Consider the following 110,940-nt stretch of genomic DNA (forward strand, 5'->3'; position numbering starts at 1 on the left):
ATTTTAACAAAGGGTGATAAATTGTAGAGAAGTGACTAGACAAAGGGAAGTGAGGTGGTTTGGGCTTCTAGGGGCAGTAAATTGTGGGCAGGTGACTAGGAAATGTATAGTAGACAAGGCTTGTTAAGTAAAGTTTGTTATGGAGGATGTGAGGGCAATCTGGTTGTGACATCTCTCACCCCATTGATTGCCAAGGTTGATTCAGCGGATCTGGATGGCTAGGTGGGTGTCCTCTTCCTCCCTCACCACCCCATGTGCATCCTCCCAAAGCTGCACGCTTGGTGGAAGAGGATGACCATCCCCGATAAAGAAGGACTGATCTTCGGTCAAGGGTATAAGAGTAACTGTGCTTCCCTGCTAGAACCTCCAAACAAGCTCCCAAGTTTGTTATGCAGACTCAATTCAGTGTCATCTCCAGTGATGATAGTCTGGTGGTTAAAAATTGTTTTCCTCGTGGCTCATGCCTGTAATCCCAGCACTTTGGGAGGCCGAGGCAGGCGGATCATGAGGTCAGGAGATCGAGACCTTCCTGGCTAACATGGTGAAACCCTGTTTCTACTAAAAATACAAAAAATTAGCCGGGTGCGGTGGCGGGCGCCTGTAGTCCCAGCTATTTGGGGGGCTGAGGCAGAAGAATGGCGTGAACCCAGGAGGCGGAGCTTGCAGTGAGTGGAGATCGCGCCACTGCACTCCAGCCTGGGTGACAGAGCAAGACTCCATTAAAAAAAAAAAAAAAAAGTTATTCTTCTCTCCTGGTACTAGAGACAAACATATCTTTATAAATGGAAACTTGTGTTATCTGTACAAAGGGAAATTTATGCACTGGTTTTAGGCAGAAAGGAAGAGAGCAAAGGTTCTTCCTGTGTCCACTATTTCTTAATTGCCTTCAGCTTAAAATAAACCTTATACCAAAGTGATATATTTGGGGGTGGCATATTCTGATCCCCTTCACAAACTTATCAATGTATGTCCAGGTTCATTGGGTTTCTTCTGTTCTGTTGGAGCTCTCTGTACTGAATTTTTAGAAAATTTTCTTTCTAAAAAAAATTGTAGTAAAAAACACACAAAACTTACTGTTTTAACCATTTTTAAAAAGAGACGAGGTCTTGCTATTTTGCCTAGGTTGAAGTGCAGTGGCTACTCTCAGGTACTATCATAGTGCATTATAGTCTCAAACTTCTGGGCTCATGTGATCCTCTTGCCTTAGCCTTCTGGCTAACTGGGAATACGGATACATACCACAGTGCCTGACTTATCTTGACCACTTTTATTTTTATTTACTTATTATTATTATTATTATTTTGACAGGATCTCAGCCTGTCACCCAGGCTGGAGTGCAATGGCATGATCATGGCTCACTACAGCCTTTACCTCCTGGGCTTAAGTGATCCTGTCACATCAGACTCCCAAACTGCTGGGATTACAGTTGTAAGGCATGTGTCTGGACCTTAACCATTTTTTGGGAGCGGGTATGGGGATGGAGTCTCACTCTGTCGTCCAGACTGAAGTGCAGTGGCACGATCTTGGCTCACTGCAACCTCCGCCTCCTGGGTTCAAGCGATTCTCCTGCCTCAGCTTTCCAAGTAGCTGGGATTACAGGCACCTGCCACCACACCCGGCTAGTTTTTGTATTTTTAGTAGAGACAGGGTTTCACCATGTTGGCCAGGCTGGTCTCGAACTTCTGACCTTAGGTGATCCACCCGCCTCAGCCTCCCAAAGTGCTGGGATTATAGGTGTGAGCCACTGCACCTGGTCCCCTGAATTTTCAAAAGGAGATCTCAACTGATCTTTTCAGCCATCCTGAAGAAGGGAGTCAACCTCACAGTGGCAATGTAAATCGACGGAAAGAACAGTCCAAGCAGGTCCTGACAGGACAGCCTGATTTGCCTGGAGTGGCAGAGGTCCAGGTGGAGTTGCTGGAAGAAGGAGGATAGAAAAGAGCCCAGACCATTATCTTTACCACAGGCTCTGGAGATGCTTGATATCTTCGGAATGAAACTGTCCATAGAATAAGATGCTAGTGGCTTGTTTAGGCTTTACTGAGTTACAATCATGGTCACACTGTAGCACCTTCCACTCACTCATTCAAAGGAACTTTTAAAATAATAACTTTGGTTGAGTGCAGTGGCTCGCGCCTATAGTCTTAGCACTTTGGGAGGCTGAGGCTAGCAGATTACTTGAGTCCAGGAGTTAAAGACCAGCCTGGGCAACATGGAGAAACCCCATCTCTACAAAAAATACAAATAAGTAGCCAGGCGTGGTGGTGCATGGCTGTAGTTCCAGCTTCTCAGGAGGCTGAGGTGGGAGGCGTGCTTGAGTCTGGGAGGTTGAGGATGCAGTGAGTTGTATGGCACTGTACTCCAGCCTCGGTAACAGAGCAATACCTTGTCTCATAAAAAAAAAAAAAAAAGAAAAGAAAAGAAAAACCCCCAAATCCCCCATAACAAAAAACCTTTTTTCTTTCCTTTTTGAGACAGAATTTTGCTCTTGTTGCCCAGGCTGGAGTGGAATGGCATGATCTCGGCTCACTGCAACCTTTACCTCCCGGGTTCAAGCGATTCTCCTGCCTCAGTCTCCCAAGTAGCTGGGATTACAGGCGCCCACCACCAGGCCCTGCTAATGTTTGTATTTTTAGTAGAGACGGGGTTTCTCCACGTTGGTCAGGCTGGTCTCGAACTCCTGATCGCAGGTGATCTGCCCTCCTTGGCTTCCCAAAGTGCTGGGATTACAGGCGTGAGCCACTGTGCCAGGCCAAAATCTTTTTTTTTTTCAATTAAAAAAGTTGCAGCCAGGCATGGTGGCTCACGCCTATAATCCCAGCACTTTGGGAGGCCAAGGTGGGAGAATCACTTGAGTCTAGGAGTTCAAGACCAGCCTGGGCAACACAAGGAGACCTCATTTTGAAAATGACAAAAATCATTCTTAATCCACCCCCACCCCCATTTAGAGAAACCAGTCTTGACATTTTGGCATATTTTTAATATTTAAAAGATATGTGAGATTAGGTCAGACATGGAGTTTTATAGCCTACCCATTTTACTTACATCATGAGCATTTTTTCATGTCATTACATGTTATTCACAAACATGCTTTTAATGGTTGCATAATATCATACTCTACAGAGTTCTTTAAGGCATTTTAAAAAGTGACAACTAAATTTATTGCCACCCTAGAATACGAAAGTTTCAGTGCTGTCGAACCTGTCTTCCAAGCAATTACTGGTTTATCTCATGCTATTATCAAGTTGTACCCTAAAGGATAAGTACATTTTAAGAAATATTAAAGTAAAAGACAAAACCTTAGCATAGGCTGCAATTTAGGCAAAGTAAAAAGAGAATCTGGTGTTATCTGTCAACAAACAATTTAGAAAGCTTTTTCCATAAAATTAAATAATGACGTGTATGTCATTCACTGTACTTGCAGCAGCATAATTACAATAATGAGACTTATTTAATATAATGAGACTATATTTTAAAAATGTTATTCCAAGCATGCTACTTGGTGTTGCTTTGCTATTAAGCTACTTAACATTTTCCATTTAAGTTTTTACGAAATCCAGGAAGCAACGTGAGGAGAAATTTTTGTTGAATTATAAAGCATATTGAAATGGAAAAACAAAAGCCTCTCTTGCATCCTCTAGAGTCAGGTAGCAACAGAGTTGGAAGTGTATAGCTTCAGCTAGAGTCCATAAGCCCTCTGCAATGAATACAAATTTATAGTGCTTTAAAACATAATAAAAAGAGCATACTTGATATTTTATTTCCTCTCCTGTCATCGTGGCTATCAAAAAGTTGCAGTTAATGTCACCTTTGGAAATTTGTCTGGAAACAAAACCAAAATTATTATGGCACCAATGCACGTAAGGATGATAAATGCAAAGAGCAGGGCAGTCTTGGCCAGCAGAGAAAATGGAAATGGCACTGAAGAAATTACTTGCTGGTAGAAAAAGCAGAGTCAGACTGATGAAGTGCTGTTGCACTTGCAGATAAAAGGCCCAGCCCTGAGAAAGACACTGACCACACATTTTCCAGGAGAGGTCTTTCCTCTCTAGAATGAGACTCTTCAACTTGCAATTTTGTGATTAGTCGCTTGTTTCAGAGGGAGAGGAGAGCTCATCAAATACTGATGGCAAGATCTGGGCCATTAGAAGGATGAGTTTTTAAATCCGAGTTGCTCTTGCACTGCCTGGCTAGATGACCATAAGCATGTTTCTGAAATTATTTATTCAAGCCCTGTTTTTTTAATCTGGAGAATGGAGATAATGATATTACCTATATCATAATGTTGTTGTGAGGTTTCACTGAGATGGTATGTGTAAAGCACATAAAGTTTCAATAAATGTTTGTGTTTTTATTGTTACTTGCTATGAACTGCCCTAGATACTTTCTGGTTTTTCTTTCTTTCTTTCTTCTTTTTGAGACAGTCTCACTCTGTCTCCCAGGTTGGAGTGCAGTGGCATGATCTTGGCTCACTGCAACCTCTACCTCCCTGGTTCAAGTGATCATCCTGCCTCAGCCCCTCCAGTAGCTGGGATTACCGGTGCATGCCACTATGCCTGGCTAACTTTGTTTTGTATTTTTAGTAGAGACAGGGTTTCACCATATTGGCCAGGCAGGTCTTGAACTCCTGACCTCAAGTGATCCACCTGCCTCAGCCTCCCAAAGTGCTGGGATTACAGGTGTGAGCCACCATGCCCAGTCTTATACTTTCTTTCTTTTGAGACAGGGTCTCACTCTGTTGCCCAAGCTGGAATGCAGTGGCCATGATCTGCAGTCTCAACCTCCTGGACTCAAGTGATTCTCCCATCTCAGCCTCCAAAGTAACGGGAACTCTAGGCATGTGCCCCCACTATGCCCAGCTAATTTTTTTTTTCTTGTAGAGTTGGGGTCTCACTATAAATAGGTGAATCCCCAAATTGGGGTCGGACCAGTAGAGTTCTTGACTTCACACAGGAAAGAATTCAAGAGTGAGCCAACAGAATAGTGTGAGCAATGGAAGTTTATTACAGGAATAGAGTATGGGAAAATGACTGCTCCATAGACAGAGCAGGGCTACCCACAGGCAGAGAGTAGCACATACAGATTGCTGTCTAGCTAGATCTATAGCCATTCCGTAATTATATGCTACATAAGGGGTGGGTCATTCACAAATTTTCTAGAAAAGGGGTGGAGAGGTTCCAGAACCAAGAGTTCCTCCCCTTTTAAACCATATAAGGTAACTTTTGGGCATTGCCATGGCCATTTGTAAACTCATGGTGCTGGTGGGATTGTCTTAGCATGCTAATACATTATAATTGGCTTATAATGAGCAGTAAGGGCAATTAGAAGTCCCTTTCATCGCCATCTTGGTTGTAGCTGGTTTTGGCCAGTGTCTTTACACCATCCTGTTTTAATCATATTCTATTATTGATCAGCAGGATCATGACGGGTGCTCAGAAAACAAGTGCTGCTGATTAACAACCTCAGCTGCATTGCCCTGGTTGGTTTTGAACTCCTGGGCTCAAGTGATCCTCCCGCCTTGGCCTTCCAAAGTGCTGGGATTACAGGTGTGAGCCACCATGCCCAGACTGGTTATACTTTCTATTGGTAAGGTGCTATACCACCTCTTCACCTTGTGACAGAGACCACAATTACCACCAAAAAATCCATTCCCTCTTTTCTTATCATCAGAACCACAGTTTTACTTAGGACAGCAGTATACTCAGACAAAGCACTACATTTCCCAGCTTCCAATGAAACTGAGCGTGGCCACTAAGATTTCGGTAGAAAACACCGGCTGGGGCTTCAAGGAAAGCCGGCTCAGATTTCAAGGTATGACTTGGAAGGTCAACAAGACGGCTGTAGCTTCAGCAACTCTTTTGGAACTACAAGGGAAAGACAAGTTTAGGGGAGAAGTTACCAAAGCTGTCTCAGTTCAGAAATTCTTGAGGCACTGAAGTAATGCTAGCAACCTTTTATTTCCAGACATTTTTTTCTCTTGAGAGATACAAGCTCTTATGTGTTTAGGTCACCATTACTTTGAGTTTGTTATGATATGTTGCCAGACTAAGTTGTGACTCACATACATCACACCGTGTTAAATTCCTTGAAAAATAAGGACAACTTCTTCATTCAAGGTATCATTACAATAACATCTAATTGTGTGAGGTAATCTGGGTGACTTTGTGTTTGAAACAAATAAATGAAAAACTGACTGCAAACTCTCCCTTACAGAATTTTTGTGAAGAAGGAATGAAAAGAAAGCACGTAAGTTTACCTGCTTAGCACAGCCCCTGACACATACTGGTTACTTGGTTCATAGTGGCTAACATTATAGGGCTACCACAAAGGGAAACAAGCTAGAAAAAAATCCTGTTTATCCTTGGAGTAAAAAGCAGGGACAATCATTTTTATAGCTTAGCCGTTGGCAGTCTGTATTGTTATTTTCCGAACCTCTTTTTGTCTGACAGTTCATTATTCAGGAGGATTTCAGCTCAAAAATAATTGAGAAGGCAAGGCCTTAAGGAAAGGCAATGGATTTCATGAGACTGGAATTACAAAAGGATTGCCCTTCTATTTGAAGAGAGTGCCAGATAACAATTTGTAATCTCTGGATGTTATGTTTCTGGGACATGACCGCACCCTGTACCCAATATCTGAAGGGATTATGTCACTGTTGAGTGCTCGGGTAGAATGTAGATTCAGGAAAAGGCAGCTGTGCCTGCCGCTCAGAGTGTTTGTTGGGCATGGGCTGTTTGTTGCCTCTTCATTCTTCTTCATAGGTCGCACATGCAAATTCAGGTGGAGTTGGTATGTAACATGTGGTGGAAATTTGGGCTGTGATGTCAAAAGGTCACTCATTGGGTAAGCAGGTCTATTCTGAGCTGACTCTAGTCAGCCATATTGGTTCCAGCCAGTTTCAACCTGTCACCCAATTTTGTTGCAAAGGGAAGGGATTGTAACAAACTATTTCCTTATCTGCTGCCCTGCAAGACAAACTGGAGAATTTGTTGTTAGTTACCACATTCTCTAAGCCTGTAGGACAGTTTCCAGAGGTTGGCTTACTCTTTCCTGATTCTCTACTCCTATTTGCCCGTGGTATAGTCAGGAACACAACATGGAGGAGGAAGGGACTCAGTGGCTCTTTGTGAAGTTTTTATTTTATTTTATTTTTTGAGAGTCTCACTCTGTTGCCTAGGCTGGAGTGCAGTGGCATGATCTCGGCTCACTACAACCTCTGCCTCCCAGATTCAAGAGATTTTCCTGCCTCAGCCTCCTGAGTAGCTGGGATTACAGGCACATACCATCACACTCAGCTAATTGTTTTTGCATTTTTAGTGGAGACAGGGTTTCACCATGTTGGCCAGGCTGGTCTCGAACACCTGGCCTGGCCTCTAGTGATCTGTCTGCCTTGGCTTCCCAAAGTGCTGGGATTACAAGTGTGAGCCACCGCATCGGCCTGTGTGAAGTTTTTAAATGGTGAAAACATCTGTAAGGACCTTCCCCACAACCTGTGATAGTCAGTGTGACAAATGACTAATAATTAACTTTGAAACTTTCATATGGATGTCATTCCCAGAATGGAACCTGAGTGAGATCAATATTCACATGCCAAGGATTTTTTTTTTTAAAGACAGAATCTCGTTCTTGTCACCCAGTCTGGAGTGCAGTGACGCAATCTTGGCTCACTGCAACCTCCGCCTCCTGGGTTCAAGTGATTCTCCTGCCTCAGCCTCCTGAGGTTAGCTGGGTTAGCTCCTGAGGTTAGCTCCCTCCAAGTAGCTGGGATTACAGGTGCCCACCACCATGCCCAGTTAATTTTTGTACTTTTAGTAGAGACAGCGTTTCGCCATGTTGTCCAGGCTGGTGACAGTGAAAAGCAAGCTAATTCAACTCTATATTATATATAAGAGACACACATAAATCAGATAGATTATGGTATATCCACACAATGGAGTCTTTTGCAGATGACAGAGAAATAAAGAAAATCTTTGTGTACTGATATAGAGTGATCACCAAGATATATTTTAGCAAAACAAGATGAAGATCTAGAACTGTATTATAGTATGCTAATGTTTGATTAAGACAAAGTGTGTGCATATGTGAATGTGCGTGTATACACGTGCACTCACACACACATCTGTATATACTTATATTAAAATGGTTATCTATAAATAGGGTAGTATAAAAGTGAAAAAGATAGGGATGAAACCTGTCCCTATCTACAATCCATTCCCTTTGCAACAAAAGGTATCTAAAAAGTAACTTCAGCTGGGCATCGTGGCTCATGCCTGTAATCCCAGCTACTTGGGAAGCTGAGGTGGGAGGATCATTTGAGCCCAGGAGTTTGAGCCTGTAATAAGCGATGACTATGCCACTGTGCTCCAGCCTGCGTGACAAGGCAAGACCTTGTCCCTACAAAAACCAAAAAACATGTATCTTGATATATAATTCTGTTTTTGTAATCATATTTGTTTTATTTAATTAAATGAATAAAACAGAATCAAATGAAGACAGCAGGCTTTAAAAATGAAAAACAACCAGAAACTAATGAACCTAACTGTATGTCAAGTTGGTAGCATATTCACACAGAGAAAAAAATCACTTCAAGTGACTTTAAAATACAGTATTTTTCCTGTACATCCTCATGAGATATAATTTAAGAACAAAAGAATTGCAAAGAAACTTGAAACGCGATCAGTATTTATTGATAGTAGAAATATTGGCATTATTTGAAACTATTCTAGATATATTGAAAAGTAAAGTGAAATTAAAACTTACATGAATATAATTTAGAATGAAGATATTCAGTAATCAGTACAAGAGCAGAGAAATAATGTACAAAAATCAAGGATGTTTATATTCGTGGGTAACAAAACCCAAAAGAAATGTATAAATAAATATGAATAAAATAATTTAAAACAATTTTTAAAAAGAAAAAATATAAAAAAAGATTTTAAAAATCAAGGAAGTTAAAACATTGTAATTTTAAATTTGAATTGGAAGGATGAACTCAAAATTATATTTTTCTCTTAAAAATGTAATTTTAGCTCTGTTCTCCAAAACACCTAGAAGTAATAAAAAGCAAGTAGTGACGAGCTCCAGTTGTGCCTAGATTATAGTCTCTAAATATCCATTTTCTTTACGAAGCTGCCAGAGGTCTTTGGAAAAATGACAGGAAATGTACACTACCTATATAAGGTTAGTACCTATATGAGCTGGAAAACAAAGAAGTTATAAATTAAGTCAACAGGATAAAGGAGCCATCTATTTTTTTTTTTTTTTTGAGACGGAGTCTCGCTCTGTCCCCCAAGCTGGAGTGCAGTGGCGTGATCTCGGCTCACTGCAAGCTCCGCCTCCTGGGTTCACGCCATTCTCCTGCCTCAGCCTCCTGAGTAGCTGGGACTACAGGCGCCCACCACCTCGCCCGGCTAATTTTTTGTATTTTTAGTAGAGACGGGGTTTCACCGTGGTCTCGATCTCCTGACCTTGTGATCTGCCCACCTCGGCCTCCCAAAGTGCTGGGGTTACAGGCGTGAGCCACCATGCCTGGCTGAGCCATCTATTTTTTTGAGATGGAGTCTCACTCTGTCACCTAGGCTGGAGTGTGGTGGCGTGATCTCGGCTCACTGCAACCTCTGCCTCCTGGGTCCAGGTGATTCTCCTGCTTCAGCCTCCTGAGTAGCTGGGACTACAGGCATGCACCACCATGCCTGGCTAATTTTTGTATTTTTGGTAGAAACAGGGTTTCGCCATGCTGACCAGGCTGGTCTTGAACTCCTGACCTCAGGTGATCCTCCTGCCTCGGCCTCTCAAAGTGCTGGGATTACAGGCATGAGCTACTGCACCTGGCCATAAAACAGCCATCTTGAAGGCCTTTCTCTGGTCTCAGAAGAGACGTTTTGGACAGAAATCAAGATAAATAATGACTGCAGCTAATCAAATATATTAAAAATCTGTGAGTTCATAATGACACTGAAGGAAAAACTAATTGGTCACCATTTGGAGGTCGTTAGGGCATTATAACTCATTTACTGTCATTACCCTGAAAATAAGGAGAATTAAGCATTTTCCTGTATTTCCTGTATGCGCTGTGCTGAGGATAGCCAAACTATTAATAAAAGAAAGTTTTTCTTTACATAAAAAAAATCCAGCTTATAATTGTAGGGGTAAAAAAATGAAAGGATTAGAAAATCACCATTTTGCAACTCCTGAAGATATAATGGATCTAGGAAACGATCTTCCGTGGATGCTAAAATAAGTAGATTAAAGGTTGATGGAGGAACTTTACAAATGAAGAATTAGGCTACTACTTGAACCCACCTGATCGATCTTAACATCACTACATGTGGGCCAGCCAGACATTCCGTGCCTCTTGATGTGATACAATAGGAAGTGCACAGCATCACCTATGAAGTGTTCTTGCCTAAAGTAAATTGAACCAAATAGAATCAAATCTCTAAATCTAACTACCATTTTGCCGGAAATGCTGGGGATGGAGGAAAAGTTAAATGACATTATGAGAAAGCAACCAGCCACATCTAAAATGTGTAACATTCTAAAGGATAAATGATTCTCCAACAAATTTATTGTACGAGAATGAAAGGAGAGATGAGGGACTCATAAAATAAAAGAGAGTTAAGGGACTTTATAACCAGATAAAATGTGTAGACCTTGTTTGAAGCCTGACTGCCTTTGAGACAATCAGAGAAATTTTAACACACACTGGGTATTAGATGAAGTCAGTCAAGGAGCCCTTGTTAATTTTGTCAGGTGCGATAATGGAAAGATGATTATGTTTTAAAAAGTTTGTTAGTTAGCAATACATGCTGAAATGCTGATTAATCATATGATATCTGGGTTTTTAAAATATGCCGGTGTCCTAAAATACTAAACAAAAAGATTTAAAGAAAGCTATAGCCATCAGGCAGAAATGTTTCAGAGATGACCAGGAGGGTAGAATAGGAAAAGCATTCCTTGGTTTAAGCAGTAGGTGAGTCATTGGTGACTTTACAAGAGCATCTACAGACAGATGGGTGGTTGACGAGCAAGCCAGACCAAATGATTTGGGGAGTAGTTAGAGGAAAGGGGGTGGACAAGTGCAGTCAGTGAGAAATTACTTATTTTTTCCTTTGAGACAGGGGTCTCACTGTATCGCCCAGGCTGCAATGCAGTGGCACGATCTCAGCTCACCACAACCTCCACCTTCCAGGTTTAAGTAATTCTCCTGTCTCAGCCTCCTGAGTAGCTGGGATTACAGGCATGCGCCACCACACCTGGCTAATTTTTTGCATTTTTTTTAGTAGAGATGGGGTTCAATCACTTGAACCCAGGAGGCCGAGGTTGCAGTGAGCCGAGATCATGCCATTGCACTCCAGCCTGGGCAACAAAAGTGAAACTCCATCTCAGGAAAAAAAAAAAAAAAAAAAAAAAGGCTGGAAAGATACTAATAAAAATAGTAATAGTAATAATAATAGTAACTAGAGGAGTTTGAGAAAGATTTGTGTGCTGACTTTTTTTTTTTTTTAATGTGAAGAGATTCTATAGAGAGGGAAGGGGGATAATGCTTTTCTTTTTTTTTGAACTTTCAGAATTCGGTCTACAACACCATGTTCTCTCTTTTCCTGTGACAGAGAGACAGGCAATATTCTCAAGAATGTCTTCTCCTTTTCCCCTGAGTCCTAGAGTGAGTAAACTTGAAGCAGAGTTTCCAGCCAAGGTATGATGGATGTGTAGGGAGAGTGAGAATAAACCTTTATTGTCTTAAGCAACTGACATTTTGCAAGTGTTTGTTACTGCAGTATAACTTAGCCCGTTTGATTTAGGGATATATTGTAACATAATAAAATATAGAAGAGGTTTAATGGATTCTGAGAGTAGCATTCAGTCAGACATACATTTGCAGTAACATCTTATCAATGTGGCCAAGGGAGATTTTAATGCCACCAAGTGTGTGTTCTCCATCTGGGTCTCATAGTAATGGTACCTACATCTGTTTTTTCTGGTAGGACCACAGAGAAGGTTTCTGTGTTTTCAGAGAAGGTTTTTCTCTTATCTTTTCACAAGAATGGAAGTTAAAAAGAGATCCTCCTTTGGCAGCCTCACGCTACCCTTCCTTCCCTGCCAAAATGGGTTGCACTAGCAGAGGGTGGCCCAGTCTATGGGCCCTATAATCAGAGCAAGAAGAGCTGGGGCTGGGGCTGGGGCTGGGGAGTGAGGCAGGTTGAGACGCTTCAAACATTAGGAAGTCTGTAGAGGACTTGGTAAGTATTCAAAGAACACTCATAAGGAAAGTAAAATGGTTGGAAACTTTGACCCAGTCTAGGTCTGGAAACTCTGAGGACCAAGCATGGTGGGATATTTGGAACTCCTTCCCCATCTTCAGGCAGGATCTGGGGTTTGTTACCTGCCTGAATCCTGGGTGCATTTATTCAGGCACTGCAGTTACCCACTTAGCAGCTCTCCCTAGTTTCCCTCAGTGGAGCCCCACTGGGCAGGAATGTGATTAATTTGCCCATGGCCTAAAATCCTAGCTAATGCTTTGGTGGATCAGGCTTTGTCTTAGAAATATTTTCCAGTGGACAGAAAAACAGCTCTTTCTGACTCACCACAGGGTCTGTCTCTAAGGGTGCTCTCAGAACTGCTGACACGGTGCTATATTTCTATGAGGCAGCAATTAGCCAACTGCCCTGGGGCTGATCCCTTCTACGCTTGCAGCAGGTTCACAGCAGGGATCCCTGCTGGATAGCCTAAGCCCAATTCATCTCAGGACTCAAACTTGCTTGGGCATGATCTGGAAGGCTGATGTGTCCCAGGGGGTTGGGCTTTTGAATGCAGAGCCTCATGGAAAGGAACCACATAAAGGGAAAAAAGAATTGAAGTTCACAGGTTGGTTTAAAGATAGCAAGAAGCCAAGTATTGGGGACAAGAGAGGGCAGGGTTGTGAGGGTGTTGTGGTGGATATCTGCCACTCCCATTCACTCCCATTGCCCTCTGTGTCAGCTTGCCCGGCTGCACTCCTGCGTCCTGGAGGAGGGAGAAGGAGCAGCAATAAACATCAAATGAGAATGGAAAGAGTTGCTCTGCTGGTAACCTCAGTAAGACATAAAGGGGACCAGGACACCTTACTGTGAAGCTTCATCTGAGAGCACCCCGATTTTTCAGTTTTCCGTGGCTATCCCCAGGGTCACCTCTGGCTCCTGCTCCCACTGGCCTCTTCGCCCCACCCCTCAGCCCCCAGATTTGGAGTTCAGGCACTTTCCTAGGATCGATCCTTCCTTCCTTCCTTCCTTCCTTCTTTCCTTCCTTCCTTCCTTCCTTCCTTCCTTCCTTCCTTCCTTCCTTCCTTCCTTCCCTCCCTCCCTCCCTCCCTCCCTCCCTCCCTCCTTCCTTCCTTCCTTCCTTCCTTCCTTCCTTCCTTCCTTCCTTCCTTCCTGTTCTCCCTTCCTTGCTGTTCTGCCTTCCTCCCTCCCTCCCTCTCTCTCTCTCTCTCTCTCTCTCTCTCTCTCTCTCTTTCTTTCTTTCTTTTTCTATTTCTGACAGAGTCTCACTGTCTCACCCAGGCTGGAGTGCAGTGGTGCAATCTTGGCTCACTGCAACCTCTGCCTCCTGGGTTTGAGCAATTCTCCTGTCTCAGCCTCCCGAGTAGCTGGGATTACAGGCATGCACCACCATACCCAGCTAATTTTTGTATTTTTAGTAGAGACGGGGTTTCACCATATTGGTCAGGCTGGTCTTTTTTTTTTTTTTCTGAGACAGAGTCTCGCTCTGTCGCCCAGGCTGAAGTGTAGTGGCGCGATCTCGGCTCACTGCAAGCTCCGCCTCCCAGGTTCACGCCATTCTCCTGCCTCAGCCTCCCGAGTAGCTGGGACTACAGGCATGTGCCACGACACCCAGCTAATTTTTTGTATTTTCAGTAGAGACGGGATTTCACCGTGTTAGCCAGGATGGTCTCGATCTCCTGACCTTGTGATCCACCCGTCTCGGTCTCCCAAAGTGCTGGGATTACAGGCGTGAGTCACTGTGCCTGGCCCTGGTCAGGCTGGTCTTAAACTCCTAACCTCAGGTGATCCACCCGCCTGGGACTCCCAAAGTGCTGGGATTATAGGCAGAAGCCACTGCACCCAGCCTTTCCTGCTTTCTTTCAAAGACCCCTTCATGGAAGGTGTTTATACATGTGGCAGATTTTATTGAATATTTAGGGTCCAGAAATGGTATCACATCACTGCCCAGCTCAGCCTCCCCTGCAAAGTCTATCTCACCACAAAGCAATCTGCCTGAGGTCACCTGCCCATTTTGGTGACTGGTTATCAGGCACACTGACTATTCCTCACCTCAGGGCCCTAAGTGCCTCACTGCTAAAGGGCATTCTCAGACACCGGACCTGGGACAGGGGGTTTTATGCCCCAATACCAAGCCGCAGCTGATGGGGAGCCTATGTGGTAGATAAATAGCCTAGCTTCCCAGTCTCAGTGGGGAGATCGTGAGCATGTTCTACAGAGCTCTGCGGAGAGGCTCAGCACCAGCAGTGTTCTCATTAACACGTGCCACTGTAGGGTGGCTATAATTAACAATAATATATTATGTCATTTCAATAGTGAGAAGGAAGATATTGAATGTTCCCAACACAAAGAAATGATAAATGTTTGAGATGATGGATATGCTAATTATCCTGATCTGATCACTCTACGTATGTATTGCAACATCACTATATATCCCAGGAATGTATACCATTATTATTTGTCAATTAAGAAAATAAAATTTAGTTAAAAAAAAAACAGAAAAACAAAAATCCTTCATGGCTTCTCTTTTCCTGTCTCTCACTTTACCCACCCCCTCACTTCTGTTTCCTGGCAACACCTCCCGGCAACCTGCCTACACCTAAGCCCTTCCTTAGCAGCTGCTTTTTGTAAAATCTAAACCAAGACACCTACTCTCTGTATTTCATTTGCTACTAGTTTAAATTCTCTGCCCTCTCTTAGTTTTTCAGGCCTTTGGTTTTATAGCTGAAGTCTCATGAATCTCTCTGTGAAAACGACATGCCATCTACTCTCTGTATCACACAGTTTAGCAACATAGAGGAGCTGTGCCTTTGAAATTTCAGCCTTCCTTTTCCTCTCGCCTCCACCAGTGTCTGTTTGCAGTAGATGGAAGCAGTGAAGAAATTTCTCTGCCCCTTGATATGAATTGTGCATGGACTGTGGCCTCTTGCAAGGCAGAAATGACTGCAGTAAGCTTGCTTTTATGCAGTTTTACTTCCATCCAGTGGCAGGATATGTTTCTCCTTGGATGCAGTTGGAGTGGGTGGTGGACACAGGGACTTACTGAGTAAAAGCAGGGAGGATATCAGGTCTTGCAACATTATGGTCGCTTTAGAGGTCAAACTTGCTTGGGCATGATCTGGAAGGCTGATGTGTCCCGGGCTTGGGCTTTTTATTAAGAGTCTTATGGAAAGGAACCACATAAAGGGAAAAAAGAATTGAAGTTCATAGGTTGGTTTAAAGATAGCAAGAAGCCAAGTATTGGGGACAAGAGAGGGCAGGGTTGTGAGGATGTTGTGGTGGTTTCTCTGGGGTAGGATTATCAGCATTCAGGCACTAGCTCCTCTGTCCAGGAGCAGGCTACAGCAGGTACAGCTCCATTCTGAAGCTGGTCATTGTGGAGACAGATTTCTACTCATGATGGCTTCCTAATTGGATCAGTGATGGTATGACTTCATGGCCAACAACTGTTATGACAGCTTGTGATCCACCCACCTCGGCCTCCCAAAGTGCTGGGATTTTAGTAAGTGCTGAGTGAGGTACATGGAAGGTGGCTTCACGGGTACATTGGAGGCACCCAATAGAGCTAAGTGGCACCATTTGGGAGGAATTTGATGGATGGTTGGATTTCCTACAGCATAAATGAGAATGAAATCAAGGTTATCCTTTTAGGTGACGTCTATTTTGATTATTTTTAACCTCCAGGCTCGTGTGTCCTGGAAATATGCGTTACATCAAGTTGCTTAATTTTTTTATTTTTTGAGATGGAGTTTTGCTTTGTCGCCCAAGCTGGAGTGCAATAGTGTGATCTCGGCTCACTGCAACCTCCTCCTCCCGTGTTCAAGTGACTCTCCTGCCTCAGCCTCTGAGTAGCTGGAATATCAGGGGCCCGCAACCATGCCCAGCTAATTTTTATATTTTTAGTAGAGACGGGGTTTCACCATGTTGGCCAGGATGGTCTTGAACTCTTGACTTCAGCTGATCCACTTGACTTCAGGTGATCTACCCACCTTGGCCTCCCAAAGTGCTAGGATTACAGGCATGAGCCACCACGCCTGGCTTAAGTTGTTTAATTTAACTGAGTGAATGCACAGTAATATGTTCATGGACAAACCAGGCACAAAGGGATGTTTTCCCATAAAGCAAACACATGATGGCAGATACTGCGTGAGGCCAGAGGTTTTGTCGTATTTGAACTTGGGTGGAACCCTGTGAGAATGACACAGTGGTAAGGGCTTCTGACACCTTGAAGAAAGCCTAGAATTGGGAATGATTTGAACAGATGAATCTGTTAAGAAAAGTTCACTAGGAAGATTGTGTGAACCAATTCTTTGGAAGAATGAAATTCATAGCTGCTTTAAGATCATGCAAACGGCCATGTGTGGTGGCTCATGCCTGTAATCCCAGCACTTTGGGAGGCTGAGGTGGGTGGATCACTTGAGCCCAGGAGTCCAAGACCAGCCTGGGCAACATAGCAAAACCCCATCTCTACAAAAAATTAAAAAAAATTAGCCGAGTGTTGTGACGCATGCACCTCTGGTCCTAGCTACTTAGGAGGCTGATATGGGAGGATTGCTTGAGCCAGGAGGTTGAGGCTGCAGTGAGTTGTGATCACGACACTGCACTCCAGCCTGGGCAACAGTGAGATTCTGTCTCAAAAAATAAAAAAGATCATACAAATTATTACAACGTTAGGACTCAGTGAAACTCAATAACATTTATTGAATGTGTTATTTACTAGGGTACATAAACTCCTTAAAATTGAGTGTGAACTTTTTCTGGATAAAAGATTTGTAGTTTCATCAGATTGTCAGTGGTTGAGTTTGTGACGTGCCCCCCCCGACCCCCAAAGATTAAAAGCCTTGAGTATACTTTTTTTTTTTTTTTGAGACGGAGTCTCGCTCTGTTGCCCAGGCTGGGATGCAGTGGCACGATCTCAGCTCACTGCAAGCTCTGCCTCCCGGGTTCACGCCATTCTCCTGCCTCAGCCTCCCAAGTAGCTGGGACTACAGGTGCCCACAACCATGCCCGGCTAATTTTTTGTCTTTTTAGTAGAGACAGGGTTTCACCGTGTTAGCCAGGATGGTCTCGATCTCCTGACCTCATGATCCACCTGCCTCGGCCTCCCAAAGTGCTGGGATTACAGGCTTGAGCCACCATGCCCAGCCGAGTATACTGAAAAGAGAAATACCCTGGGTCACATAAATCTACCAACATTTAACCTCTGTCCTGTTGCTGTTCATGAGTGCATTTGTACTTCAGTGGTAACAGAAACAACCACCACCACCACCACCACCTCCATCATGAGCCTGAGGATCATATTGCCAAGCTGACATATATGCTTTTGTGTGTATGGAAATGGGTTTGATACTCGAATATAGGTTTGAGTCCCTGTTCTGCTAGTTAGTAATTATATGACACTGATTCAGGAACTTTATCTCCTGTGTTTTGTTTTGTCTTCTCTAAAATAAGAATCCTACCTCCTATGTTGCTGTGAGGATTAGAAAGAATGTATGTGACCTCCTTGGAATTCCTTCTTTCCTCTCATAACTCTTTGTTATAGGACTTAGGTTGCTGTATTGATTAGGGTTCACTTTTAGAGAACAGAATCTACTCAAGCTATAGAAAAGTTGATTTTTTTTTTTTTGAGTCAGAGTCTTGCTCTGTTGCCCAGGCTGGTGTACAATTGTGCCCAGGTGGCACAATCAGGGCTCACTGCAACCTCTGCCTCCTGGGTTCAAGCTGTTCTCCTGCCTCTGCCTTCTGAATATCTGGGGTTACAGGTGCCCACCACCACGCCTGGCTAATTTTTGTATTTTTAGTAGAGACAAGATTTCACCATGTTGGCAAGGCTGGTCTTGAACTCCTGACCTCAAGTGATCCATCTGCTTCAAGCCTCTCAGAGTGCCGGGATTATAGGCGTGAGCCACCAGGTCCGGCCGAAAAGTAGAAATTTGAAGGACTAAAGAAACAGATTCTAGGCAGAGTATTCAGAAATGATTCTCAAAGCCACACTGCAGAATCAGAACACCAAGGAAGCTGCTGCATATTCTCTTGTCAGGAAAGCATTTGCTGAATGGGGAAGCTGCCGTAACAGTTGTTGGCCATGAAGTCATACCATCACTGATCCAATCAGGAAGCCGTCATGAGTAGAAACTTGTCTCCACAATGACCAGCTTCAGAATGGAGCTGTACCTGCTGTAGCCTGCTCCTTGACAGAGAAGCTAGTGCCTGAATGCTGCTATTCCTACCCCAGAGAAACCACATGCCTCTGTGACCATTTTTTAAAAATTGTTATTTTGAGACAGAGTCTTACTCTTTTACTCAAGCTGGAGTTCAATGGCACAATCACAACTCACTGCAGCCTTCAACTCCAGGCTCCAACTTCAGCCTTCCAAGTAGCTGGGACTGCAAGTGTGCACCACCATGCCTGGCTAACTCTTTAATTTTTTTTTTTTGTTTGTTTTGAGACGGAGTCTCGCTCTGCCGCCCAGGCTGGAGTGCAGTGGCCAGATCTCAGCTCACTGCAAGCTCCGCCTCCCGGGTTCACGCCATTCTCTTGCCTCAGCCTCCCGAGTAGTTGGGACTACAGGCGCCCGCCACCGCGCCCGGCTAGTTTTTTGTATTTTTTAGTAGAGACAGGGTTTCACCGTGTTAGCCAGGATGGTCTCGATCTCCTGACCTCGTGATCCGCCCGTCTCGGCCTCCCAAAGTGCTGGGATTACAGGCTTGAGCCACCGCGCCTGGCCGGGAGTCTGAAATATGTATAATTTTTTTTCTTTAATCTTCCATCTTCTTCAATATAAGAAAGCATCCTAGGAAGAGATAAGATAGATATTGAATGTTAATCTGCCATGTGTATTCTAGTAGTTTTTGTGCAAGTATTATTAGCAGAGACAGAATTTCACCATGTTGACAAGGCTGGTTTTGAACTCCTGACCTCAAGTGATCCATCCGCCTCAAGCCTCCCAGAGGGCTGGGAAAAAAGACGTGAGCTACCATGCCTGGCCAAAAAGTAGAAATTTGAAGGGCTAAAGATTATTGTTCATTATTTTGTCCAAGTAGTATTTTTATTATTTTTTCTGTTCCAGAAGCTTTTTATTGTTGCTCCAAGTTTAAGAATTTTCAGTGATGGCAGAAAACCAACACTTTTAGACAACATCTTGCATAGCCCTGCTCAACTTCTGAATCTTGGTCTTGGCAGACATGTCAACATATTTCTTTCCAATGCACACAATCATTCCACCTATGATTGACAGATCAGTCTTACCCTCCAATTTCAATACTTGGCCTTGACTTAGGAATCTCCTGAAGAGATTTAGAATTAGAGAATTAGAATTCTCTAATTCAGAGAGTGTGGCTTCCTCTAAAGGAGATGCAGTGGCCACTGTGCAAGGTAGCTCTCCACGGTGGACACTCATCATGGTAGAAAAGGCAGAAATGACTCCTTGGGTATTGCTTCAGTGACCATGTTCAGCAAGCAAACTGATCGGGGTTGTGAGGGAAGAGAACGTCTCTGGCTGTGATGTCATTTAGGCTTTTCACTTTAACGGAACGCTTCACATAGGGGTTCAAAATAGAAGCAGCCACTTTGGGTTCCTTCAGGATTTGTGCTATTCTCAACAGCTCCTTTTCTACTTGCTCCAGCTTATTCTGTTTCGATGCAGCAGAATGAAGAGCCATGGCATAGAGACCTTCAATACTGTATACCTGAACTGAAGCCTTACAGGCTTGGCAATGGTCTGACCACAGATGTACTGAAGCATTGCACCTGCAGGGAGAGCCTAGACACTGCTGGAGGGTGGCCATCATCTCCCGGGCACCTTTTTACTATTTTTTAATTATAGAAGTAATATATAGCCTGGGTGTGGTGGCTCACACTTATAATCCCAGCACTTTGGGTGGCAGAGGTGGGAGGATTGCTTGAGCCCAGGGGTTTGAGACCAGCCTGGGCACCATAGCAAGATGCTGTCTCTATTAAAAAATACAAAAATTAAGGCCGGGTGTGGTGACTCATGCCTGTAATCCCAGCACTTTGGGAGGCCAAGGTGGGTGGATCGCTTGAGGTCACGAGTTCAAAACCAGCTTGACCAATATGGTGAAACCCTATTTCTGCTAAAAATACCAAAATTAGCCAGGAGCGGTGGCATGCATCTGTAGTCCTAGCTACTCGGGAGGCTGAGACAGGAGAATTGTTTGAACCTGGGAGGCAGAGGTTGCAGTGAGCCAAGATCGTGCCACTGCACTCCAGCCTAGGCAACAGAGTAAAACTCCATCTCAAACAAATGAACAAACAAACCAAATATAAAAATTATCCAGTCATGGTGGTGCATGTCTATAGTCTCAACTACTCAGGAGATTGAGGTGGAAGGATTGCTTGAGTCCATGAGGTCAGTACTGCAGTGAACTGTGATTGTGCCATTGCACTCCAGCCTGGGTGACAGAATGAGACCCTGTCTCAAAACAAAAACAACAATAACAAACAAAACAGAAAAGTAATACATAGATATATTCTCTTTGTAGAAGACAAGAACAGAACAAATCTGTAGAATAAAAAATAAACATCCTGACCCACTCAGTTCCCACATTGCTTCCTAGCAGGAGTCACTGACAGCAGTTTACCAGCTATAGGTTCAATCTTTTGTCTGTGCCTGCATATGTATATAGAGGTATGTACACATATCTAAGAATTTTTTAAAACATAAATATGCTAATGCTAGTCCATAACTTTGCTTAGAAATCTTTCCATGTCAGGTCATAAAGATCTAATAGGGGTCAGGAAACTTTCTGCAAAGGGCCAGATAGTAAAGATTTTAGGCTTTGTGGACCACATATAGCAGCTGTCCCCAAACTTTTCAGTACCAGGGACTGGTTTCGTGAAAGATAATTTTTCCATGGATGAGGGTATGGGGGAGATGGTTTCAGGATGAAACAGTTCCACCTCAGATCATCAGGCATTAGATTTTCATAAGGAGTGCACAACCTGGATCCTTGCATGTGCAGTTCACAATAGAGTTTGCACTCCTATGAGAATCTAATAGATCTGGCAGGAGACAGAGCTCAGGTGGTAATGCTCTCTTCGCCTGCCACTTGCCTCCTGCTATGCTACCTGGTTCCTAACAGGCCACTGATCTGATATACAGTCTCTGTGACATAGTCTTCTTCTTTTTGTTGCTATTTGTTTTTGTTTTTTTAAACAACCATTTAAAAATGTCAACAACATTCTTTTTTTTTTGAGACGGAGTCTTGCTCTGTCCCCCGGGGGGAGTGGTGGCGCGATCTCAGCTCACTGCAAGCTCCGCCTCCTGGGTTCATGCCATTCTCCTGCCTCAGCCTCCCGAATAGCTGTGACTACAGGCGCCCGCCACCACACCCGGCTAATTTTTTTGTATTTTTAGTAGAGACGGGGTTTTGCCATGTTAGCCAGGATGGTCTCGATCTCCTGACCTCATGATCCGCCTGCCTCGGCCTCCCAAAGTGCTGGGATTACAGGCTTGAGCCACCGCGCCTGGCCTTTTTTTTTTTTTTTTGAGATGGAGTCTTGCTCTGTCACCCAGGCTGGAGTGCAGTAGCATGACCTCGGCTCACTGCAATCTCCGCCTCCCAGGTTCCAGTGATTCTCCTTCCTCAGCCTCCCTAGTAGCTGGGACTACAGTTGCATGCCACCATGCCTAGCTCATTTTTGTATTTTTAGTAGAGACAGGGTTTCACCATATTGGCCAGGCTGGTCTCAAACTCCTGACCTCAGGTGATCCGCCCACCTTGGCCTCCTAAAGTGATGAGATTACAGGCATGAGCCACTGCTCTTGGCCCCACATTTTCTTTATTCATTCATCCTTCAATGGATATTTAGGTTGTTTCCATAGCCATCTTGGCTATTGTGAATAATGATGAAATGAACACAGGGGTACAGACATCTTTTTGGGATCCTGATTTCAATTCTTTTGGATATGTACCCACAAGTGAGACTGCTAGATCACATGATAGTTCTATTTTTAATTTTTTGAGGAAATTCCAAACTGTTTTCTACAGTGGCTGCATCATTTTGCATTCCTACCAACAGCATGCAGGAGTTCCACATCCTTGTCAACACTTTCTGTCTTTTTCTTTTTGATAAGCGGGGGTTCTGGGCCAACTCTTTCTCCCCTGGGAAAAGCTGAGAACTGGACTTTTTTTATCCACAAACTCTGTGCTGTGTGAGGGGAAGGGCCAATGGCGCCTATCAGCCAGAGACTCCACCTCCATTCTCCCCTTGGTATCCAAACTGTAACCGATCATGAGACTTCCAGGACTGGCAAAATATAGCTAGTTTTTTGGGAAGTCCTCTCACAAGAGTTGAGGTGCTGGACACAAAGACCAACCTTTCCCCTCCTCTGGTGGAAGCTTGGGAGTGAGGGGATCTTCTCACGGTCATACGGCACGGGGTTAGGGGCAGGGTCTCCGGTGAGAGAATGTCCCGAGTCTCCTTACTGGCTTCGGTGAGTCTGATGTAGCATTTTCTGGGGGTGCAGGAACCTTTCAGGTAGTTTCTGATCTTCCGCAAAGGGAATTTGTCAGTGAATTTTTGTTGAATCAGTATGTGGAGGGGAGGGGGAAGGATATTTCAGGTTTTTTTATACTGCCATGTTGCTGACATAACAACCTCTTATTAACATAACTACTTATTTTTTTGTAAGTCTAGAAAGTTGTTAATCCTTTTTGAACCTCATTTCTTTTAAAAATAACTCTATAAATTGGAGGTGGCAACACTGAGACTTTATTAGGTTACAGTAAGTATTAAATGAAATCATGTATGCATTTCGTGTGGATGTTACTGGCTCCTACTCCCAGTTGAGCAGAAGACTAGATCCATTTCATGGACTCACTAGGGGTGGCTTACATTTCCTTAACATCAAACTGGCTAATTAAAAGATGGCTTCAGCCATTTTCTCCCTCTCCTACTCTGGGCTATCTTCTCTGAGAGCCAACATTCCTGCCCAGCACTTTTTTTTTTTTTTGAGACAGGGCCTCACTCTGTTGCCCAGGCTGGAGTGCAGTGGTGCCATCTCGGCTCACTGTAACCTCTGCCTCCCGGGTTCAAGCGATTCTCCCGCCTTAACCTCCCGAGTAGCGGGAATTACAGGCGCCCACCACCACATTTGGCTAATTTTTGTATTTTTAGTAGAGACGGGGTTTCACCATGTTGGCCAGGCTGGTCTCGAACTCCTGGCCTCAAGTGATCCTCCCACCTCGGCCTGCCAAAGTGCTGGGATTACAGGCATGAGCCACCATGTCCAGCTTCTGCCCAGCACTTCTAACCCTCCTCCAGCATCTATTTCCTCTTCTTCTTCAATGCCTGTGATATGGGCTCTATTCCAGGCACTCCTGCTGGTTCCTCCACTAGGATCTGAACCTTCCTCTCACCCATAAACAGGTACTTTCATAGGGTCAGAACAATGCTTTGGTCTGTGGTCTGTCTTGGGGGTTGGGGGGCTGCCGCCCTCCCACATGCCTGTTAGAGATATGATAGGAAAGCTGGGCTGCATGTGTACCAGCATCTTCCAGCATTGATATGTAGCCTTGCCCCTTACTGTTTAGAACCAGTTTCCTCTGCTTCTTCCTTCACTCTGAGGACTTTGTAATTGGACAAATGTTAATATCCCTACTTTTTTCCCCTTAGGATCAATTTTCTCTCAGGAGGCTCCTCATTGACTCATGCAAACAGATTTCTGGCAGGAACTGCTCCAAGGCCTTCCAGATGTTCACAGGCATGGATGAATCAGAGCAAAAATGGACAGATGCAACTGAAATGGAGGGTTCTGCTATGTAAGTAAAGCATCCAGCCTTTCACATTGGGAGTCACCACGAGTCCTAAGCTTGAGTTGAGTCATCTTTAATTGAGGTACACAGAGTAGGGCAGCTTTGAAGTCATTTACACCTGAAACTGGACCCCTACCCGGTGTCTTTCTCTCTATGTGACCTGGAGTTAGCTACTTAACTTTCTGAGTTTCAATTTACTCACAGTTAAAATAGTAATACTAATTTTCATTTTATGGTTTGTTGTGTGCATTATTAAATAATATTTAGAAAATATCTGGCAAGTACTAGGTTTGCTTTTTATTCTTTTTCCATTAAGCATCTCTTTTGTGACTTACTAAGGCTGAGTTTTATTTTATTATATTTCTATCATCCTTCTTTTCGTGTAGTCTTTTTCTTTCTCTTTTTTTTCTTTTTTCTCTTTCTCCCCTCCTGCCTGCCTGCCTACCTTCCTTCTTTTTTTCTTTGCTGTGTTTTTAAAGCAGTAGACAAATATCAGAGAACAGGACCCCATCATTAGAACACTGACAAGTTTTTCTAGCAGAAACAACAATATTTTGTTCCAACAATTGTGTAGGCTTAATATATAAGTAACTTCACAATATCCTTAAAAAATTAAACACAGATTAGAGTGTTCTAAAATTATTTAAAAATTTAAAAATGTTAAAAATTGGCTGGGTGCGGTGGCTCACACCTGTAATCCCAGCACTTTGGGAGGCTGAGGCGGGTGGATCACCTGAGGTGGGGAGTTCGAGACCAGCCTGACCAATATGGAGAAACCCCGTCTCTACTAAAAATACAAAACTAGCCAGGTGTGGTGGTGCGCGCCTGTAATCCCAGCTACTCGGGAGGCTGAGGCAGGAGAATCGCTTGAACCTAGGAGGCAGAGGTTGCAGTGAGCCGAGATCATGCCATTGCACTCCAGCCTGGGCGACAAGAGCAAAACTGCATCTCAAAAAAAAAAAAAAGTTAAAAATCACACATAAGCTCACAACTTACAAGAACAAAGAACTTTTATATTTTATATTACTTACCATAAACCAATAGCAAATATCTATTTCTCAAAGGCACAAATTCTGCGTAAAATTTAGCCATGCCTTCCCACACCTGTTACCCAAATACAATTCAATAAAATCAGTGACGCCAGGGTATTGTGAAGCTTCAACTACAACTGGATATAAAATGAGCTTATCTAAGTTGTTGTTATGGTGCTAACTTTATAAAAAATGTATCTGAGAATGGACTTTCTCTTTCTACCTAATCTAAAAGGTAGGATGCTGGAGATAGTGAATTACCCCAAACCACAAATGGGAAACAGATGGCTTTTCAGCCAGGAACAGAACCAATTATTTATAACCTTCTCCTCGTCATCCTTTTTACAAACTAAACCTGGCAAATGGTTGGGAACATGAGCTCACAAGTCAGTAGGACAACAAAATATGCTGGTTATACCGTAGGCTAGTTTCTTCCGGAAAGAAGGCACAGTAGTGCAGGATGAAAATAGGGGTGATGAAAGCAACTTAAGGTTACTTTTGATTTTTAAAAATAGTAATTCTGGACTGGGTGCTGTGGCTCATGCTTGTAATCCCAGCACTTTTGGAGGCTGAGGGGGGTGGATCACCTGAGGTCAGGAGTTTGAGATCAGCCTGGCTAACGTGGTGAAACCCCGTTTCTACTAAAAATACAAAAAATTAGCCAGGCATGGTGGCGTGTGCCTGTAATCCCAGCTACTTGGGAGGCTGAGGCAGGAGAATCGCTTGAACCTGGGAGGTGGAGGTTGCAGTGAGCCGAGATCGCACCATTGCACTCTGGCTTGGGCAACAAGAGTAAAACTCCGTCTCAAAAAAAAAAGTAATTCTGGCTGGGTGCAGTGGCTCATGCCTGTAATCCCAGCACTTTGGGAGGCTGAGGTGGGTGGATCACCTGAGATTAGTTTGAGACCAGCCTGACCAACATAGTGAAACCCCCCCACTAATAAAAATACAAAAATTAGCCGGGCGTGGTGGCGGGCGCCTGTAATCCCAGCTATTCAGGAGGCTGAGGCGGGAGAATTGCTTGAACCCGGGAGGCAGAGGTTGCAGTGAGCCAAGCCATTGCACTCCAACCTGGGTGACAGAGCAAGACTCTGTCTCAAATTAAAAAAAAAAAAAAAAGTAATACCACCAGAGCTATTGAATGAAAGGTTTCCAAGTGTTCTAATGTTAATTCTGAAGTGTCAACATCATGTTTTTAGAAGGATGTTATTGAATCACAACATATTGTCACTTGAAGGCACCTCTAATCTCAGTTTACAAATAAGAAAGTGTGATGTACTTGTTGGGCAAACACAGTGGGCAATGGACCAGCCAGTGGGGTCACCCCAATGAATCCTGAGTTACAATTCTAAATACTGCCTCATTTGTACACACTGGGAACTGGGAAAATGTCAGGTTACAAGCAAAATATATTTGCATAGACCTTTACATTTTTCACTGTGCTATTCTCGACAACACTGTTGATTACTATCCTCTTTGAAATCCACGTCTAACTCAGACCAGCAATGAAGTCTCTTTAATTCTTAAAACCAGTAATGTCGGTGTTGCTGATCTACATGTAGGATTTCAGAATTTAACCAGGCCAGATAGTACAACTGTGTTCAACTCAACTAGGACCAGGAAGTTCCCAAGTGGACTTTGCATTGAATGGAGTTTTAAAACTCCACAGAGGCCCACCAGTGGATTAAGTATGTATTCTTGGAACACCAAAAAACAGGAGGCCTTGTTGGTATCACTGGCAATCCCTAGATGACAAAGTTTCAAGTAAGGGGAAATGAAGACAGGGTCTTGCTCTGCCACCAGGCTGGAGTGCGGTAGTGTGACCTTGGCTCACTGCAGCTTTGAATTCTCGGGCTCAAGCGATCTCTTTGCCTCAGCCTCTTGAGTAGCTTGGATTACAGGCACATGCTGCCGTGCCCCACTATGTTTCTATAGAGACAGGGTCTCACTATGTTGCCCAGGCTGGTCTTAAGCTCCTGGCCCAAAGCCATCATCCTGCTTTGGCCTCCCAAAGCACTAGGATTACAGGTATGAGCCACTGTGCCTGGCCCAAGAAAGTAATGCGTTTTATAAAGTTTAGCGCATAAGGAATTCAATAAGGAGAGGTCATAGTCCTCCCTCAGGTATCATGTAGAAGCAAAGCAGAGCTCATATGTACTTAAAATGTCATCCAGGGTCACTGTCTGAAGTGCTAATTTTATGTTTCTTTTTACACAAAAAAAGAAAAAAAAGTTAATCTTCCAACTCAACGAGTCAGTCACCTAGTATAATAACTGAATGAGCTGGGTATAGTTCCTCCATTTCAAATGGTTTACATAATTGGATATAATAGAGAGCAATATTCAGCAAAAGGTGATCACTATAAACATGTGAAATATCATTATGAATGTGCTTGAGGAACATTGGGGGTGGGTCAGGGCATGGGATAAAGGTGGAGTTAATCTAAAAAAGAAGAGACTTCATTGAGAAGGAGTTTGAAAGGAGATAGGCAATCTGGCAGCTTAAAAAGATGGAGAATCCAAGCCATGTGTAATATATATGTGCCTGCTTGAATTTTCATTAGGACCAAGTTGTCCCTAATGGCATGAAAAATAATAAAATACAAAGTTGGATGAAAGTTAGATTATTGAACCCAGAAGAAAGTGCTTATAGCTATGATATCCTTAATTTTTTATGAAACTTTCTCTTTAATAGTTTATAATGATAAACCTCTAGTTGAGTGGAAAAATCTGGCACTGGAGAATTTTACTTGATTATATAACTGAGAGTTGACAGAGCTTTTAAAAAAAATTAGCTTGTGCCATGTAAAAGTGCTGGTATTTGATCTTGACCATTTTTGACCTAACAAACTGGCAGTGTTTTATGCTTTGACATAAAACATGGATTAATAATTTCATAAAAATAGTTATATATACCAGGTGCGATGGCATGCCTGTAAGCTCAGCACTTTGTGAGGCCAAAGCAGGAGGATTGCTCACATCCAGAAGTCCGAGACCAGCCTGGACAATATAGCAAGACCTTGTCTCTCCAAAAAATCAGAACCTATCCAGGTGTGGTGGTGTGTGCCTGTAGTCCTAGCTACTTGGGAGGCTAAAGTGGGAGGATCACTTGAGCCCAGACGGTTGAGGCTACAGTGAGCTGTGATCGTGCCACTGCCCTCAGCCTGGACGACAGGGTGAGAGACCCTGTCTCAAAAAAATAAAAAAATAACTCAAGAAGCGCTATATATATTTATATATATAATATTTGACTTATTACATGCAATTTGTCTTATTTCATATTTTATTTCCATACATAATATAATTCAATATATGTAACATTAAAACCCTACTAAACATAGCATCATTTTGATGACTGAGAAATCACTTCCTTCTTCTTCACTAGACATTCATTGAGCACCTATTATGTTTTCAGCACTCTGTTCCTTGCTGAGATACAAGGATGAGTAAAATATATTTCTTGCCCTTGACTTTCTCAGTTTAGTAAGGGAGATGAACACCTTAACAGATCATTACTCAGAGAGACTGTGTGTATAGGGGTTAAGAAGGAAGACCCTGAGGTCAGACAGACCTAGATGTTTAGTCTGGTCTTCACCACTTTTGCTAAGTGACAAAGCTCTCTTAGCCTTGTGGAAATAATAACAGTACCTCCCAGGATTCTTGTGAGAGTTAAATATGGCAATGCACGTGAAGTTGTTTAGCACTGTACTGTACTTCACAAGTACTCAGGAAATGCTTAGTATTACTGTGTGTGTTAAATGCGACTTATATAATTAGATGTGGTTGGTACTTGCTTCCTTTGAGTGGAGTTAGGTCAACTGGTTTTAAGGATAAACAACATATGACAGTGACAATGGTTTATAGTGAACTATAGTGAACTCCTCATAGTGGTTTAGAGAAAAATCTCATCATCTTTTCCTGGAAATGAAACCTGTTATCAATCAGAAGTGCTGGTCTAAGGAAGTAAGGAAGTGGCTGAACAGATTGAACACACCTCTCAGGAGTGGGCCTGGCTTTTCTAGGTACTCAATATTCTTTTAACGCTTTAGGTTAAAAAAAAAAAAAAAAAAAAAAAAAGAGGGGCCGGACGCGGTGGCTCAGGCCTGTAATCCCAGCACTTTGGGAGGCCGAGGCGGGTGAATCACGAGATCGAGACCATCCTGGCTAACATAGTGAAACCCCGTCTCTACTAAAAATACAAAAAAATTAGCTAGGCTTGGTGGCAGGCAGGTGGCGGCTGCCTGTAGTCCCAGCTACTCAGGAGGGTGGGGCAGGAGAATGGCGTGAACCTGGCAGGCGGAGCTTGGAGCTTGCAGTGAGCTGAGATCTTGCCGCTGCACTCCAGCCTGGGTGACAGAGCGAGACTCTGTCTCAAAAAAAAAAAAAATAAATAAATAAATAAAGAGGAACTGAAACAGGAATTGATTTGATGATAATTAAGAACTTAAATTCTCTTCTCCAGTTCACGTTTGTCTTCTCAGACAAAATAGTTATTGCCAAGAAGCCCAGACACAGGAATGCCTTTATCAAAACCTACTGAATAGTCTTTCCTTCAGTAAATACTCTTGAGCCCTACGGTTTGCCAGGCACTGTGCTAGGCTCTGGGAGTGTGAAGGTAAGCAAAACCACAGGCTGCTGGCGGAGACAGACGTTCTTCAAATAAGCCTCCACATACATAATCATAGTTGCTCTAAGTGAGGAGCTTAGAGTAGGGGCCCTGATTTAGGCGGGGGCATAGGTTTGTGGAGGCAGGGAAGAGTTCGTTTAGGGAAGTAACATCTAAAAGTACCACTTACCCTTTAGAAGAGCTGGCGATTTTCTCTCTCTTTTTTTTTTTTTTTGAGACAGAGTCTTGCTCTGTCACCCAGGTTAGAGTTGCAATGGAGCAATCTTGGCTCAGTGCAATCTCCGCCTCCCGGGTTCAAGTCATTCTCATGCCTCAGCTTCCCCAGTAGGTGGGATTACAGGTGCCTGTCATCACGCCTGGCTAATTTTTGTATTTTTTAGTAGAGACGGGGTTTCACTATCTGGGCCAGGCTGATCTCGAACTCTTGACCTCATGATCCACCCCCACCTTGACCTCCCAAAGTGTTGGGATTACAGGCGTGAGCCACTGTGCCTGGCTGATTTTCTCTTTAGTTCCAAAACTGCCAGCAAGTTCAGGAGATAAAAGCTTAGTCAAATAAATTTTTTGGTTACCATATGGAAAATGTCATGTTGATATAGATTATTTATTCTATCACCCAACTATATTGATAACATTAAACATGGCCGTTCTATCTGTCATTCTGCCCCAATGGAACTTTCATTTCATTAATGTTATACAAAGTAAAATCATCTACCTCTGGAATGATTTTATCATTATTAACGCACATATACACGTATACTTAATTATGGTTCTTTATGAGCACTAAAGAAGCTGGGAAAATTTGAGAAGATAGTAGAATGAAATGATTCTTCCTTTCTTGTCTGGGAGGGGTTCCTTGCTCTGGAATGATACTTCATGTATAAATACAGTGTTTCTCCGTGGTCTTCCTTTTAGATTTTTGGAGGTTGATGGGAAGGGCTGAATTTCAGTGAAGCACACACTGAAAACAGCTTATTTTGTAGGAGGGATTATAATATCCCAAACATTGTATAAAAGTGGCATTTTGAGATTTCCTCAGAAATGTATTAAAAACGCAGAGAGGAAAAAAATGATTGTAGCAAGTATTCAGCCATTTTGTCCTTTTATTCAAATATTTACAGGAATAGTCACACTTATTTTTTTCAGCCTTAAATAAGCAAAGCTTGATTTTTTAAAAGAGGTTGTCTTTTAGGTGTTGCAAGTGGAATCTGCTCGTATTGTTTGGGTTGCTCTTCAGTAATTTCCTTCAGCGTGCACGTTTCTTCCTTTTTATGTTTTTCTCAAGCAATCAGTAAATAACGTATTTATCAAACTTAAGAGAGTGTCCAAACGTAATTTCTTTGGAAAAGCTGGGTTTCTTTCTTGCTGAGGTATATAGTTGATGAGTTCTTTAGCCAGTTGGATTATAGCAGCTCAGTGAGATCATAGCAAGTAACCTGGTTATGTTGTACTGATATTTATCACAGGAAATGAACTCATCTCCACAAATTATTTGCTGCAAAATAAATTAACTCCTTTAGTAGAAGATTATCACAGGATCAGCACGTCCCACTTGTCAAGGAAGGAATATGAGCACAGTGTAGCTTTACTGTAACAGCAGGAAACCATTATTTTGTTGTTCACAGTAGTCTCACATAAATCTAAAATAATATCATCAAATGAACTCTCTGATTGGAGTCATTGATCACTAAATTATTAGAAGCCCAAGAAATTGCTAAGTTTCACCGGGCATGGTGGCTTATGCCTGTAATCCCAGCACTTTGGGAGGGCGAGGCGGGCGGATCACCAGAGGTTGGAAGTTCAAGACCAGCCTGACCAACATGGAGAAATCCTGTCTCTACTAAAAATACAAAATTAGCTGGGTGTAACCCCAGCTACTCAGGAGGCTGAGGCAGGAGAATTGCTTGAACCTGGGAGGTGGAGGTTGCGGTGAGCCGAGATCGTGCCATTGCACTCCAGCCTGGGCAACAAGTTGGAAACTCTGTCTCAAAAAAAAAAAAAGAAAAAAGAAAAAAAGAAAAAGAAATTGCCAAGTTTCAACAAAGTCATAGTCATGTTAGTTGTGTGAAATATTTCATAATACATTCTAATAAAAGGATTATTCCTGTAAGGTTATAACAACGATATTGTGCACTTTTACTATTGCATAGCTTTTCCTATGAGCCTGACACTATGTTAGGCACTTACATGCATTATTTTGTGTCCTTTGTACAGCAAACCTAGAATGGTTTACTCATGGGTTTCTTCCCCAGATCACAGATAAAGAATAGAGAACTGATTGTGCTAAAAAAATTTTCTGGTGCCTGTGATCAGTGCATTATATTTGGTATCTACGTTGGGCTGAGAATAAAAAAATAGAAACTAGAAGGACACTAGAAATAGAGGGAAGATAGGGAATTGGAGGGGACCAGAGCTAGAAAAGGAAATTATAGTAATAGATTATGCCAGAGACTGTGTATATGATGGGACAAACAACATTTTTTTTTCTTTCCTTTTTTTTTTTTTTTGAGACAGAGCCTTGCTCTGTGGCTCAGGCTGGAGTGCAGTGGTACAATCTGGGCTCACTGCAAACTCTGCCTCCCTGATTCAAGCAATTCTCATACTTCAACCTCCCAAGTAGCTGGGATTATAGGTGTGTGCCATCATGCCTGGCTAATGTTTGTATTTGTAGTAGAGTCGGGGTTTTGCCCTGTTGGCCAGGCTGGTCTTGAACACCTGACCTCAAATGATCTGCCTGCTTTGGCCTTGAAAAGTGCTGGGATTACAGGTGTGAGTCATCGTGCCTGGCCACAACTTTTTTTCTATACTTTCACGGTATTCTTAATATTTCTGCCACAGGATTCAGGAGTTTTTCCCACAGCAAGCAATTTTCCAGTTCTCTATGGACATCAAGTAGTGTCCTGTGAATCAACTTAATTCTGACTCTTTCTCTATCTGGTGACAGTACAGACACCACAGGTCAAGGGCTCAGTCAAGACTGCCCCAATTTCACATGCCGGGTTGTAACCTGTTCTTACAGCCAACAGGAATCCAGGGTTCCTATGACTGCCTCTCACATTCGTTAATTTGCTAGACCAGCTTGGAGAACTCAGGAAAATAGTTAACTCCCTATATTTGCAGTTTATTACAAAGGCTAGAACTCAGAGGCAGCCAGATGGGAGTGATGCACAGGACAAGCTACATAGGAAAGTGCACAGCTTCTATGCTGTCTCTAGGTGGGATTTTTTTTTTTTTTTTTTTTTTTGAGATAGGGTCTTGCTCAGTCGCCCAGGCTGGAGTGCAGTGGTGCAATCACTGTTCACTGAAGCCTGGACATCCCTGGCTCAAGCAATCTCCCCACCTTAGTGTCCTAAGTAGCTGGGACTACAGGCCACACTACCACGCCCAGTTAATTTTGGACTTTTTGTAGAGATGAAGTCTTGCCATGTTGCCCAGGTGAGTCTGAAACTCCTGGGTTCAAGTGATCTTCCTGCCTCAGCCTCCCAAAGTGCTGGGGTTACAGGCATGGGCCACCCTGCCCGACGGGTTTTTCTTTTCTTTTCTTATGAGACAGGGTCACCCAGGCTGGAGTGCAGTGGTGCAATCATAGCTCGCTGTAACCTCGAACTCTTGGGCTGGAGAGATCCTCCTGCCTCATCCTGTTGAGTTGTTAGTCTTAAAGGCATCCACCACCATGCCTAGCTAATTTTTTGGTTTTTTGTTTTTTTGTAGAGACAGGGTCTTGTTTTGTTGCCCATGCTGGTCTCAAACTCCTGGGCTCGAACGATCCTCCCACTCGGCCTCTTGGAAGTGCTGGGATTCCAGGCAGGAGCCACCGAGCACAGCCTGCGGCCTGGATGTCTATGTGAGACAGTAGGTGGCACTCTAAGCGTCTCCGAACGTTTCTCGGCACTCTATTGTGTGCCGTACCTTGTGCTGCACTCTACTCACGTTTGATTCTTTGTAGTACACTATGCCTCACTCCTCATCTTGGAATCATTTACTGTACCATACGCCTCAGTCTTTTTGTCTTGGAATCTTTTTTGTTTGTTTGTTTTGTTTTTTTGAGACGGAGTTTCGCTGTTGTTGCCCGGGTTGGAGTGCAATGGCGCGATCTCGGCTCACTGCAACCTCTGCCTCCCGGGTTCAAGCGATTCTTCTGCCTCAGCCTTCCGCGTAGCTGGGATTACAGGCGCATGCCACTACGTCCACCTAATTTTTTATTTTTAGTAGAGACGGGGTTTCATCATATTGGTCAGGCTGGTCTCAAACCCCTGACCTCAGGTGATCCGCCCGCCTCGGCCTCCCAAAGTGCTGGAATTACAGGCGTGAGCCACAGCACCCGGCCGGTCTTGGGATCTTTAGTAGCGCCGGATGCTCTAGGTTTTCATCTTGGGATTATTTGGGGGCCATACGCCCCAGTCATTTTGTCTTGGAATCATTTGGGAGACTGTATGCTCCCGTCTTTTTTTTTTTTTTTTTTTTTTTTGAGATGGAGTCTCAGTCTGTCGCCAAGCTGGAGTGTAGTGGCTTGATCTCGGCTCGCTGCAACCTCCGCCTCCCTGGTTCAAGCGATTCTCCTGCCTCAGCCTCCCAAGTCGCTGGGATTGCAGGCATGCGCCACTATGCCCAGCCAAATTTTGTATTTTTAGTAGAGATGGGGCTTCACCATGTTGGCTAGGATGGTCTCCATCTCCTGACCTCGTGATCTGCCCGCCTCGGCCTCCCAAAGTGCTGGGATTACAGGCGTGAGCCACTGCGCCCGCCCGACTGTCCCGGTCTGTTTGTTTTGCAATTGTTTGAAGTGCCGTACTCCCTGATCTTTTCGTCTTGAAATTCTCTGGGGAACTGTATACCCAATCTTTTCATCTTGGAATCCTGTAGCGGACCGTATTGCCCTAGTGTTTTTGTCTTGGCATTGTTTGCAGTGCTGTACACCCCAATCTTTCCGTCTTGAAAACCTTTGGGATATTGTACCCTTGGTCTTTTCGTCTTAGAATTCTTTGCGGGATTGTACGCACCCGTTTTTCATCTTGGAATCTTTTGGGAGACCGTATGCCCCAGTCTTTTTGTTGTGGGATTATTTGGGATACGGTATTCACCAGTCTTTCCATCTTGGAATGTTTTGGGAGATTGTACGCTCCAGTTTTTACGGCTTGGAATCGCTTGCAATGCCCTATGCCCTAGTCATTTCACCTTGGAATATTTTGGGGTGTCATATGCCCCAGTCTTTTGTCTTGGAGTCATTTGCAGTGTTGTATGCGCTAGTATTTTTATCTTGGAATTCTTTGGTGGACTGTACACGCCAGTGTTTTCATCATGAAATCTTTTGGGAGACGCTACGTTCCAGTCTTTTCATCTTGGAATCTTTTGCGGTGCCGCAGCTCCAGACTTTTTGTCTTGGAATTTTTGGGGGCAGCTTAAGCCCCAGTCTTTTCATTTTGGAATTCTTTGGCGGACTGTATTCACCAGTTTTTTCATCTTGGAATCTTTTATGAGATCGTACATCCCAATCTTTTTGTCTTGGAATCGTTTGCAGTGCCGTCTGCCCCAATCTTTTCATCTTGGAACTCTTTGGGGGGACTATACACCCCAGTCTTTTAATCTAGGAATCTTTTGGGAGTCCGTATGCCCCAATCTTTTTGTCTTAGAATTCTTTGTGGCATTATACACCCCAGTCTTTTCATCTTGGAATCTTTTGGGAGACTGTATGCCCTACCTAGTCTTTTTGTCTTTGAATCATTGCAGTGTCATACTCCCCAGTCTTTTAATTTTGGAATCGTTTGCAGAGCTGTATTTCCTGATTATTTTTCTCTTGGAATTATTTGGGGGACTATATGCCCCAGTCTTTTCATCTTGGAATTTTTCAGGGAACCATATACTCCAGTCTTTTTATCTTGGAATCATGTGCATTGCTTTATTCCCTACACTTTTTTTTTTTTTTTTTTTGAGACAGAGTCTTGCTCTGTCGCCCAGGCTGGAGTGCAGTGGTGTGATCTCGGCTCAAGCGATTCTCCTGCCTTAGCCTCCCAAGTAGCTGTGACTACAGGCACCTGCCACCATGCCCGGCTAATTTTTTGTATTTTTAGTAGAGATGGGGTTTCACTGTGTTAGCCAGGATGGTCTCCATCTCCTGACCTCATGATCCGCCTGCCTCGGTCTCCTAAAGTGCTGGATTACAGGCGTGAGCCACCGTGCCCAGCCATTCCCTGGTCTTTTTGCCTTGGAATCATTTGTAGTGTCATACACCCCAGTTCTTTCATCTTGGAATTCTTTGGGGCACTGTGTGCCCCAGTGTTTCCATCTTGGAGTCACTTGCAGGGCTGTACTCTTCGAATCTTTGGGGACACTGTATGCCCCAGTCTTTCCCATCTTGGAATCTTTTCGGAGACCCTATGCCCAGTCTTTTTGTCTTGGACTCATTTGCAGGGCTATATGCCCCAGTCTTTTCATCCCGGAATCTTTTAAGAGATCGCATGCCCCAACCTTTCCATCCTGGGATCATTTGCAGTGCTGTACTCTGTGATCTTTTTGTGTCGTAATAGTTCGCGGTGTCATCTTGGAATTATCTTGTCATCTTGGAAGTGTCTTTTCATCTTGGAATTATTTCAGGGACTATAAGTCCCAGTTATCTGTCTTGGAATTGTTTTTGGGGATGGATGCCCCAGTCTTTTCATTTTGGGGTCTTTGGAGAACCGTATGCCCCAGTGTTACTGTTTTAGCATTCTTTGCAGTACCGTGCACCGCAGTCTTTTCATCTTAGAATCCTTTGGGGTACCATACTCCCGGTTCATGTTGGAATTATCTGGGAGACCGTATGCCACAGTTTTTTTCAGTGTACCACAGTTTTAAACATTTATGTTCGCCTATTGAGAGACATCTTGGTTACTTCCAGTTGCCCCAGTTTTTTTGTCTTGGAATTCTTTGGAGGTACTGTATTTCCTCTTTTTGTCTTGGAATCATACACCCCAGTCTTCTCATCTTACAATTCTCTGGGGGTACAATATGCTCCAGTCTTTTCATCTTGGGATTCTTTCAGTGAACGCAGGTCCCAGTTTTTCTGTCTTGGAATTCTTTATGGGACCACACACCCCAGTCTTCCTGTCTTGGAAAGGTTCGTGCCACTCTTGCATGCAATCCCGCCGGCGGCACTCTGCAGGGCTTGGAGCCGCCTGCGCTACGGTATGCAGCACTCTCCACGGTAGCTCCCTGGGGACTCAGCTTTTCCAGTTCCCCATCTTTAGGCTGCAACATCATGGCAATGCCCAATAAAAAACAACGCAAGCAGTAGCCATCATGCTGCCAACACTGGCAGTGCCCTCTTGGGCAGTGGCCACTCTGCTGAGCGCATTACTAAGCCCAGAGCACTCTATGGACTCATCATCTCCATCTGGTGTTCACATATCCTGCTTGCTGCTCCAGTTGTCCCCAAAATATGCCCCAGACTTGTTTTGAGCAGGTATAGTAAGATGCACAGACACACAAATGATTGCCAACGAACAAGTCACAGTTTATTATACTCACAGTCCCCAAGACACGGGAGGGGGTCATTCCACACAGGGCCACACAGGGAAGTGAAAAAGCAGAATGAGCAGGCGTAGAGAGAGGGAAAGCACTGGCAGACTATTATGGATTTCTCAGGAAGGAATGGGCAAAGGAAGGTAAGCAAATGGCGCAAATTTAGGATTGGATAGTTTGCATTGTTTCAGCAGATTCTGCGCTATAGGGTGCATTGCCAATTGTGTAAAAACTGGTTTTGGAGAGTCTGAGTATCTCTTAGTAAATCATGAATTTTAGGGTCTGATGCTCTCTCAGCAAATTGCTGCTTCTTCAAGATAGTGAACTGTAGCTTGGAGCCCACAGTGAAGGCCCTAGAAACGAGTCTGCCCGTTGTTCTCCCTCTTCTTTCTTTTCAAGATTTTAAAACTTGTAGCAATAAACACATAACATTAAATTTACCATATTTACCATTTTAAGCGTATAGTTCAGTAATATTAAGTATATTCACATTATTATGCAACAAATCCCTGGAACTTTTTCTTCTTGCAAATCTAAAAGTCTATAATCGGTAAACACTAATTCTCCTTCCCTCTTTCTGGCCTTTGGTAACCTCTTCCTACTGTTTCTGTGATTTTGACTACCTTATTTAGTCTTTCTTTTCTTTCTTTTTCTTTTTTTGTTTTTTTCCAGACAGGGTCTCACTCTGTTACACAGGCTGGAGTGCACATGCCGTGTTGTGATCACAGCTCACTGCAGCCTCGAACTTCCGGGCTCAAGTGATCCTCCTACATCAGCTTCCCGAGTAGCTGGGACTACAGGCACTCACCACCACACCCTACTAATTTTTAAATCTTTTATAGAGACAGAGTTTCCCTATGGCTGGTCTCAAACTCCTGACCTCAAGGGATCCTCCCTCATGGCTGGGATTACTGGTGTGAGCCACTGTGCCGGGGGCGGTTTTTTTTTTTTTTTTTTTTTTAGAGACTGGGTCTCACTCTGTCGCCCAGGCTGGAATGCAGTGGTGGGATCACCGCTCATCGTAGGCTCCACCTCCTTAGGCTCAATCAATCCTACCATCTCAGCCTTTTAAATAGCTGGGATTACAGGTGTGCGCCACAACACCTAGCGATTTACTCCTTTAGATCGTTCATCGGAGTCCTTTTGTGACTGGCTCATTTTTTTTTAAGGACCCTACATACTGTTTTCCATAATGGCTATATTATTTTACATTCCTACCAACAGCTTCCAAGGGTCCCAACTTCTCCATTTTCTGGCCAACACTTGTTATTTTTGTTTCTTTTTTCTTTAATGGTGGGGATGTTATGGGCTGTGTTGAGGATCAGTACACAAACATTCGCATTTGAATACAATTCTTAACATACGAGAATGAAAATCTCAAAAGCCATGTCGTTGTGATCTTTTCTAAAATGATTCCAGTGACTTCCCAGCTTCAAAGCTGGGAGCAAATTTTCCTTAAGAGCTGTTAATTTACAATGTAATATAATATAAATTACATGCTCAAATTTTCAATCTTTCATGGCATATTAACAAAGTTCTTAGGAAAATTGGACTGCCATAACCAAAGATGTTACAGAGTGCACATAATCCTTTTCTTTCTTTCTTTCTTTTTTTTTTTTTTTTGAGATAGAATCTCAATCTGTACCCAGGCTGGAGTGCAATGGCACGATCTCGGCTCACTGCAACCTCTGCCTCCCAGGTTCAAGCAATTCTCCTGCCTCAGCCTCTCTAGCTGGGATTACAGGTGAGTGACACCGTGCCTGGTTAGTTTTTGTATTTTCAGTACAGACGGGGTTTCACTATGTTGGCCAGGCTGGTCTTGAACTCCTGACCTCAAGTGATCCTCCTGCTTCCCAAAGTGCTGGGATTACATGCGTGAGCTACCATACCCTGGTCAAGTGCACACAATTCTGACAGGGAGAGTAAAGATTAAGGAGTGGTTTTCTTTTCTTTCTTTTTGTTTTTCTTTTTTTTTAGACACAGGATCTTGCTTCGTCAGCCGGACTGGAAGACATTGGTGCGATCACAGCTCACTGCAGCTTTGAACTCCTGGGCTCAAGCGATCCTCTCAGCTGCCAGAGTAGCTGGGACTACAAGAGTGAGCCACCACGCCCACCCGACACCGCCCCCCTCCCACCAACCCCTTTTGAAAGTAAAATATTTAGAATGGCTTTTATTTCTAGGCAACTACCATTTATCCCCCCTCTGTCTTTCAATGTTCACCTGACAAGCTCCTGGTGGTAGCGGATAGCTCTGACAGAGAGTGACAGAAATAAGGTAAGGTCCCAAACTAGTGACCCCAGGCCTGGGTGGTATTTCATCTTTGGTGGTGCCATTGGTTTCCTGTTGTGAGATTATTCCTGCTGTTGGGGTTAGGACACTTAGGCCAGGGGCAAGGGACTGAGGGGGTGTGGTATGCGGTGTAGTGGGGGGTGGGGGGTGGGGGGTGGGAGGGGTGAGGGAAGACTCCTTCCTTTGCTACGGGTGTTACTTTCCTCGTTCACTTTAGCATTTAGCCCCACCTTGGGCGGAGATAGTAATCTCGCAATTGTTCCGTGCACATCAGCTTTCCTTGGCTCGAGGCAGGGAGGACCTGGTCTTTAATCTGTCTTGTCTTTAACCTTAGTCAATCAGGAGCCGCTATGTGGTCAATTCTTGTTAGACCAGAGGCGCCTGGTCGAATGACTCTCTTTGGGAAGACTTGGGTTGATAATGGCAACCTCATACTTTAGGGTGGACACTGCAAACAACAGGCAGCAGAGGGCTTTATGCAGCTCGCATAGCAGCAGCACACCCCTCCAGCAAGCAGTTCTGCTTCCCCACATGGTGCTAGCCACGGGGGAGAGCCACAGCACACACGGGTCAAAGGCATTTTGTGGTGCCCCTCATGCTTGTGACTACACACCCTGCTTGCTGCGCCAGTTGTGTTTTTCTCTAATTTGATCTTTCCTCTAATTTGCTCCCAAGACAGAGACTAGCTATGAAGTCTAGCTTGTACTGAAGGGGCTGCCCCGAAGGGGATGTTTATATTGTATTTTTCACAGAATACTTCTTTACCCTGACCTAATGCCTGATTGTCCAGCCTGTATCCGGGTGTCCCTGTCACAGGAAACTTGTTTTCATGGGCAGATGCCCTTGTGGCTCTTGTCTGACCTGTGTCCAGTTTATTCCAACGAAGCCGGAATACTCTCTCTGAGGGCCCTGACTGGCAGAAGGGTTCGCTTCCAGTGTTTAGCTCAGGTGACACACAGCGGAGGTAACACAATGAAACACGTGAAATAACAAAAGCAGTGTGTCACTGACAGATCCCAGAGAGAAGAGGACAACATGCCTTGCAGGGCCAGCGGGAAGCGGGGAGCCATCTGGGACATGCACGCTCAGGCAGCGGGTGGGGAGCAAGCAAGAGTGTGCAGGGGAACTGTGGGCCAAGCCTTTAGAGGGGTCCAGGGCATCACCCAAGCGGGTTTCCCGCGGGGAGTACTTTTTTTTTTTTTTTAAATCAGGTTTGGCTCCTGTTGCCCAGGCTGGAGTGCAGGGGCGTGATCTCGGCTTACTGCAACCTCTGTCTCCCCATTTTAAGCAATTCTCCTGCCTCGGTCTCCCGAGTAGCTGAGATTACAGGTTGCCTACCACCATGCCTGGCTAATTTTTTTTTGTATTTTTAGTAGAGGTAGGGTTTCACCATGTTGGCCAGGCTGGTCTCGAACACCTTGACCTTAGGTGATCCACCTACCTCGGTCTCCCAAAGTGCTGGAATTACAGGCGTGAGCGACCGCGCCCAGCCCCCGTGGGGGGTTTAGAGCAAGTAGGCATGAATTCCGCGGGGGCACGCATGCTGTGACTGGGAGGGGGGCACTGTGGCATACCTGTGCAGTCCATGCAGGGTGTGGGGGCCAGTGGGTGAGTCTAGTAGGTTGTGCCTAGCTGTCCTCTAGGTAGGTGGTCACCAGGAGGTGGTGTATAAAGTAGATTGCTGGATCATGTACCTTGAGGAACAGAGAGGAGGCAGAGAGTTGAGAACTGGAAATGGTGTCAAGGGTGACTAAGCTCTGCTTCTGGTACGAGAAAGTCCAATTTATATTCAAAGTGGATGCCAGGTAACATAAAATTATAAGAATTCCCTACAGCTTTGTATTACAGGATATAAAACTACCCTCTCCACCTATGGTTTGTTAACTTGACACCCACAACAGTAAAGTGCTCCCATAATCTATATCCCACAGTTTTCTGGTTGTATAAAAAATAAACAGCAAATGATTTTGCCTCTTTTTTTAAAAAAAGCACTTAGTTGGGAAGCGGAGGCGGGTAGATCACAAGATCAGGCGATCAAGACCATCCTCACTAACACAGTGAAACCCCATCTCTACTAAAAAATAATAAAAAAAAAAATTAGCTGGGGAATGGTGGCACACGCTCGTAGTCCCAGAGGCAGGAGAACCGCTTGAACCTGGGAGGTGGAGGTTCCAGTGATTGTGCCACTGCACTCCAGCCTGGGCGACAAAGCAAGACTCTGTCTTAAATAAATAAATAAATAAAAATAAAAAGCACTTAGGCCAGGCGTAGTGACTCAAGCCTGTAATCCCAGCATTTTAGGAGGCTGAGGTAGGAGTATTGTTGAGCCCAGGAGTTCAAGACCAGCCTGAGCAACATGGCAAAAACCTGTTTCTACAAAAAACAAAAAAAATTAGCCGGGCACAGTAGCGCATGCCTGTAGTCCCAGCTCTTCAGGACCCGGAGGCAGAAGGATTCCTTGAGCCCAGGAGGTCAAGGCTGCAGCGAGCCGTGTTCTTGCCACTGTACTCTAGCCTGGGTGGCAGAGCAAAACCCTGTTTCAAAAACAAACAAAAAAAGCTTTTACATTTAAAAAATCATATTTCTTCCTTCTTAAAAATATTTCCAGGCTGGTTGTGGTGGCTCATGCCTTTAATCTCAGCACGTTGGGAGGCCGAGATGGGAGGATTGCTTGAGGCCAGGAGTTTGAGACCAGCCCAGGCAATGTAGTGAGACCCATCTCTTTAAAAATCAAAAATCAAAATAAATAAATAGCCGGGCATGGTGACTGGTGCCTGCACTCCCAGATACTTGGGAGGCTGAGGTGGGAAGAGTGCTTGAGCCCAGGAATTAAGGCTGCCGTGAGCTATGATCATGCCATTGCACCCCAATCTGGGTGATAGCAAAACTCTATCTCGAAAAAAAAAAAATGCAGAGCTACTTGTATGTTTACAAATACAGTATTTGATACAAATATTTCTCAGAATTGCACAAGAAGGAAGACAGGGACCACTGATAAAACAAGGGTGTAGGATATTAACCAGACTTGGCTTCTTTCTCTCCTGCTTCAGCCGAGGCTGGCCTCTCCTTATTTTCAGTTTCGCCATTTTCTGCCGGAAAATCTTTACTTTCTGGTGTAGCTACTTTGGCCTGTTTGTCTTATACTCCCGTTTCCCTTTTCTTTGCATTTTTTTGTTTGTTTGTTTGTTTGAAGATTTATCCTTTCCTGTTGCCTGTTTCGGATTTGTTTTCACTTTTGTACGGGCAGGTTTAGCTGATAACCTCACCAGTCTTCGACTCTTCCTTCACTGCCCCTTCAGTTGTGCGGACCTTCCTCTTGGGCATCTTGGCAACAGGGAGGGCGCCTGAGGGTACTGGTGCCTGCAGGCTTTGAGCACGGGGAGCCTTCTTGAAGCAGGGCTGCCTGGCCACTTGGAAAAAGGTAGGGAGAAATCCATGTGGAAGAAGGTAGGGAGTAATCAGAAAGCCCAAGGTGGGACGTGAAATTAGAAAGCACTTGAGAGCCTGTTTGGAGGTTCTAACAGGGGAGTGCAGCTACTCATATACCCTCCATCAAAGAGCGATCCTCCTCTATCAGAGTGGGAGCTCACAGCTCCTACTTTGACAGAGCTCACAGCTTCAGGAGGGAGGGAACACCTGGCTAATCAGACAGATAAAAAACAAAGAGCTCTTAAGGTTCTCAAAAGCATCTTTGGATGGGGGATCCTAGGCGACCAGGTGGGCATATAGGGCAAGGCAGTTACAGAGAGATCCTGCAGTTTCTGACCCCCAAATCCCCTCTATTGTCTTTTTGTTTCCAGCAGAGTAAACTGTTGAACAGTAGAAGCCCAGTCTGTGGAGATAGTTTTTCCTGTGGCTGAGATATCATGACCCAGACACTGAATGCAGAACTTTGTCTTTAGCCACCTGGTGACCCTGTATTCCTAATGCCTTAGGTGTTCAGAAGAGCACTGTCATAAGGGGCAGGACATAGAAATCATCCACATATTGAAATAAAGTGAAGTTTCCTGCGTATTTTAAGTCCCTTAAATAGGACCCTCAGTAAATCCTTGGGGCATAACTGTCCAGATACATCGTTGTCCAGATATATTGTTGATTGTGAAGAAAAACAAATACTGAGAATCTTTATGAAAAAGGATGCTGAAAAAATCTGAACACAAACTGATGACAGGTGAAATATTAGATGTTGGAAGGGACCACAGCCAGCCTAGTATTAGGTTTGGGCATCAGGGGAAATCTGGGTTGTACAATTTTATTGATAGCTCTCAGATCTTGGACTGGCTGAAAATCCTCTTCCGTTTGGCTTTGTAATGGCCATAATGGGAGTGTTGCCTAGACTAGAAGTGGGGATTAGCCTTTCTTTGTCTATTAAATCTTGGGTTATTGGGTGGAGCCCTTCAAGTCCTCATGGTTTTAAATGATTTGGGGTAGTCTAGGGAGGAGTGTGGGAAGATCTGTTTCCACCTTAAGGAATTCTGCAGGCCATGTACCAGTGGGATTTGTCGCCCACAAAGCAAGGATTTTGTCTAACAGTTGATGTAAATCCTTAGTAGAACAGTGCTAGGTTGAAGGGGGAAGAGGAACTCAGAGAAGTCAGACAAAGCCATTAGGGGACAGACATGGGGGGCAGGAGTTTGAGAGGGGTCCCTTGCGGGCACAGTGAATTTTGATACTCCAATTCCTGAAAAGATGCCTTTTTAACAGATTTACAGGGGTGAGAGAATTGAGAAAAAAGTTGTGCTGAGCTTTAAGAGGCCCCCCAAAAACATTAAGAGGTTGAGAAAGGCAAATCGTGAGACAAATGATCAAAACCTGCCGCTGAAAGTCTAGTAATGCTGAGGAAGGAGCACAGGAACCAGAGTGGTGGGTGGTGTTAAGGGTAGATGATTGTGCAGTCCAGATATTGGTATCAATAAGAAACGTGGGCCGGGCACGGTGGCTCACATCTGTAATCCCAGCACTTTGGGAAGCTGAGGCGGGCGGATCACAAGGTTAGGAGTTCAAGATTGGCCTGGCCAACATGATGAAACTCCGTCTCTGCTAAAAGTACAAAAATTAGCTGGGTGTGGTGGCACGCGACTGTAGTCCCAGCTACTCGGGAGGCTGAGGCAGGAGAATTGCTTGAACCCAGGAGGCGGAGGTTGCAGTGAGCCGAGATCATGCCACTGCACTCCAGTCTGGGCAACAGAATGAGACTCTGTCTCATAAATAAATAAATAAAAGAAACATGCTGAAGTGCCTTTCAACTTTCAGTCTGGTGGCAGTTGAAAGTGCTGGACATTTACTTCCTTGGAGGGGATCAGTGATTTTCTACGAGAAGGGCCCTGAAAGTTTTCCTTCCTCTTAAGAGCTGGGCAATTCTGGACCCAGTGTTCTTTTTCTTTACAGTATTGACACACTTCTAGATCACTGAGAACCCGTGATTTTGGAGCTTGCCCCATGGGTTAAATAAAATCTTGGGGTTTTTCTAATTGTTGTGACTACATTGATTGCATTGCCACAAACCTGTGTATTTTCCAATTGTTTGGAAATGCTACCTTTATACTGTTGGACTAATGTCTGAAGCTCATACATGTCTGCATTTTTCTAGTTGATATTATTTTTTCTTTTTTTCTTTTTCTTTCTTTCTTTCTTTTTTTTTTTAAGACAGAATCTCGCTCTGTCACCCAGGCTGGAGTGCAATGGCGTGATTTCGGCTCACTGCAAACTCCTCCTCCCAGATTCAAGCGATTCTCCTGCCTCAGCCTCCTGAGTAGCTGGGATTACAGGCGTGTGCCACCACGCCCAGCAAATTTTTGTATTTTTAGTAGAGATGGGATTTCACCATGTTGGTCAGGCTGGTTTCCATCTCATGACCTCGTGATCTGCCCGCCTCAGCGTCCCAAAGTGCTGGGATTACAGGCGTGAGCCACTGCACCCAGGCACTGATACTATTTTTTTTTGTGATGTGTGAACTCCAGCCTGAGACCATGTACAAAGCTTGTGGCCACAACAGAGGTTTTTTGGGGAAGTCATTCTCACCCTGAATGTTCCCTCCATGTTGTCTCCAGTCGATGACGATAGTTTGCCACAGTTTCATCCCTTTGTTGTATACAGTTTTGAGTACATGGCCGATTGGTTTTGGTCAGATATTCAAAACTGTGCGGAGCAAAGGGGATAGAACTGAGGGATGCCTCGCAGTAGTTTATCTCTTATTTCTTTCAGTCTTCAAAAGGGATCAGGGATAGGCTGAGAAAAAAGGTCCCCAGAAATGGTGGTCCGTTTGGCTTTTTTAAACCAAAAGGAGGCATTTCCAGGTTCAACCAAGAGCTGGTTATATTGATATAAGTCAGGGAGAGTATGACCCCAGGACAATTCTAAATTGTTCAGTAAATTGTCCTTTTCCTTTCCTTTCAAGGGTGATGGCATGTAATTCAGACCAAGAGCAAAGTTTAAATTACGTCTCTTTCCTCAGTCTAGCTTGGGAACAGGGGCCTGCTGTACCCTGGCTTCATCTGTAGGAGATTAGGGCCCAGTGAATCTTAAGGTTACGGGGAGTTGAGGGGCACTGAGGTTCCGTTGGTAGAGAATATTGTGGGAAAGAAGCATGCAGGAGAGAGCTGGGAGCAGGATATGGAATTGCTATGGGGTTTTCTGGGTTAACATGTTTCTGAAGGCATGATGTAAAGGCCTCAATGGTTTGAGTAAGGTGTGAATTATTTTGCTGTTTTTTGGCTTCTTCCTTAAATAAGCAGACCCTTATGCATCTGAGAATTGTGTTCCTTTTTGCTCTGGGCGTCCCTTTAGGTGGATTAATTTGGGGATATCCGAGGAGCCCCAGAGGGCCATTGTAATTCAAGATCTTCAGTAAAGTTTTGCCGCGGAGAAAGAACCCGGCCAGTATTGGGACCACGGTGGTGGCGCAGGATTGGAGGAACAGAGGTTTCGGTTGACTGAGAAGTTCCTGTGAGAGAAACAGCCTCAAATAGGGAGAACAGAAAGATGTCGTGAGGAGTCAGGAAAGAAAAATTTCCAGGGATCAGGGAATGAATTCCAATCAGAACAAGGAGCCAGCAAGAACTTCCAGCCTAGGAGGTACTTTTCAAAAGAAGCCTGGGACTCTAACCCAGCTTCCGAGAGTATACTCAGAATTGTTAAGAACCAGGCAGGGCGCGGTGGCTCATGCCTGTAATCCCAGCACTTTGGAGGCTGAGGTGGGCGGATCACCTGAGGTCGGGAGTGTGAGATTAGCCTGACTAACAAGATGAAGCCCCATCTCTACTAAAAAAATACAAAATTAGCTGGGCATCATAGTGCACGCCTGTAATTCCAGCTACTTGGGAGGCTTAGGCAGGAGAATTGCTTGAACCTGGGAGGTGGAGGTTGCAGTGAGCCAAGATCGCGCCATTGCACTCCAGCCTGGGCAACAAGAGTGAAACTCTGCCTGGGGTGGGGGGGTGGGAGTGCGAAGAATTGTAAGAATCAAAACCTGTGCTCCATGTGCGTCAACAAATGCTTGTTCAGGCACTGGATGTGGAGTTCGATTCCCCACTGGATACCCAAACTGCAGGAGGTAGGTGGTTCCCATCCGGACCCAAGTCACCGTACCAGGCCATTGTCAGAAATACAGCGGGACTTGAGTTAAAGTGGTGAAAAAACAGATTTTATTCAGTAACTACTGAAAGCAGGGAAGGAGCTGAGCTCTATTCCAATTTGGGCAGAGGTGATTTGGGTGTTTTAAAGAAAGAATGAGGGAGACGGGAATAAAGGAGCTCCGAAGTGTGGGGGAGGTGAAAAAGTGCCAAGGAGAGCTTCCGGATAGCAAAACACATGGAGGTTCCTGGAGGGTGTCCTCCCAGAGAGGACGTGGAACCTTCCCGCTCCCACTGCACACTTGCCCTGCGCGTCTCTTCCATCTGGCTGTTCATCTGCATACGTGGTAATTTCCTTTATAGTAAACCAGTAAACGGAAATTTGCAGCAGCTGTGAAAAACTTCAATTTTCTGAATCCACTTTTGATTTTTAGTGGCGATTGTTTAAATGCCTCAGTTTTAAGTACCATAACGAAAGGAAAGCATACGATTCCTTTATTAATGAATCAGAAGTACATTTTGCAGTTTTTGTTTTGCTTTTTCAGACAGGGTCTTATTCTGTCATCCAGGCTGGAGTGCATTGGTGGGAACACAGCTCACTACCTACTCAGCCTCCTGAGCTCAAGCAATCCTCCCACCTCAGTCTTTCGAGTTGCTAGGACCACAGGCGCCCACACACTACACTGCCTAACTAATGTTTTGTTTTATATTATATCATTTAATTTAATTTTATTTTGTAGAGACAGAGGTCTCACTATGTCAACCAGGCTAGTTTTGAACTCCCGACGTCAAGCAATCCTCCTCCCACCTCAGCCTCCCAAAGTGCTAAAATGATAGGTATGAGCCACTGCACCCAGCGATTTTGCAGTTTTTGGAAACCACGAGCTTGATTTTGGTGTGGACATTTTGGAAACAAATACACTTCATGTGTTCTCAGTAATGTTGATGATAGATTTACTTCTGAACCTCTTGGACGTGTATATGTTAGAAGTTCTCCACCAAATTTATATGGAATTAAATAGCTGTGAAATTACTGTAAGAAGAACCAAAGCAACATTGGAAATTTGGTAACTAATGCCATGTTGGAAGCTACTCGTGCCGATGTAGCATTGCTTCATACAGGTACTTCCAGATCTAATTGAATATATCCAGTGGGAAATTTCACTTTGAATGATTTTTTGGCTATCCTTCTCATAGTGGACCCCAGTTTTAGTTGTCAGAGTAACACAGGCACAGCTGCTTGAAGGTCTTGAAAATGAGGTTAACAAATATTCAGCTTTAGATGGGAGTTTTTCTCAAGTTGTTGGACTAGAATGTGGACTCAATTCAGATGCAGAACTGGGACACTGAACAATAAGAGATACTGTGAAAGTTCAAGGACCACACAAAAAAAATTTACCTTCTTGTTGCTATAAACAATAAAAATTTACCTTCTTGTTGCACATGGGAAAGATAGTTACATTATGCCTGATAGTTGTTCTTGAATGTTTGACACAGAAACTGTACAAGTACCTTCCACAGTCATCATGAATCACTTTGAATCGATAAAAATTTTATAGGGAAGGAAGCAGTGTCTTTCAGGCCATTGAATGAATTTGATTACTACTACAAACAAATCATCATTATTAACAGCCTTCAAGGAAGAATCAGATAAACCATCAGCAGTAATTGTAGTACCTGGCATAGAAGGGCGAATTTGCCATATTTCTCAGCACATGAAAGAACATTTGTACCAACTTAGAGCTGAAGGGGAACAAGGTTTAAGAACTTTTCCCATTATTAGTGGTAATGCATCTGAAAATTTTGATCCTGATTGAAATACTATATGGGTAATATATAATCAATGCCCAAATGAATGGAGAAAACATACACTTTTAGCATTGTTAAGCACAGTAATGTAATTTTGGCCCTTTGGTATTGTTCTAGAATTAATTTTAATTCTAGGGATATTGCTCTAAATGTGCTTCTTATCACTTTTGACTCTTTAGTGTGTTATCCAGGAAACTATATATATATATATACACTTGTGAACTGTTGTTTGTGATTTAAGCATATATATTGAATAATGTTTCCAGATTAAATGACTTCCAAGCTCCAAAGAAAAGAGTGCGAAGCATTGGTCAATATAAACGTGATTAGGCCAGCTGTGTCTGCTAGCAGGCAGTTATCTGAATTAGGGATCTATCCTCCCACAGAGAGTTGGAGACAGAGGCCTTACCCTTCTTGATGATTATATTTTGAAGGAACGGCTCTCAGATCCTTGAGAGAGATGCTCCGGAGTTACAAGAGCTACATATGTACAATTGTGAGGACTTTTTGCTAAATGCCCTAAGAAAGGGTGGTCAAGGAGCTATCATCAGATGTGTGCTGGCTAGAGCACATAGTAAATTTTCCTGGCAGCATTTAGCTTTCTCAGGCAGGCATTATTTAGGGGCCTGGGATCATTCTAGGGACACAGCCTTATGCTGCTAGAAGCCAACCTTGTTTGATCAGGTCTCCGTGCAGAGATTTGGATGGGGTTTTCATGTGCCAAGGGTTCTGCACTCTTCCTTCTCTGCCGCTTGGCACTGTGCATGGTGATCTGTACGGTAATCTACACAGTGTGGTGCTCTTCACTGCAATCTGTGGGACAGCTCAGGGAGAACTCAGCTTTTCCAGCCCCCCAGTTTTAGGTTGAAAAATCATGGTAATACGCATTGAAAAACAATACAAGCAGTAGCCAGCAAGCAGCAAGGTGCCAACACTGGGGTGCCCTCTCAGGCAGTGGCTGCCGTCTGCTGGGGCCAGTTATTAAGCCCAGAGCACTCTACGGACTCATCATCTTCATATGGTGTACACCACCTACCTTGCTTGCTGTACTAACTGTTCTAAAAATATACCCTAGCCTTGTTTTTGAGCAGGTGTAGTAAGGCACACACACAGGATGCGCAAATGATCGCCAGGAAGGAATATTGTTTTTTCTTTTCTCTTTTTTTTTTTTTTTTTGAAACGGAGTGTCGCTCTGTCACCCAAGCTGGAGTGCAGTGGTGTGATCTAAGCTCCCTGCACTCTCTGCCTCCCGGATTCAAGCAATTCACCCTGCTTCAGCCTCCCAAGTAGCTGGGATTACAGGCGCGTGCCACCACTCCCGGCTAATTTTTTAGTTTTAGTAGAGACCGGCTTTTGCTATGTTGGCCAGGCTGGTCTCGAACTCCTGACCTCGTGATCTGCCCGCCTCGGCCTCCCAAAGTGGTGGGATTACAGGCGTGAGCCACCACACCTGGCACATTTTTTATTATACCCACAGTTCCCAAGACACGGAAGGCAGGCATACTACACAGGGCCACACAGGGAAGTGACAAATTGGGGTGAGCAAGTGTAGAGAGAGGGGAACTGCTGGCAGAGCCTTTATTATGAAATTTTCAGGAAAGAATGGGCGAAACAAAGTAAGCGAGTGGCGCAAATTTAGGATTGGATAGTTTGCACGGTTTCAGCAAATGCTGGGTTATAGGGTGGGTCCCTGGTGGTCTAGTACCTGGCGCTATAGTAAATAGGACAGGGGATAGTGTCCCAGGCTGTAGAGTTCTGATAAAAGGAGATGGCTGGGGGTGGTGGACAGGTGATTGGTTGGTTTGCATAGCAAAGGCGTGCTGGCAGGCAAGCTGTTTGTTATCTCTGGGAATTAGTTAAACCCAAGAAAGGTGGTTCCCCAGGTCCCAAAGGCCCTAATTGCATCAATAATACAGAAAATAAGAACATATAGTTAATCCAATTGGTCTTGTAGTGCTCTAGCATTACGAAATTTTCTGGAGCCCTTACCATATCATAATATTTGAATGTTACCAATTAATTTAAAAAAATAGGATCTGTGGAATTCACAGCCTCTAAATTCTTCCTTATAGAGTTATTCTATTTGAATATAAATTGCTTTATTGTTGCCAGTTAACTGGTGAAAATGTCGGAGTTTAAATAGAACAGCTCAATAATATAGTTTTCTTTTCTTTCTTTCTTTTTTTTTTTTTTTTGAGACAGAGTTTTGCTCTTGTTGCCCAGGCTGGAGTGCAATGGTGCGATCTCGGCTCACTGCAACCTCCGCCTCCCAGGTTCAAACGATTTTCCTACCTCAGCCTCCAAGTAGCTGGGATTACAGGCATGTGCCACCACGCTCGGCTAATTTTGTATTTTTAGTAGAGACGGGGGTTTCCTCCATGTTGGTCAGGCTGGTCTCGAACTCCCGACCTCAGGTGATCTGCCCGCCTCAGCCTCCCAAAGTGCTGGGATTACAGGTGTGAGCTACTGCAGTGGGCCAATAATATAGTTTTCATGTTGATGACCTCATTGTCTAACAGGCAATAGTAATTCTTTCTTTAAAGTTGAATCTCTAGAGGACATAAGCTTTGGATAATTTTTGAATTAAAGAAACAAGTGGGACGTTTGTAGCATTTTCAGCCCCAATTATCACCAGACATTAAAAGCACTCTTTGAGGGCTACCGATTTTGTTTCTACTAGTGAGAAAAGAGAAAGGAGGAGAAAAAAAACGGGTGAGTAAAAAAGAAAGAGGAGCAATAGAGAAAGAAAAAAGAGAAAGGAGTAGAATATGGCAAGAATTGGTAGAGAATTATTGGAAACAAACCTCAGCTATGACTGTATGAAGGAGGTGTATTACAAATGTTTCCATAAAGTATGAAGTGGAAAGACTTGAATGAAGGAAGAATACAATGTAAAGACTATAACTGAGAAGTTAAAATCACACTATGCCTAATTTTAAATTCATGTGGGGGGAAATGTTATCATGATTTTATACTTGTAGTTTCTTGCCCCTGCAACTCCTTTGCCCACATCTACTCCTGATAAGCAAAAGCAACTATTTTAAAAAATTTACTTTGAACTGGGCATGGTGTGGCTCATACCTGTAATCTCAGCACTTTGGGAGGCTGAGGTGGGAGGATCCTTTGAGGCCACGAATTTGAGACCAGCCTTAGCCACATAGCAAGACCCCATCTCTAAAGAAAAAAAAAAAATTGGCCTGATGCGGTGGTTTGCACCTGAAGTCCCAACTACTCAGGAGTCTAAGGCAGGAGGATCGCTTGAGCCCAGGTTGTAGGCTGCAGTGAATTACATGCCACTGCATTCCAGCCTGGTGACAGAGTGGGACTCGGTCTCTATTAAAAAAAAAAATTATTTTGTCCTAGGTGGATCATCTGTATGTTTACATTTAAAAAGGCTTATATTGCTATTTAGTGATTTGCTGACTGTAGACATTACATTATATATTAAATTCCTACATGACAGACGAGGAGTTATTAATAACTCATTTGCACGATTTCCCCTTGTAGTCTTCTCCCCACACTTAATTATACTGCCATTCTGTAATTGTCTATTGTATATTTCTGCAACTTAAAGCCATATACTTTAACTTCCTTTCTCTTTCCTTCCTTCCTTTCTTCCTTCCTTCCTTCCTTCCTTCTTTTCTTTTCTTTTCTTTTGTTTTCTTTTCTATTCTTTTCTTTTTTTCCTTGTCAGAATCTTGCTCTGTCGCCCACGCTGGAGTGCAGTGGCGTGATCTTGGCTCACTGCAGCCTCCGCCTCCACCTCCCGGGTTCAAGCGATTCTCCTGCCTCAGCCTCCCAGGTAGCTGGGATTACAGGCGTGTGCCACCATGCCTGGCTAATTTTTTAGTATTTTTTAGTAGAGACACGGTTTCACCATGTTGGTCAGGCTGGTCCCAAACTCCTTACCTCAAATGATCTGCCTGCCTCAGCCTCCCAAAGTGCTGGGATTGAAGGCATGAGCCACCACGCCATTCCCTCTCCTCCCCTCCCCGGCCGTCCCCTCCCTTCCTCCCTCTCTCTCTCTTTCTTTTTTCTTTCTTTCTTTCTCTCTCTCTCTTTTCTTTTCTTTTCTTTTTTTTTTGACAGTCTCACTCTGTTGCCTAGGTTGGAGTGCAGTGGTGCAATCTCAGATCACTGTAGCCTTGATCTCCTGGGCTTAAGCAGTCCTCCCACCTCAGTCTCCTGAGCAACTGGGACTATAGTCATGAGCCTCTGCACCTGCCCTGCCTGTTTTTTTTTTTTTTTTTCTTGAGACAGATTCTCGCTCTGTCTTCAGGCTGGAGTGCAGTGGCACCATCTTGGCTCACTGCAACCTCCACTTCCCAGGTTCAAGTGATTCTCCTGCCTCAAGCCTCTGAGTAGCTGAGACTATAGGCACACGCTACCACACCCAGCTAATTTTTGCATTTTTAGTAGAGAGGGGGTTTCACCATTGTTGGCCAGGATGGTCTTGATCTCTTGACCTCCTGATCCACCCGTCTCGGCCTCTCAAAGTGCTGGGATTACAGGCGTGAGGTGCTGTGCCCGGCCTGCATTTTTTGCGTCAACATTTTTGTTCCAACAACTGGGAAGATGAGGACATTTAACACTACTATCTTTCCCTCTACCTTACATGGAGGAATCAACATGACAAATGGAGATATTTTCTGACCATTCACATTACTTTAATTGGATTTTATTATTTATTTATTTTTGAGACGGAGTCTTCATTCTTTCAGGCTGGAGTGCAGTGGCGTGATCTCAGTTGCCTGCAACCTCCACCTCCTGGGTTCAAACGATTCTCCTGCCTCAGCCTCCTGAGTAGCTGAGATACAGGCTTAAGCCACCATTCCCAGCCAAATTTTTATTTTTAGAAGAGATGGGGTTTCACCATGTTGGTCAGGCTGGTCTCAAACTCCTGAGCTCAAATGATCCACCTGCCTCAGCCTCCCAAAGTGCTGGGATTACAGGCATGAGCCACTGCACCTGGCCCACAATTATTTTAAAATAATGATTTGGATGGGGCATGTGCATGAATCCCTTTATGCTTAAAGAAAACATTTTACTTTTTAAAGAGCTAACATGCCAGGCTTAGGGGTAAAAGCTTTATAATGATCTCACCTGACTGAATAGGTAGAATGAAGCACACAGTAATAGAATTTGGGAAAAGAAATAGCCCACACTCTAAATTGATGAAATCTAAATTCTTTTATGACCCAGCTATGAGATCTTGTTTTTTCCTAATAGCCTTTCCTTAAGACATTAGCCTAATATTAGCTTAAATGGCTTACAAAATGTAGGCATTATTGGAGTGCTTTCTAGACACAAAAGAGCGGGTTTTGGTGTTCCTTAGAAGAAGGAAGAATGTGAAATAACACATACCTAGCACTTTTTTCTCCCTGGACCAAATATGTTGGGGGAGGGAATGGAGTACCTACAAACCCAACCCTGATCTCTAAGGTCCTTTAACTATGTTTAGATGTGTAATGTGTTTAGATCTGTAACGGGTTAATAAATAATTGAGGGGGAAATTACAACTTTTGGAGCTTAACCTTATAGATAACTAAGCTCTCCCACAAAACGTGCCCATTGCCAGTAGACGGAAATCTGATTTGTGCCGACTGCTGATCTGATGCAGAATGGCACTCCCTTTGATGTTTTATGATAGTATCATGTCGGAAGAAAAATTTTGCCAACTAAACTATAACACAACAATTTCGTGTAATTTAGTGTTTTTCTTTTTCTTTTTTTTTTCCTCTTTGAGACAGGGTTTCCACTGTTGTCCAGGCTGGAATGCAGTGGTGCGATCACGGCTCGCTGCAGCCTCTACATCCCAGGCTCAGGTGATTCTCCCGCTTTAGCCTCCTGAGTAGCTGGGACTACAGGCATGCGCCACCATACATACCCGGCTGATTTTTTTGTATTCTTTGTAGAGACGAGGTCTCGCTGTTTCCCAAGTTGGTCTTGAACTCCTGGGATCAAGAGATCCTCCCGCCTTAGCCTCCCAAATTGCTGGGACTACAGTGCGAGCCACTGTACCTGGCCTATTTTTATTTCATACTCGGAGCACTCTCAGACCTTGACACATTTATTACGCATTGATCTTGTAAAATTGGTTTAGGTATTTCAGAAACTTATTCATATTCGGAACTCAACTTTTACTTATGTATTTTTTTAATTTTTTTTTTTGAGACGAAGTCTCACTCTATCACCCAGGCTGGAATGCAGTGGTGTGATCTCAGCTCACTGCAACCTCTGCCTCGCAAGTTCAAGTGATTCTCCTGCCTCAGCCTCCCCAGTAGCTGGGATTACACGAACGCGCCACCATGCCTGGTTAACTTTTGTGTGTGTTTTTTTTTTTAGTAGAGATGGAGTTTTGCCATGTTGGCCAGGCTGGTCTCAAACTCCTGACCTCAGGTGATCCGCCCACCTCGGGCTCCCAAAGTGCTGGAATTACAGGCGTGAGCCACTGTGCCGGGCCCAGAGCTCAACTTTCATGAATTACTTTTTGAATCAGTTGTCCATGGCTGTAGTTTTCCACCGAAGGTGTTGGTGATGCATCTAACCTTAAGAGTGCCCCAGCCAGGCACAGTGGCTCATATCTGTAATCTCAGCACTTTGGGAGGTGAAGGTGGGCGGATCCCTTGATGCCAGGAGTTTGAGACCAGCCTGGGCAACAAAGTGAGAACCCCATCTCTACAAACAATAAAGAAAATAACCAGGCATGGTGGCACACGCCTGTGGTCCCAGCGGCTTGGGAGACTAAGGCAAGAGGATCGCTTGAACTTGGGAGATCGAGGCTGCAGTGAGCCGTGTTTGTGCCACTGAACTCCAGCCTGGGTGACAGAAGGAGACCCTGTCTCAAAAAAAAAAAAAAAGAGAGAGAGAGAAAGTAAGAATGCTGCATTATATTGTATGTGTATGCAGCATTTTCTTCCAAGCAGCTGATCTTATTCTGCAAGTTTTGATGTTGGCACCTTCTTGATCTCACCTGAATATGTCAATTGCGTGTTTTCACGCAAAACATTCAAGACTTGTTTTCCTTTTTCGATGGTGTTATTGAATAAAATCTGTAGGGGTTGTAATTGACTAATCAGGCTATCAAGAATAATATCCAAGTTATTTCATTTTCGGGGGGTGCAAGTAGGCTTAGTATTTAACTGTTCATATATAGGTTCCCCAAATCCGTCAAGAATGAATGTACTTGGTGAGTAACCCAGGGCTTCCAGAAGACTACCGGTTCTTAGCCAGCCCCATCTCTTTCTTTTCTAAATGCTGGGGAAATCTCTTTTTGGTCCTAGGAAAATCTTCTCCAGGAAAATCTTCCTTCTTTCCCTAGGAAAATCTCTCTCCAAGTTTGAGTAACTTTTGTCTGTTAATTCCCTTCCTGCTAGGGTTATGTGTTTTATTAAACAATGCACTTATCTCAGTTGAAATGAGGACAACCTGCACAGCAACATCCACGTTGTAATATGTGGAGGTAATGACAACCAGGTCTGTACTGCTACCTGGTCAACGAGAGTTTGTAAGATGCATCTTGATTTCACAGATGTTAAACTGTGGGGAAAAATATGGCTTAGCATCTGTGAAATACATAATGCCGTGGTGGTTGGATCAATGTAAAGTGGATTTTCTATAATTCCAAAGTTAGGATGTGGAAAAAACTTGCCTTAAAAGAAATCCGTACTTTTTGGTATGTTAAATCTAAGGGAGGTTATAAATCGAACAGTTGCAGGAGTCCAAGTTTAAAGTGAGAGAAAGATGTAGTGGGGGAAGAAGGAGCTGAGAAATACAGAAAGAATGAAAACAATGGATGCAAAAGCAACGGGCAAGTTTTGTTTTGTGTTTGTTTGTTTTTTAAAGGGACAAAATCACAAGCTTATTAAAAAGGGTAACGACAATTTATAGCTACAGCCAAACAGCAAAGTAGCTCATTTTAAGATTATTTTTACATTAGACATAAGCTTTGCAACAGGGCCTCTCTTCATTTTAGTAAAATTGGTTTAGGTGTTCCAGAAACTTCTTATCGCAGATTATAATTTCATATTCAGTAGTGTTATTCATTTAGGTTTGTTATCTCCGTTACAATTAAACTGTTTTTGCTCACAACTATATTCGTAATGGGTAGCGCAGTGAATATAATTGCATGACCTAATGTTTGTTAATATTCGTAACCCTTTAATGTGCAGGATAGATCTTTGAATACCTAACTTCCTTAAGCCTCAGTTTTCTCATTTGTCAAAGGGGGGACAATAATAGGATTCATTCAGAGTTACTCTGAAATGAAATGCAGTAATGTATAGAAACCTTAACGCCTAGCACAGCAAGCGCTCATTGAACACCAGCTTTTGTGAGATGCACCTCACTATGAAATAGGCGTGGAAACAGAAAACGACTAGCTCTCTTAGCCCCGTTTTCTTTTCTACATTCATATGTTGCTTTGAATTGGCAAGCAGCTTTTATTTGGACCCTCAAACGCTAAAACCTTGGTCTCTGCTTCGCGTCCTAACTGCGCTATGAGTCTAGTCATTTTCGTTGGAACGTGATAGATTTCCAAGCTCCAGAGTGGGGCCCTGACCAGGGAGGAAGTGTCCGCTTTAAGAGCTCCTGGAGGGGAGGAAGGGGCTCCTCAGCCCGGGTGGGAGAGTGAGTGAGTGAGTGAGTGAGTGGGCGGGCGGGCAGGGGGCGGTCCCGCCGCTCCTGCGTCAGAAGGGGTCCGGTTTTCGCACCTTCCCTGACGTCAAACCTCCATCAGGGTTGCAACGCCACGTTGCCTTGGATGCCTGCGTGAGTGGAGTCGCCACTCGGAGCCCGCGTCCTGCGAGACGCGCTCCCTCCCCGCTTCTCCCCTGCGGATTGCAGGGGCCGAAGGCGCCTATTTCTGGCTCCGCGGGCAGCGGGGCCGCGGCGCTTGGACGGTGTGGGGTTCGGCCGCCGCCACGGAACCGGAATAAGAAGGGCGACCGCCCGGCGCGGTCCTCGGTCTCCACCGCGGCCCGGAAGGAATCCGGGAGGCCTCCGCGGAGGTGAGTGCCACGGCGGGGGCGGGGCGCGGCCGGGGCGACGCCCGCGGGCGGGGCGTGCTCGCCGGGCGCCCGGGGCGCCTTCTTCCTGAGGGACGCCAGGACCACTCGCTGGGCTCCCGCGGCCGCCTCGCAGGTCCTCGGCTTCCCCCAATCCCGCGTCCCTTTCTGTCCCTGCTGCGTGAGAGGTGTCAGCGGCTCCGGGCCGGGATCGAGGTGGCGGGGCGAGGGGAGGGGAGGAGGTGGGGCGCGGGCTGCACTGCGCTTCTGTCCGGGGCCCTGGGTCAGAGAGGCCTCGGGCCCGGGCTCGGGGAGGGGGCGGCCTGCGGGGTCGGATTGAGGGCCGGGAACCCGCGGAGTCTTGCCCCTGGGCACCTGTGGGGCCGAGATTCCGAGCCACCTGTCCACACACCCCCTTTCCCCAGCGCCCTGCGTTGGGTGCAGTTGGCCCCAGACCTAGGCCTTTCCCAGCCTCGGGCTATTGTAGTTTATTTGGAAACGTTTGATTTTTGTGTTAGCGATCCTTTTACTACCGCCGTGCAACAGTTGTGTAAATGTGGTCATGTTACGCCATCGTTTTTACTTGCTCCTAAGAAGGCCCTTGCCAGCTCCTGCGATTATCCCACGCGATGATTCTTGGTAGCTCGTGGAAAAAATGCGTAACAAGATACTGGTTCTCAAGGGACCAAAACCCCACCCCCACCTAAAGGAAATAGCTTGTTTTTGTTTTTCTTTTTTACAGCAATATGCTACGTGTGGGGAGGGGGAGGGACGACGGAGGCAGCCTGTAGCGATCTCATCCTCGGGAGAATCTGCTAACAATTTGGGGGTGTATCTTTCCCTTCTCATTAATTAATACACAAACGTGTGTTACATAAGGGGTGTTTATTTGCTTTTTTCACTAAATACATGGAAGACCTTTTCTCTATCGTTTGAACCCAAAGCCTAGAAGGCAAGAAAGCAACTCGTTAGAGAGTTGATAAAGTATCACTGCAGTGGCCAGTGATTTGGATAGAAATAAGCTGAATTCAGGGTAAGAACTGGTTTCTATAAAATATTGTTTACTCTGCGTAATAATTGGAGGCAGTGTTTTTTCAAACTGAGTTTTTTCAGCCGGTTCGTGAATTGTGAAATTAATTTAGTGGGTCATGACTAGCATGCAATTTTTTTTAAAAAGATTGCATTAAAAAATCAGAATGCATTACATGTAGTGAGAGTATTGTTTTGTGAAAAATGTTTGTGCGCGTGTGCATTGTGAAATTTAGTGGGTCGTGACTAGCATGAAAGATCGCATAGAAAATATCAGAATGCGTTACATGTAATGAGAGTATTGTTTTGTGAAAAATGTTTTAACTGTGCGTGTGTGCCTGTGAGTGTGTGCTCGGTTGTAATTAAAAATGTATTGGTTCCTGTGTGTCATGTTAAATAATCTTGAAAGTCGCTAATCCAAGGTACTGTCAGCACTCAGCTGAGCAATGATGCAATTAAAATAAACATTAGTTTTATTTTTTTCTTTGGAATAGTGGTGTTGTTGATTGCAGCAAATAAGAGTCCTAATTATTTGTTTTCACCTAATATTAAAGCAAGTAGTATTCCTAAAAATACAGAGAGGAAGTGTCAAAGTCGTTAAAAGGTTAAAGCATAAACTACTCAAATTGACCAGTGATCACATCTCAGTTACGCTGGTTATTGGTGTGAGACCTGCAATGAGATACCTCTTTTCTCTCAGCCTCAGTTCCCTGATTTGTTAAATGGGAATTAATCATGGCAGCTACCTTATAAAGCTGTTTGTTATTTAGATGAGATAATGCACAGGAAGCTGTTGACAGAGCGCCTAGCTCAGATTAAGTACTAAGTATTAGCTATTATTATTTTATTAAGACTGAATAGAGGTGTCTAGGATAATGCTTGTCACCAGAGGAAAGCCAGCATAGCGTGGATAATCCAAAAAAGGGGAAAACTGAAAATTAGTAGTGTTGTGTGGAGGAACTGACACTGAATTAGTGTGGTCTTTTTATGTCATTCAGCCATTGTTTTGTCATTGCCCCTCAATTGCTTCCCTACTACTGGACAGAAAATTCAGATTGTCTTATTCAGAAAACCAAATGCCTTTCTATTGTCTTTCCTTATTACTATTTTTTATTAAGTTGATGTCTCTTTTGTCAGGCATTTGAAAAATATGTTTTATGAGGATTGTGGGTTTTGTTGGTTCTTACCACACTGCCACACTCAGTTTGAGAAATACACACACGACAACTCCAAACTCATTTCAGAAATATTTTTATCGATGTTTACCTCTGCAGCTGGTGCAGATCTCAGGTGTGCAAGAAATATTTCTTAAAAAAAAAAAAAAACCAAAATTCTGTTTTATTTTTATTTTAAGACATTTCTACCTAAGTCATCTGGGTAGCTCAGAAATCTCTGTTCACTGCCTGGGATAGGTTTATGCAATTTTAAATGTTACATAAATGAATGAAATAAGAAGGTGAACATAGTCATTTTTTAAAGATAGCATTGTTATTTTTATGAAAAATAAATAGAATGCTTTGGATTCATAAAAAGGTTATATTTGCAAAAGAACTGGGTATGATAACTGTGAAAGATTAGGGAAAAATGTTTACCATTGATCATAATTCTGCTCTCAGATTTGAAACTGCCTTCAGATTTTTGTTCTGCTTTAGAGGAACAAAAATGGAAACTCAGGGGTGAATTACGATGTAGTTTATGAAAAGACATGTCTTGAAACTCTAATCTGTCAAAAAAGAAAAAAAAAAAAAGCAACAACCCCCATACTAAAAATACCAGTGAAACAAAAAAAGCCCAATTTGGTCTTAAACATATATAAATTTAGAAGTTTTAAGTTAAATATTAAGGTTATGTGTAGATTTAAAAAATTATCTTACTGATTGACTTTAAGAAGTTAACCCACCAACTGCTGGTTCTTGTCTTGACAGGGCTTTTATCTACACTGACAAAATACCATGCAATCATTAAACATTCTATTTTATTTTACTTTATTTTCTTCTATTTTATAATAGCATTTTATAATGATATATAAAGGTACTCATTATATGTGGTTCAGTGAGAGAGGGTGGCTATAGAATAGAATGTACTGTACCATCCCATTTTTGTAAAAATATGTTTAGAACAAAGAAGAATACGACACGTTAATGGTGGGTAGATTATGACTGATTTTTATGCTCTTTATTTTTATAATTGTACTATTATAAATGTTTTACTTTTGTAATAATTAATAAAAGTCATTTTTAAAAGAAAAATTAAATGTGTGTTTTCTTGTTTTATAAGCATACATGACTATGCTTTAAGGGATACTGACTCTCAACTTGGAGATTTTGGGAATTGACTAATTCTCCAGTATTTTAGGAAATGGTGCTGAGTAGTTAATAGTTATGTCCCTTACCCTTTGGAAAGCTGTTTTGAGTAGGAGAGAATCATTTTTCCAGAATTTTCTTAAACCACTCTCAAGTATACCTCTTTCCAAAAAAAACTTCTACAGTGCCTAAAGGTACGGTCTAAGTTCTTTAGTCTGCATTTGAATACTACCATGTCAAAATCCAGTCTACTTTCCCTGCTTTATTGCCCCTTAAATTCTCAAATGAAACCTTAGATTCAGCTGGATTTGTTAATTTACTGTCTCTAAATGTACCTTGTATTTTCTTGCTTTTGTACCTTTGCTTGTTTGTTAATTGGAATATCATTTCCCAACCTTTGAGTGAGTAAATCCCGCCCATTTTCCAGTATCTGGTTAAAAAACCATATCCACAGTGGCATCCCTGGCCACTCTAGCTAAAACTGAACTTTGCAGTTGAACTCATTGCATTTATTATTTTTGCTGAGGCATTTCTTAGGCAGCACCTCATTCTTTGGCTTGAATTTCTCAATTTCATTTAAAATTTTTTTGAGGGCAAGAAAACTTGTCTCATATTTGTCTCTATCCCTTAAAGTTTCTACCATGGAACTCTGCATTGAGTAGGTGCTTAGTAGTTATTCTTTAGGCCGGGCGCGGTGACTCACTCCTGTAATCCCAGCACTTTGGGATGCCGAGGCAGGTGGATCACCTGAGGTCGGGAGTTCAAGACCAGCCTGACCAACATGGAGAAACCCTGTCTCTACTAAAAATACAAAATTAGCCAGGCATGGTGGCGCATGCCTGTAATCCCAGCTACTCGGGAGGCTGAGGCAGGAGAATTGCTTGAACCCAGGAGGTGGAGGTTGTGGTGAGCTGAGATCGTGCCATTGCACTCCAGCCTGGGCAAAAAGAGCGAAACTCCGTCTCAAAAAAAAAAAAAAAAAAAAAAAAAAAAAAAAAAAAAAAAGTTATTCTTTGATTATACCGTGGTGTCACTGGCTTTCTTGAGCCCATGTGTTGGAATTTTTTCTTAATCAGTGATCCTGGATAAGGAGCAGCGCTTTGCCCACAACAATGCGGAAGAATAAAAAACATGCTTCTGCTTAATAGTGTATTGATGTAGATAGGTGATAAAAGAATTGACAGTATTTTTCATTAAAGCTAACGTGTACCTAAGCCTCGGGAAGTTTCTTATGAAGCTAATTTTGGGTTTGACAGCATTTTTGTTCTCAACCTTACCAGAGGCACAATTCAGCCTTACAGTCTTTTACAGCTACAGTTCCAGGAACCCAGAGACCTGCAGTGTTTGATGGTGGGTTAGATGGGCCATCACAGTCACTGCGCCAGAACTTTAGGAGGTCATGTGTGAGATTCAGTGGGTCATAGTATGTAAAGTGCTTTGTGTTCCAAAGTTAATATTTTTTCTTTTATTATTGGGAACATGTCACTTTTCAAAATATATCTGGATATGTTTGGTCAATGGTAGACACTTATGGGACCTCTTTTTAAAAATGATTTTATTTTAATTTACAGATATTTGCCTGAACTAATACAGCTGATGAAATACCTGACTTTTTCCTGCTCCAGGTAAATAATTTGTTACTTTAGAAATATCAGGTTCTAGTAGAATTCAGAGTTTGTATAAAAAGACCTATTTAGGCATGCAAAGTAATGTAAATCCAGACCCTAAAGAGGTGATTCTTTAATAAATAAGTTTTATTAGTTTATAAAAAATGATGACTTATGTTATTGAGTCAACTTATAGCAGAATCACCTTGAGCATTTTATTTTATTTTTTTGAGACAAAGCCTTGCTCTGTCGCCCAGGCTGGAGTGCAGTGGCGTGACCTTTGCACACTGCAGCCTCCACCTCCTGGGTTCAGACGATTTTCTTGCCTCAGCCTCCCAAGTAGCTGGGACTATAGGCATCTGCCACCACACCTAGCTAATTTTTGTATTTCTGGTAGTGATGGGGTTTTGCTGTGTTGGCCAGGCTGTTCTCGAACTCCTGACCTCAGGCGATCCACCTGCCTTGGCCTCCCAAAGTTCTGGGATTAGAGGCATGAGCCACCATGCCCGGCCACCTTGAGCATTTTAAATATGCTTCATAATGTATGTCCTGGGTTCCCTCAACCCATGGGATTTTGATTTGGTAAGTTTCTGATGGGGTCCTAGCATGTTAATTTTAAAAAATGCCAACACATGCTTCTGGTTTATTGTAACTCACTGCCATTATGGCACTAGAGATGACGGAAGTGGCAGGTGATAATGCCACAAGAGTTAAGGACCATAGGGTTAAAGACTAAAAATATTTAAGTATTTACATTTTGTGTGTATGTGATATTAGATTAATGGTTTACTTTTGTCCTTTATTTAATGAATGTTTTAATTATATTTTCAATCCCCCAAAAGTTTATTTTAGGATTTTGCAAAGCTTACATTTAAACTCTAGGCTCTCTCAGCTTGAAATTTGCCTTATGTGTAAGTACAATTTAAAATAAAAGTTTGTTCTGTTTTATTGCTGTAGGTTAATAAGTGAAGTAAATTAGTGGAAAAAAGACCAAATTTTAAGTAAGTAATGTCTTACATGTTTTTTGTGTCAGAGGCTGATTTAATTGATTAATTTTCCCCATAAATGTGAGAAGTCAGAAAATCAATTTCTCATAATAAGAAGTAATAGGTAAGTAAATATTATGCTAGCATTTTGACTTAATTAAGTTTTTTTCACCTCATCTTATGGTTTTAAGGCTGTGATTTCATTTTTCAGTTATTGATTTTAATGATTAAATTTTTCCCATTGCAGAAATACTCATAACACATTATAGAATGATTGTTACATATTTTCCAACAGATGAGAATGCTTAAATTAATTGAAATACAAAATTATTTGCAGTTCTATTTTCAGCTTAACAAAGCAGCAAATAAACTGCATTAAAGTCTTTACTTAAAATAATCATAAATTATATGTACTTTGTGTCAGTTAATACATTGGGCATGAAAATTACTGGGGGAATTTAAAAAATTCTGAATCCTAGGCTTACCTCAGCTCTACTAAAATTTTGGGTATTCATCCTGGTTTGGCAGCCATGCAGTATGTAATGTTGAAGGATTACACTTTTAGGTGAGTGGAAACTGGAAAACTATTTATTTGTAGAGAAATCTAAACACTAGTAGGAAAAGAAATCTCTCCTGTTTCTCTGGCTTACATCATTCTCAGAAGAAAAATGCTTTGTGTTTCAGAGGCTAAATTCGTTATTCTGATTTTTAGCAACTGTGTTGGATAAATTATTTAAAAATCTGCCTCTTTGTGAGCTGAGCAGAAAATGCCATGTGGTGTCTTTACACTCATGATGACAGAGAATGAGACGTTGTCAGATAATCTGGGGTTTGATATGGAAACATGATGGAGAAATTAATGAGCTCCATTAGAGTATAGTACATATACCATAACAATATCATAGAAGTAATTGGTCTTCACAAATTTAATCTTGTATTCTTTGTTACTAAATCAGTATCTAATATCTCTAATAAGTTATTAGAAAAACTAAATATTTAGTCATCTAGTCTTCAAATATTGGCAACTAACTGTTCTTTCATAAGATACATAGTTCTTGTCTCTGCTCCAGGCTCACTTATTTATTCAGTGGCTCATAGCAGCCTTGTATATTTTCCTAATTATTAGAAGTAGAAGTGAATTTCTGTTTTCTGCTAATTATCATAGCCATTTTCCTCATAAGATAAGGAATTATCATGATTTTTGCCATTTTTCTATTTGTTTTTCAGCTTGAGTATTCAAAGACAGTAGGCATCTGACTTCAGTTATTTATTCAAGATGCAGAAAAGACAAGGATATTGCAGTTATTGCCGTGTGCAGTATCATAACCTGGAACAGGTGAGAGGTTTCTATTAATATGATAATATCTCAAAGGACCTAGTTGTGACTTTCTCTTACATTTTATTAAATTCATTTATTTATTTATTGAACAGATCATATTGGGAATCTGTTAGTTGGCAGACACTGTTTAAGGTTCTAGGGATATGACCATGAACAAAAACCAAGCCTCTTTTTTCATGAAGCTTGTATTCTAGTGTAGTAAGACAGAAGATAAATAATATATAAATTTAGTACATAATACGTGAGATTGTGATAAATGTTATGAGGAAAACAAAATAGGGAAGGGGTAGGGTAGCCAGGTAAGGCCTTTTTAAGGAAGTGACATTGAGTTGAGATTTGGAGTTTGGGTCTCAGGTTTACATTTATCTGGGGAAAGAGTTTCTAGGTAGAGGGAAGAGACAGAGACCCCGAGGTTACGGAGTGGTTGGCACACTAACGAAGAGTCAGGAGGCTGGTGGCTGCATGGATATGGGGAGATGGGTGAGAAGTAATAGGCAAAGAATTCAGACTAGTAAATTGTGTATTTTAGATTCAGGAGGTATATGGGCTTGTTTGTTACATGGGTATATTGCATACCTGGTGGGGATTGGGCTTCTACTGTACCCATTACCCAAATCAGAGAAGTCGATTCTTTAAGACATTGTAGGCTAATGTAAGGACTTTGAATTTTATTTCAAGTGAGATGGGAGAGCATCTCAAAGTTTGAGCATAGGAGTTAAGTCATCTACTTTGTGTTTTAAAAGGCTCATTCTGGCTGCTGAGGGAAAAATAGTTGGTGTAGAGATTTAAAAATTTTGTTATCGTGATATAACTCATACACCATATACTTGACCCTTTAAGGTGTATAATTCAGTGAGGTTTTGTTATGTTCACAAAGTTGTACAACCATTGTCTAATTCCAGAACATTTTCATCACCCTAGAAGGAAGCCCTGTACCCATTGAGCAGTAACTGACTCCTCCCTTCTATCACTAGCCCCTGGCAACCACTTGTCTATTTCCTGTCTGTGTAGATTTGCTTATTCTGGATATTGCATGTAAATGGAATCAAATGTTGTGTGGCCTTTTGTGTCTGCTTTCTTTAATGTAGCATAATATTTTCACGGTTCATCCATGTTGTAACGTGCATCACGACCTCCTTCCTTTTTATGGCTGACAATGTTCCATTACATGGGTATATCATATTTTGTTTATTCATTGAGCAATTTATGGATATTTGGGTTATTTTTACTTTTTGACTGTTATGAATAGTGCTGCTATGGATATATGTGTACAAGTTTTTGTGTGGACATATGCTTTCACTTTTCTTAGGTTTACATGTAGGATGGAATTGTTCGGTCATGTGGTAATTGTGTTTAACTTTTTTGAGAGGGTGCCTCACTGTTTGTCAAAGTGGCTGTACCTTACCACCAGCAATGTATGAGGGTTCCAGTTTCTCCACATTCTTGTCAGCACTTGTGGTTGTCTTTTTTGTTGTTGTTGTTGTTGTTGTTGTTATAGCCATCTTAGTGGATGTGAGATGGTATCATTTTGGTTTTGATTTGCATTTCCCTAATGACATACAGTGTCTTTTCATTCGCCATTTGTATATCTTGTTTAGAGGGATGCCTATTCAGATCCTTTTCCTGTTTTTAATTGTGTTGTGTTTTTATTGTTGAGTTGTAGAAGTCTTTATATATTTTGGATACTTGACTTTTATCAGACATATAATTTACAAATACTTTCTCCATTCTGTGGGTTGTCTTGTTACTTACTCCTTTTTTTTTTTTTTGAGATGGGGTCTTACATCGTTGCCCAGGCTGGAGGGCAGTAGTGCGATCATGGCACACTGTAGCCTCAGCCTCCTGGGCTCAAGCAGCTCTCCTGCCTCAGCCTCCCAAGTAGCTGGGACTACTGGTGTGCACCACCATACCCAGCTAATGTTTTATTTTTTGTAGAGATGGGGTCTCACCATGTTTCCCAGGCTGGTCTCAAACTCCTGGGCCCAAGTGATTCTCCTGCTTTGGCCTCTGAAAGTTTTGGGATTACAGGCATGAGCCACCACACCTGGCCTTCTTTTCACTTTCTTGATGCTATGTTTTGATGCACAAAAATTTTAAGTTTTGCTATGTTTTGCTCATGTTTTTTGGTGTCAGAAGTGTTGCCTAATCTCAGGATTGAAGACATATGCCTATGTTTTCTTCTAAGAGTTTTATAGTTACTCTTACATTTAGGTCTTTTATCCGTTTTGAGTTCATTTTTGTATAAGGGTGTGAGATAGGGCTATACTTTTTTTTTCTTGCGTCTGTAAAATTAAATCTATTTCCTAGAAATCATGTTAAAATTCATGCTCATCAGAGCTCACCCTGTGCTACCCATAGTGGATTTATATATGTATGTATTTATATTGATTTGTTTACTTTTATTATTTTTACAATAATTATACGTATTTATGGGGTACAGTGTGATATTTTGATACATGTATATAATGTGTAATAATCAAACTGGTAATTAGCATACTAATCGCCTCAAACATTTATCATTTCTTTGTGTTGGAAACATTTAAAATCCTCTCTTCAATTGTTTGGAAATTTACAATCAATTATTGTTAACTATAGTCATCCTACAGTGCTATATAGGATACTAGAACAACTAGAACGTATTCCTCCTATCTAGCTGTAATTTTGTATTTATTAATTATCGTCTCCTAATTTCTCTCCCCTGACTTCTTCCCAGCTTCTAGTAATCACCATTCTGTTCTCTACTTTTATGAGCACAACTTTGATGACAAGATTTTCTTCTTTTATGGCTGAATTGTATTCCACTGTGTATATATACCACATTTCCTTTTTTTTTTTCTTTTTTCCTTTTTTTTTTGTGAGGTAGAGTCTTGTTCTGTCACCCAGGCTGGAGTGCAGTGGCATGATCTTGGCTCAGTGCAACCTTTACCTCTTGGGTTCAAGCAATTCTCCTGCCTCAGCCTCCTGAGTAGCTGGGATTACAGGAGCATGCCAACATACCTGACTGATTTTTGTATTTTTAGTAGAGATGTGGTTTCACCATGTTGGCCAGGCTGGTCTTGAACTCCTGACCTCATGTGATCCACCTGCCTCAGCCTCCAAAAGTGTTGGGATTACAGGCATGAACCTCTGTGTCTGGCCCTTTTTTCTTTTATCTGTTGATGGACACTTAGATTGATTCTATATCTTAGCTATTGTGAACAGTGCTGTAGTAATAAACATTGGGGTGCAGATATCTCTTTGATATACTGATTTCCTTTCTTTTGCATAAATACCTAGTCAGTAGGATTGCTGGATCATATGATAGTTATATTTTTAGGTTAGTTAGAAAACAGTTGTAGGTGCTTGGAGTGACTGTGGGACCAGAGTCCTAGGCTCATAGGTTTATGAACTTATTGTTGCACCTGGATCTTGGGGTACAGATTTGCTCTTTGGTGGAGTTGGATGTCTTTTCTCTTTCTCCTTTGCACGTCTGTTCTGCCAGTGAGTTTTTTACTTTTGGAAGTTTTCATGACAGTAACTATTGTCTTTTTTACTTGCCAGATGTAGGACTCCTTTGATCATTTCTTGTAAGACTGATCTAGTGGTGATGAATTCCTTCAGTTTTTGTTTCTCTGGGAAAGACTTGATTTTTCTTTCATGTCTGAAGGATAGCTTTGCTGGGTATAGTATTGTTTGGCTGTTGGAATGGTTTTAGCACTTTTAATATATCATCCCGTTCTTTGCTGGCCTTTGAAGTTTCGCAGAGAAATCTGCTGTTAGTCTAATGATGATTCCCTTATATGTGACTTGATGCTTTTGCTGTTTTTCAGATTCCATCTTTGGGGGTCTTCGACCTTTGACAGTTTATAATGTGCCTCAAGGAGGACATTTTTGGGTTGAATGTATTTGGGATTCTTCGAGCTTCCCATATCTGAATGTCCATAGACTTGGGAAGTTTTTTGCTATTAGTTCATTAAATAGGTTTTCTATGCCTTTCTTCTTGTCTTCCCTGTCTGGATTCCCCTAACACAAATATTTGTTCACTCAGTGGTGTCCCATAAGTCTTGTAGGTTTTTTTCACCTCTTTTGCATCATTTCTTTTTTTTCCCTCTTACTGGGTAATTTCAAATGACTGATCTAAAAATTTAGAGATTTCTTTCTTCTATTTTATCAAATCTGCTGTTGAATCTCTCTATTGTATTTTTTATTTCATTCATTGAATTCTTTAGCTGTAGGATTCCTGTTTGGTTCTTTTTTATGATTTTTTTCTGTGTTGAATTTTTGCTCATATGTGAATGGTTTTTCTGATTTTGTTGAATTGTCTATGTATATTTTCTTGTCTCATTGAGTTTCCTTAAGATCTTTATTTTGAATTCTTTTTCAGAATTAGTTTATTTTCTTTTCATTGTTTTTTTTTTTTTTTAAATGAGAAAGTTATGTTCCTTTGGTGGTGTTATATTTCTTTGCTTTTTTATGTTTCTTATATCCCTGCATTGATGTGTCTGCATCTGGTGGAATAGTCACTTCTTCCATACTTTCTGGAGTGGCTTTCATATTGAATAACTTTCACCTGCAGCTGGGCTTTAATGTGCTACTTGGGAGAGTGTGGTTACTCTGTTGCCAGATAGATGCAGTGGTATATAGTCTTCATTCCGTTTCTTCAGCTGTGTTCACCATCAGCAATAACTGTGGGCACCTCAGTGGCCTACACTGTAGAAGTCTGTGGCGGTGGCAGCAGCATAGGCTGAATGTCCTTGATGTCAAGGGCTTCTGGAATCCACCAATGGGGAGACTTAGCTGAGGAGATTCCTCTTGGTGTTAGGTCTGATACGGCCTGTAAGCAGCTTTAGTAGCACTGTGTTCCAGTTGCAGGTGTTTGGAGTGGCTGTGGGACCAGGGTCCTAGGCTCATAGGCTTATGAACCTATTGTTGCACCTGAATCTTGGGGTACAGATTTGCTTTTTGGTGGGGTTGGATGTAGGTTGCCCACAGAGCCAGGACCTGTCACTTTTAGGCACCCCCTAGTAGCTGGGGCCCAGGGAGTCAGGTTGTAGCTGAGATTTCTACCCCTGAAGGGCAGGGCACAGCACTGACCTGACTCCAGGGAAAAATAGTTGCTCTGGAGGTTTGATCCTGGGGAACAGGGTGTGGCTGCAGTTCAGAAACGTGAGCCAGTAGAGCTCAGTGGCAACTTAGGTCTCAGGGGATGAGGCATTGTGTAGTAATGACTCTAGACACTGGAATGGTAGGACTCAGCAGCAGCAGATACATAGCTATTGTTTGGACCCTGGGTAGGGCAGGGAACAGTACAGTGACTCCATTCCCCAGGTAAAGGCATGTCTCAGCAGCTCAGACTCTAGGGGTCTAGTCTGGTCTAGGAAAGCAGAGTACTAGAGTTGTTTGGCTAGTAGGATGAGGTGTCTAAGCTTAGCCACTGCTCTCTTTCCCTGGGACATGAGGTACTCAGCCCTGGGGTACACAGCTGCTCAGCTTGGCCAGGACACCATTTCCCAGGGGGGCATGTGCTGCTTCAGTTCAGGTTTGGGAGGGGATCGGGGACAGTGGCGTGACTGTTCCGGGCGGCCATTTCTCTGGGTGCCACTTCAGCTTAGGTACTGGGTTGTGTGACTACTCTAAATATCTAAGGCAGTTTCCTGCAATTCAGGATGCTACTTCAACCTAGGCACTGGGGACGCGTGACTGCTTTGAGCCACAAAGGTACTATTTTCCTGGGAGGCAGGGTACCACTTTAGCTCCAGCCTGATGGGGTGAGAGCAGAGGTGGGTGAAGTGGCTTCATTTCTTCTTGATTCTATGAGGAAGGATTTAACTACTGTTTGTATCTTGGCCTGGGGATGTCAGGCCACTGGGCTGGGATGATTCAGCAGTGGCTTAGCCTCAGGGATGAAAGGGAGCCATGGCTGCTTGCCCTTGGAGCAAAACACGTTTCAGCCATAGTTCCACTTGCAAGGTGGTGTAGCCACGTGTCCTTTCCAAATAGTTTACAGGGGCCAGGGCACAGTATTGGCTTCTTCTTTCAGGGGAACACAGTGGTGTAGACTCCAGATAGCTCCTTCAGCTGGTCTTCGTCCTTGTGAGGACTGCAGGGGTGAGGTCTGTAGGTGTACAAGGTATTAATGGGGGTTGATTGTTGGAATCCTCTTGCTTGCCTCCTTGCTATAGGGAGAAGTTCTTCCTGGTTCCCCGCTGATCCCGGTTGGGAATCGGGTGCTGGAGGCCTGGCATTCCCTTCTGCTTTCTGTGTTGCCATTCTGAGTTCTTTGCTCACCCTGGTTTCTGTTTCTCCTCTGATGCACTCCATTGCCCTTCTTAAGTTGTTTTTGTTAAGATATAGTGGTTTGTTCATTGTGCTGGCCATCTTTTTCCAAGTTTATTCTTTTGCATGTGATGTACAGTAGTACCAGCACCATTTGTTGAAGACTATCCTTTCCTGATTCAATTGCCTTGACATCCTTGTTGAAAATCAGTTGACCATAAATATAAGGTTTACCTCTAGACTTTCAATTCCATTTTATTTATCTATATATCTGCTCTGATGCCAGCACCACATAGTCTTGATTACTGCAGCTTTGTAGTAAAATTTGGAATCATGACATTTGAGTCCTCCAACTTTGTTCCTCTTTTTCAAGATTGTTTTGGCTATTCTTGGTTCCTTGTATTTCCATATGAATTTAAAGATTACCTTGTTGGTTTCTGCAGAAAAGCAGCTGGAATTCTGATAGGGATTGTGTTGAATCTGTAGATACATTCATGGGGAATATACATCTTAATATTAAGTCTTCCAGTCCATGAATAGAGGTATGTATTTCCATTTACGGAGAGATTTAAAATCTTTCAACAGTGTTTTGTAATTTTCAGTGTACAAGTTTTACACTTCTTATGCTAAATTTATTCCTAAGCATTTTATTCATTTTGATGCTATTGTAAATGGAATAGTTTTCTTAAGTTCATTTTGGATTGTTTGTTGGGAGTGTATGGAGAGCTTCAATAGATTTTTAAATATTGATCTTGTGTCATACAACCTTGCTGACCTTGTTTATTAGTGCTAATTGTTTTTTTGTCGATTCCTTAGGATTTTCTATATACTAGATTATGTCCTTTCCAAATAGTTTTACTGCTTTTTTCCCCAATCTGGATGCCATTATTTCTTTTTCTTGCCTAATTGCTCTTGCTAGAATTTCTAGTATGATGAGTGTTAAATTACGGTAGTGAGAATGGATATCCTTGTTTTGTTTTGAATCTTGGGAGAAAACTTTCAGTCTTTTGTCATTAAGTTTGATGTTAGTTGTGGGTTTTAGCCTTCTATTCCTAATTTGATAAGTGTTTAATCATGAAAGGGTATAGGCTTTTGTCAAACGCTTTTCTGCAACTATTAGATAAGTATGCGTTTTTTTCCTTTAGTCTATTAATATAATATATTACAGTATTCGTCAGCTCAGGCTGCCATAATAAAATACCATAGACTAGTTAACTTAAATCAGCAGTCCCCAGCCTTTTTGGCACCAGGGACCAGTTTCGTGGAAGACAATTTTTCCACAGACAGGGTGGAGGGGTGGTTTTGGGATTTAACTGTTCCACCTCAGATCATCAGGCATTAGATTCTCATAAGGAGCACGCAACCTAGATCCCTTGCATGCACAGTTCACAATAGAGTTTATGCTCCTATGAGAATCTAATGTCTCCACTGATCTGACAGGAGGTGGAGCTCAGGTAGTAGCGCTTGCTTGCCTGCCGCTTACCTCCTGCTGTGTGGCCCGGTTCCTAGCAGGCCATGGACCAATTCCTAACAGCCCTTCTTACTGTGTCCTTCTGTAGCAGAGGGAGAGGGCAATTTCTCTTCCTATTTTATAAGGCCACCAATCCTATTGAATGATGTCGCTACCGTTATGACTTCATTTAACCTAAATTACCTCCTAAAAGCCCTGTTTCCAAATACAGTCACATTAGGGGTTAGAACCTCAACATGTGAATTTTGGGGGGGATGCAGTTCAACCTATAGCAGTTAGATTGGTTGGTTTTCAGATGTTAAACTAATCTTGCATTTGTGGGCTAAATCCCACTTGGTCATGGTATATAATCCTTTTTATATGTTGCTGGATTTGGTTTGCTATTAATAATATTTTGTTGAGGATGTTTGCAGCCTTGTATTTCAAGGCTTTGGAGAACTATAAAAGCAGTGAAGTAATATGGGGCCCATATCTAGTGAAGTACTTAACAGAAACAATGGAAGCCAAAAGAAAGAAAACAACTGCGCCTAGAATTCTCTACTCAATACGTATATCTTTTAATAAGGAAGGTGAAATAAAACTATTTTCAGGAAATAAAAATTAAGGGAATTTGTCACCAGCAGACTCTCACTAAAGGAAAAACTAAAAAGGAGTTCTTCAGGCAGAAGGAAAATGATTCCCGATGGAAGCTCAGAGATACAGGAAGTAATGAAGAACAGTGGAAAGGTAAATATGTAGGCAATCTAAGTGAATTCTGTCTTGTGGGATGAACAACAATGGCATATAAATTGGGAGGGGAGTAAATAATGTTAATTTCTAAGGACTTTGCATTGTTTATAAAGAGAATAAAAGTAACAAGTAATTTTAGACATTGACAGTTCAGGGTTGCTCATTGTAATCTCTTACCAAAATAGACTATGAAAAGTCTGTAACTAACTACAGAGTTAACAGAAAGGGAAAAATTGAAATGATGAAATGTAGTCCACAAGAAGACAAGAAAGGAGAGGAAAAGGGATAATTGTATAGGCAAGAATAACAGATTGAAAAAGAAAAAGTTAAATACAACTCTATCAATAATATATTAAGTGAAAATAGATTTGATGCTTGAATTACAACTGTATTCAATATTTTGTCAGAGGTCCTACTCAAGGAAATAAGGAAAGGAAAATAAAAATGATGAAGACTGGATAAGAAGAAATAAAACTATTATTTATACACAACATGTGGCCATAAAAACTCAAAAGATATCTAGGTAAACCATTAGAATCAATAAGTGAGTTAAAAAAGGTGGTTAGACCAATGTAAAAAGAAACTATTTTTATATACAGATACCATGTAGAAAATGAGATAAAAAAATTACAATAGCATCAAAGAACATCAAAATCTAGGGAATAAACATGAGAAAATGTGAGATCTTTAAACTAGAAACTATAAACATTGAAAGAAATTTTCATGTTCATGGATTGAAGAATCAATATTGTAAACATGTCATTTGTGCCTAGATTGTTATATTTATCCAATGTAATTTCAATCAAAATCCCAGAGAATTATTTTTTTTAATGAAAAGCCAATTCCAAAAATAAATGTGGGAAAGTAAAAGGCTCCAGAAGAACTAGGATAATCTTAAGAACAAAGTGAATAGATGTCCTCTATTAGATACTAAAACTTATGAAACTTTAGTCTTTAAAATAATATAGTCTTGCTGCAGAGTTAGACCATGGAAACAAACCAGGAATTCCAGAAACAGACACATATATGGACGTCTGATTTGTAACAAAGGTGGTGCTGCACAGCAGTGAGGACAGAACTTTCTTCAATAAGTGATACTGGGTCAATTGAATATTCATATGGAGAGGAAAGTGAAACTTTATTGCCGAATCACCCTGCATATAAAAATCAGTTAGAAGCAGACTATAGACATAAATGTTGTAGCCAAAATAGTAAAGCTTCTAGAAACAGGAGAAAATCTCTAGGACTTTGATGGTAAAGAGAGATTTCTGGCCACAAAAACCACTGACAAAAAAAGAAAAACTCTGGACTGAGAAACAATGGAAGATGTTTAAGAAAGTGAAAAGAAGCTCCAGAGAGGAAGATGGTACTCGAAACACATATAATTGAGCAAAGAACTGGTGTCCAGAATAAGGAATTTCTACACATCCATAAGGAAGAGACAGAACATCCATTTGAAAAATAGAGAGACTTAACAGACCCAACATAAAAGAGGATATCCAGATGGCCAGTAAATATGAAAAGCTATCACAAAAATTACAGATTAAGGCCACAGTGATATAACAATAAACATCCTTATAATTGCTAAAATGAAACAGACTGACAATACCAAGTGTTGATGAGGAGCTAGGAATACTGCTGGTAGGAATATACATTGGTACAGCCACTTTGGAAGACTGGTCGATAGTGAGTACTAAAGCTGAGCGTGCGCAAATTTTTATGACCCAGAAGTTTCACTCCTATTAGTGTACTCAACAAAAATACATGCACATTGGCACCAAAAGACACATACAAGAAGGTTCTTCACAGCATTATTAGTAATAGCCAAAAGCTGGAAACAACACAATTGTCCGTCAAGAGTAGAATGAATGAATGAAATATGGCATATTCATACAATGAAATATTATGCAGAAAAGAAGATGAACAGATTCAGCTAATATGGATGAATGTCACATATATAATTTGAGTAAAATAAGCTGAATGCAAAAGCATACATATTATATGACTCCATTTATATACATTTCAGAAAATTTCAAAACTATAGTATTAAAAGTTAGGTAATAGTTACTTTTGGGGAAAAGGGAAGGGATATTAGATTGGGATGGGACATTACAGGGATTTCTGGATGCTTGTCAACTTTTCATGGATAGATGGTAAGGATGTGTCCACTTTGTGATAGTTGATTGAGCTGTATGCATATGATTTGTGTACTTTATGTATGTTATACATCAATTCAAAAAATCTAAAGGAACTGACACCTTATGGGATGTAAATGAAGTTTTCTATTCACATTTCTTTTTTCTTTTTGCCTTGGCAGAGAGAGGACAAGGTTGGATTTTATTATTTATTTTTGTAATTTCAACTTTTATTTTAGATTCGGGGGGACACATGTCCAGGCTTGTTACGTGGGTATATTGTGTGATGCTGAGGTTTGGGTTACAAATGATTCCATCATTCAGGTAGTGAGCATAGTACCTGATAGGTAGTTTTTCAGCCCTTGCCCCCTGCCCTGCCTCTCCTGACCCAGTATCTCCCAGTGCCTTTTATTCCCATCTTTATGTCCACATGTACCTAATGTTTAGCTCCCACTTAAAAGTGAGAACATGCGGTATTTGGTTTTCTGTTCCTGTGTAAATTTGCTTAGGATGATGGCCTCCAGCTGCATCCATGTTGCTGCAAATGACACCATCTCATTTTTTATGGCTGTGTAGCATTCCATGATGTATATGTACCACATATTCTTTATTCAGTAAGGTTGGATTTTAACTGAATATTTACTTGTTTCCTTGTGCATTTGTCCCCTTTAACCACCAGGCATTCTAACTCTGGTGATGGGTCCTGGACAGTGGAGAGTTTTGTAGCAGGATTTTGAAAGTGTCATAATGTAGATTGTTCCTGGGGCTAGGAGCACTAGCTAGCATGGACCTCTGAAGTCAACATGGAAGAAGATAATGCCAAGAGTTGTAACAGTGGTCAGGAGTTAGCAACCTGATTTAAGTTCTTTAACACCTTTACCGGGATATTTTAAAATATCTTTTCTAAGTATTGTTAAATTAAAATGCACTATTAAATTATAAATAACATGTTAGAAATATGCCATTTCCTAGCATGATACAAAGAAAGAGGATAAGCTTTGGAGTTATTAAAATCCTGGCCTTGCTGTTTGCTCAGTATAAAACTTTGGGCAGTTTACTCTAATTCTTTTTTTTTTTTTCTTTTCTTTTCTGTTTTTTTTTGTTGTTGTTGTTTGAGACAGAATCTCCCTCTGTCACCCAGGTTGGAGTGCAGTGATGCAGTCTCAGCTCACTGCAACCTCCGCCTCCAGGGTTCAAGCAGTTCTCCTGCCTGAGCCTCCCCAGTAGCTAGGACTAGGCACGCAGCACCACCATGCCTGGGTAATTTTTTTTTTGTTCACTAGAGACGGGGTTTCGCCTTGTTGGCCAGGCTGGTCTTAAACTGACCTCAGGTGATCTGCCCACCGCAGCCTCCCAAAGTGCTGGGATTACAGGCCTGAGCCACTGTGCCCAGCCCAGTTTACTCTTAATTTTTTGTACCTTAGTCTTTTCATGCTAAATGGGGACAATATTCTTAGTGAAAAGTCAGTGAAGATTACTGTGTAAATGGAATAGCACTGTGTTTGGTACATCATAGGTGCTCCATAGGTAGACTTTTTCCCATTCTGCTTGCTAGTCCACTAAATAATATTAGTAAAGAAAGAATCTTTCTAACTGTAGAGAGAATTACAAGTCTGAGAAATTTAGTGTATTTATTTTAATTTTGTGTTCAAGTTAGGATTTTTAATTTCTGAAAGAAAATAAAGGGGCCTTTTTTGTCAGTTAATCTTTGACCTCTTTTAATACAATAATCCAACCCTGTTCTCTCTCTTAACAGATTTTCATTTTAAAAAAACATTTACTCATTGAAAAAGATAAGAATTTATAAGAAAAATTGAAAAATTACCCATAACTGCACCACACTGACATCTGTACTAGTAAGGTTTGGTATACATACACACTAGTCCCCCCTTATCTGTCGTTGGTTTCAGTTACAGCCAAACATGACTGGAAAATATTATATGGAAAATTCCAGAAATAAATGGGCAAATAAATTGCACGTCATTCTGAGTAGCTTGATGAAATCCTTTGCTGTTACTCATTGTCCCACTCAGAATATGAATCATCCATTTGTCCAGCATATTCCTGCTGTATATACCATCTGCCCATTAGTCACTCAGTAACTGTCTTGGTTATTAGATCAATTGTTGGATATCATGGTGCTTGTGTTCAAGTAACCCTTATTTTACTTTTATTACAGTGTATTGTTATAATTGTTTTGTTTCATTATCAGTTATTGTCGTTAATCCCTTACTGTGTCTAGTTTATAAATTAATCTTTATCATAGGTACGTAAGGAAAAACATATATAGGTTTGGTACTATCCACCGTTTCAGGCATCCACTGGGGGGGTCTTGGAACAAATCCCCTGAGGATAATAGGGGACTACTGTAATTTCTTCCATTTACTTGTCTGTATGTTTTTAAACTGTAGTTTGACATGAAACCATACATGTAGTTTTTGCATTCCTCATTTTTTTCTAAATCCAGCACCTTAGACCGCTTGGCCACACTACCACACTCATTTTTTCTTAATATGTAACGTTTCCCCATGTTATTAAAAATTCTTTGTATTATTTTAGATAGCTGTGTAGTATTACATCTTAGAGCCTATTATAACTGAAGTCTTTTACTGTTAGAAACTTAGGAGGTTTCCAGTTTTTTGTTATACTATGATAATGGTATCTTTTTTGCATGAATCATTTACCTTTAAGACTATTTCCTTAGGCTATACTTAGGGAAATCTCATTATTTTACCTAAGGGAAAGTAGTTTTATGGTTTTTAGATGCAAATTTCAGAATTGCTTTATAGAAAAGCTGTCAGTTCATAATTTAACCAGGAGTATATAAATGAATCCGTTTTGTCGAACTCTCACTACTAAATACTATCCATTTAAAAATATTCCATTTCTTTTTTCTTTATAGCATTTGTTCAGTGCTCAGCACAGGAGTTTGACCAGACAGAGTAGACGTCAAATATGTACCAGCAGTTTGATGGAGCGTTTCTTACAGGATGTACTGCAGCACCACCCATATCACTGTCAAGAGAGCAGGTAAAGTAGTTGATTGGAATAATATTTATACGTAGTTATATGTTACAGTGGGTGTTTGTGTTCATGTCCCAATCAATACTTTAAGTGAATCTTTGAATCAAGGAATATAAAGTGAAATTTTAGTAACTTTCATTTGCAATTTTAAATTTTTCTTAGCTTAAGTAAGAAATTTCACTATAGAAGGTATGGACTACATTATGTTTTTTTCCTAAATAAAAGTCTTAGGCTAATAAATAATTGTATATCATTAAGATGTTTTATAAGTATGTTATAGGATTAAGCAGGGGGAAAAGGAGGAAGAAATAGTTTTTATCTGTTTGTTTGTTTGTTTTGTCTGAGGTGGAGTTTCGCTCTTGTTGCCCAGGGTAGAGTGCAATGGCATGATCTCAGCTCACCGCAACCTCCACCTCCCAGGTTCAAGCGATTCTCCTGCCTCAGCCTCCCGAGTAGCTGGGATTACAGGCATGCGCCACCACGCCTGGCTAATTTTTTGTATTTTTATTAGAGGCGAGGTTTCCCCATGTTGGTCAGGCTGGTCTGGAACTACCGACCTCAGGTGATCCACCCAGCTTGGCCTCCCAAAGTGCTGAGATTACAGGTGTGAGCCACCGCACCTGCAAAATAGTTTTTGGAAGGTTAGCAACAGAAAATCTGATGACAAAAGCAGAGTAAGGACAATCAAGTCAAAACTGAGTCAGTTCCACATTAATAGAACTCTTTGCTAATTCTGAGTAAAAGAGATATCAAAAAGAATTGGGTTTTTAAATAATCTGTCTTTATTTTGATAGCTTTTCTTGTATCCATTTGTTTTAGTTGTTTTTAATAAAAGTAATTATTTTGATAACATTTAAGAGTTAATGCCCTATGTTAAAGAAAAACATTGGTAGAAAATCAGATTAAATACTGTGGTAAGTTTTTAGCTCCAGCTGTACAAGATAAGGTAAAAATAGATCATTAGCACATCTGTGCAGAATTAACTGAGATGTGCACCAATTAGTAGAAAAAGAGATAAACTTCTTTGCCTTGCAGATCACTAACATAGACCTTAGAAATGGCAAAAATATTTTAATGGGGAAAAGTTAGAGGAAAACAAGATGATTTCTTAGCTGATGGGAAGATAGAATTAGCCTATCCTGGGGTCAGTATAAATTTCCAGTTTTTTTGTTTTTTTTTGAGACGGAGTCTTGCTCTGTCACGATCTCAGCTCACTGCAACCTCCGCCTTCCTGATTCAAGCAATTCTTCCTGCCTCAGTCTCCCGAGTAGCTGGGATTAGAGGCACACATCACCACGCCTGGCTAATTTTTTTGTATGTTTAGTAGAGACTGGGTTTTGCCATGTTGGCCAGGCTGGTCTTGAACTCCTGACCTCAGATGATCTGCCCGCCTTGGCTTCCCAAAGTGCTGGGATTACAGGCATGAGTCACCGTGCCCAGCTCCATTGTATAACTCTCATGAGCAGTGCTTCAGCAAACATGTTTTTACATGAAACTGTTTCTTTTTTGTTTTGTTTTGTTTTTTTGAGACAGAGTCTCACTCTGTTGGCCAGGTTGGAGTGCTATGGCATGGTCTTGGGTCATTGCAACCTCCATCTCCCGGACTCAAGCAATTCTCCTGCCTCAGCCTCCCGAGTAGCTGGGATTACAGGCATGTGCCACCATGCCTGGCTAATTTGTGTATTTTTAGTAGAGATGGGTTTCACCATGTTGGCCAGGCTGGTCTCAAACTCCCGACCTCAGGTAATCTGCCCACCTCGCCCTCCCAGAGTGCTGGGATTACAGGCGTGAGCTACTGCGCGCGGCCATATGCAACTATTTCTATGTTATATCTTGCTAGAATTTGAAGTTCTGGGTCAGAGTTTATGGACCTTAAAAATGTTTTTTTAATTTTTTTTTTTTTATTTTTTAACTTTCCTTTTTGGAATAATTTCAGGCTTACAAAAATGTTGCAAAACGGGTACAAGAAGTTCTTGGATCACCTTCCCCTGGCTTTCTCAAATATTAAATCCAAAATAACCACAGAGGGCCAGGAGTGGTGGCTCACACCTGTAATCCCAGCACTTTGGGAAGCCAAGGAGGGCTGATGGCTTGAGGTCAGGAGTTCAAGACCAGCCTGGCCAACATGGTGAAACCCCTGTCTCTACTAAGAATATAAAAATTTGCTAGGCATGTTGGCACATGCCTGTAGTCCCAGCTACTCGGGAGGCTGAGGTAGAATAGTTCCTTGAACTGTACTCCAGCCTGGGTGACAAAGCTAGACTCCATCTTAAAAAAAAAGATAAAAAAAACCACAGTACAATGATAAAAACCAGGAAACTACAAATGCAGTAGGAGGATTACTTGACTACAGGAGTTGGAGACTGCAGTGTACTTTGACCTCCCCGCAGCCCGTGAATAGGTGCATCCAGCCTGGGCAACAAAGTGAGGCCTGTCCTGGCCTCTAAAAAAAGCCCCAAGCTGGACGCAGTGGCTCACACCTATAATACCACCACTTTGGGAGGCCGAGGCGGGCGGATCACCTGAGGTTGGGAGTTTGAGACCAGCCTGACCAACATGGAGAAACCCTGCCTCTACTAAAAATACAAAAAATTAGCTGGGCATGGTGGTGCATACCTGTAATCCCAGGTACTCAGGAGGCTGAGGCAGGAGAATTGCTTGAACCCGGGAGGTGGAGGTTGTGGTGAGTCGAGATTGTGCCATTGCACTCCAGTCTGGGCAACAAGAGCGAAACTTCGTCTCAAAACAAACAAACCCAAAGCAAAATCTCCCTGAACCCTGCTCAGAGGGAGCCAATTTTAAAAACACAAAAACCAGAAACCAAGAAATTACATTGATACCATACTAACAGCTAATCTATAGACCTTGTTTAAATTTTGTTGGTTGTCTTAACTCATGTCCATTTCTTGGACCAGAAGCCAATCCAGAATCACACATTGCATTTTATTGTCAGCATCTCCCTAGTTTTCCTTTATCTTAAATCGTTCCTCAGTTTTTCTTTGTTTTTAAGACCATGATACTTTCTTTATAGAGTACTGGCCAGTTAATTTATGGGATAGCCTTCAATTTTTGTCTGTCTGATATTTTCTTATGATTAAACTTTGGTCATGCATTTTGGGCACGAATATCTTAGAATCGATGTTGTGCCCTTCTCAGTGTGGAATCAGGAGACACATAAGGTTGCCCTATCATTTGGGTGATGTTAGCTTGAGCCACTTGATTAAGGTACTACTGTCTGCCAAGTTACTCCACTGTGAAGTTACTGTTTTTCCTAATTAATAAGGATCGGTATGGGGGAGAACTTTGAGACTGAGTAAATACCCTGTTTCTTATCTTACTTTTGCCCACTTATTTTGTGCAGCCATTAATGATTCTTTAATCAAAATTCTACCATAAAGAAGATCTTGTTCTTTCACTTATTTATTCAAGTATTTAATATTTATTTATATCATTATAGACTCATGGATATTTCTTTTATTCTATGGGTTTTAATTTGTTACTAGTTATTATTTATTTTGTTGCTCACATTGTGTATGGACATTTGAAATCCTTGCTAGACACTTCCTAGAAGGCTATACCAATTTATACTCACACCAGCAGCATAAGAGAATGCCGATTTCCTGTCACTGTTGCTAACCCTGGGATTATCAGCTTCTTTTTTCCCTACCAAAATAATGGGCCAAAAATGTGTAGATATACATACTGATAATCCCATATTATCTATTTTCAGGTAGAACTTTTTTGTGTATTGATTGGCCATATTTTATTCTATGATATGTTTGTTAATATACTTTGCCCATTTTTCTATTGAGTTATTTGTATATTTTGGCTTTGTAAGCAATATTTGAGTATGAGTAATATCCTTTGTATTTTAAATGTGTTACAGATTTTTTTTCGGAACCCAGTTGTTTGTCTTTTAACTGTATATGTTATTCTTTATCATACAGAAATTAAAATTTTTGATTTAATCAGATGTAAGGAGAATTTTTCTTTACGGCTTCTTTTATGCCTTTTTCTTCATGCCTTTGTTTTTTGTTTTAAATACTTGTAATCATCTTGGAGTTTCTTTTTATATGTGGTGTGAGGCAGGACTTCTTGTATCTCTCATTATCCCTGCTGATATAAAATGTCACCATCTGTGTCATAACCTGAGTTCTTGTATTTGTGTATATGTGTGTATGTAGATCTTTTTGCGTATCATTTTGTTTCCTTGATTTTAAAAAAATCACATGCCAATAGTACATTATTTTATTATATATGTATAAACTTTCTAACTTACAGGATTTATGATTTAAAAAAATTTCCTTTCTGTTCTCTTCTTGTCTAGACATTGTAAATTTTTCTATTTTAGCTTTCCTGAAAGTCAGCTCTTGCTTTATTTTTGTTTTGTCTTCATTAATTTTTTCCTTTTCTTAATATATTTCATCTACCTTCTTATGGGGGCAATTTGGTTGTTATTTTTTTCATCTTAAATTGGATGCCCAGTTGTATTTATGAATTCTTTTCTTAATGGAAGTATTTAACAGTATGATGTTTTTATTTTGGCCATATATCATAGTTTTTATTTCTTTTAGATAATTTAAAAAATATTTTCTTTTTAGCGCAAGAGTTTTTCTTTTTAGCTCAAGAGTTTAGCTGTTTTTTGTTCGTTTGTAGGTCTCACTCTGTGGCCCAGGCTGGAGTGCAGTGCGTGATTATAGCTCACTGTAGTCTCAAAGTCCTGGGCTCAAGTGACCCACCTGCTTCAAACTCTCGAGTATCTGGGACTATAGGCATGTACCACCATGCCTGGCTTATTTTTTAAAATTTTTGTAGAAACAGGATCTCATTATGTTGCCAAGGCTGTTCTCGAACTCTTGGCCTCAAGTGATCTTCTCACTTGAGTCTTCCAAAGTGAGGGGATTACAGGCATGAACCACCACACCTGGCCAAAAGAGTGGTTTTTAATCTTTAATGGTTAGCTTTTTAGAGAGCTTTTTTTTGTTGTGTAGTTACAAATGATGTGTTAAATGTGGATTATGATTTAATTGTTAAACATATTATACACACACAAATACAGATGCAGATCAAAGCATCCAGATGGCAGTTCATGACCTTCTTGGGATTTTACAAACTGTATGATTTTATGATTCTACCTTCTTTTCTTTTCTCCCTTTTCTTTCTTTTCTTAGCTACATGTTGCAAAATTGGTTTTATTTTGAGAATGTTGTTGTAGTCCTTAAGACAAATGAAGAAGTCTAGGGTTCTGAAGAACTAGAGTAAAGTGGTTGTTGCACTGCAATGTCATTGTTGAGAAGTATGAAAAATTAGGATTGTTTTTTGCTGCATCACAATACTTTGGATGCCGGGTTAACTTTTTTATTTTCCAAATTCAAAATTAATATTAAGGCAATCAATTTATATGGGAAAGATAGTAACAGTAATACTTAGGCTAAAATAAAATTGCATATGGCTGACACATGTGCATGTTCTCTTAGACAAATGACATCTCAAATTGGAAAAATTCAATACATTTTTAGGTGTTTATTTTTAATTTTTATAGGCTGTTTTTATAAACAGTTTCAGATTAATGGAAACATTGAGGAAATAGTACAGAGTGGGCCTATAATGCTGTCTCACCCAGTTTCTCTATTATTAACGTTAATGTGGTATATTTGTTACAAGTAATGAACTGATTATTAGTAAAGTCCATGGTTTATTGAGACTTCTTAGTTTCTACTTAAACTAAGTTTTCTTAAACTAAGATTTCCTTAGTTTTACTAGTTTTTCAGTTTCAGAATCACATCCAGGATACCACATTACATTCACTTGTAATGTCTCTTTAGGTCTTTCTTGGCTGTGACAGTTTAATCTTTTTTTTTTTTTTTTTCTTAAGTCTAGATGTGATGATACTTACCTCCTTGAATTGTTATTATTTTTTATGTGTCTGCCTTCTGCAGCTACTTGAATGGTCTTTAAGAGGCAGCTCAACTTTTTTTGATTTTGCCTTAGTACCTAGCATAGTGCCTGTAATGCAGTAGTAAGTCCTTAGTAGATGGTTGTTACGTGAATGAATGTTTGCCTGACTTTAAGAATTCAGGCTAGGCCGGGCGCGGTGGCTCAAGCCTGTAATCCCAGCACTTTGGGAGGCCGAGACGGGCGGATCACGAGGTCGGGAGATCGAGACCATCCTGGCTAATACGGTGAAACCCCGTCTCTACTAAAAAATACAAAAAACTAGCCGGGCGAGGTGGCGGGCGCCTGCAGTCCCAGCTACTCGGGAGGCTGAGGCAGGAGAATGGCATAAACCTGGGAGTCAGAGCTTGCAGTGAGCTGAGATCCGGCCACTGCACTCCAGCCTGGGCGACAGAGCAAGACTCCGTCTCAAAAAAAAAAAAAAAAAAGAGTTCAGGCCATGGCAATATCATTAGGTCAGCTGGTTATATACATGAAAGAGCAGTCCCTGAAATGCTTTGGTTAAACATGTTGTCTTGATACTGATAGAAGAGATTCATAGACTGATTCTAGATATGAAAATTTTGGGTCTTTTTAAAAATAATGGAATTTAAATTTTGAATGGGAAATGCATATACATAGACATAATTCACAGGGCACGTTCAAAAGTAAGTCTTCTTAAATTGCTGCCATCCTGTAATCACTTCACTAGAGGTAACACGTGATACCTCTAGACTTCTACAGTTGTATGTGCCATTCTCTAGATATTCTAAGTGCATTATTTTTTCCCTTCTATTTTACATAAATGGTAGCTTTCTGTGTACCCTTGCTTTTCACTAACAATGTTTATAGTAATTGGTTTTTATTTGTATGTATAGAGGTGTTTTATTATTTTTAAAAACCACATTGTATTCCATTAAAAACCATTAATTATTTAACCAGTACCCAGTTACTGAGTATTCAGGTTGATTCTAGTCATTTGCTATTACTCCTCCCTCCTCTCAAAAGCAGCAGTAAATATTCTTGTACATGCCTCATTAAACCCATGAGAAAACCAAAAATGGAATTAGAGGTCAGAGGGTATGTACATTCTTAATTTTAATAGACATTGCAAAATTGCTTTTTGTAGAGGTTACAAATCTACATAGAGGTTAACCAGTAACCGTTAACTGATCTATATTCCTGTGAACAATGTATTAAAGTGCCTTTGTTCTTACACCTTCACCAAAACATTGTATTAAGATTAATAATAGCTAACATTTGTGAATGCTTACTATGTGTCGAGCTGTTTCTTCATTTTAATGCTCCTTACATGTAACAATTAATTTACTCATCAAAACAATCTCATGAGGAAAATAGTGTAAGATTCTCTTTTTTTGGAGGCAGAAACTGAAGCATACAAAGTTAAGTAACATATGTCAAACTTTTTGCTGTTACTACTCTGATAATTGAAAAATAATATATGATTTTATTTGATTAATCATTTATGTTTAGGGGCCATTTGTATTTCAGTAGCAATTGGTAGCACCACCTCCACCTTCTGCAGTAATTCCCTCCCCGCAGTCCATGCAGTGTTCAGCCTGTGGTGACTGCCTGGATTCCTTGTCCTTTAAGGATAGTCCAGAATAGAAAGCAAATAACGTTTATTATGCCTCTCTTTTAATATTTTAAACAGATATTAGAATATGTTTATGAGTCTCCCCCCTTTCTTTTTAGTTCAACACGAGATGAGACACATGTGAATACTGGGTCATCATCTGAAGTGGTGCATTTGGATGATGATTTTTCTGAAGAAGAGGAAGAGGATGAGGATAAGATTGAGGATGAGGATGCTACTGAAGAGAGACCCTCCGAGGCTTCAGAACCTATTGAAGAGTTACATTCCAGACCTCATAAATCTCAGGAAGGCACACAGGAGGTTTCAGTTCGACCATCAGTTATTCAAAAACTGGAGAAGGGACAGCAGCAGCCCTTGGAGTTTGTTCATAAAATTGGGGCCGGTGTGAAAAAATGTAATCTAGTAGATATTGGTCAGGCTACAAATAATGGAAGCAAGTTGGTACGCCCGCCAGTGATTTATAATGCTCCTGCTAGTTGTTTATCTGAAAGCTCTAATGATAGACCAGTTACAACTAATACAACTGGTTTACCGGCAGCAGCTCATTTGGATTCAGTTAGCAAATGTGACCCAAACAAAGTTGACAAATACCTTGAACAGCCAGACGGGGCCTCTAGAAATCCTGTGCCATCATCCCATGTAGAAACTTCTTCATTTTCACATCAGAAACCTAAAGAATCAAATAGGAAATACTTACGCATGAATTCAGATAAGTTGGTTTTGTGGAGAGATGTAAAATCTCAGGGTAAAACTTTGTCAGCTGGCTTGAAATTCCAGGAACGCATGGGTACTAAGGACTCCTTAAGAGTTAAATCTCCTTCCAAATTAGCAGTAAACCCGAATAAAACTGACATGCCTTTGAATAAAGGAATCTTTGAAGATACTATTCCAAAGCACCATGAGGAATTCTTTTCTAATATGGATTGTACCCAAGAAGAAAAGCACTTGGTTTTTAACAAGAAAGCCTTTTGGGAACAGAAGTGCTCAGTGAGTTCTGAAATGAAGTTTGATTGTAGCTCTCTTCAGTCAGCATCTGATCAGCCCCAAGAGACTGCACAAGACATAAATCTTTGGAAGGAGGAGCGAATTGACCAAGAAGATAACTATGAATCTAGAGGTTCAGAAATGAGTTTTGATTGCAGTTCCTCTTTTCATTCACTGACTGACCAATCTAAAGTGAGTGCCAAAGAAGTAAACCTTTCCAAGGAAGTATGTACTGATGTACAGTATAAGAATAATACATCTTATGTTTCTAAAAGAAGTTCTGATTGCGGTGACATTCTTCACTTGGTTACGAACCAATCCCAAATGACTGTTAAAGAAATAAGTCTTCAGAATGCAAGGCGTATTAGCCTGGTTGACCAAAGCTATGAATCTAGTGATTCTGAAACAAATTTTGATTGTGATGCTTCACCTCAGTCCACTAGTGACTACCCTCACCAATCTGTAAAAGAAGTAAGCCTTTCTAAGGAAGTGCACATTGGTTTGGTTGATAAGAACTATGGTTCCAGTAGTTCTGAAGTAAGTGCTGATTCTGTTTTCCCACTGCAGTCAGTGGTTGACCGACCACCGGTGGTTGTCAGAGAAACAAAACTTCGGAAGAAGGCTCATTCTGGCTTGGTTGATAACTATGGATCGAGTTGTTCTGAAACAAGTTTTGATTGTGATGTTTCTCTTGAGTCAGTAGTTGATCATCCCCAGCTGACTGTCAAAGGAAGAAACCTGAAAGGTAGACAAGTCCACCTAAAACATAAGAAGCGTAAACCCAGTAGTGCTAAAGCACGTTTTGATTGTGATGTCTCACTCGGGACAGTTGCAGATGAATCCCAGAGGGCCGTTGAAAAGATAAATCTTCTAAAGGAGAAGAATGCTGACCTTATGGATGTGAACTATGAATCCCATGGTCTTGTAATGGGTTTTCACACCGGTGCTCAGTTAGTGGCTGACCAGCCTCAAGTAGCAGAAATAGAGCCTCAGAAAGTGGATGTTGACCTTGAGAATAAGAGTGTTCAGTCTAGCAGTTCTTCTCTAAGTTCTGATTCTCCGGCTTCTCTTTATCATTCAGCTCACGATGAGCCTCAAGAAGCTTTGGATGAAGTAAATCTTAAAGAGTTAAATATTGACATGGAAGTTAAGAGCTATGATTGCTCCAGCTCTGAGTTGACTTTTGATTCTGACCCGCCTCTTCTGTCAGTTTCTGAGCAGTCTCATCTGGATGCTGAAGGAAAAGAACGGCACATTGACCTGGAAGATGAGAGCTGTGAGTCAGATAGTTCTGAAATAACTTTTGATTCTGATATTCCTCTTTATTCAGTAATTGACCAACCTGAAGTAGCTGTTTATGAGGAAGAAACTGTTGATCTGGAAAGTAAAAGTAATGAATCTTGTGTTTCTGAAATAACTTTTGATTCTGATATTCCTCTTCATTCAGGAAATGATCACCCTGAAGTAGCTGTTAAAGAAGTAATTCAGAAAGAAGAGTACATTCACTTAGAAAGGAAGAATGATGAACCCAGTGGTTCTGAAATAAGTTTGGATTCCTATGCCCCTCGTCATTCAGTGACTAATTCTCCCGAAGTAGCTGTTAAAAAGCTAAATCCTCAAAAAGAAGACCAGGTACACTTAGAAAATAAGGAAAATGAACCTATTGATTCGGAAGTAAGTTTGGATTATAATATCATTTTTCATTCAGTGACTGGACATTCTGAAGATCCCATTAAAAAAATAAACCTTCACACAAAAGAGCACATGTACTTAGAAAATAAGAGTGGTTTTGAAACAAGTTTGGATTCTGATGTCCCTCTTCGGCCAGCGACTCACAAACCTGAAGTAATTGTCAAAGAAACATGGCTTCAAAGAGAAAAGCATGCTGAATTCCAAGGTGGAAGTGCTGAATTCAGTGGTTCAAAAACAAGTTTAGATTCTAGTGTCCCTCATTATTCAGTAACTGAATCTCAAGTAGCTGTTAACCAAATAAACAGAAAGAAGCAATATGTTCTAGAAAACTATGATAAATGTAGTGGTTCTGAAATAATTTTGGATTCTAATGTTCCACCTCAGTCAATGACTGACCAAACTCAGCTAGCTTTTTTGAAGGAAAAACATGTTAATCTGAGAGACAAAAACAGTAAATCAGGTGATTCTGAAATAACTTTTGATTCTGAACAACTTCAGGAAGCGGTTAAAAAAATAGACCAATGGAAGGAAGAGGTTATTGGCCTGAAAAATAAGATTAATGAACCTAGTACTTCTAAATTAATACATGATTCTGATGTTTCTGTCCAATCTGTGGCTGATCAACCCAAAGTAGCTATTAAACATGTAAACCTTGAGAATGAAAACCATATGTACTTGGAAGTTAAGAACAGCCAATATCGTTGTTCTGAAATGAATTTGGACTCTCGTTTCTTGGTTCAGTCAATAGTCAATCGACCTCAAATAACTATTTTGGAGCGGGACCACATTGAGCTAGAAGGTAAGCACAATCAGCGTTGTGGTTCTGAAATAAGTTTTGATTCTGATGACCCTCTTCAGTCAGTGGCTGACCAGCTGAGAGAAACCGTTAAAGAAATAAGCCTTTGGAAGGATGAAGAAGTTGACATGGAAGATAGCAGGAATGAAGCTAAGGGTTTTGAAATTATGTATGATTCTGCTGTTCTTCAGCCAGTGGCTGGCCAACCTGAAGGAGTAGTTAAGGAGGTCAGTCTTTGGAAAGAGCATGTTGACTTGGAAAATAAGATTGTCAAACCTACCAATACTAAAATAAATTTTGATTCTCATGAACCCCTTCTGTCTGTGACTAATAAAATTCAAGGGGTGAATAAAGAAAGAAATCTTTTGAGGGAGGAACGTGTTTGTCTGGATGATAAGGGCTATGTGCCCAGTGATTCTGGAATAATTTATGTTTCAAATATCCCTCCTCAGTCAGTGATAAAACAACCCCAAATTTTGCAAGAGGAGCATGCCAGTCTGGAAGATAAGAGCAGTATTTCTTACAGTCCTGAAGAAAGTTCTGATTCCAGTGACTCTTTCCAGGCAGCAGCAGATGAGCTTCAAAAATCTGCCAAAGAAATAAATCTTTGGAAGGAAGACCATATTTATCTGGAAGATAAGAGCTATAAATTAGGTGATTTTGATGTAAGTTATGCTTCTCATATTCCTGTTCAGTTTGTGACTGATCAATCTTCTGTGCCTGTCAAAGAAATAAACGTGCAAAAGAAGAATCATAATAATCTAGCAAGTAAGAACTGTGAAGTCTGTGGTTCTAAAATAAAATGTGATTCTTGTGTTCGTCTTCAGTCAGAAGTTGACCAACCTCAAGTGTCTTACAAAGAGGCAGACCTTCAGAAGGAAGAGCATGTTGTCATGGAAGAAAAGACTGGTGGACCTAGTGATTCAGAAATGATGTATGATTCTGATGTTCCTTTTCAAATAGTGGTTAACCAGTTTCCAGGGTCAGTCAAAGAAACACATCTTCCAAAGGTGATACTTTTGGATCTGGTGCCCAGTGATAGTGATTATGAAGTAATTTCAGATGATATTCCCCTTCAGTTAGTGACTGACCCACCTCAGTTGACTGTCAAAGATATCAACTGTATAAATACAGAATGTATTGATATAGAAGATAAGAGCTGTGACTCTTTTGGTTCTGAAGTCAGGTGTAGTTGTAAAGCCTCTACTCCCTCAATGACAAACCAATGCAAAGAGACTTTCAAAATAATAAACCGGAAGAAAGACTATATTATTCTGGGAGAGCCAAGTTGTCAGTCTTGTGGTTCTGAAATGAGTTTTAATGTTGATGCCTCTGATGAGTCCATGATTTACGAGTCACAAGGACCTGATGAGAAAATGGCGAAATATATTGACTCAGAAGATAAGAGCTGTGGATATAATGGTTCTAAAGGAAAATTTAATTTGGGAGACACTTCTCATCGAACGACTCACCGACTGCAGAAAGCTCGCAAAGAAGCCAAGCTTCGGAAAGATCCAAGAAATGCTGGCCTAAAAGGTAAGAGCTGTCAGTCTAGTGCTTCTGCAGTGGATTTTGGTGCCTCTTCCAAGTCAGCGCTCCATCGAAGGGCCGATAAAAAAAAACGTTCAAAGCTAAAACATAGAGATTTAGAAGATGTGAGCTGTGAACCGGATGGTTTTGAGATGAATTTTCAGTGTGCTCCCCCTCTTCTGTCTGATACTGATCAGCCTCAAGAAACTGTTAAGAAAAGACACCCTTGTAAGAAGGTGTCTTTTGACTTGAAAGAAAAGAACCGTGATTCCCAGTCAAGCTGTGTTCCCAAGGTTGATTCTGTAAGGAACCTGAAAAAAGCAAAGGGTGTCATAGAAGATAATACTGATGAACCAGTTCTTGAAGCCTTACCTCATGTACCTCCTTCATTTGTGGGGAAAACATGGTCTCAGATAATGAGAGAAGATGACATGAAAATTAATGCTCTTGTGAAGGAATTTAGGGAAGGTCGTTTCCACTGTTACTTTGATGATGACTGTGAGACCAAAAAAGTTTCTTTGAAGGGAAAAAAAAAGGTTACCTGGGCTGACTTGCAGGGTAAGGAGGACACTGTACCAACTCAAGCTCTGTCAGAAAGTGATGATATTGTCTGTGGTATTTCAGATATTGATGACTTGTCAGTGGCCTTAGATAAACCATGCCATCGTCATCCTTCAGCAGAGAGGCCTCCTAAGCAAAAGTGGCGTGTGGCTTCTCAACGCCAGACAGCGAAAATCAGCCATAGTACTCAGACCAGTTGTAAGAATTACCCAGTGATGAAAAGAAAAATAATTAGACAAGAGGAAGACCCACCAAAAAGTAAGTGTTCACGTTTACAGGATGACAGAAAAACTAAAAAGAAAGTCAAAATTGGGACAGTTGAATTTCCTGCATCATGTACTAAAGTTTTGAAGCCCATGCAACCCAAAGCCTTAGTCTGTATTCTTTCTTCTTTAAATATTAAACTGAAGGAGGGTGAAGGCCTCCACTTCCCTAAAATGAGGCACCATAGTTGGGATAATGATATTCAGTTTATATGCAAATATAAACGGAATATCTTTGATTATTATGAGCCCCTGATTAAGCAAATTGTAATTAATCCTCCCCTGAATGTACTAGTACCAGAGTTTGAGAGGCGTAACTGGGTTAAAATTCATTTTAATAGGAGCAACCAAAACTCCAGTGCAGGAGATAATGATGCTGATGGACAAGGCTCTGCTTCAGCACCTTTAATGGCAGTGCCGGCAAGATACGGATTTAATTCACGTCAGGGAACCAGTGACCCTTCTCTGTTTCTGGAAGAATCAAAGATTCTGCATGCTCATGAGGTTCCAAAGAAAAGAAATTTCCAGCTAACATTTTTAAATCGTGATGTTGTCAAAATCTCTCCAAAATCAGTTAGAAATAAGTTTTTGGAAAGTAAAAGTAAAAAGAAAATTCATGGAAAGAAGGTGACAACCAGTAGTAATAAGTTAGGTTGTCCCAAAAAGGTTTATAAACCAATTATTCTCCAGCAAAAACCCAGAAAAGCTTCAGAGAAACAGTCAATTTGGATTCGGACCAAACCAAGTGATATAATTAGAAAGTATATTTCAAAATACTCTGTTTTTTTACGTCATAGATATCAGTCCAGGAGGGCTTTTCTTGGAATGTATCTGAAAAAGAAAAAATCTGTTGTCAGTAGGCTAAAGGAGGTGAAGAGAACAGCTAAAGTGCTTTTGAATTCCTCAGTTCCACCAGCTGGTGCTGAAGAGCTGTCGAGCGCTACGGCAAATCCTCCTGCAAAGCGACCTGTGCCTGTGCGGGCTTCTTGCCACATCACACGAAGGAAGAAGAGGAGTGATGAAAGCTACCATGGCCGAAAGAGAAGTCCTGCTGGACCTGTGAGAGCATATGATCTGAGAAGCTCATCTTGTTTACAACAATGTGGAAGAAGGATGACTCGGCTAGCAAACAAATTGAGAGGTAATGAGACAAAATAGAAGTTGTTTTTGTGTTTAGGCTAGTTGAGGATTCAGTACTTCAATTGAAATATATTTGGTACTTTGCACACACAGCTTTCCCAACTTTGGTGAGAAAACTAATCTTGAACTATTTTGCTATCAATATTATTTTTCACAATTTTTATATTCATTTAAAATTAGTGTTTAGAGTCCTTTCATTTTAAGATTCAAAGCAACCTTTGTCCAACATTTTCTGTAGAAGAACTTCATCTTAATTTATGTCACAAAGTAATTTAGCACCATATATAGAATTTTGTTCCTCAAATCATATCCCTCTTATTTTTTATGATTATCTCTCTCATCCCTGCAAATTTAACATTGTGAGAATGAATATAGCAAACTTATTACAAAGAAGGAACTATAATGAATTATGTCAGCTTTTGAATGGGGTTGACTTAAATGAATACAAACAAAATGTAGTTTGTCTTTCTTTTTAAAACATTCCAGAAAATGAGATTCCGTAATCTTTAATACAGTTTTTAAAAACTGGTGATTTTTTTTTATGCCTAACACAAACTCCTCCTGCTTCATTTAAATTGGATCTGCAAGTCTCTAACTTTTATCATTTGGATGCATGCACACATACAGTCTCTATAAGTTTTTTGGGTTAGCCTTATTAGATCTTAAAAGGGAAAATAATTTTGCCCATGTGTTTAAGCATTCCCCCCCTTTTTTTAACCACCTTTACTCCCTTCTACATGAAGAGTTGGTGGTTTAATATGAAAATCCAGGTTACTTTGTGGCCTTATCTCCTAAAAATATTTTAGGCATTACCATATTAGTTTTTATTTTTATTTTTATTTTTATTTATTATTATTATTTTTGAGACGGAGTCTCACTCCGTTGCCCAGGCTGGAGTGCAGTGGCCTGATCTCGGCTCACCGCAACCTCCGCCTCCTGGGTTCAAGTGATTCTCCTGCCTGAGCCTCCCAAGTAGCTGGGACTACAGGCGTGCGCCACCATGCCTGGCTAATTTTTGTATTTTTAGTAGAGGTGGGGGTTTTACTGTGTTGGCCAGGCTGGTCTCTAACTCCTGACCTTGTGATCCACCTGCCTTAGCCTCCCAAAGTGCTGGGATTACAGGCGTGAGCCACCGCACCCAGCTTACCATATCAGTTTTTAATAATTTGTACTGAAATTATTGGCTTGGTAATATTTGGGCAGGCCATTAATTCTCATTAGAAAATTACTTAATATTTCAAAGAATTGAATAAAACTGGTAATCTTTGTGGAGGCCCATTTTGCGAGTGGAAACCTGTATTTATACATTAGTTTGTCTTTAACTTGTTAACAGATTTTAACAGTTCAAATAAAAGATGTTAACGAGATGCAGTTTGAGTCTGGGATACTCAGAATACATCCAGAACTTGCATTCAGGGACACTGATTGAGTTGGTACAGATGCATTCAGTTGTCGTTCATTCATGTTAAGCCAAGATCCTGGATCTTCTATCATTAATGTTAAGGGGAAACATGAATTACAACTATATTGTATGACTGCCGTATTTTCTTGAAACTAAGGTCAGTGTTAAACCATATCTTGATTTCAGAATTTAAAATGTGTTACCTTAGAAATAATGAAATATAGTGTAACAGTTGGTTTCTAAATGTGGTTTTATTTCAGGGGCCATTGTTTAACCTGTGTGTATGCTATGATGGAGTTCTTTTGTAATTTCTTTACTTCTAAATTTAAATAGTAATTATGTTTAAAAACAAATGTTTTTGTTTTTAGTTGCAAAGCAGCATATATCTCATTTCCTTCGACCTTGCCTCCTCATACACAAATATATTTTCATTTCTCTTCTTAAAAGATCACTGTGGGCCAGTAGTTTAAAATAATCCTCCAATTTTAACTTAGGAACAAAGCTTTATCCTAGTGACTAGGAAGTAAACAAACAGCTGATGTATAAAATATTCTATTTGTGGGTATTGGTGTCTTTTTTCCCTGTGGAATATACACATAGTTCCCTTAAATTTTATTAATAGACATTCTGTATTCTTTTGGTGTAAGTTTAAAAGCAAGAGATCAAATGAAAATATATATTACGTACTTATGATGTGTTATATCTATTGTGATTACATCATGTGAGATAACAGTTCTTATAATTCAAGTAATTCAAATTTCAAGTTATACAAATGTTACCATTTTCACATTGGAAGCCCTTCTAAGTACCATTTTCATTGGGGGCAGGGAGAAGGTTTATATTTAAATTTTATATTACCAAACATAGAAGTACAGTGCTGTACTGATGGTTTTGTTTAAAGTTTTTGAAATGTTTAGTAGTTCTTGTAATCATTATTTTAGACAAGCGTGAAAACTTGAAATTGTTGAAACTTATAATTTAAATTAAATTGGAAATTACTTTCAGAATTTGGTAGTATACAAGATGTGCCCCTTTGTCTAAATAAATGTTGGCTTAATTTGCAGATTAGATAAAACAATTGATGTTTTTGTGTATTCAAGAGTGCATTAAATTCTTTTAATAGTAAAAAGTCAAATTACAACCATAATGAGTATTTTATTAATCTTGTTCTTGTTCAGTATTTTGCATAGATTTTTATTGTAATTGTCCTGAGTTCTACAGTATGTGGACAGTATCGTGTGAAGTGTGTTTTTGCATTTGTGCATTTAAATTATTTATGTAACTAGGGCTCTGAGTAACACTTTTTTTTTTTGGTTGAAGAAAAGCTATATTTAAATATTCAAATAATTATATATTTCCATGTAAAACTAATGTGAAGACTAATGTATTTTTTATATTGCAATGTAAAAGCTAAACTTGTTTTTGATGTTATCAAGATAAAATTTATTAAACCTTGAAATTTGTCTCTGTTCTCTCTTCATGTTAGAAACTTTTTCTGGGAATACTCGAAGAATAAGAGAATAATGGCCTGAGAGATAATAAATGAGAGGATGTAAATGTTGATGCCAGCGAGAAAATAGTTTAACCAAAGATATATAGATTATATTTGATGCAGTAGTTATTTCAAAGGATTAAAATTAAACCATTTATTTGGCTGGTAGAGTGGTGGATTAGCAGCTTTTCACTTTGTACCTGGATTGAAAGGGCCCGTGAACAAGACTGAGTTCATGAGGCTGCATCTATATCACTGTTTGACACCTACTGGGAAGGGAGGACTTGGGAGCCTCCACTGCCACAGCATGTATTATAAAGGACAAGAAAACATGAGAAAGTATATGTGGGTCAGTGAGGTAGGTGCCTTTGGCCCCAGTAGTACTGACTTCCAGAGTTTATTGGCCTAGATGTTATTGCCAGGATGAACAACATCGTAATATTTTTTTTCTTTCTTGAGGCGGAGCCTTTCTTCGTTGCCCAGGCTGGAGTGCAGTGGTGCAATTTCAGCTCACTGCAACCTCTGCCTTCCAGGTTCAAGTGATTCTCCTGCCTCAGCCTCCCGAGTAGCTGGAATTACATGCATGTGCCACCACACCCAGCTAATTTTTGTATTTTTTGTAGAGACTGGGTTTTACCATGTTGGCCAGGCTGGTCTCGAACTCCAGACCTCAGTTTGAGACCACCTGCCTTGGCCTCCCAAAGTGCTGGGATTACAAGCATGAGCCACCACACCCGGCCTCTAATATTTATAATAAAAATCACGGCTGGGCATGGTGGCTCACGTCTGTAATCCTAGCACTTTGGGAGGCCGAGGTGGGTGGATCACGAGGTCAGGAGATCAAGACCATCCTGGATAACATGGTGAAACCCCATCTCTACTAAATACAAAAAAGTAACCTGGCCTGGTGGCAGGTGCCTGTAGTCCCCACTACTCAGGAGGCTGAGGCAGGAGAATGGCGTGAATCCGGGAGGTGGAGCTTGCAGTGAGCCGAGATCACGCCACTGCACTCCAGCCCGGGCGACAGAGCGAGACTCCGTCTCAAAAAATAAATAAATAAATAAATGACTAGAGTGAAAATGTAAAATGGAGTCCATTTTCAGCAAAGGGCTTCTATGTAAAGAAAATATAGTTTGTTGTTGAATCTTTAAGTATAAACATAATTTTCTGTGTTTATAATTTATTACATGAATGTTACAATAAATTTTTTTCCAGGTTTCCTTATTTTAAGGTTAAAAGGGGTGTGTGTGTGTGTGTGTGTGTGTGTGTGTGTGTGTGTGTGAATATCTTGGCCCTTACTGAGTGCCAGACATTGTTCTAAGTTTTTAATCTGTTATCTCATTTGATCTTCAAAGGACCATTATGAGTTAGATACTGTAATTTTCACGATATATTAGATGAGAAAATTGTGGCATATTGTAGTTTATAGTTAATCATCATTCCCACCCTCCAGTTCCAAGCCAGCACAAATCTAATTTCTGTCTTTGTAGTATAGCCTTTTCTGGATAGTTCATATGAATGGAGTAGTAAAATACGTGGCCTTTTGTGTTGGCTAATTTCATTTACCACGATGTTTTGTCGTTGTGTTGTAGCACAAAATTTGTTCCTTTTTATTGCTGAATAATACTTACAGTTCGTTTTTAATGAAAATAATAACACAGCCCTGGTCTCCTGGTAGCAAATATGAGAAAACCACTAGGTTTGAGCCTAGCTGTTCCCTTTATCCCTCTTCTATGTGTTATCCTTGGTAACTCTCCAGACCCAAGACCAGACAGGACCATTGCCTTCTAGAGTTCTCTTATTCCATACCTGGATGTTTGTGCTTCCTCTCTTGGACTTTTTGTCCCTTTACTACCCTTCCTGGCATTCTTTTCACTGTTCTGTGAATTCTCATTTTCAGTGTCAACACATTACCCTGTGTTCTCAGTGCTTTCATAGTGGATTGTTGGCAGGTAATTGGAATCTGAGAATTTTATCCAAGTTGCTCATTATTCTAATCTCCATGAGCCACAGAGCCAGGAACTGCTTGATGGTGTACTGGTTGTGGCGAACACTCTTTTTTGAAAATTACTCTCTTACATAACCACAGCATGTATCATCAAAATCAGGAAATCAGCATTGATCTGATAAGACCATCTACTCCACAGACGTTGTTCAGGTTTGGGGGATTATTCCAGAATGTTCTCTCCTGGTCCAGGATTTGATCCAAGATTATCTACTGGCATGACTCTAATTTTCTTCAGTATGGAGCAGTTCCTCAGCCTTTCTTTGTATTTCATAGCATAACTTATTGAAGATAACTAGCTTTTTTTTGGTGGAAACTCAGTTTAATGTTTCTTCATAATCTGCTTTTCTAGGGGAGGAGCAGAAATTCTGTATTCTTAGTGAACTAGAGCCATGTGATGTCAATTTGAATAAATGTGATAGAAGATACCCAGTGTTGGTCCTTAGGGAAAAAGGTTTTCATAATCAGAAGTAGGGGCTCTCACTGAGGTTGAGTTATCAACAAATAGTTACATTTTCTGGCAGTATTGACTGTGAATATTATCTAATTATTTAACTCATAGATAAGACAATCACTTATTCATACATTTAACAAATATTACTTCTACCCCTACTACATGCTTACCCCTGTGTGGGTGCCAGGGATCCAGGCATCAACCAAACAGGTTGCTCACCCTTATGCACTGTGCATAAGGTTGCTCACCCTTATGCACTGATACGTGTGAGGGGGAATTTGAATAGTGGTAAGTCAGTGGGCTTGCAACATAATTCTTGTGCTTTCAAAAATCGTTCATAGACTCATATAGCTAACACTCACAGGATACTGCTCTTTGGCATTGACCAATTCCTCCACTTTCTTCCTTGAGACCCATTGCAAGCTGTTTCTGATCATTGTCTGGAAAGATTGTTTTCCTGTGTTTGTGTTATTTTGAAAAGGCTCTCTGTGTTGGTTTGGTGCACCAGGATAGTGTTATGTAGACTCACTTGCCACAGCAAAAAAAAAAAAAAAAAAAAAAAAAAAAAAATCCTAAGGAGAAGTTGGTATACTCATCAGATGTTAAGTTTTTGAGCTGAGATTTTGTCAGCTTTTTTGACCTGGAAAAATAGAAGGCTTACTATTTTTTTTTTTTTTTTTTGAGAGTTGTCACTGGTCACAGATAATTAAATAAGTAAAGTGAGTGGTGTTTATCCATTGAGCTAGACCTAGTTTACTAGCTGATTGACTACCTGAAAATCTGAGTTTGAATGTGGTTATTTCACTGTGTCAAATGGTAGCCTAGTAATTGATTATTAGTGCTGTTTTACACAGTGGCCTTCTTATGTCTAGGATATATTTAGGTGAGTGAGTGAGGTAGCTTTGATGCCTTAATAGAACCAGAGAAACCACTTGGCCATAATAACTGATAGTTTTCGGGTTTTCACACTGTGCTTACTACTTAACACATCTGTAACCTAGCAGAGCTGCAACGTTCCTCTTCTTTTTGTTCCTACAGAGAAAGGATCTCAAGTCTAACTTAGAATGTGGCATAACAATGTGTGACAGTCTTTTGAGGAACAAATCACAGTAATCCCAAATTGCCCAGGGTAATCGATAGCAACTGCCAGATTGCATTTGGAGCCAGGACATTTCTTTGGCTATACTGGATGATCATGTAAGATCTGGAAGAACATGAGGATGGTTATAAGTGGCTGGATAAAAACAAAATGAAAATATATGAGTTCCTGTTGTGCTAAAGATGTTGATGAGAATTATTCTGAAGAAAAATGGCCACTACATTTTAAGTGCTAATTTAAGAATGGCTGCTGCTGCTTAGAGATTGTTGAGTATACTGATTCTAAATTACGTAGTTTAAGTTGTGTAAATTTAAATTCTGGAGTAGGTTTTTTTTTTTTTAATACCATATCCATCATAAAACAGCTGTTTTCACTTGCCATAGGTGAAACTATGGGCAAACATTTATGTGCAGGTGTGTTGTAGCAACAGATCTTGTTAACAGTGTAAGTGCTTAAGGAATTTTTAGTACAGATTCTGTGAGTTAAAATTACAGTATGGAATGGTCATGAAGCCTGATTCCCTTCCTCAGCCCCACTGTCCAGTAGAAAAACAATCCTGATTTAGTCTTCAGTATGTAATCTATCTTCTTCTTGGACATACAGAAGGGTTTGTATTATATAGTATTTAGGGCTTAACATCTTGTGCCAAGTAATTTTGGTTTTCTTCTGAATCACAGTAAAACTATGTGGAAATCAATTCAAGAAAAATTTGCTTGATGCTAGTGCATGACGGTAAGTGGGGGCATTGGGAGTTCATCCTGAGTAAAGGAAGAGAGCCTGTTCCTTAAGCAGAGTCCATTCTGCCAGTGAATTGCCCACATCTCCAAATGAACATAATGCAGTTGGGTCGGGGAGAATGACACAGGAGGCTCAGCATCATTTCTGTCTCCTCACTTTTCTTGGCACCATATCCTAACACAAAGTTTTATTGAATATTTACCTAAAATTTCTCCCACATTGGTTATTTTCACTTCTGTGGTTTGACACTGTGATAACAGATGGAACAAACAAGAGCCTGGTCAAAACTTCAAACAAAAAATCTGGGGAACAAGCTGTCCACAGGGTCTTTGAAAAGCTCTGATACATTCCCGGGGATCTAAAAGGTTGCATAAATGTGCAAAGCTGTGGGCATGCCTGGGAAAGACCTGAGAGGGCCCTACTCTTTCACCTCTGGCTGATTGGAGTTTCTGTGCAAGTAGGAAGTGAAGGCTAAGGCAGAGTTCTAAGCTGCCTGAATGTTGAGGGCATGTCTTAACACACATACATACATCTAGAGCTTCTCAGCAAATAATGGAATATTTATTGGTTCACAGAATTTAAGGAAATGTCTGTCAAATCATTGGCTGACCACTAAGTTAACTGAGCAGAGACTTCAGTTGCTGTACAGTACAGGGAGTAAAGACTATTGAATTAGTCCCGGAAGGTCACTATGCTAACAAATAGCAGCAGCAGAAACAACAAAACAGCAATTACAACAAACCCTAAGGGTAGGGGAAATCTGATTTCCAGAGTTTCTACATTATATTATCTAAAATACTTAGTTTTCAATTAAAAATATTGAAATATGCAAAGAAATAGGAAAGTATGACCTATGCACAGGAAAAGAACTGTCAATAGAAACCATTCCTGAGAGGTCTTATTGTTGGACTTACAAATACTTTAAATGAGCTATTAAATATATGTATTATTTATAGGATAAATATAAAAATATTATAGACCAGGTGCAGTGACTCATGCCTATAATCCCAGCACTTTGGGAGGCTGAGATGGGTGGATTGCTTTGAGCCTAGAAGTTCAAGACCAGCCTGGGCAACATGGTGAAAGCCCATCATGCATGCCTGTGGTCCCAGCTACTCTGGTGGCTGAGGTGGGAGGATCGTTTGAGCCTAGGAAGTTGAGGCTGCAGTGAGCTGTGATTGCACCACTGCACTCCAACCTGCACAACAGAGTGGGATCCTGTCTCAAAAAATATTTTTAAATATTAATATATACATAAAAATGAAGTCTAAAGGAAACCATGTCTAAATAATTAAAATACGAGAACAATGCTTAACCGAATAGATAATATCAATAAAGAAAAACTGGAAAAAAGAACTAAATTATAAAGTTGGAAAACTTTTTAAAATATATTTCTTGATAAAAATGTGTAAACCTTGTCCTCTTCACTAGGTTATGTAGACTTCTTAAAGGTGTTAACAGTTATTGTGTACATTACATTTTTGTGTCGGTCAATATGCCTACTGTAATAAAAGGTTTTCCTTCTTTCCACCTAGCATCACTTGTGTATATATATTTATTGTGTATATATATTATATTTATTATGTGCCTGTCTTCCCTACTAACTTGATGAGAATGGGGCTTTGTTTACTCACCAATTTCTATCCAGCATGTGTGTATTAGTCCATTTTCACACTGCTATAAAGACACACTTGAGACTGGGTTGTTTATAAAGAAAAGAGATTTAATTGACTCATAGTTCTTCATGACTGGGGAGGCCCCAGGAAACTTACAATCATGGTGGAAGGGGAAGCAGGCACATCTTACATGGTGGCAGGTGAAAGAGCATGCAAGAGCAGAGAAAACTGCCGTATGAAATCATCGGATCTCGTCAGAACTCACTATCACAAGAACAGCATGGGGGAAACCACCCCCATGATCCAATCACCTCCCTCCCTTGACACGTGGGGAGTCGACACAATTCAAGATGAGATTTGGGTGGGGATACAGAGGCAAGCCGTATCAGTGTGATTCAATATCTGGATGATAGTAAGTTTTCAAAACATATATGTGCAATCAAGAAATTACAAAATAAACATGGTATAAAATATTAAAAATATGGTATAAAAAAAAATAGTACACCTGTATAGGGCTCTTAGCATAAATGGAACTTGCAGTTTAGACGTTGCTCTGGGTGAGAGTGAGTGATGAGTGAATGTGAAGGCTATGACATTACTGTATAATACTGTAGACTTTAAAAACACCCTACATTTAGCTACACTAAATTTATGTAAAAATATTTTTCTTTGATAATAACCTTAGCTTAGTGTAACAATTTTACTTTCTAAGCTTTTACATTTTTAAACCTTTTTTGATGTTATAATAACATTAAATACTTTGTGTAGCTGTATAAAAATATTTTTTTATATTCATACTCTATAAGCTTTTTTCTATTTCCTTTTTTTTTTTTTTTAACTTTTAAACTATTTTGGTAAAAACTAAGACACAAACACATACATTAGCCTGGGCCTACACAGGGTCAGGATCATCAATATCACTGTCTGCCACCTCCACATCTTGTCCCAATGGAAGGTCTTCAGGGACAGTAACAAGCATGGAGCTGTCATCCCCTGTGATAAAAATGCCTTCTTCTCAAACACCTTCTAAAGAACCTGCCTGAGGCTGTTTTATAGTTAATCTTTTAACAAACAAAAGGAGCCAGGTGCAGTGGCTCAAGCCTATAATCCCAGCACTTTGGGAGGCTGAGGCGGGCAGAGCCCTTGAGGTCAGGAGTTTGAGACTAGCCTGGCTGACATGGTGAACTCCCGCCTCTACTAAAAATACAAAAATTAGCTGGGTGTGGTGGTGTGCACCTGTAATCCCAGCTACTCAGGAGGCTGAGGCAGGAGAATCTCTTGAACCCAGGAGGCAGAGGTTGCAGTGACCCAAGATCACGCCACTGCACTCCAGCCTGGGTGACAGAGTGAGACTACGTCTCGAAAAAAAAAAAAAAAACAGAAACAAAAATAACCTAAGTAAAAGGAGTATATTCTATTAAAATAACAATAAAAAGTATAGCACAATAAATACATGAACCAGTAGCATAGTTGCTTATTACCACTATCGGGTATTATGTACTGTACATAATTGTATGTGCTATAGTTTTATGTGACTGGAAGCACGATCGGTTTGTTTTACATGAGCATCATCACAAACACAAAATGTTATGTCGCATTACAACATTGAGGTGGCTGTGACATCACTAGATGATAGGAATTTTTCAGCTCCATCATAATCTTACGGGACAACCATCATATATGCAGTCTCTTCTTGACCAAAACGTTGTTCTGTGGCACATGACTGTATTATTAGATGTCAAAATTCCTGTAACCTCGGCACTAATTTCCTTATCTTGGAAGTGGGAAAGAATATTAATTAAACTGGCACTATGTGCAGTTTAACAATCATATGGTCTCTAGATCAGGAATTCTTAGCCTCCCTGGCTGTCCCTACTGAGTATGATTGGTTGAACAATAGGTGTCCTCCTGTCCTTTGCAAGAAAGCACGCACAGAACTCCAAAAGTTATTGTCTTTACATGAGATTCCCAATGATAGACTCCCTGTGGGGTCGCTAGGGGAATGGGCTCCACTATGGCACACTGGGTGATCTTGGACATATCCACATAGGCTGTGCAGGCAAAGGCTGGAACCACAGCTAACCTGAGTCTTGGCGGAAGCACCTTATTATTCTCCCAGCACATGACAGAATGTGAGGTCCATGATTAGTGGCTCCAAGGCCATCTCTCAGGAGTCTTTCATGCCTCCTGGGTTCTGGTGAGGTATGAAGTTTTCTGCCTTAGAATACAGCTGCAGACTCTAAAACTGCCTACCTGCAGTTTAGAATGGGCTTCTCGGCAATGCGATGGCCCACAGCTCACATGGCAATCATCTGGCCCCCTTTGTTTTGGGTCATCCTTTTTGTTGTATGAGACAAGGATCACAGGGAGCTGGAACTTTTGGCTACCTTCTGTCTAGGTAAGTAATACATTGTCTAAGTCTAAAAAGGATTCGTGTGTCTCCTCTGATTGAATCTGTCCACCAGGCCTTGGTCTTGGCCCTGCTTGCTGCTCTGTGCTTTACGGGGCCCTGATCCCAGTGTGGGAGGCCTCTCAACCCAGACCTGGGGGGCCACTCTCTCACCTGGCTGCGTCTCCCCTCCTCTGTGGGATTAGCCCACAGAATTTTAAGTCCAGATCCTGGTTCTTTCTCCTAGGTGGCTTTTAATCTTCCATACTTTGTTGTAGGGGATGAGTTTTGTTTTGTTGTTTTTTCCCCTAATTTTCAAAGTTGGACAGAAGAAGGTCCTGAGATTCACGGAGGGCCATAGACTTGGTGTGGCAGCTGGCTTCTTTTTTCTTTATAATTGGCCTTGAAAAAAATTTATACATGTATAAAATTATGTATATAATTGACCTATATTAAAATTCAAATACCTAACACTGGGATTCTGGAAGGGTTAATTTCTATCATGCTACAACATGAATGAACCTTGAAATCATGATGCTCAGTGAAAGAAACCAGACCAAAAAGCAACATTTTGTATGATTGCATTTCTATGAATGGTTCAGAGCAGGCACATTCAAGACATGGAGCAGTGATTGCTAGGAAACAGTGAAAGGGGAGATGGACAGTGACTGCTAATGGGTTTTTTTGGGGGAGTAATAAAAATATTCTGGTATTAGATAGTGGTAATGGTTGTACAACTTGTGACTACATTAAAAATTACTTATTATACAGTTTAAAAGGGTGAATTTTGTATGTAAATGATGTCTGAGTTTTTTAAATTACATAAGATAAATTATAAACTTGGTGTATTAGTTTCCATGGCTGCTGTAACAAACAACCATCAACTTGGAACTTGTGGCGTAAAACAACAGAAATCTACCCTCTCACAATTCTGAGGCCAAATGTCTGAAATCAAGTTGTCGGCAGGCCTCTTCTACCTCTGGAAGCTCTATGAGAGAATCTGTTCCTTGCCTGACAGCTTTGGTGGCTGCCGGCATACCTTGGTCACATTACTCTAATCTGCCTCTGTCCTCACATTGCCTTCTCGTGTGTGTGTGTGTGTGTGTGTGTGTGTGTGTGTCCTCTCCCTCTGACTCTGTGGTGTCAATTCCCACACAGCTTTTGCTTCTTATTATGCAGAAGAGGGTTTGTTTCATTGAATTTCATTTAAAAATACTCTCTAATAACTTTCCATTTTAGTCAGTCTACCAAAAAAAAATGCAACAGAGATTTTACATATGGTTCTTTCTTCTATTTGTTCATAATAAAAAGCCAAGGCTGATGTTTGCACTGTCACACTGTGAAAGGCAAATCCATTGAGGAATAAAAAGCAATATGCATCTTTCTGCTGTTTTTTTTTTTTTTTTTTTTTTTTTTTCTGAGACTGGGTCTCCCTCTGTCTCCCAGGCTGAAATGCAGTAGTGCCGTCATATCTCACTGCAGCCTTCATCTACCAGGCTCAAGCAATCCTCCCACCTCAGCCTCCCGAGTAACTAGCACTAGGGGCGCCCACCAACATGCCTGGCTATTTTTTATTTTTGCTTTTTGTAGAGAAGGGGTCTCTTTATGATTCCCAGGCTCTTCCCGAACTCCTGGACGCAAGTGATCCTCCTGCCTTGGCCTCTCAAAGTGCTGGGATTTCAGGCATGAGTCACCGCATTCGGTCTGGTCAATTTTTAATTGTCTGTCTGCCTGTCTCATTAGAATGTAAGTTTCATGAAGATAAGAACTTTTTTCTGTTTCGGTTCCTGTTGTATTCCCATTGCGTACCAGAGTATCTAGAATAGAGTAGATACTTCATAAATAATTGTTGAATGAATGAATTAGTGACTTTAGGTTTATTACAGGTGCTGTAGCTAACAGTACAAATTGAGATCCTTAATGAGTACTTCAGTGTGTGTTGTTATTTAGAGGCCCATTGGTGGGGTGATGGTGAAGTAAGAAATATAAGTTAATGTTATTAGATTGGCTGGTAAGAAAAATCGATCACATGTGTCAGTTTAGGCCCTCCAGGAAGGAGACACTGGGATGAGTTAGACATGCAACAGCTGTACTGTGAAAGACACCTGTCAAAACTGCCTGGGAATTAGAAAGAAGGCGGAGCAAGAGGAGGCGGAGGAAGTCTTCAGATGCAGTGCAAGTCTGATGCCTATGTAAGGAGATGGGGGAAAGAAAGAGGGTTGTGTGGGAACAGCCACAGACAATAGTGCCTGTCTGAGAAAGTCTCAGCCAGCCCACCAGAAAGCTCCGGTATAAAGATTTCCCATAGATGAGTTCCAACCCGGGCAGCAATGGCTCAGTCGTTAGCTGGGGGCTATCCAGGAGGATCATGGACTGAGCCCAAATACTTCAGGTTCTTGAAGGGAGATCCACGAGGTGCACTTCGTGGTTACCACGGTCCTCCCATGCCATGCAGATCCACTTCTCCACACACAATTGGGGAGCAACTTTTTCAGGGTTTGCTACAGTGTTGCCTCTCAGCTTGGGTCTTGGCAGGTCATCTCACCAGCCAGCCAGATCTAGAAGCCTGGTTGCATTTTGGATGGCATTGTGTCTGGTATAACCAGAGGATCCCATGGTCATGGACCCACTACTCTACTTCCTTTGCTATCAAGTAGGTTGGACGCTATGTTGTGTGTGAGTTCATGCCTGCAGATTAGCTACTCTAAGCTCCCAGATCATGGTGCTGGCAAGAAAGGTGTAAGTAGGAAAGACAAGCCCTTACTTGAAGTAAGTGTTTATTCCTGAGAGAATAAATCATTGGTCCTTCCATAACATAAGAGGTCCAATGTAGTCAACTTGACCAGAAATGGCTAGTTGGTCCCCTCGAGGAACAGTGCCATCTCATGGGTTCAGTATTGGTCTCTATTGTTGGCAGATTAGACACTCAGTGGTAACAGTACCTAGATGAGCACTGGCAAGTAAATGCTGTTGTCTACACTGTTGGGTCCATATGTTTCCCCATCTTTGCCAGGGTAACTACTCCATTTGCATGCCATTCGTTTCAGTTGTATTTTATTTTATTTTTTGAGATGGAGTCTCACTTTGTTGCTCATGCTAGAGTGCAGTGGCCTGATCTTGGCTCACTGCAACCTCCGCCTCCAGGTTCCAGTGACTCTCCTGCCTCAGCTTCCTGATGAGCTGGGACTACAGGCATGCGCCACCACGCCTGGCTAATTTTTGTACTTTTAGTAGAGATGGGGTTTCACCATGTTAGTTAGACTGGTCTCGATCTCCTGACCTCAGATGATCTGCCCGCCTTGGCCTCTCAAAGTCCTGGGATTACAGGTGTGAGCCACCGCACCCAGCCCTTTCCAGTTCTTAAGTGATGGATAATGAAGACTGGCTAATGTCAGTTGGCTAAGCCATTTTATCTACTTGGTTGCTTATTGCCTCTTCTCTGGTACATGCTTTCTGGTGGGCATTAATGTGTGATACAACAATTTACACTTTGTGCTTATCTCCATATGTCCACCCACTTGTCCCTACTCCAGAATTCTTTACATCAGTCTCTCAGAATTTGCTTTCTAGGCTCTTGACCAGCCTCCCGGGCCATTAATTACTGCCTGTGATTCCATATGTATTCTTATGTCAGACCACCTCTCCTTCCACACAAAGTGAATGACCAAGTGTACCTGGTGAAGCTTCTGTCATTGGAAAGATTGTATCTCGCTACTGTTTTTCAAGGGCAGTCCTGAAGGGGACTGTAAAGCAGCCTCCATTTATTTTCAGCTTTTATCCACAAACAAAGCCAACACATTTATAAATGAAGCTCAGATTGTCTCTTCTGACTTCAGCTGGTCATGTGGGACCCTCTGTATGCCCAGTAGGTATAAGCTAAAGAAGGAGCATTGAAGTGGGAGCCTGCACTACCGCCTCAGGCAGGTCACAGTGCTACTTGTTCTGCCTGGGCTAATCCTAGGTGTACCCTTTTCTATCCTTATGGGGGACTTCTGCTGGGCAGTTTTCTACCACCACCTGGCCTCTACTCGTTGTCACCACTGCTATTAGCAAGCTACTCTCTGAGACTGCTTCTCCTTTAGTCAGCCCTGGACTATGGAAGAGGACCACTCCTGAATTCCTTAGTTATGTTGGTACTTCTCTAACCACTGCATTTCTGATGGCCTTTAGGTGTCTTCTAGGTTCTCCTATGAAGCATAATCCTCTGATTGGTTTTCTGGCCCTACATAATACATACATTCCAGCATGCCTATTTCCCTGCCTTATCATTATTTCACCCCTACTTGATAGTAATTCATGCATTTCAAGTTCACTCAGTATGGGCCATCACTTTCTCCAGGTTTTTAAAACCACCCTTAGGCCAGGTGTGATGGCTCATACCTGTAATCCCAGCACTTTGGGAGGCCGAGACAGGTGGATCACTTGAGGTCAGGCGTTTGAGACCTGCCTGGCCAATATGGTGAAAATTAGCTGGACATGGTGGTACATACCTGAAATCCCAGACACTCAGGAGGCTGAGGCAGGAAAATCTCTTGAACCCGGGAGGCAGAGATTGCAGTGAGTCGAGATTGCACCATTGCACTCCAGCCTGGGCAACTAAAGTGAAACTCCGTCTCAAAAAATAAAATAAAACCACCGTTTCAGTTAGTTTGTCCCATCCCCTTCCTAGGGTGTTAAATCCCGTGTTCTAAGAAAGTGCTCCTAAGTCAATAAACTCTTAAACAAACAGCAGTTGATCAGGCATACTCAAAATCCAATCCCATGGTTTCTGCTAGTATATCCTAGCTAATCCTTACAGCATCTGTCTTATCATTGCCAGTATGTGCCCAGTTGTTTTAGTTGAGATTTAACCCTAGTTATCAATCTGGCAGCCAGGTGAGAAGAGGGGTCAGCTTCTGAAGGGAAATCAGTTGTCTTGCAGAGGAGGGGTCTTTTCACATAGGGGAAATGCTAACTCAAATAGGGTCTCATGGAAGAATCACTAACTCTGAATACGGAGGGGTAGGGAACCTCAGCATGCTCTGAGAGCCAAAGTCTTTGAGGATTCATCCACGTCCCATGATTCAGGGTCCCATAGTTTCTAAACAAAGCCTCGATCTTAGCATAACAGACTTGCCTTGGCTGAGTATTCATTGTCTTTGAAGTTTGGCTACCCTGAATTTGCTCCACAGCTGTGTCTGTTCTCTCACTGCAGGAGATAAAGGCCTCTTTGTAAGCTGCCAGAGAGGTCCTTTGGCTCTCATACTTAGTTTTTAAATGTTTGTTAACTGCCTTCAATTTCTCATTATCCTATTGTATGGCATCAATACAAATTAATAACCAGCCAATTCCATTGTCCTTGTATGCATCATTCACCCTCAACTGCCTGAATTATCACACTGGCCAGAGAAGTTGCCTCTACCAGAATACTGTTCTGAGTCACCATTGGTAAAAGTTTAGCAAACAGACCCCTACATTTTGCCAGAGACTAGCCATGCCACCAGGGTATGGGGTCATCATTTCTAGCAAGGAAGTGAGTTACCTAATCCCCGAGGTCCATCTTGCTATCTGCTGTCTTGGACCACTCTCAGTTATCAATGGATTAAGTCTGGTTTCTCTAAGGGAGAGGACGCCAAACCCAAGTTGGCAATGCGAGAGATTCATGAAAGTGACCCTGTGAAATGTAAAAGGAAGAAGAAATAGGAATGGGTAGGTAAGGAGAAGAAGAAGAGAGGTAGATTAAGGAGGAAGAGCTAAATCTCAGGCAAGCCAATGGGGAGCTCTGGCATAAAGACTGCCAGGAGGTGAATTCCGTGCTGGGCGAATGAGTAGCTTCTCATATATCGCCAGACTCAGTTACTGGCTTGGGACTGCTTGAGAAGAACGTAGCTTCAGCTCAAATGATGTGGCATATCCTGAAGGTAATATAGCTGGAGGCTGCCAGCTAATATACAGCTTCATGCTGACTGGCAAGTTCTTTCTTTCTTTTTCCTTTTTTATTTTACTTTAAGTTCTGGGATACATGTACCGAACATGCAGATTTGTTACATAGATATACACGTGCCATGGTGGTTTGTTGCACCTATCAACCTGTTGTCTAGGTTTTAAGCCCCGCATGAATTAGGTATTTGTCCTAATGGTCTCCCCCACCTTGCCCCCCACCCCCCGACAAGCCCCAGTATGTGATGTTCCCCTCCCTGTGTCCGTGTGTTCTCATTGTTCATCTCCCACTTATGAGTGAGAGGCAAGTTCTTTCTTGAAGGAAAATTCAAGTGGCACACATGAATGGCTGCCATACCACATCAGTTATTTATCTATAAACCCAGGTGTGGTAGGTTGATAATGACTCTCAAAGATATGTCCACTTCAGAATCACCAGAACCTGTGAATATTTGGAAAATGGGTCTTTGCAGATATGATTAAGTTGAGAACCTTGAGATGAGATGATCTTGATGGACCCTAAATGCTACAAGTGTTTTTACTAGAAAGAGGCAGAGGAAA

At 41.5% G+C, this 110,940-nt stretch overlaps 1 protein-coding gene and 1 pseudogene across 46 annotated transcripts; one reads left to right on the top strand and one right to left on the bottom strand.

Annotated features, from left to right (window-relative positions):
- Positions 1-19,390: 19,390 nt before the first annotated feature.
- Positions 19,391-42,808, bottom strand: LOC102124192 (ATP synthase subunit O, mitochondrial pseudogene; annotated as a pseudogene).
- ZDBF2 (zinc finger DBF-type containing 2) lies at positions 23,966-96,126 on the top strand. 46 transcript variants are annotated; one of them, XM_074009867.1, is made up of 9 exons: positions 57,893-58,005; positions 62,773-62,826; positions 63,766-63,809; positions 65,022-65,130; positions 73,480-73,585; positions 78,626-78,753; positions 86,398-91,307; positions 91,926-92,120; positions 92,467-92,738. In XM_074009867.1, the coding sequence occupies exons 5-9, from the start codon at positions 73,532-73,534 to the stop codon at positions 92,532-92,534; spliced, it is 5,355 nt and encodes a 1,784-aa protein (XP_073865968.1). In that variant the 5' UTR covers positions 57,893-58,005; positions 62,773-62,826; positions 63,766-63,809; positions 65,022-65,130; positions 73,480-73,531; the 3' UTR covers positions 92,535-92,738. The 46 variants fall into 46 exon arrangements, with proteins under 46 accessions (XP_065381989.1, XP_065381987.1, XP_073865955.1 ...); XM_074009854.1 differs by lacking the exon at positions 57,893-58,005 and adding exons at positions 57,649-57,872; positions 64,274-64,359 and having other exon boundaries at positions 86,398-93,719; XM_065525920.2 differs by lacking the exon at positions 57,893-58,005 and adding exons at positions 57,649-57,872; positions 64,274-64,359 and having other exon boundaries at positions 73,483-73,585; positions 86,398-93,719.
- Positions 96,127-110,940: the final 14,814 nt, after the last annotated feature.

This window comes from Macaca fascicularis, chromosome 12 (assembly GCF_037993035.2).
Source record: "Macaca fascicularis isolate 582-1 chromosome 12, T2T-MFA8v1.1".
NCBI lineage: Eukaryota > Metazoa > Chordata > Mammalia > Primates > Cercopithecidae > Macaca > Macaca fascicularis.

Bases quoted from the DNA above. Each gene is read 5' to 3' on its own strand.
- ZDBF2 (XM_065525917.2), top strand. From the start codon at position 65,071: ATGCAGAAAAGACAAGGATATTGCAGTTATTGCCGTGTGCAGTATCAT. The intron at 65,131-78,625 runs GTGAGAGGTTTC...TTTTCTTTATAG, and splicing joins AGTATCATAACCTGGAACAG to CATTTGTTCAGTGCTCAGCA. The intron at 78,754-86,397 runs GTAAAGTAGTTG...CTTTCTTTTTAG, and splicing joins TATCACTGTCAAGAGAGCAG to TTCAACACGAGATGAGACAC.